Source organism: Phodopus roborovskii, unplaced genomic scaffold (assembly GCF_943737965.1).
Source record: "Phodopus roborovskii unplaced genomic scaffold, PHOROB, whole genome shotgun sequence".
Taxonomy (NCBI): domain Eukaryota; kingdom Metazoa; phylum Chordata; class Mammalia; order Rodentia; family Cricetidae; genus Phodopus; species Phodopus roborovskii.
In genome coordinates this window covers 4,404,290-4,548,468 of record NW_026126433.1, presented here as the reverse complement: position 1 = coordinate 4,548,468, position 144,179 = coordinate 4,404,290, and the positions used below count along the sequence as shown (strand labels likewise).

At 39.4% G+C, this 144,179-nt stretch overlaps 2 protein-coding genes across 7 annotated transcripts; one reads left to right on the top strand and one right to left on the bottom strand.

Annotated features, from left to right (window-relative positions):
• The first annotated feature begins 62,100 nt into the window (after positions 1-62,100).
• On the top strand, positions 62,101-114,997 carry Fxr1 (FMR1 autosomal homolog 1). Of its 5 annotated transcripts, XM_051185820.1 has the most exons (18): positions 62,101-62,262; positions 81,674-81,726; positions 83,224-83,317; positions 90,384-90,455; positions 90,795-90,943; positions 91,345-91,438; positions 91,939-92,055; positions 93,365-93,535; positions 94,275-94,353; positions 98,294-98,403; positions 101,770-101,856; positions 103,387-103,444; positions 103,532-103,594; positions 106,771-106,974; positions 109,207-109,407; positions 110,040-110,120; positions 113,148-113,239; positions 113,945-114,997. In XM_051185820.1, the coding sequence occupies exons 1-18, from the start codon at positions 62,212-62,214 to the stop codon at positions 114,113-114,115; spliced, it is 1,947 nt and encodes a 648-aa protein (XP_051041777.1). In that variant the 5' UTR covers positions 62,101-62,211; the 3' UTR covers positions 114,116-114,997. The 5 variants fall into 5 exon arrangements, with proteins under 5 accessions (XP_051041777.1, XP_051041778.1, XP_051041775.1 ...); XM_051185821.1 differs by lacking the exon at positions 110,040-110,120; XM_051185818.1 differs by having other exon boundaries at positions 103,387-103,594.
• A 6,983-nt stretch (positions 114,998-121,980) lies between these two features.
• Dnajc19 (DnaJ heat shock protein family (Hsp40) member C19) lies at positions 121,981-125,620 on the bottom strand. Of its 2 annotated transcripts, none has more exons than XM_051185824.1 (6): positions 125,473-125,619; positions 124,574-124,625; positions 124,424-124,497; positions 123,648-123,727; positions 123,167-123,237; positions 121,981-122,067 (listed from the first exon to the last, which is right to left on the bottom strand). In XM_051185824.1, exons 1-6 carry the CDS (start codon positions 125,473-125,475, stop codon positions 121,997-121,999), a joined length of 351 nt encoding a protein of 116 aa, XP_051041781.1. In that variant the 5' UTR covers positions 125,476-125,619; the 3' UTR covers positions 121,981-121,996. The 2 variants fall into 2 exon arrangements, with proteins under 2 accessions (XP_051041781.1, XP_051041782.1); XM_051185825.1 differs by lacking the exon at positions 121,981-122,067 and adding an exon at positions 122,468-122,569 and having other exon boundaries at positions 125,473-125,620.
• Between the last annotated feature and the right edge of the window lie 18,559 nt (positions 125,621-144,179).

Below are 144,179 nucleotides of genomic sequence, written 5' to 3'. Positions count from 1 at the left end.
AAGAAGGAAAATATAGAAGTTATTCTCCATTGTGGGTGTGTGCTATATTGTAGAGAGTGGAATGAATTGGCCTCAGTGGATGCAATTGAGCAAATCTAAACTCTCATCCATGTCATGAAAGCTACTATTGTGTTTGACAGGCTTGGATGCCTACAAATATGATTTCTACCATGCCTCATGGGTAAAATTTTGGAATAAAGTCCTAAGGGTGATAGCCAAGCAGATCTAGCCAGCTCTGGTTCTGGAATGGAGATTGAAGCAGGAATTGTGTTTCGTAAGATCTTTTAAACTTCTGTCTGAAAAGAGCAAATGCAGGGCTGAGAGGAAGAGTCTGAGTAGACCAGAGTCACACTCACACTGCAAGGGGCACAGATCTGAGTCATAGTCATGCTACAAGGGGCACTCAGGTAGACAAAACAGGAGAAACTCTGGGGCTTCAGAAGCATGGGGTTCTGTAGAGTAGACCTGAGTCATGCTCGCATTGCAAGGGGCATGCAGAGAGATGAAACGGATCTTCCAGGGCTTCAGAAGCATGGGGACCCATAAATGCATAGTTGTTTGGGTAGTAGGGCTTGGGTGACAACCACTGAGGCAGAAATAGGGTCACACCATGAAGAAATCTGCAAATCAGACTGGGGACATTGTGGGCTGAGGTAGCACTGACAATGGCAGACTTAGTATGTCTTGAGTTCTTACATGGAGGAGTGGAGATCACAGAATGTTTGTGTTTGTTACCCAGCATGATATATTGCTTCCATTCTGCAGGTGGAAAGGCAGAGGCCAGCACTGTCTGCAGTCCCTGCAGCTGAGCCACTCTCTAGAGATGACTGTTCATTCAGTGCAAACACTTTGGATAGTCTCTCAATGGCAATATCAGTACTGTGAAGAGACCTCTTATAAAGGAAAACGTTTAACTGGAGGTGGCTTACAGGTTCAGAGGCTCAGTCCATCATCATCATGATGGAAGCAGGGTGGCATGCAGGCAGACATGGTGCTGGACAGGTAGCTGAGAGTTCTACATCCAGATTGGCAGTCAACAGGATGAGAGAGATGAGACCTTGGGAAGGGCTTGGGCTTTGAAACCCCAAAGCCCACCCCCCCCCAGTGAGACACCTCCCCCAGCAAGACCTCCCAATGCCATCCCTAAGGATTCAAACCACCATGCATATATACAGTCCACGTTCACATAAACATATATATGGGTACATGCGTGCATGTGAGGGCAAAAGGGCAAACTTCAGTGTTACTCCTCAGGCACTGTTTAGCTTGTGGGTTTTGTTTTAGTTTTTGATTTTGGTTTGGCTTGTTTGTTTTGAGACATGATCTCTCACTGACCTGGAACTCACTGAGTAGTCTGGCCTGGCTGGCCCCAAAGATTTACCTTTCTCTGCCTCCCCAGCTCAGGGATGACAAGCATGCCACCATAACCACCTCTGTTGTTGTAAACGCCAGTGCTTTTATTGAGCTCTGTGATTTTATTATGTATGTTCTGTACATTGTGTCTGTTTTTTAATTAATTAAACTTGCCTTTTGACAATTCATACACACACTTTCCTACCTCCCCTCCACCCCATCTACTTTTCCTTCTGTGTTTTTTGTTTTGTTTTTGGTTTGTTTGTTTGTTTGTTTTTTCCTATTGCTGTGATAAAGACCATGTCTGGAAGCCTTAGACGTGGAGGTATAAATGTCCACTGTCACTTATTCTCAGCATATGGAAGAGCCATAAGTCTCCTATAAAGAGAGGCCTGTCTGAGCAAGGCTGAAAGTATCATTTGTGTGTGCTTTAAACACAGGTATTTAGAAGGAGTTTGGTACTGCATCAGTTTATCTGAACAATGGCACTAAGTCCTCTCTAGGGCCTATGAACTGTGGGATTATTTTAAGATTTATTTTATTTTGTGTGTGTTGAGTGTTTTTCCTGTATGTATGTCTGTGCACCATTTGTGTACCTGGTGCCTGTGGGGGACAGAAGAGGGTGATTCACTTAAACTGGAGTCACAGATAGTTGTGAGCCTGGCAGTTGGTATTGTAATTTGTAAAGTTTCATGGCCATTGATGTCTCTTCTCTTCCAGAAGCCTGCTTAGGCTTAGCTTCATCTGGAACTTCAAAATCTCTCAAGGATGGAGTAGAATTCTAGCACATATTTCTTTGTATATTGTAAACAAAGTGTGTGGTGTCTTCAGCAGTGAAGTCCTAGGAAGTTCTGTTAATGCTTGGCTGATTTTTATTTTAATGTGGGTTCTGGGGATTTAACTCAGGTCCCTATATTTGCAAGATAAGCACTTTAGAGATTGGGCTATTTTCCCAGACTTCTCCTACTTCTTAAATAAATATTTAATAATATTATTTAAATAATTAAGCATTTCTTAAAATATGCATATCTTAAATATTATTAAAAAGGCCTTTTGAAAGAGGATAAAAGGATTGGGAATTCAAGATATTTTAGATTTTTAAAAAAATAAGTAGCCAACTCTTGCATTTCTAATATGAGGCTCAAATTTCACTTTTTTTTTTTTTTTAAGAAAATAGTAAAACACCAATGAGGAGATTAGTAGCAAGGCCTGCACTTACAACCTCACTGCAGGGCGCTCTGACCTGTCCTGAAACAAACCTGAGCAGGCGGGGGCCAAGGGTTAGAAAGCTCTGCCTTGTACAAATGGAATAGAACAAGCCTCAGCCTTGAAAGACAGCTGAGCAAATATTAAGGTCAGGGACCCTATCTCAGTCTTATTCTAAATTCAGCCAAACTCCTGGAAATCCAATCCTTTATTTCTTAAGACTGACAATGATCCTACACATCTTGAAGCAATTCATGGAATGAGAAGGTGTTGTTGCACCCAGGACTTCAAGCCTTTGATATTTGAAGGCTCAACTTTGATAAAAGAAAAGTTTTGAAGAATCAGGGCTGTTTCCTTTGTTCAAGAAAAAATAGAGTTCATTTTGGGAACTGTACTCTCTGTTAAAGGGACTGTGTTAAATTTCATCACACAATGAGTCATTCGGTGAAATTGTTGTCACCTTTCTGGAAGCTGTGATAGTCCAGTTATTTACACCTGTCCTTGTCATCTTTACCACACATGACCTCAGCTCCTGAGTAAGTGAGGCTTGTGTGTCTCATGTATAGTATTCTTTTTAAGATTTTTAAATCTTAAACATATGGATGTTTTGCCTAGATGTGTGTGTGTGTGTGTGTGTGTGTGTGTGTGTGTGTGTGTGTGTGTATCATGTGCATGCTTAATATTCTAGGAGGCCAGAAGAGGGTATCGGATCCCCTGGAACTGAAGTTACAGGTGGTTGTGAGCTGCAATGTGGGCACTTGGAACTGAACCCAAGTTTTCTTCAAAAGCAACAAATGCTCTTAGCTCCTGAATATAGGCAGACAATTCTGTCCCACCTGCTAACTCACAAATAACCACACAGAGACTTATTATTAATTATAAATGCTTGACCGATAACTTAAGCTTGCTACTAACAAGTTCTCACAACCTAAATTAACCTGTAGTCCTTAACTACACTCTACCACATGGCAGTACCTTTTTTTTCAGCATGGTATGTTAATTTCCTACTTCTTCTGTATCTCTCTGGTGACTCCTCCCTTATTCTTCCTGAATTCTCTGTCTGACTCTCCTGCCTAACCTCTTCCTGCCTAGCTGTTGGCCAGGTGACTCTTTATTAAACCAGTGAGGAAAACAACACATCTTCATGGTGTGCACATGAAGCCGTCTCTCCAGCCCTCTCTTGGCTTTTCTCACCTGGTTTTCTTCAAATGACTAGAGAAGAAGGAAGGAAGCTCAGACTTTCTTTGCAGCGAAATGTATGAATATAGTTCAAGTCAAACTTTTCTACAAATTACTTGCAGAATTAGTGTGTGTGTGTGTGTGTGCCTGTGTGTGTGTGTGTGTGTGTGTGTGTGTGTGTGTGTGTGGTGTTGTTTGTTTGAGTCTGTAAGCTAGTAAGCAGTAAGCTGGGTTTGGAATCAGGTCTTCCAGGTTACACTTTCAGTAATGTATACTGTGAACAAATATGATTATCGGGCTCTCTGGCAAAATCCACAATACTATATAGCATTGCGCTTGATTAAGAAACAAGGAGGGATTAAGAGATGGCTCTGTTGGTAAAGTGCTATGGCACAAGCATGAGAAAATGAGTTCAATCCCCTGGAATCCATGTAAAAGCCAAGCATGGAGGCACACGCCTGTAATCCCAGCCCTGGTAAAGCAGAGATGGGAAGATTGCTGGGGCTTGCTAGCCAGCCAGTGTGATGGAAATGTGAGCTCCAGGGTCAGTTACAAACATGGTCTCAAAACTAAGGTCCCCCCCAGAAGACATGGGTTATTAAATAAAAATCTGTGCCAGGGGTGAGATACCTCCATAAATCTTGGTCAGGGACTTCCCAGGGGCATTCAAATCAATGCAAGCTGTTTCCATGGTTCTTGGTTGCCCACCAGAGCTAGATAGCAGTACTTTACTGCTGAAGACATAGCTCACTTTGACATAGAAATCCAGCTGGAACTGACCTGGAATCTTCTTTGGGAACTGGCTTTCATTGTGCCTGAAGGTGCTATCCAAACTACTGAGGTAGAAAATTCATTAGTGGTCTTACCTAGTGATGGACCCTACATGCTACAATACTGACATACCAGATAAGGTGTGCCCACGCATATAATAATGCCATGAATATTACAGGGATGACCAAATTTTTTTAAAAATAGACAATATACTTTGATCATATTTTCCCCCCTCCTACTTGCAGCTGACAGCTCCAAAGTCTCTCACTTTCTGCACACTGTCTAGTTGTGGATTTCACTGTTACAAATTCCCATCTCCTGCAAGAAGCTTCCCTTACGAAGGTTGTGAAATGCTCTGTTCTATAGCAGAGCATCATGAAAAAGAGGGAAGAAAGAATGTAAAGCGAAGAATGAACAAGACTGCTGTGAAAGGCTGTTTTCTTTACATGCCATGACCGTTGAACTCATGACATCACTGTAGCTGTGACTATCTGCCCAGGCTCAAACCAACGAAATCAGTCAATGTCCCAACAGCAGCACTAACTGAACTCCATGGATTACAAGAAAAAGGAGAGGATATGAAATCGAAAGATGATGCATTGGAGAGGTATCAGGAAGAGTTACGGCTCGGCATAGTCGAGATATATGTGTATGAAACTGCCAACAAATAAAAAGTACTAAAAAAATAATGAATAAGGTGGAGACCTCTGGCCTCCACACGCTTGATCACGCAAGTGGGTGGGGGAGAAAGAGAGAGACCAGCTAGATAAACCACATAAAGGGCAAGGAGAGAAGTTCTACAACTCCACAAAGTCATCCTCTCACATCGCCACACACACTACTGTTTTAATAGAAAGAAACAAAGGTACAGAAGGAAAGCCCGTTTGCTCACTGGGAGGCAGAAGCAGCAGGAGCCCTGCAGGCTCAAGGCCAGCTTGATCTACAGTCTAAGACACTATTCAAAAACAAAAGAAAACAAGAACAAAGTGCTGGAGAGATGTCTTATGGTTTCAAAGCAGTGGCAGTTCTTCCCAAGGATCTGGGTTCAATTCCCAACACCCACATGGCAGCTCCTAATTGTTTAGTGCTCTAATTGGAGTGTGAACTTGAAAGAATGAAGTGTAAAATGAGGCAGATGACTTTATTCAGAGTGTCAGACAATTTATATACGGGGGCTGAGTCATGTGAGTAAAGTGTCTAATCACAAGGATAAGCCCCATGTGGTAAACAAGCCACACACGGTAAAAGAATGTTTTTCCATAGAGGCAATATAAACAAATGTTGGGGGATGTCCTTCTGTATATATGTTTCTCTTATTGGTTGATGAATAAAACCCTGCTTGGCCAATAGAGGCAGTAAGATAGGAGGGGCTAGGAGATGAGGAGAATCTTGGGATAGGTAGGCAGAGGGAGACCAGAAGGGGACGACATGGAGGGACTGGGAGGATAGGATGCTCCAGACCTTCCAGTAAGATAAGGCCATGTAGAAATACATAGATTAATAGAAATGGGTTAAAAATTAAGAGAGAGCTAGCTAATAAGAAGCCCAAGCCATCGGCCAATAGTTTTATAATTAATATAGTGTCTCTACGTGTCCATTTGGGGCTGAAGTGGTGGGACCTTGCAGGACAAGTAAATAAAGCAACAAATAACAATGGCCAGTTGTAATGAATGACCTGCTGCACAAAAGTCCCAAAGTCCACATCACCTACAACAGCAATACCTCAGTCCCTGATACCAACCCATGTCTTAGTTGGGGTTTTTATTGATGGAACGCAACACCATAACCATGGCAATTCTTACAAAAGAAAACATTTGATGGGATCTGGCTTACAGAGATTTAGTCCATTATCATCATGGCAGGAAGCATGACAGTATACAGACATGACATGATGCTGGAGAAGGAGCTGCAAGTTCTACATTGGGATACATAAGCAACAGGAAGAGAATGACACACTTCCTCCAATACTACCACACCTACTCCAACAAGGCCACACCTCCTGATAGTGCCACTCTTTGTGGGTCTATGGGAGTCATTTTTATTCCAATCACAACACACAGCAAGTTCAAGGCAGGCTTGGGCCACATAAGACTTGTCTCTAAAACAAAAGCAAAAAACACAAACAAAACCAGAAAGCCTTGTGCTCTATGGCCAATACACATAGATGATGGCCTAAGGTGTATTATAAATTAACCTTCTGGGAGCTCTGTAATGCTCTTGTAAATGGTCCAACTATGCTATTATTTTTTAAAGTTTTAAGCAGCAAGCAAGAATCTTTGCACTATACCCATATGTTTTGCAGCATGTTTTGGAATTTATTTCTCTTTTAATGTTCTGGAAGCCTCAGAAACTAGATATGGTTTAGATATTCCTCAGCTCCTGCATTTGTTTCCTGTTCCAGATAGCCCTTGCTCAGCCCTGCTATTGGATTTTACACGTGTTCTTCTCTCCACCAGGCCAGGTATATCTGCCTACACGAGCTCAAACCTTAGTGTTCATTCAATGACATCCATAGCTTTTAGCGGTGTAGGGAGACCTTGCCTTCCCCACTCCCGTGTCCCTGCTTCCACTACAATTAGATGCACCTTTATAGCAAAGGTCTTTCTCCACAGGCTCAGACTATGGGATCTGGACTCTAAAGTATATCAAGAAGCCACCAGTGTCTCGGGTCAGATGAATAAGAACGTTTATCTTAGAAATAGTCCCCTGGCTGATTTGTAGAGAATGGACAAAAGAAGGTAAAAGTGATACAGGTAGGAAAGCCGGGAAGCCTAGTAACAGTGTGGACAGATGTGCTTTCTGCTAAGACTGAGGAAGAATCATTAATGTGCTGGGAATTTGTCACACGTGAGAAATGGTGGTGGGAGAAATCAGTAACAACCAAAAGATATAAAAAGGTGATCGGGGACTGCGGATGGGGCTTAGTTGGTAAAGAGCCTGCCATGCAAACATGAAGACTGATGGGAGATGCCATTATGTATATATGTTTTTCATACTGATTAATGAATAAAGCACTGTTGGCCAATAGGAAAGCAAGATAGGAGGGACTAGGAGACAAGGAGGAAAGAGGAGTAATAAGGAGGATCAAGATGGAGAGTCTGGAGAGAACAGAAGGCCGGCCGGCTCCCCGGTAAGAGAAGTCCACGTGAAAATACATAGATCAACAGAAATGGGTTAATAATTAAGGCAGAGCTAGCAGATAAGAAACAAGTAACTGACCAACAACATTATATCAAATACAAAGTCTCAGTGTGTTAATTGGGGCGGGCACGGCTGCGGTAGAAGACCAGCGGCGGGAGGAAAAACCTAACTGTTACAGAGGACCTGAGTTTCTAACACAGTGAGTGGTGGGAAAGTAGAGACAGGAGGATTCCTGAGAGGGCAACAGCATCAGCTCCACACCATGCCATGCAGGGTGAGCAGGACTCAACCAAGGGCCCCCAGGGGTCTCTAGCCCAAGGCTGAGAGAACAATGGTAACAGCAGATAAGGACACTGATGTGAGTACTGGCTGGGAAGGTGGAAGGAAGAGAGGGAGAGAGGAGGAGTGGCTTTTGGGCTGGGGAGAAAGGCAGATCTGAAGAGATGAGGATGCTGAGGAAGAGACCAACATGAATGACCTGCCTGCCACCGAGTCCAAGGTGATACCTGGATATGGGCTATAGCCAAGAGCCTAGTCTTGGTCTGAGGCCCTGAAGCAAGCAAGGGGGCCTGCGTTGATGTCTGTGGCTCCTGTTGCCACTGAGTGCCATGCAGGGTCCTACAGTCTGGGCCACCACCTAGGGCCGTGTTGGTGTCCTAGGGGCACACTGCCACAGGTAGCCTGTATTACCCACCTGGAACCATGGTGACATCCAAGCCCAGGTTGCTTCCTAAGACCATTTCTGGGTCTGTTGGTCCTACCACAGCTGGGTCTGCATTGATGTCCATAGCCCATGTTGTCACCAAAGACCACACAGATGCCAGAGAGCTAGGCTACAATCTGTGGTCATGTGGGTGTCCTGTCCAAGGGCCGTAGACCACCAGGGCCATACTGATCTGAATGGCCTATGCTGTCACCCAGGGCCATGATGTCATCTGGGCCAGGGCTGATGCTAGGGCCATGTCTGGGTCCATGGCCCTGCAGCAGCCAGCATCTGAGTTGATGTACATGGCTCCTGTTACCACAGAGGACTGTGCACATTTCCCAGGTGTGGTCAGACACTTGAGACTATGTTGGTGTCTGAGGACCATGCTGCTGCCAGGGCCTGTGATGTCTGGGTGGCCTATACTGCCACCTGTGTCATAGTGACTTCTGGGCCCAAGCTCCTGCTGAGGGCCATGTCTGGGCTGTGGTCATGCTGCATCTGGAGTCTGTGCTGCTGTTCATGTTACCACAAGGGGTCATAGGAAGCACATGCATTGAAATCCAAGGGCTGTGCTAAGTTGGCCATAGCCCTCACTGGCCCTGGTAGTATCCTGCCCCTTGCTGGGTACTACAGCAGGAGGGTGGTGCCCAACACTCAGGAAAGCCAGCCCCCACACCTCAGCTGTGCTGCACTCTAGAGCTGAGCTGACTCTGTTGTAGGGGACACAGTGAGCAGTCCTGAGGATGAGAGCAACAGAGCTGACCCCACCCTCCCTCAGATGGCCAGGTGGTGGCATGAATGAGGGAGAGATACCCCCACACACACACCCCTTGCTACCTGCAGCGAGTGGGAGAGCCAGGCCCTGGGATCATAAGCCCTGCCTCATCAGCTACAGCACATGGGAGAGTGGACCATACACACTGCCAGGGAAGCACACTGGCGCTAACCCTGTTGTAGAGGGCACAGGGGAGAGGGACTCTGAGGGTGTGAATGCAGGAGAGGTGACCTAACCCCATTTCCCCGTATAGCAATTGGGAGAGGACCCTGCACCTCGACTGGGGAAGACAGTGGAGCTGGGCCTGGTGGTGTGTGTGGATGTGTGGACCCCAGGGCCTGAGAGCAGGAGAACTGGTCCCCACTCTTTGCTGCAGACTGCACTGGGTCAGCCATAGCACAGGCAGTGCTGGAGAGGTCCGGGTGGTGAAGATGGGGGAAAGCTAGAGAGCTGACCAACCCAGCTAACATCCAGGCCCAGGACCAGGGCTATATGAGTTGGTCCACTCCAGCGAACATCTACTTCATCTATGAACTGTTGGAGCATGAGAAGGGGACAAACCTATAGACCCTAAACTGCAGAATCTCCAAGACATGGGACAACATCAGGATATCCAAGAGCAACCCAGTGAGAGCCCATTGTCGGCGTAGCAAAAGCCAGAGGTCTCAAACCGGCCAATGACTCCTGGCAATGAGCACTTGCAAGCGAAGGTGAAAGGCTAAAGTGTGAACTGTGGGACTCTCGGGGTCACACCACAGCTTCCACGATCGGAGTCTTCTTGGTTTTGTTTGTTTCGGGTTTTCTGTTTGTTGTTTTGTTTTGTTGGTTGGTTGGTTGGTTTAGTTTTTGTTTTTTGTTTTTTTTTTTAAATTTTGTTTTGTTTTGCGGGGAAGTTGCAAGGGAGGAGGGCAGAGGCAGAGGTAGGGGGAGACAGGTGGGATTGGAATGTATGATGTGAAATTCAAAAAGAATCGATAAAAGTTTTAAACATAATAATTGTTATTATTATTATTATTATAACTCTAAGTATTTATATATTTATACAACTTATTTGTTTAAAATAATTTCATTGTTATATTATATTATACTATTATTATAATGCATTATATACTAATAATATATATAATGTAATGTATAATGTTATATCTTATTTATATTATATATCATATTTAAATTATTTAAATATGAAGAAAATCCCCACTAATGAGCTTTCGATCCCATAGGGGAGTCTGGAGTCAGATGATCATGAATTGAGGCTAGACTGGGCTGCACAGGGAGACTCTGTTTCAAAAATAAAAAGAAGAGAAAAAGAAGCTATTTGTATATTCTGATTGAAACCCAGATTTAACAAGCTGGGTACAGTAGCACACATCTCAAGTTCCAGCAGTGAGGTATGGGGGAGTGGGGGGAGTCAGTGTGAACTAAAAGCCAGGCTGGATTAGCAGGCTAGCCTTGACAACATAAGACGATCCTATTTCAAAAAAGAAAGACAGAAAGGAAGAAAGTGAAGGAAGAATTGGAGGAAGGAAGAAAGGGAGGGAGGGAGGGAGGGAGAGAGGGAGGAAAGAAAAGAAGGAAAGAGCGAAGGAAGGAAGGAAGTGATGGGGAGATGGTCAGTGGTTAAGAGCATACATTGCTGTCTCTCGGGACCTGAGTTCCATTCCCAGCACCCACACTGGGGAGCTCACACTACCTGTATCTATGACTCCAGGGATCTCTGATGCCTCTGGGTTCCTGGCCCTCAGCCTTCACCTGAAACACCCACAGCTACAGAAAAAATTAAAAACAATTCCTTTAGAAAGAATCAAATTTGGAGAAAAAAGAAAATTTTAGACAATTTGTGGTATGTTGTGACTTTTTTTTAAAAGACCTAATCACATTACAGAAACACACAACAATAAATGCTCATAAGATTATTTGGGGCTGAAGTTTCACTTATAAAACAATTAGTCTGGCAGAGTGCCCAGAAAGTTAGCCATGTCAATTGTTGAAGCCAAAGTATTCTATTTTTCCATGTTTTCTGAATCTTTCATATTCCAAAATATGGGAGGTTTTAAGTGCACACTCATTTTCTCTTTAAGCCCTGGGGGTTGGCAATAGCTATACTCTCTTGAAGGTAAGTTACTAGTAGGAAAGGGGTCTAGAAAGAGAAATCATAGTAATTTAAGTTTCAATTCAGAGAAGAGCTTGAGATATCTGTGACAGCCAACTACAGACACTGTAGAGATGCACACACAGGTCTGAGGGGTGTGCACAAACACAGCAGAGCTGAGTCTATGGGTCTGAGATGGGCTGGATCATGTGCCTAGGAACTCTACAGGATCTTACTTTATAGTCCAAACTGGCCTTGAACTCATATGCCATCAAGTCTAGCCTTGAAATTGTGAGGTACTGCAATCTCAGCTTCCCGAGTGCTGGCATTAAAGGCAGGAGGCACTTTGCCTGGATAAACATCAGATTGAAACTTACTGAGGGTCTAGGGTCCATTGATACAGTGTATGTATGCCATGCAGTCATGAGAACCTGAGTTCAAAGCCCAGGACCTATGTAAGGTGTGGTGGGCTTGTAATCCCAGTGCTGGGAAAGAAACAGGTGGATGCCTGAACTCATTGATCTAGCACCAGAAGGTTCCAGGCCAAGTGAAAACCTCATCTCAAAAATGAGGTACTGAGGCATAACTCTGAGAGTGACTGCTGGTCTACACACACACACACACACACACACACACACACACACACACACACACACACTGTACTCACACACACACACACACACACTGTACTGGAACACACACACACGCTGTACTGGAACACACACACACACACACAATTCCTAATGTACCTTCTACATACCAGGTACTATTCTAAACTATTTACGTGTGCTTGTTTAGCCCTTGCCACACCTACCTGGAGTTGGGATACTACTGTCCTTTGTGTGAACTTGGAAGCAGAAGCGCACAGGACAGAAATCCTGTCTACTGAGAGTGCTTGCTCTATAATTAGGACTTGAACCTGTGAGTCAGGACAGCCATGGACCACGAAGAACTCTGTCTAAGCGTGTATAATGGAGACAAAAAAGAGGACTCTGAAACAAAGCAGTAAATTTAGAAATAGAGAAAGAATCATGATAAGAATCAATAAAAGTCCAGGCCCATTCCTGAAAGAGGAAATGGCTGATGGTGTCTGCTGTGCCAATGTAGGAAGATGCCCCCAGCAATTCTCCTGCCTCTGGCAGTGGACTCAGCCACAGCTCACAAAAACTTATCTCCCTCCCTCCAGATACTTAGCCATAAAATAAAGAGGTATGATCCTAACTTGGAAATTAGAAGACATGTTTTTATACGAAGGCATATCTTCCTTGAAGGTACATGAAGTACACAAACCAGACATTCAGTGTAACTAGAAGGAATTTTCTATGGTTAATAATGGAATCCCTAAGAGTTGTAAGATCCATGCTAGGTTCTCTTAGACCAAGATTCTTCTAAATGCAATTAAAATATGCCTCCATTTTGTATCTGCCAAAGTCTGTCAGACATGGTATTTTAAAACAAACTTGCACTACACCTGTATTATACATTTCATGTGTTCTGGTGTTTCCTGACTATGAAAACTTTAAACTTTCAGGAAGAACGAAACTTAAGAGCTGCTAAAGAAAATGATTAGCTTCTCCTACAACTCAAAGATTATATGATTTAAATTTCAAATCTTATTTTGAATTTCAGTGAGTGAATTACTAGCTCTTATGTTCTTTGGTTCCTAGAAAAAAAAAAGAATCTCCACATTCTCAGGAAATTCATTTTGATAGGGATAATAGTGACAGACTTCATTTCATCTGTGTATGTACAATTCTTGGAAACTGCACAAGCATGAAATGCATCGTGCACAGTGAGGAATTAGAGATCTTCTTCTCAAAAATCTGTTTGTAATCATTAGTGTAACACTAGTCTAGTAAAGCACTTTGGATTGAATTTTTAAATTCAATATATATCTTTATGAGTTTGGTTTTTTTTTACAATATTTATCCAATAAATACCTTTATGACGGTATCGGGAAATGAAAGGCACATTTGCATCAAAGAAAGTGTTGGGCTGCCCCACCTTTGGTTTGATGGTGAGGAGAACTGAACTAATATCACACACAGGCAAGTTGTTCTTGCAGCCCTGCCCTGGGTATTTCTTAATTCAACCAAGTTGACAATGGAAATTCACCACAACACTAAATATTTAAGTATGTTTCCATTGCAAAGTATTGCAACTGATAATGGAAATAAAGGAAAGTTATGGCTTACTACTAATAAATCAATAGTGTTGGCTTTGAGGTTAGGTGTAACTCAGTGGCTAGGTAGGTACCTGGCATGTATAAGAATGTGAGACTTTATGAGACTGGAGAGATGGCTCAGTGGTATAGAGAACCAGTTGCTCTCCTAAAGGATCTGGGCTCAGTTCCCAGCCCACAAACAAATGAACTCCAGTCCTAGAGAATCTGATACTCTTCTGGGCTCTGAAGGTATCAGGTATGCATATGGTGCACAGACATGCAGGCAAACACACATAAAATAAAAATTAATTTTATTTAAAAATTGAGCCTCTAGGACAAATTTAAGTTTTGGGAAATGTGAGGTTATAACCATGAAAGTGGTAGTTTTTACAATGGGGTTGGGTGCAAGATTAACAATTATATCTTGACGTTAATCATAATTCAGAAAACTGAAAAACAAAAGTCAGTGGTCAATATTCCCAGTAATCAATGAATATTGTTATGAAGGCATATAAGAATGAAGGATCTATTTAATGTTCAAGGCAGACTAGAGTATTTCATCAAAACTACAGACACAGGTAGAAAGCATTGATGACAGAATAGTTAGCAAATTTTAATTCTGAAACACTACTGGCAAAATATTGTAAAGAGCTTACTGGTCTACAAGGCAAGATGTAGTACTGAGTCCATGCATAGCTTCCATGGATGTGGCTCTGACTGGGATAGTAAGGGAATGCAGAAAAGACAGACACAGGAAGGCCCACAGAAAACGTGGGATCAGATGGAACTAGGCTCTCCACTGTAGAGACCATAGAAATCCAAAAACGCATTATATTTGTTATATAAAGTTGAACAGAGAGGTGGGGTTGTTACAAAAAGTTAGACAAGGAGGCAGTGTTTACTACAGCTTGACCAAAGAGACAACTTTAGCTATCTCTGTAAGAACAGCTTCTACAGCAGGAGGGAAAGCATAGTCCCTACTCCAAAAGACTTGACAGATGTTGTTGATCCCTCCTGGAAGGCATCATCCTCCCTGTGGAATGTGCCTGAGGGGGATGGGATCGAAGGTGGCTGGGAGGGAGGAAGGGAGGAGGAACTGGGATCAATATGTAGAAAAAGAAGGCGGAGGAGGAAAACAGCTCTGCAGAGAAACAGTCTTCAGGCTGTAAACCAGCCTGGGAAGAAAACTCTCCGTGCATGCCATCAACATCCATACATGGACCAGAGGAAGGCTTTACCTAGCCTTGTGGGTCTGAGGCTTTGGAGCCCTTGACAAGCTTGTGCCTATGTAATCACACGTTTGCTAACAGCTTCTTATGCTCCCTACAAGGTGGAGTATATTTCAATCCAGGATATTTCTCTAAAGGACTGATATTAAACAAACTGCGATTTAAAGGTGAAAAATCTAAATCTTTGGAAATACAAGTAACAGGGGCAGCCCTCAGATTGACTTAAGTGTGAGGCAGCATTGGTCCCATTAGCTGCAGAGAAATCAGGGAGGGGATGAGGAACAGAAAGATGAGGAATGGGGAAGTTCTCAGGAGTGGCATCTTTTCCAAATTCTTACACCTTTTAACTTTGGGAGAAGGGAGACTTTCCGGTCTCCTTTGAAGGAAGTATTTTTCTGGCTTTCAGGGTTCCAGATATATCTCAGTACTATCAAGTGAAGTGATGCTACACATATCAAAACCAACCTGGAACTGAAACCTACCTAAACAAATGTGTAAGGGCCCTAGTCCTATTTTGTCCACGATTTCTAATTAGAACCTCAGATTCCACAAAAGTCTTGCCCACCACCTCATCAATCTTTCCTTTGCAGAGACAAGGAAACTGTGGTCCAGAAACATGGAATGCCTTGCTCAAGTGTTCCCAGCAGTGAATCCTGGAGGACTGGAGACCACAGGCTTTGCTCTAAGCAACTTGATGGTCTGATTGCTTTCATCCTTAGTTGCCAGCTCTCTATCACTAAACTGACATGGAGGTTTTCCTAACCACAAGCAAAAGGACACAGCATGCTAAAGAACTAGTTAAATAGAATCAAGGAATTCTATTTACTTTCAAAAAAAGAAAAAAAGATTAAAAAAAAACTTTTGTTAAATGCTAAAAAGTTCATAATAGTCTAGTCCGTTGATACAAGTTCTTCGGTTTCAATTATAGAAGAGCATTATTGGCAAAGTACAGGAGCTCTCCCCTAATTTGTCAAATTGCTTTCTTAGAGCGAGCATGTTTGATCTGCCCTTACACAAAGGAACAAATGTGGAGACTTCAATGCTTAATAAAGTTGAAAGCTTCTCTCTGGGGTAACTGAAATTTTTATCAAAGACATGATAGACCTGGTTGCAGCTGTCACAAAGAAGGGCCACATAGAGCCAAGGGGACAGAAGTTACCCATTACTGGTGATGCAGGGCCCTTGAACATGGCCATATTAATTGGAATCTATTGCATAGGGCATCCCACTGCATGCTGGGCCAATGACCCTGAAAGTGTTGAGTCTCTCTGGTGTATAAAAAAGTTCAGATGTAAAAATAATCATAAAGATGGCAAATTCTCTATCCTTGAATGGGCACAGCTACCCTGAGATCTAGGTGACCAGAGATTTTCTTTTTTAAATAATGTCCTTTCAGTGAGTGTCCGTATATACATCTTCTTTTTCAACCATTTGAAAACTTGTAATAATTTCACACAGAGCTTTCAGTGCAAAAACATTCTGAAGAATGAAGCTAATGAAATGTGGCAACTTTCACACTTTCACTTTTGTGCTTTGGGAAATTCCTGATTAAAAGATATAACGGATGCTCAAATTAGAATTTCATTATTGTACCCCAAATGAATAATTTCTGTCCCAATAGCAAATTAGTCGAATCAAAAGCTGGGATAATCCAGGCCCTGCTGCAGGGGCATCAGGATGAGAACCACATACACTTGTGATTAAAGTCTTGTGCCTCTGATGCTCTTATTGTTCCTGGTGTCAGGTGATGTGTATGAGTAATCACTTCATTTATCTTTAAATTCACTACTCACAAAAGTCACTGCCTCTTTCTCCTTCCTTTCTGCTTTTAAAATGAAGCTATATGAGATACCACCATAATGTCAGTGATAACCTTAAATTTCAGAAACATTGTCAAGACATACTGACATGAACAGTCCCACATTTTGCCTAATTTTTCAGATAAATTGCCTAGAATGTAAATACAATGACAGTATAACCCTGACAGTCAGAAGACAAATGCCTTTAAAAGTGCTGCCCTCTATTCCAACTTTCACTCACTCTGGGCTGCAAGTCCCCAAGTCTTTGTCTTATTCTCCTTCTCCTTCTCCTTCTCCTTCTCTTCTCCTTCTTGTTATGTGCAATGGTGTTCTATCTGCATGTATGTCTGCATGAGAATGCCAGATCTCCTGGAACTGGAGTTATAGACTGTGGTGAGCTGCCATGTGGGTGCTGGGAATTGAGCCCGAGTCCTCTGGAAGCCAGTGAGTGCTCTTAACCATCTCTCCAGCCTCCAGTCCCTAAATCTTAAGCATGTCTGACTGTTCTCCTAAGGTATGTACTCTGAACAAAAAGCTGCCCTGATTATATTACAACCAATTTATATTTCCCACAAAGGGTCAACACTCATACTAATTGGACTTTTAAGAAAAAATTATGGCTTTGTTGACAACTAAAAATTATAGCCACATGATTCTAATCTCAGTACTTAGAGGCCAGAGGTAAGAGGATCCCTACAAGTTCAAGGCTAGCCTGGTCTACACAGTGAGTTTCAGGACAGCAATAACTACATAATAACACCCTATTTCAGAAAATACAACTAAATATGAAAATTGTGAGTGTTTATGAATATAACATGATATTTTTATTCCATGTATACATTAGAGTTCTTAATTTGTCTACTCCAATTTGACAAGTCAAGCTATTTAACGCAGATATTACTCCACATGCTTTTCATTTCTTTGTGTTGAAAACATTTAAAATCTTTAAACAAAACTTTTATCTTTAATTTTGTGTAGGTATATCAGTGTGTGAGTTTGTTCACATTAACACAGTGCCCATGGAAGCCATAAGAGGACGCTGCATACCCTGGGCCTGGAGTTATGGGTAGTTGTGAATTACCCAACATGAGTGCTAGGAACTGAACTCAGAGCCTCTTCGAGAGCATTGCATGCTCTTAGCCCCTGAACCAAAAGGATCTACTTATTAGTCTTCAAATAGACAGTAGCTGTAGTCACTAACACGCGGGAAGTAGGCTTTTTGCAAGTATTTCTCCTAACACCCTTTGACTAAAGTATCTCCAATTCCCACCCCCAAAAGACTCTCCAACTCCTACTCACCCACTGCTGACAACTGCTGTTCCACTTACTTTCTACACTAAGCCAGGTCACAGAACTTATATTCTTGGGTTTCAGCTACTTCATTTAACAGGACATCATCCAGGGCTGTTCCTTGCGTTATTGAAAATGTCAGGATTGCCTTTAAAGCTGAATAGTATTCCACTTATTACACACAGAGCTTAACACCCCTTCATCCACCCCTTCATCGTTTCCTGTATCTAGATTGTTTCTATTGCTTGGCTTTGTGCACAATGTTTCAGTAAAACAAGGAGCATGACTGTCTCTGAAATACATGATTTCACTCTTTTGGATATGGGCCCAGTACTGAGATTGTCAGTGCTGGATCACTTGGTAGTTCTATTTTTATTTTCAAGGAAATCCCAAAGTACTTTGCATAATGGCTGTACTGATGTACATTCTTGTTGGGAAATTTAAGTGTGCAGTGCAGGTGTGCCTTGACCCCAGGTGTGGGTGGTGCATGACTTCCTCCTATGCTTAGCCCATCCCCTGGCTTGGGTATATAAGTCCATTACTCTCTGTAATAAACAGTGGCAGCAGCTTCTTATTAACTTCTTGTGGTGATCTGTTAAGTGTTTCAATCCCGATATCCTCCACTAAACTCAGTCCCAGGTGGTGCTGGTGCAGCAATTGGAGGTCCCACCGAGATTTGGAAAATGAGGAATCATGGATGGGGTCACTCTGTAGCCGGCAGGAGTGCACTGGGGTAAACAAGAAATGTACAACAATATGGGAATTGCAAACAAAGGAACAAATAAGAAAGATTTTAAAACAACAAGGAACAGAAATTAAAAGTAAAGCTGCAGACACCATAGAGAAAATTAGTCCTTGGTTTCTGACTGGGGCAGGACTTAATGTTTCTGATTAGGAACAAGTGAAATCAGACCTACAGAAGAAGCTACATAAAGAGGGTCTTGACAGCATTCCGATAGCCACCTTCTCTTTATGGAGGTTAGTCAAAGATGCCTTACTAACAGACAAAGTTAAAGTGAAAAAACAACTAGAGACAACCAAGGAGGCTTTTAGAGAGGTCCAAGAGGAGGAAACTAGATGAAAAGTTACAATTAGTCAGATCCCCAGTAAAGAGAATGATACAAAAAGGTTAACATCTTCTGAGTATGACTTGGAGGAGAAAACTTTAATAAAGGAAATTGAAAAACTCCGCCACAAGCTGCTTCATTATCATAAAAAAATACTCATAGGGACATAGTTGTGAGGGTCTTTCTTCAGATAAGAGAGATCAGGAAATAACAACAACTGTTAAAAGAAATGCTGCTGGATTAATTCAATTTATATATTTTAAAAATGCTTTGACTCCAAAATTCAAGTCCAAGGACAGGTTACTGGAAAAGGATTTCTATTTTTGTTTCTACAGAAACAGCTGTGGAAAACAGAAAAGCTGTGGATTCCTTCCAGAACAATGTGGTTTGATCAAGCAAGACCCCCTGAAGCAGTGTTCCAGGTGATCCAACATTCAAAACAGCTGGGACAAGGCAGCTTGCAGACTACAGCCAGGATTTCTTCATCTTCTTAGGATCCCCATGACAGTGCCCCCTACCAGCAGGAAGCAGTTTGGAAAGAACAAAGCCCAAATTCCCAAATATTGTTTACAGAGAAAAGTGACTGAAAAGGGGTTTTAAAAACAAAATTGGTAAAATTTCATGTCCCATGTCAGGGAATGGGTACAGCACTGGTCAGGATCTATTGCGTTATCCATACTCGGGGTCCTGGGTATCTGTGCCTGAATCTGGATTCTGCAACAAGTACAATAGACAGGCAAGTGTCACCTGACAGACACTCATGGCCTTGGCAGTGTAACCTGAATCAGTCTAAGTGTGGCTGCAGATGCTGGAGAAGCAATAACCAATGATGGGCAACTCCTAGCGGGATCAATGCCACTTAAGAAGGGAATGATGAGAGCATTTCCCCATGATGGGTAAGGTATTTGTTCCCCAGGTGACCTAAGCCAGGTATCACTTCATTTTGATTTGTTTCACTATACCATTTACATGGTTTCACTAAATAAATAAATAAATAAATAAATAAACAAACAAACAAACAAACAAACAAAAAGGGAGGAACTGTTGGCAGTGCAGGCGTGGCACATTCTCTTGGTGATGTTGAAGAATTCCCTTCTCTCCTGGTCCTCACCGATATTTGTTAGCATTTAAAGATTTGGGAGGGTGTTTTTGTTTTGCTTTTTTTTTTTTTTGAGGGGGGTTGTTTGTTTGTTTGTTTTGTTTGTATTTTTTGCCTGATCTTGTTATGTAACTTATGTAGCCTAGTCCGGCCTCAAACTTTCAGCCATCTTCTCCCACCCCATGCCCTCCAGAGGGTCAGGAATACAGGTATTCTCCACCACACCTGGCTTGTCTTTTTGACAAGAGACATTCAAAGAAAGGAGACTATTGCGGTAAATAAGGATCAGGATAAACAAATAGGCCGAATAGATGTTTATTTAGGGAGAAATAACTTACAACCTAGACAGATGAACACCAGGAAATTCAACCCGATCCTCTCCTGTCCGAGTCACGCCAGAAAGAGAGAGCGCCTTCCTGGCCCCCTCCGCCCTCCTTTCTCAGGTCACCTCCGCCCATCGCTCCACCCCCCAATGGGCGTGGTCAGTGTTACAGAAGGACTATTTCACTACAATTCCCCTTTTAGTCTAAAGAAAAGATTTAGGCTTAATACAAAACTATATACAAAACAGTGAATAACAAGTGTGCTCTAAGAAAAGGAAAATCGAGAACAAAATGACCTACATATCTAGTCCTAGGGTGAGGGCATAATGGAGTTTACAATAGAGTTGTCTTAAGCTGGAAAACGTAAGTCTAGTACCTAATATATCTAACTAGGAAGAGAGAATAATAGTTGTGATAGTTTAATCTTCAACCTCATCAAGACCTGAGAAGGAAATTAACAATACTAGAGTAGACAGGAAATGTGGATGGACAACTTCTAAAAGGTGCAGCAAGGACAGAAACAGCAAGCCACCTGAACAGTCACCCTAGGTCTCACAGCGACGTTGGTACACCCAGATTTGGCTAAGGCCAAGAGAACTTGACAGACCACAACAACAGCAGGGAAATAGAGTGGCTGTCTCACCCTGACTTGGCAAGGTCAAGCAGTCTTCTATATTTGTCTCCTGAAAGCACATAGGACTGTATGTCCAAATCAGTGGTCAAGGTGGGGGCAATTTTATGCCCAACAGGCCATTAGCTGAGGCGAGATTGAACTCCAGCAGGAGCAACAACAGTGTCCAACATATTTTCGGGAAAGTGCACGGTGCTGTCAGGAGCAACAGTGTCTCATGTCAATGGAGTACTAATATTAAAACATTTAAATGCCATGTTCTGCATGTCTATGAAGTGATTGAAGATTAAGCATCTATATCTGACTAATCTCATAGGTACAGGAAATGTGAGTGAAGATAATCTGTAATACTCGGGAACTTAGCTAAAAAGACTGATTAAAACTTTCCTGAGTAAAGCAGGAACAAATACTTAAACAATATAACTATTTACATATACCTACATGTAAATCCCTAAAATAGAGGTAGAGTATAAGTGTCAAGACAAGAGGTAGAACTATAAAGGGCAGTAAGATAAATATCCCAAATTGTATCAATATACAAAATGTCTTGAATACAGGAAAAGTATACATACATAGAATATGGTAAAAAATAATGTGCATAAAATATTATAAGTGGATACATTTAACATAATATAACAAAATATAAACTTAATTTTACATAGCTTACCACATAAGAATATACAACAATGTAAGCTGGCCAATAGGAAAAAAAGATAGGAGGGACTAGGAGACAAGGAGGAAATAGAAAGTAGTAAGGAGGGTCAAGATGGAGAGTCTGGAGAAAGCAGTATGCCGCCGGCTCCCTGGTAAGAGAAATACATAGATCAACAAAAATGGGTTAATAATTAAGACAGAGCTAGCTGATAAGAAACAAGTAACCAGGCCAACAGTATTGTATCAAATACAGAGTCTCTGCGTATTATTTGGGACTGGCGGCGTGGCGGCGGGAGGAAAAACCTGTACTCGTTACAGGAGACAACTTGTGCTTTTGAAGCAGATGAATTAGTTTTTAAAGGACTCATACTTATCAATGTTCATTATAGAACTAGCCAAATTGAGAAGTAATAGGATCAACCTCAATGTCTGAAAACAAGGCCATGCATGAAAAATGTACTATACATACACAATGGAGTTCCATTCGGCTGGAAAAAAAAAATCATGGTTTTCAAGAGAATGTGTGTAATTGAAGATTAGTGTATTAAATGATGTAAGTCAAACTCAAAGAGACAAAACAACTTTCTCTCATTTATAGGTGGTGTATTTTATATAAGCACATTGTGTGTGTATACATGACAGGGAAATAGAAACTAAATTGCCTAGGACAACAACGAAGGGGACTAAAGGGATCCTGGAGGAGACAGTAGTGGGGAAAGATGCTCAGAATACACTGTGTATGTAAATGGTTTTAGTGAAACCCAGAACCATATACAATGAATACAGACAAAAACAACAACAAAAATCACTGAGTGCCAAGCAAAGAGGGTAAACGGTATGAGGCAAGAAACAAGGTGAACTCCATTACAATTGCGCCACTGAATGACTGACGGACTGAGAGAGCTTCCAAGCCATGACTAGGAAAGGACACCTCCCAGAAGGGAGGCAGCAGAGCTGGGAAAGTGAAGGTCACTAGCACCTGGAAGTCACAAAGCAGATTTCCACAAAGAGGATATCACCAGAGAGTTCTAGAAGCCTGCCAGGGTTCCTGGAGAACTTGTTATTTTTGATGGATACATACAGGAACTTGGGGGTGCCTTAGGGTTAGAGACATAACCCTCAGATCGCACATGGACCAGTTCTTGTGCCTATTGTTTTCTGTGAACTCTTCATAACCCACACAACACAAGGAAGGGAACACAGGAATTCTGCCAGAGAAAGAGAACAGAACTGGACAGTGCTCAAATATCCCAGTGTCACCTGGCAACACTTGACCCAGAAGGATCGAGTTGTTTCCATGTAACTTATCTATGTCCCCAGACAGAGCTCAGGGAGTTTCACAGGACTCATAAAATGACTCATTTCACCCAACAAGGTGAACTTAACTGCATACAGTAAAATGAATCAAGAACACAGGCAAGAAGTAATGGCCCCAATGAGAAATAGCAGAAACTTAACCAGAAAGTCATAAGAATTCATTTAGAAATATTAAATAGTGCTTTCAATGTTATATTTGTATTTTGTGTGGTCAATAAGATTAATGAAAGATCAAGTGTGTCTGATAATTAGAGTGTTGCAGTAAAAACTTACAGTGCACAGATATTGCAGAAGAAAGTGTTGTGGGTGAAAGAACTAAGGAGGAGAAACTAAAACACAAACTACAGACTAAGGGGGAAATCTGTGTCTGTAGGTGAGCCTCCCGCATCTGGCAGAGGCACAATTTAAGCCAAAGAAGAGGAGAAAGGAGAAAATATTAAAATGCTAAAAGAAACAATATCTGAATTTCCCCCAAATTTGATACATGTTCTAAACTTATATGTCCAATTATCTGCCTGGATCCTGACAGGAGCAAGATGGAGCAAAACACATGATACACAGACTGCTCAAAATCATTAAGAAAAAAAGCCTTAAAGTCAGGCAGAGGAAGAGCCACATAACATACAAAGGAACAAAGAAATGAAAGATTACAGATTTTTTGACTGTTACCTACCCATGCCTGTTGGAAGACACTGATATAACAACTGCAGTATACTGAAATGAATAAAGGTTGACCTAGAATTCTATACTCAAAATACATATCAGGAAAAAAAGAGGAATGTAACCTATTTTTCTGTATATATGCAGAAGCTGAATAATCTCATTGCTAGGAAACAGAACTACATGGTAAAAATGTCAGAGAAAATACTTCCATCAGAAGGGTGATGCTACAAGATGAAAATCTCCATCACCACAAATGAGAGGAGGGGAAGAGACAGCCATGGTCTAGAGATTATACAGTTACCACTCTTACTATGTAAATCTGTTTAAGAGGCAATTGCTATCTTTGTAGGATGTGTGTGTGTGTGTGTGTGTGTGTGTGTGTGTGTGTGTATGCGTGAGTGTGTAGGCCAGAGATCTTGATCTTATTTTTTGAGACAGTCTCTCATTGAATCAGGAACTAACCTAGACTTCAATTAGACTGGCTGGCTAATGATCTTCAAGGCTCCCTGTCTCTACCTTCCCAGTCTTGGGGTTACAGGCACATGCTGTAGTTGGATTTTGTGTGTGTGTGGGGGGGGTGGATTTCAACCAGCTCCCAAATAAGAACATGGAGATTTATTACTTACAAAAGCTTAGCCTGTAGCTTATGCTTGTCCCACTAGCTTCTATAATTTAATTTAACCTGTTTCTATTCATTAGTGTTTTGCCACAGGACTTTTTACGTTTCCTTCACTCTGTATGTCCTGCTTTCCTGCTTCCTTCATGTCTAGCTGTCTAGCTGACCCCTGGTGTCTCTTTTTCTTTCTTCTGTCTCCCTCTGTCTCTGTTGAGCTTAGATTCCTCCTCCTACTTACTCTCTCTGCCTGGAAGTCTTGATTATACCTCTTGCCTAGCTACTGGCCATTCAGCTTTTATTAGACCAATCAGGTGCCTTAGGCAGTCAAGGTAAACTAATACAGCACATCTTTACATAGTTAAACAAATATTCTATAAACAAATGTACATAGTTAACGAATATTTCACAGCATAAATAAATGCAACACATCTTTATATAGTTAAACTAATATTCTACAACATTTCCCCTTTTTTCTAAATAGAAAAGAAAGCTTTTAACTTTAACATAGTATAACTATATACAATAAGAACAATTATCAAATAAGAATTACATTTACACTATCCAGTCCATTTATATTTGGTAAATTCAGACAAAATTCTCTATTTTTATCCTATCTTGGTGAGTTCAAAGATTTGTACCTAATTTACCTTGTATCATAACTAAGGAAATCAATAACTATTACCATCTAGTCTTCAACTCCATCAAAACTTCAGAAGGACATATTACCTGAGTAAACAGGAAGTTCAGGGCAAACAACTTCCAAACCTATAAAAATGACAGAGACAGCTGGCTGCCCGGACAGTCACCCAAGGTTACGCTGCAACATTGAGGCATTCATCTTCAGCCTACAGGCCTAGAATATCTGACAGACTTTTCTGTTAAGCAGGAATTCTGAAGGACTGTCCACCTTGTCTTAGCAAAGTCCAGCCGTTGCTTTCTTTTGTGTCCTGCATGTCCAGTTTGGATGGTATACTGTCAGCAGTCAAGGTAAGGGCAGTTTCTTGCCCATGTATCTAGCTGTGCTACAGGGAGAGCAAACTCCACACAGAGGTTCTTCAATGCCATCATCCTGTTATGAAACAGATTAGTGCTACCAGGGGCAAATGTGTCTCACTGTCATAAAAAGCCTTAGGTTATTAAACACCTTAAATTCTGTAGGTCTCTGAAGCATTTGAAGAACATTGATCTATCTAAAATATATTTGCTCAAGTTTGATTCATATAGATGATTGTTAATTAACCTGCATTTTAAAATTATCCTAAAAAGTTTGTAATAATACTGTAGTATTACTTGAAATTACAAATGTAGTAATTTCAAGGACTAGAACTTTTTATTACATTTTTAAATAAGCTGAATAGGTAGGCTACCTTATACTTCAGTAGAAACATATATACAGTATAACAAAAATATCCTTAAGTTTGTATCAATATACCAAAATCCATACCAGTGTAAAATATTTGAGATTAATAGTTGTCTTTTATCCTATATTCCTATATCCTCTAAATGACAAATATCCATAACCACTGAATGGCCCCAAAACCACCCACCCCACCTCTTGGGAATGTGGGCATTGTGTTCTCTAAACTGCTTCTTGTTATCTGGAGGTGATGGCATCCTCAGGGGACCCTGAGAAAATTGAGATAATGGGCAAATCCAAAAGAAACTAGCTATAACAACTATTGTCCAGTGTCAGTATAATGGGAAAGTACAAGACTTATCTGAAATCCTGGCTATAAGAGTCTATGAGGCTGGACTGTCTTAGCTAGCAGCTTTGAAACTTTTCTGAACTCAGAACTCTGAGGAAACTGCAACAGAGGCACTCTGAAAGGCTGGATCACCTGGGCCACCGTTTTCATTGTTGTCCCCTTGCTCTAAAAACACACAAACTTTCAAAGGTAACACACATATCTGCATTAACACAAGTATGGACTGCTCATTGCGCACAAGCCAGCCAAAGGTGATTTTTTTGTTTTATGTATGAGCAGGCTAAAGACATCTGTCAATTTTATAAGTCCATTTGGACTATATAACTAAACCTCTATCCATCCATATGAAAGGATGGTACATAATAATAAATCATGAGGACTCTGTAACCAACAAGACTTATCATGTCTCATCCAGTCTCAGAATCATCCCATGTCAAGGAACCTGAAGGCAAGGATGTAATAATATCACTAGATCCAAGATCAATGATAAAAGGGTGTTTATTGGGGAACAATTACACAGAAAAATACAAAGAACCGCTGGAATGTTTCTCTGCTCTTCCTACCGGATCCGCTAACCCACAGAAAGAGTGTGCAAAGGAAAGCCATGCCTTAAGCTCCTCTCTGCTTCCATAGGGCTGAAACCACACCCAAAGTGGTGTGGCCACCGTTACAGGTCCACAGATCATATACCTACAGGAACCAGCATATGTGACACCTGTCTTATAGTTTTTCTGGGTTTATTTCTTCATTTCTATAGCCAAGATTTTCAGGTGGTCTCCCCCAAACAAATTTTGAAGGCATCCACAGCCTTTCATTTCCGGTGGGACAAAAAGCATAACCTTTCCCCAGTGCAATACACTTTCTAAATTTTATTTTAAAGGTAAGACATCCCAAAAGTATTTAGTATAAGTTTAATTTGGCAGTTCCTTTTTACAATCCCATGTCTCTCCCAGTTGCCATTTGCTCATCAGCATTCAAAAATTCAAAGTCAACAAAGCACCATACAGGATTCAAACTCCCTGTGTATTTCCCATCTTTATGTAGCTTATTCTTTTTGTATTACTTTGCTCCTTCTTTAAAGACTTATGTACAGTATGTTCTAACAAAAATAATCTCATTTTGTATCGATGTACAAAAATTTCAAGTCAATGTAAAATATTTAAAGCTAGCTTTATGGGTTTGAAAGTGGATTTAACAGTCTACTTTTTTATTCTATTTCTTTATCCCCCTTTTTGCTTTTCAGAGTAAATGCAATAATCTACCCTTATATCCTGTCGTATCTATATCTCCTTTTTTTTTTTTTTTCAAAACATGAACTCTGAATTTAATCTCCTTTGTTCAAATTTCTTCCTGACTGTAACAAGTTGTAACCCCCCTCCAAACAATGGCAAATAGTCACAACCTATTGAATGACCAAAAATGACCTACCCCACCTCTTGGGAATGTGGGTGTGGTATTTTTAATTTACTTCCTGCTGCCTGGGAGTGACAGGAGCTTTAGGGGATCCTGCAAAGAAAAAAATGGGTTAATTGTCAAGTCCTGGGAGAGGTAGCTGTATCATTTGCTGTCCAGACACTGCACAATGGGAAAGCGCAGGGCTTGTCTCAAGTCCTGGACAGAGTAGTCTGTGAGGCTGGATCATCTCAAATAGCCATCTCAAAATTGTCCTGAGAAGTTTGTTGTCCAAAGCTGATCTTTAGATGGTGTTTTTCAGGTTAGTGTCATTGTCACAGTCCTGGGGGAATCGTCATTGTGGGGCCTGTCATCCTTTTGGGGGCTTCAAGGTCACTATTAGGCATGCTCATGATCCACTGATGAAAAGTCAAACATTTTAAATGTCATATGCAGATGATCTCAAAAAGGTTAAACGATCAATATTTGTAATGTACATCTAGAGTTCAAAAAAATTCCTAGTTACCTGATAGAGACTCAAATCCAAAATCAAACCCAAACAGGAAGCTAGATGAAGCCCTTTCTAGAATTAGTTATCAAGAAAAGCTTCAATGAGTCAAAATAAAACAAAAGGATCATGAGATTAGTGAAAATAAAATAGTCCCTTAATTTTTGCTTCTCTTCTGTCCCATATCAGGTGGCTCTTCTGACACAAGACAGAGAATTTGGATTTTACTTAACAAGCATGTTTGGGTTTAATGAAGAAGAGTGTCACAACACAATTCAAAAGTCAGCTTTAATTTTTAATTGGACTGGAACTTCAAAATGACCATTTGCATTATATGCCAGTAGAGAAGATCAGCAACAGACATTTGGGAAGATTTTTGAAATTTTATCCTGTTGAAAATATGATATGCCAAACACTCAATTTACTTCTTTGGGCATTTTTTTCTGGATTATTTTGTCTCCTTTCTTCAGATGTCTCATTTGTCCAGTGGTCATTGGATTCCTTAGCTGGGTGCCTTCATTTTCCTGAAAAGACAAAACAAAACCTTTCCCAGAACTTAATTTTGAGGAGGTTACCTTATGGCAATTTATATCTGATCAAATGAAAAGCATTTGTTAGTTTTCAAGTTAGCTTAGATTGAATGACCATGCTGTTTGATTAACTATCACCTCTTCTAATCAAGGAGTGTCTCTTGTTCAAATCTATTCTTTATCAATTTTGATGGTATCCATAAACCCCTTCCCCAACATAACACATGTCCTGTTTTCTGCTCTGAGGTCATCACATCTTTAAAGGATACCAGCTGATTTAATTCCATAGTTTTTTTCTATTATCAAAATGTCTCTCCACAGCTGTCATTCTTCCCTCATTAGCATTCATAAAACTCAAAGTTAATAGAGAATTATGCAATCCATTTCTGTGGGTCTTTATTACTCCTTTCTGTTTATTTAGCATACCCTCTAGAGTTTGATTTGATCTTTCTATAACTGCTTATCCTGTATGATCATGTGGCATACCTATAATATGCTTTGTATTGCAATAGCAAAAAACTGTTTCATTTTACTAGAGACATACACTGGAGAACTGTCAGTCTTAATTTGTAACAAATTGATACTGTGTGATTACAGAATCAGCCTTTTCTGTACTCAAAGCAGTTGTCCATTGAAATCCTGAATGGAATCAGTCATATGGAATTTTCCAAATTCTACAAAATTGAACACATCTGTCTGCCAGATTTCATTCTTTTGAGTACCCTTTGGGTTACTTTCTGCAGGTAATGGAGTTTTGTTGTATAAAGAACAAAGAGGGGCTGGAGAGATGGCTCAGTGGTTAAGAGCACTGACTGCTCTTCCAGAAGGCCTGGATTCAATTCCCAGCACCCACATGGCAGCTGAAAGCTGTCTATAACTCCAGTTACAGGGGACCTGACACCTTCACACAGACATATATATATAGGCAGAACACCAATGCACATTAAATTAAATAAAATATTTTTAAAAAAGAACAAAAAGGACATTTTCTTATGATTTATTTGGCTTGTTGGCAACTGGTAGAAAAAACTCTTTTTTTCAAAACTTTACCATTGACAAAATGTTCTTTATGAAAGTCTAGGACCTCTAGCATATTTCCTATCAATAGTTGATCAATTTCATCATTACCTTGTGCTAGAGGGCCTGTATCAGGTTGGATGTATGAGAATATGAATATATATATATATATGATTATTTCTTGTAACTGAATAAATAACAGTCAATTCTGTATTGTCTAGTATAAATTCAGGAGTTTCAATATGCAAAACAACTCTTTCTGCATATTGCAAATCAGTCACTATGTTCAGAGGTTCCATAAAATTCATTAATACCATGAGAATAGCATGTAATTCTGACTTTTGGAAGGAATAATAAGGGTCTTGAGCCACTTTACTATAACTTTGTGATTTGTAACCTGCCTTTGCTGACATATTTGCATCAGTATAGGGTGTAGGGTTTCCAGATATTGGTGTTCCCTGTACAATGAGAGGAAGGATCCAGTAAGTTCTCCTTATAAATTGAATTCTCTTGCTTTGGGGATATTTGTTATTACTCTCCCCCAAATGATTACTGCAAGTTCTGTGCTAAGGTTCACTTTCTACCCAAAATTTGTCAATTTCATAATTAATAAAAGGTAAAATTTCTGCAAGGCCTATTCCTGCTAATTGACGGAGTCTCAATTTTCCTTTTAGTATCAACTCAGAGATCTTTTTCCATATAAATTTTTAATTTTTGTGGTAAAAAGATCCATTCTAAGATAATATCTTCCCTCTGCATCAATATTACTATAGAAGAATGCTTACAGAGTAAAATAACCAAAATGCAATCAAGCTTTGGCTCCAAACAATCTACATGTACATCTTATAATTTCTTTTCTGTGGTGGTATATTGTTTATGATTTAATAAAGCTTGCTTGAAAATCGGTGCAAAGCTAGCCACAGCCATAGAGGTCAGGCAGGGGTGGCACACACCTTTAATCCAAGGACTCAGGAGACAGAGGCAGATGGATATCTATGAGTTAAGGCCACCTAGGGCTACATGAGCATGAATCAGTCTAAAACAGAAACAGAGCTCATGCCTTTAATCCCAGCACTGGAGAGAATATAAGGAGCTCAGTACAGTCTCAGGAGCAGTATGAGATTTGGTGAGGAGCAGTGCAGTCTGGGGGAATGCAATCTGAGGTTTGGTGGATTGCCCCTTCTGTCTGAGCATTGGCAGCTGTGAGAGCTCTTGAGTGGCAGGCCACTTTGCTTCTCTAGTCTTCAGCTTTAAACCCAATCTCTGTCTCTGGGTTTTTATTATTCATGCTACACTTTTACACCAAAGTTAATTCTCTCTCAGCTTCAGCTCATGATTCTATTGGACTATTTAAGTCCTTGTCACCATCTAAGGTTCTGAACAAATGACTCAGTTCATTTTTTTTTTCTATTCCAATAGTGGGCCTTATATAGAAAATGTCTCTTAGCAACCTGAAAGTCATTAAGAGTCATCAGTTGATCTTCCCTAATTTGTACCTTTTGAGGTCTAATTTTCTGTAAACCTATTTTAAATCTCAAATAATTAATAGAATTTCTTCTTTGCATTTTTTTCAGGAGAAATCTGTAATCCCCAACAAGGCGAAACTTTCTTCTTCAAACATTCTTTCTAAAGTATCTATATTTGAGTCAGCTAGTAAAATATAATTCATATGATGGTATGGATTGAAAAAAATTGCTTACATATTATTTCCAGTGACTGACTTACAAAATGTTGGCACAGGCTGGGGCTATTTAACATTCCCTGTGGGAGAACCTTCATTGATATCTCTTAACAGGCTGAGAATTATTGTAAGTAGGTGCCATGAAGGCGAATTTTTCTGTCTTTTTCTTGTAAAGGTATAGTTAAAAAAAAAAAAAAAAACAGTCTTTTAAACTGATAACTATAAGAGGTCATCCTTTAAGTAATGAAGAAGCCAATGAAATTCCAGATGGTAAAAAGCTCATTGGTTGAATCACCTTATTAACAGCTCTTAGATATGTTATCATTCTCCCATTTTCCAGAAACATTTTAAATAACAAATGCAGGAGAAATCCAAGGACTGGTTTATTATTCAATATGCTGAATATTTAACTACTCCTATACCAGTTGTTGTAAGGCCTGCAGTTTCTCTGTTGTTGAAGATCATTGCTCAACCCATACAGGTTTGTCCATCGACCATTCTAAAGGTAGGGATGTTGGTGCCTTAGAAAGATCAGCAACTGTAGTGCCCTGTTCTTGTACAACCTGAATGGCCAGTGACTGTTCTTTATAATACCTTCTAATACTTTTCCTAGAAACACCTTAATTTGTTGTTTGTTTCTGAGATTGAAGTTTTCCATTACTGTAACGAATCACAAATCATTGCTGTTAGCCACTATGGCTTTAATTTTCCTCTCTGTCCTTCAGGCTCTATATATTCAACCACTTTCTCTTACCTGAGATACAGTTCCAATCCCTAAAATCTGAACATTTACCTCCTGAAGTGGTCAATTTGGATGTTAAGATTCTGATGCAATTATTGTGACACCTGTACCTTTGTCTACAAGACCTTCAAGGACAATATCATTTATTCATATTTTTAATTTTGGTCTTTGTTCATTTCTAGAAGTTTGACAAAATACTCATTTTATTGTTCCTCCTGAATTTTGTTTTCTCCTTTATCGATTTCCAATCATCCAGAACAGTATGGTATCTTATAATAAGCATTAGGTTCTTTAATTGCTCTGAGAAGGAGTTTCTTCCATGGTTACAGAAAATGACTGAACCAAATGTGGTATGGGAGCCTACAAGAGGCCCCTCAAGGTGTTTTCTGATGGCAAAATGGTTACCTTAACTATCCTTTGTTGACCTACATTCATTTTCCCAGTGCCTGCCTTTGCCACACCTTCTGCAAAATCTAGAAGAGATATGTGTCCTGTTTGAAGTGTGCTTTGAAGAAACACTGTTTCTAGGATTTCTCCCTGTTTACAGTCACTTTAAAAATAACCCTGTTTGCCACAACTGAAACACTTGACATTTTGATGTTTCTTCAAACCTCTGGAAATCACCTTTCCTATCCATGCATCATCAAGAGTCATGAGATTCAATGCTGATTGTATCTCAGATCCATTCCTCCAAAATTGCTAACGTTACCTTTAAAGGACTAATTACCCCTTTGCATTGTGCATTTTCCAAAAAACAGAGATTCAATTATTTTTTTTTTTTTTTTTTTGTCTAGCTTCTAAATCTGGTATCATTCTAGTTACTTCTGAAGTCAGCCTTTGTAAAAAAAATCTATGAATGCTTCCCTTGGTTTTAGTAAAGGACTCATTTTTCTTTTTTACTTCTCCAATGCTGGCCTAAACATTCAAAGTTGTTATGTGGCATAAATCCAGGATGTTTTTGTCTTCATAAAGGGATTGCCTTTGTATATCAGCCATAATCTCCCTCTCTAAGAAATCGGTCTTAGGAGATTTCCATACCTCCAGCCCTACTTCGTTGTTTAATGGTCTTAGCCTCATCTTTCCACCAGGAGGTCTTCCACTGTAATTTAGGACCAGGCTCTAAAACAGCTTTAACCAAGTCTCTTCTGTCTCTAGAGATAATTCTATTACAGATTGACCATGAGTTTAACATCTGCTTCACAAAAGGTGAATGCATGCCATATGAGACAATCACTTCCTTGAATATCCTTAAATCTAACATTTCTATGAGTTCATTTAACTCTGGAACAGCCTTGGGGCTATCTGTCTTTTGACAGTTCCTGTAAGGTGACTTGATAAATTAAAATTTGTTTTTTGAAAACCTTTGGCTGTTTCTCTCTAACCTTATAATGCAAAGTTAAAATTGGTTCTTCTTAAATTCCTCTGTCTGGGTCTGAACATCTCTATGATGTGTTTTAATATGCTTTTCTAAAACTTGCATCTTAGCACTCATATTAACCAACGCTTTTAGTGATAAAACAAAAATGATAAAACTTACATTTATAATTGAGATTACATAATTCCCATCTAAATTATATAATCTCATTTAATTGTTCCATTTTCAAACTGTTCAGTGTATTATCATACAGAGGCCTAAACCTCTCCATTGTAATAGTGTTTCCCATTTTTTTTTTAATGTGGGAAATAATTCTCCCTCTCCCTCTTTCTTTCTCTCTCTCTCTTTAACTAATTCCCACTTTAAGAATTCCCAATTTTCTCACCATATCTGCTGAGGAAGATGGTGGAGCTTAAAACTGCATAGCACATCTGATTGGAGAACACAGGCAGTATACAGACTAGTTGAAGACAGGTTTAGCTGCTAGCATGTAGCCTTGAGCTGAGAGTGGCAGCCCAAGGAGAGAGGGTCTAGGGAAAGCCAAAAATCCACTGGGGAGCGGGGAGCTGACTCTCTGAAAAAAGCATGTGGGATTGTGCAGAAAATGCATGTGTAGCAGAAGCTCCCTGAAGGCAGAGCCAGCCAATCTAGGGAGGGTAAGTCCTGTGGTGTTTGCAGCCAAGGTGCTTCTAGAGTTCTGGCAGCTGGAGACTGTTTTAAAGAGGCTACAACAAGAAAAAAAAGAAAAGAAAACCTAGCTGGGCAGGGTGGTGACTCTGGCACAAGCTCTGTGTGCAGCTCTGGCCTGTGCCAGTGACTGCAAAACCACAGGCAAGTGGCTTTTTTTTTGTGAATTGGTGCCCTTGAGTTAGATGTCAATATGTGAAACAAGTTCTAATTGGTCTTAATAATGGAAGCCAGGAATCAGATATAGGGGAAAAGCTGAGAGATCAGAGAGACAAACAAAACCACAGCCACCTTACGTACTCAACTTCCTAGCTGAAAAAAAGACTGAGCTCCTGCCTCCTCCTGCCTTACCACTTCCTCTCTCTGCCCAGCTGCTATACCACTTCCTGTCTGTCTGTCCAGACCTCCAGACTTCTATGGTTAACTAGTGGCTAGCTCCACCCTCTGATCTTCAGGCAAGCTTTAGATGCTAGAGTAAAAAAACATATCACTACAACTGCCACTGAGCAAAATAACCTCTGACCTCCAGGACATGCTGTTATACCTTCCCTACAAGTAAATAAATGAATGATTATTTTTTGTATTTAATTCATTATTTGTATATGTGGAAGCAATAAAAACTTTAAGCAAAATTAATCAAAGAATTTGCTAATGATAACACAGAAAAGAATATAGTACAAAGGAAAAGTCCAAAATCCAAATTCCTGAAAAAGTCACAAAACATTATTGACAGACCTTGAAGAAAATTTGAATAAATGCAGATACATTCCATGTTTATGGCACAAAAACAATATATGACAGTGTTAGTGCTCCTGTAATTGAACTGCAGATTCAACACAATCCTTGTCAAAATCACAACAGAAATTCTTGCAAATATTGACAGTCTGATCTTAAAGGTCTTAAAAGTAACATAGAAATTTGGAGAAGCCTGAATTGCCTAAGACTCTTGGCAAAAAGGAACAAAATTGAAGGGTTGTGATGGTTGTCCTTCACTGTCGACTTGACTATGAATGACCATGGAAGCACACCTCAGGGTTTGTGTTTGAAGAAATGTCCTAAAAGGTTTAGCTTAAGAGGGAAGACTCATCCCGAATAAGAGCAAGACCATGGGTAGGGGACCTGGAATGAATGTGAGCAGGACCAGGGAAGGCGTGGCGGCGGGGGGGGGGGGGGGGAGCTGGTATGAATAATAGGGAGGAAGGGAGCCAAGAACCAGACTTCATCCCTTTGCTTCCTGTTTGCGGATGCCATGTGACCATTGTTTCATACTCTTGATGGACTCCAGCCCTAAGTGAGCCCTTCCTCCCTTAAGCTGCCTTGTTTGGTATTTAGTCACAGCTAAAAGAAGAGCAACAAGAGTCTACCTACTTCAAGCCAGGCATTGGTGGCCCATGCCTTTTATCCCAGAGCTCGGGAGGCAGAGGCAGCAGGATCTCTGTGAGTTCGAGGCCAGCCTGGTCTACAGAGTAAGTGCCAGGACAGGATCCAAAACAATACAGAGAAACCCTGTCTTGAAAAACAAACAAACAAACAAAACAAGCAAACAAACGAACAACCCCCCCAAAAAAAACCTACTTCAGTGTAATAGTAATAAGGACAGTGTGGTAATGGAACAAGGCTAGGCATGCATGCAGTTCAGGGGACTAGGACTGTTATGGAAGTAATAAACTCTGACATAGTGTCAGGTGATTTCTTTACAGGAAGCCAAGATCAACCACCCAATGGGTCAAAATAATCTAATATTTACAATGGCCCTGAGATAACTCCATAGGTACATGTAAGAATGTATGGGCTGGGGTTGTAACTCAGTAGAGCTCTTTTCTAGCATGTACTAAGTGCTGAGTTTGATTCCCCAACACCACACATACCAAGCATAGAATCCCAGCACCTGGTGGTGAAGGTGGGAAGTCAGTTCATCCTCTGAATTTGAGGATTGTCCAGAACACATAAGTCTCTGCTGCAAAAATTAAACAAAACAAAACAAAACTGATGGGTTAAAAAAGAAGAATTTAGCCCAGTGGTGATGGCGCATATCATTAATCCCATCACTCGGGAGGCAGAGGCAGGCAGATCTGTGTGAGTTCAAGGCCAGCCTAGTTTACAGAGCAAGTTCCAGGACAGGCAACAAAACAAAACAAAAATAAAAACAAACAAACACAAAAAGAATTTAGCACCCTAAATCACATCACAGAGAAAGCTTCACACAACATGTATCACCATAAATTCTAAATCTTGAATAAATCAAGAGAGTAAGTATTTTACCTTTTTTTTTTTTTATCATTTTATTAATTTTTTTGTTTCAGATTGGTTTGGTTAACAGTTCATTTGTAAGCGCTGGAGAGATGGCTCAGTGGTTAAGAGCACTGGGTTCAATCCCCAGCACCCACATGGCAGCTCACAACTGCCTGTAATTCCACTTCCAGGAGATCCAACACTCCTCCACAGATACACATGAAGGCAAAACACCAATGCATGTAAAATTAAAGTAAATAAATTATTTTAAAAATTAGTTTAATGATGTGTTAATTTACTTGGTTTCTTAGATCCAACACTAAACGCACAAGCAACCAAAGAAAGCAGTTCTCCCAAAGCATCCTCATAAGGCAGAAGGGGTGGGCATCTTATCACAGGGCAACACATATAGCTCTGTACCAAAGCTTCCTCATAAAGGAGAAGGGGTGGGCATCTCATCACAGGGCAACGCATATAGCACTGTATGCAACACAAGAAGCCACAGTGAAAGGCTACTTTGTAAGACTTTGTTAATTTGAAATCCTACATAGGAAAACTCCCAGTGGCAGAAAAATGAGTGACAGTGATGGGCTGGAAGGAGGCCAGCAAGTGAGTGTTGCTAGGCATGGAGTGCCTTCCAACGCTGAAAGAAGACTGTTTATTTATTTATTTTTGTTTTTGACAGGGTTTCTCTGTATTGTTTTGGAGCCTGCCTTGGCACTCACTCTGTAGACCAGGCTGGCCTGGAACACACAGAGATCCTGCTGCCTCTGCCTCCGGAGCACTGGGATTAAAGGCATGGGCCACCAAAGCCCAGTTCTGAAAGAAGTTTTAAAATGCATTGTGGTATGTACTGCACAATCACAGAAAATACTAAACTGTGTGGCGTATGAACTGTAAAGTGGTGAGCTATGCGGCATATGATGCTATTCGATAAGTCTGTCTTTTAAAAGCAGCTGTGTACTGTACGCTGATGCCCCAGGCCTACAGTTTACAGCGTTGAAACAGCAGCAGATAACATGGCATTTGCAGTATCTGACATTGGCAATAGACACTGGCAGTACTCAATGTGGCAAGGTCACTCTGAGCCCCAAAGTGCCAGTCCCTGAATTCTGTGCTTCAGTCTCAAGTAGACACTGCTACTGTTTCTATAGAGATCAGCCACAGTGCCTGATGGAGTCAGAATCCTGTGCCCATCTCCAAGGTCAAGAATTCAGGGTCCTGGGACACACAGCCTCTCATCTAGCCAATGGCCCCTGTACTTCTAAACTTTAAAGACAGGAAAGAACTATGGTGCGGTATATTTTTAGAGCACAGGCCTAGCTAGCATGCTCCAGGCACCAGGTTCCATCTGTAGCACTGCACAAAAGAAGTGGGAGCAGACAGGGTAGGCCAATATAGTGTGTGGGAAGGAAGAGGATTAAAAACAGTATTATATTGATTTGTTTTTGGTGTGTGTATGCACACCAGGGCCTGTGTGTGGAGGTCAGAGGACAACTTGTTTGGGTCAGTTCTTTCCTTCCACCCCTTGGGACTTGGAATGTAATTTGGGCTGTTAGTCCTATTGGCCAGCATCTATACCAGCCTAAGGAGGAGGGCTTTAAGAGCATGTCATTGAACACACCTCAGTGCATGACCATGTAGGTAGACATAGAGGGAAGCCATGAAAGACACAGGAGAAATGGAGCCCAATGACAGACACAGGCCATCTTTGTATTCCATGCCCTCTCAGAGAAATGTATTCAATATAGAATCTATTCTTCCTGGACCCTTGCGATATAATCTAGGCTCTTCAACTTTCCTTTTTAGGCTTAGGTAGTAGAGTTGAATTGCATTTGTAAATCACATTACACTCTATAAAGTGAGACTTCAATGCCCAAGTTGTTGTTAACACCACAATGTTCACTAAAAAAAATAAGATTTCTTGTTGATGTGGTGGTGAACGCCTTTCACCCCAACATTTGGGAGTCAGGGACAGGCAGATATCTGTGAGTCCAAGTTCAACCTGGTTTACTAGTGAGTTCTAGGATAACCAGGGCTATAGAGACCCTGTCCAAACAGCACCCACCCCTCTACCCAAACCCACACAAAAGATTTATTGTTGGGTGGCATTATGCCTTTAATTAAAACACCCAGGAAAGTGAGAGCAGAAAAATCAGAAGTTCACAGCTATCTTTAGCAAGATCATGGTCCAAGGCCATTCAGGGCCACATGAGACCCTGTCTAAAAAGAACTAAACCCATCCAAACAAGTAAACTAAAACATGAAATACAAGTTTAAAGAAAACAAGAGTCTCCTGCTCCCTGTTCTACAGGATTGGTCACCACAAGCACAGCCTCCTGGGGGAATTCATGCTCATTTAACTCCTCACATTCTCAGCTGCTCTGCTGAGTCCCCTTCCCTGGAGCAGCCGGGTAGGGAGGAAAGGCATGCAGCAGGTTCTTGGTCAGCTGGTGCTATTTTAAGATGGTTGCAGGCTCTGATTTGGCAGGTGATGAAAGCTGGGCGAATCCTTTTTAAGGATGTCTCCTGGATTCTTTGTAGACCATGTAGATCTTCAGCCACAGCCCTCCTGACTCAGCCATCGTTATTAATGCTCCTGGATCCCTGCAGCTTCCAGAAACAGGAGCCCATTCCTCAGAACTTGAAGATGAGATATAGCTGTAAGAAGTTACTTATAGTTTCCTATCGATTGCATTAATGAACCATAATTGGAAGGTATATGCAAGACAAAAGGCACTCTCCCTCTATTTTTTTTTCCTAGTGTTCTGCTTTTATTTGTGAAAGGGGAGTTGCTAATCTTTTTCTTATTTTTATTTCTTTTAGAGAGTATCTGTGGCCCCAGCTTGGTAGCTAAAGCTTAGAGTTCCTATAGCCTCATGAAGAAGAAAAACAAGAAATGTACTGATTTGTTATGATTTGAATAAAAAAAAATGTAATGATTGGGCTGTGGTATAGCATAATTTCCTAGCATCTCAAGGCCCTGGGTTCCTTCCACATAATGACCAGCACTGGAAGGGTAGAAGCTGGGGGATCAGAAGTTCAAGGTTGGCTACACAGCATGTTTAAGGCTACACTATACCCAGTCTCAAAACAAAGAAACACACAAGATAATGAAGAATTATTTGTTGGAACTTTGAGAACTTCAGTTGGAGAGATGGTTTAGTGGGTAAACTTATAAACATGGTGGGCCTGAGTTTTGGATCCTGTCTTAATTAGTTTTCTATTGCTATGAAGAGACACTGTGACCAAGGCAACTTATAAGAGAAAGAATTTAATTGGGGAATTGCTTACAGTTTCAAAGGTAAATCCATGCAGGATTGGTGCTTGGGCAGTAGCTTGGAGCTTACATCTGATCCACAAGTACAGGGCAGAGCATCAGAGACAGAGAGCTGAGAAGGGTAGGAGCTTTACAAACTTCAAAACCCACCCCTAGTAATATTTGTCCTCCAATAAGGCCACACCTCCTAATCCTTCCCAAATGGTTCTACCAACTGGAGCCCAAGTAGTCACTAGTCACATATATACCATAGTCCATTTTCATCCCAAGTCATCACAGCTCCAAGCTCCCATGTAAAAGCCAGGTGTAGTAGTACACAGCTGTAACCTCAGTTCTCTTGGGAAACAGACCAGAACATCTTCTTTGGAACTGGAGGGCAGACAGTCTAGCCAAAACTGAGTTCTGGGTTCAGCAAGAGAACCTGCCTCAAAAAATAAGGTGAGGGCTGACTGACGGTGGTGCATGCTTTTAATCTCAGCACTTGGTAGGCTGAAGCATGAAGATCTCTGTGGTTTGAGGCCAGCCTTGTCTACAAAGTGAGTTCAAGGACAACCAGGGATACACAGAGAAACTCTGTCTCTAAAAGCCAAAACAGATAGATAGGTTGATAGATAAATAGCTAGATACATACATACATACATACATACATACATACATACATACATACATACACAGACAGACAGACAGACAGGGTGGGAACTGACCAAAGAGGGAACCTAACAGAACCTCTGCCCTCCACTTGCATGGGAACATACATACAGAGCACACGAGCACACTCATGAATACCCTAACCCTTAACCCAAATCCAACCAAAGGCAAAATTTTAAGATCATTCTCTTTAAACCTCCATAATTTTTTTCTGGAGTCAGCAAATTTATTTTCAATCTAGTTTGGAAACTAAATAGAATGACCATGTGTTTCATGCAGTGGGTATACATTATCTGCTTTTAAAACAGACAAGAAATAAAAAAATTCTAGAACAAAGAGCCAAACTCAACATAAAATGAACCAAGATGAACTCTAAAATAATAGCATTTTCAATGTTTAAAAAATGTCTTAAAAAAAAAAAAAGAGCCAGGGGTTGGTGGTGCACACCTTTAACCCTAGCACTCCAGAGACAGAGACAGGCAGATCTCTGTGAGTTTGAGGCCAGCCTGGTCCAAAGAGCTAGTTCCAGGACAGGTTCCAAAGCGATTAATACAAAGAAACCCTGTCTCAGAAAAAAAGAGTCTTAAAATGACTCACTAATATAGTCTATTATATGATAATTTAACAATTCCAAAGTCTACACAGGTCTACACACCCATAGTTATACAACATTACATTTCTACAGGAATAATTTATTGTGAACATAGTTTTCTATGACTTGTGAGTTAATGATTTGTTCTGAGAAACTTCCAAGGCAATAAACAGAGCTCTTTTAATATGTAATATTCAGTAGTGGAATACATATAATGTATTCATCCACAGCTATTAGTGAACACTTTTACACTTTCCAATTTTCATACTTTAGAGGAAACAGTGCAACAAAAACAGTCATGCCTTTTTTTTTGAGACAGCATCTCACTTTTTAGCCAAACTGTCCTCAACCTCACAATTCTCCTGCAGGAGGCTGGATTTAGGGGTGTGCAACACCACACCCAGTAGCCAGTAACCATGTATTTCCTTAGAATTAAAAAAAAAAAAAGTGTATCAGTAAGGCAACAAAATATTCTGTTTACTATATATCTGCTTGCCAAAGGAGAGCCTTTTTGCTGACACCCCATCTGAGTCAACCCTGCACAGTCCCCAAAGCCCAGCTCAGAATAGCGCACCCAGTTCCTGCAGTGGCCCGCCCAGGGCAGTGCAGACGGATTGGGAGCAGTGTGTCCTTTCTCCTTTGCTTCATCCCTTCCCTGCTTCTCTCCCTCCTGCACTTGTATGTACCAGGAGCCAGTTGTTCAGAACATCAGGACACACCCCTCCAGACTTGGTTCCTCTGTACTCAGATGTGGGATTGCCTAGGAAGTTTTGGTGGCCACCCACCGAGAGGGTGCTGATTTCCAAGCCGTATAAGACCCAAAGGTCAGTGGCTCTCTTAAGCAACCGCACCCGTTACTAAGCCAAGCCACCGTGCTTCATTACAAGAGAAGACTGGTGTTCCATTTTTATTGGCTGAAGGAAAACCCTACCATGCTTGGCCTCTTCCATGATCTATAAATAGACATTCTCATTCAGCAGAAAGGAAGCAGAAACACGATAAGTTTTACATAAGGTCCAGGGTCACCGTAGAACACCAGCTCCAAGCCTCCCTGGCCCTGCAGCGGACCTTAGCCTCGACTCCCCACCTGGCAACTGTGGCAGAAAATCGAGAGAACCAGAGCCCAGAAGGATCAGAGAGTATTTTTAGACTTCAGTGGAGTCAAGAGCTTTTCCCTTTAGGCGTGGGTTTTACATATTAAAACTCAGTGATCACTTTCCCAAATTTCATTAAAAAAAAAAAAAAAAAAAAGCCTTTGGGAAATACAGTGAAAAACACCTGCTGGAGGACCAGGTCAGGGGTGGCAGGTCCACAGGGCTCTTCTGTAACCAGGTGACTTCATCCCAGCTTTGTTTTCCTTAGCGTTCCTACCTGTTTCCTGTTGTGCCCTGGGTCTTCTCAAGCTGCTGATTATAAAGGCTTTTGTGTCTGGCCCTCTGACCCTGGAGGAATGCACACTCTTATGCACTGCCAATTAACGCAAATGCCAGGTAATGAGTCAGCCGAAGGCAGCTGAAGATAACATTCCGTTTGTGTCCAAGGAAATTTGTTGAACAATGTTTCCTACAGGGTTGAATTTCATTTCACTGTGTTTAAATCTTTCAGAGATTTTTTTTTTTACAAATAGTTTTCTTTTAAGAGTGTAAATAGGGCTCAAGTCTCTTGGTTAAATGTTTCGTTTGTTTGTTTTTAAATGGTTCAGATAGGAAGTGGCTCCATGGGTAAACGCACTGAATGGCAACCTGAGTTCTACCCCTGTAGCTCACATAACGGTAGATGGAGAGAGCTCTACAAAATTGTCCTCTGACCTTCACATGTGTGTTGTGGCATGGTTACACACACACACACACACACACACACACACACACACACACACACACACTAAATTATAAATAAATAAAATGATTTTTAAAAGACTTAGTTACACTGAGTTTTCAGATTGATGTTCAGATAAAATTGCTCATTTTGGGATACTGCACTGTAACATAGAAGTAGTGCTGATGCTTAGAAGACAGGAGGTCTTGGGTTCATTCCCCTGCACCAAATAGATATGCAATGTGTAATACAGGTGACTCTCCCTTGAAAAGACCAGCCCCAGTCCTCAGGTGCTTTCTTTGGGAATGCATCTCTGACTCTTAACCCTCATGCTTAAAAATCCACACTAAATTTCTTAATAAACTCCAACTATGCTTCAAAATACATGTATGCAACAAAAGTGAATGAAAATCGATTTTGAATTGGATTTCCAAATGAACATACAGCATTAGAGAGAATTTTAAAAAGATATTAGTAAATCCAGAGTAGATTTGACTGTAATTTTGGTTTATTATAAAGAATTTAGGTGCCTGCCACATTTTACATTATAAGACAAATGCCTTTAAATATTCTCATTCTGTTCTGAAGTATTAGTTCAGTATCTTTCAGTTTTACAAATTGTGTAATTAAGATGATTGTATTGAAGCCAGGTGGTGCCTGGCTTTGATGCCTTTGATCCTAGCACTCAGGAGGAAGAGGTAGGCAGATCTTTGTAAGTTCCAGGCCAGCCTGGTCTACAAAATGAGTTTCAGGACAGTCAGGGCTGTTACAGAGAGAAACACTGTCTTAAGAAAACCAAAAAGAAAAGAAAAAGATTGTGTTGTTGTCAAGACAGGGTTTTACTTTACTTGCCGAGTCTGGCTTCAAACTCAAAGATTTTCCTGTCTGAGTGCTGAACTTAAAATGATTTTTATTATTTCATAATAAAAATAAAAATTACATATGTATACACAGAGAGATGAATGGGGTTGTTAATGCTGTAGGAAAAGTGATACATTTAATTTTTGTAAGTGATACTGAGGTTGATGTTACAATTATTATTCATTTTCTCTATTAAGGAGGTGTGACAAATATTTGCCTCTAAACTTTAGACACTTGCATTTTAAAATCAAGATATTTAAGGTGTAGAGAAGGCTAATGACTTACCCAAGCCCATACAGCATTTAAATGACAATGCAGAAGTCACTATCTGGAAATTTCAGAGTGTGATTCAGCCTATGAAATACTCCCTGCCAGGTCTGGTGGCTGGGGCCTTTAACACCAGGGCCTGGGAGAATGGGGCAGGAGTGTTGTGCTATGAGTTTAAGTCCTTCCTGGGCTTCATCTCAAAACCCTGTCTCAAGCAAACAACAAAGAACAGAAACAAGATGGCAACAGTAATCCTAAAATTCTAATGCAGCTGATGGAAGGGAGAAGTGTCCAGTACATACAGTGCTGGGGACTGAACCCAGGGCTTCACATGTGCTGGAAAAGAACCCTACCAACTGAGCGGCATCCCCAGACCCTTGAGTGCTCTTTGTTTTGTTTTGTGTTTTCTGTAATGTTCATAAATTCAAAGTAAAAGCATGCTGGACTTGTTATCATAGATAAGAAAGATTGTTGTTAGGAATTTAGTGATGGCAATGCTTTCCAAAGGGGAGGTCTCAACCCTTTTATGTCATTAATTTTTGTCAGCAGATTCAGAAGGTTTCTTTTTTTATTGGAAAAGACACAGAGGAACAAAAAAAAAAAAAAAATAAAAGCAAGGAATGCATTCCTAAGCCAAGAGCTATGTGTGTCAGGAAGCATCCTTCACTGATGTATGTGTGTGTATATGTGTGTATGTGTGTATGTATGTATATGCATATATGCTGAGTCACCTTGAAACATGTGCTTCTGACTCTGGGTTAGATTTTTAAAGGCTTCAAAAACAGCCACATTTACTTATTTGTTTCTTTGAAAATGGTCCTAGACCTTTCCATAGGACAAGAACATTTCATGGCAATCAGATGTTATACTGAAGGGACGCCACTCACCGTTTATGTAAAAGACCCACAAACTGAAAGTAATGTTATTGAAAGCCTTATTTCTTCTTCTTTTTTTAGCTTTTTTATTTATTTTTTTACATTCCAATCCCAGTTCCCCCTCTGTCCTCTCCTCCCATTCCCTCCACTCCCCCCCCTTCCTATCTGCTCTACAGAGAGGGTAAGGCCTCCCCTAGGAAGTCTACTAAGTCTGTCCCATCATCTCATTGAGGCATGACCAAGGCACCTCTCCACCCCCACATCCCTGTGTCTAGCCTGGACAAGGTATCTCTCCATATAGAATGGGCTCCACTAAGTCAGTTTGTGCGTTAGAGTTAGATCTTGGACTCACTGTCAGTGACCTCATATAGTGTCCCAGTCACACCAATGTCACCTATATTAAGGGAGTCTAGTTTGGTCTTATGCAGGTTCCCCATTTGTCAGACCTGAGTCAATGATCTCTCACTAGCTCGAGTCAGCTGATTCTGTAGGTTTCCCCATCATGGTCTTGACTCCTTAGTCCATATTATCACTCTTCCCTCATTTCAATTATACTCCAGGAGCTTGGCCCAATGGTTAGTCATGGGTTTCTGCATCTGCTTCCATCTATTTCTGGAAGTGGGTTCAAGCTTCTCTGGGGTTGTGGATTGTAGGCTGGGTATCTTTTGTTTTCTTTCTGGTATCCACTTATGACTGAGTACATACTATGCTTGCCTTTCTGGTTTTGGGTCACCTCACTTAGGATGTTTTTTTTTCTAGTTTTGTCCACTTGTCTGCGAATTTTAGGATGTCATTAGTCTGAGTAGTACTCCATTGTATAAGTATACTACACTTTATCCATTCTTCAGTTGAAGGGTGTCTAGGCTATTCCCAAGCTCTAGCTATTTCAAATAATGTTGCTATGAACATAGTTGAGCAAATGTCCTTGTGGTGTGAATGTGCCTTCTTTGGGTATATGCCCAACAGTGGTATTGTAGAAGCTTGAGGTAGGGTTATCCATAATTTTCTGAGAAATTGCCATTCTGATTTCCACAATGACTGTACAAGTTTGCACTCCCATCAGCAAAGGAAGAGTAGTCCCTTTCTCCACATCCTCTCCAGGATAAGCTGTCATTGGAGTTTCTTATCTTAGCCATTCTGATCTGTTTAAGTTGGAATCTCAGAGTGGTTTTGATTTGCATTTCCCTCATGACTAAAGATACTGAACATTTCTTTAAGTGTCTTTCTGCCATTTGAGATTTTTCTGTTGAGAATTCTCTGTACCCCATTTTTTAATTGGATTATTTGACAGTTTGATTTCTGGTTTCTTGAGTTCTTTATCTGTTTTGGAGATTAGCCCTCTGTCAGATGTGGGATTGGTGAAGATCTTTTCCCATTCTGTGGGCTGCCATTTTGTCTTGTTGACTGTGTCCTTTGCCTACAGAAGCTTCTCAGTTTCAGGAGGTCCCATTTATTAATTGTCTGCTACTGGTGTCATATTCAGGAAACAGACTCCCGTACCAATTCATTCAAGGGTATCTCCCACTTTCTCTTCCCAAGAGGTTCAGTGTGGCTGGATTTATGTTGAGGTCTTTGTTCCATTTGCAATTAAGTTTTGTGTATAGTGATAGATATGGATCTATCTGCATTCTTCTATAAGTCAGCATCCAGTTTACCAGCACCATTTTTTGAAGATGCTTTCCTCCTTCCATTGTATAATTTTAGCTTCTTTGTCAAAAATCAGGTGTTCATAGATGTGTGGGTGAATATCAGGGTTTTCAATTCAATTCCACTTATCTACCTGTCTACTTCTGAGCCAACACCAAGCTGTTTTCAGGACTATTGCTCTTGAAGTCAGGGATGATGATGCTTCCAGAAGTTCCTTTATTGTACAGGGTTGTTTTGGCTATCCTGGGCCTTTTTTTTCCATATAAAGTTGAGTATTGTTTCAAGGTCTGTGAAGAATTGTGCTGGGATTTTGATGGGGATTGCATTGAATCTGTAGATTGCTTTTGGCATGACTGCCATTTTTACTATGTTAATCCTACCTATCCAAGAACATGGGAGATCTTTCCATTTTCTGGTATCTTCTTTAATTTCTTTCTTGAAAGATAGGTCTTTTACTTGTTTGGGTAGTGTTACCCCAAAATATTTTATGTTGTTTGTGGCTATTGTTCATGTTTATCTGATTTCTTTCTCGGCCCCTTTATCATCTGAATATAGTAGGGCTACTGATTTTTTTAAGTTAATTTTGTATCCTGCCACTTTGCTGAAGTTGTTAATTAGCTATTGGTGTTCCCTGGTAGAGTTTTGGGGGATCACTATGTAAAGTATCATATCATCTGCAAATAGTTAAAGGTCGACTTCTTCCTTTCCAGTTTGTATCCCCTTGATCTCCTTTTGTTTTCTTATTGTTCTAGCTAGACCTTCAAGTACAATATTGAAGAGATACTGAGAGAGTCCACAGCCTTCTCTTGTTCGTGATTAGAGAAATCGCATTGAGTTTCTCTACATTTAGTTTGATGTTGGCTCTTGGTTTGCTGTATATTACTTTTATTATGTTTAGGTATGTTCCTGTCATCCCTGATCTCTTCAGGACCTTTATCATGAAGGGGTGCTGGATTTTGTCAAAGGCTTTTTCAGCATCTAGTGAAATGATCGTGTGTGTGTGTGTGTGTGTGTGTGTGTGTGTGTGTGTGTGTGTGTGTTTCAGTTTGTTTATATGGTGGATTACATTGATGGATTTTTGTATGTTGAACCATCCCTGCATCCCTGGGATGAAGCAGACTTGGTCATGATGAATTATTTCTCAAATTTGTGATTTATAAGAGACACATTTTTATGAGAGGATAGAATTAGCAATACTAATGAGTACTTTTGCGTCCCAGCAGTCTGATGTTTTCTATTTCTGCTGGGCTCATCTCTGCATTTTCATCCTGTTTATTTTATAGGTTTCCAGGCACATGATTTTTCCATATCTTCAGGTCCTTAGGCAAGCTTGGCTGTACTTGGGTATGTACTACCAGGTGCCAGCAGTGGCACAACGTTTTCCTGTTCATCTGTAGCTCCAACCAAGTTAATGCAGGCACTTTTGAAAATGGACCAATGCTCTCACACACAATTATAATAGTAATAAATAAATGGAATGAAAAGAAACTTTTTCTTATTACAGTGTGTGTGTGTGTGTGTGTGTGTGTGTGTGTGTGTGTGTGTTAGCCTGTGTACCATGTGTGAATGTGGAGGTCAGAGACAACTTGCAAAAGTTAGTTCTTCACCATGTGGGCCCTAGGAATTGAACTTGGGTGATCAGGCTTAGCACAAGTACCTTTACCCATGATCTATCTCACCAGCCCTCAGAAGAAAATGTTTTGAAATCTAGGGTTACTTGGCTAAACCAATCCAATAACACTTGCCTGTTGTACTTCTCATTTCAGAAATCTACTTCTAATTTTAGGTAACAAAAAGTTATACTCTCTCATTGTTTCTCCCAGTGCTTTGCTATTTCCTAGTTAGTTGAGTATTCGGCCTTTTTAACTGCCTTCTTTTTGAAGTAAAAATAAAGTGTGAAGTTTGCTTGAAAAGAATGCCTGGCCTCTTCTAGGGCTTTGTGAGTGTGCCTTGCTCTGGGTTGCAATGAAGCCCAGCCTTCTCTGCCTGGAGTCTCCCTTACTGTATAGTCTTTCTATGCTCTTTCACCTGCCAGGCACAAACTTATAAACAATAGAGACTCTTTATATCCCACATGTGCAGGTTATCTCACAGAATGAGTGTGATAAAATCTTGTACATTTTTGTGAATTTCTCATTATTGAACATTATCACTAAAAGACACATATTCAAAGCCAGGCCTGGTGGTACTCACCATAACTGCTGTCAATGGTGGGCCAACACAGGAGTTGAAACCAGTTCCCATATGGAATGGGGAGTACCCACTCACTCCCTGTAGTGCTGTCCTTCATGTGGACATTTTTATATTGATAATAGAAATAAAATCATACCATCAAAAATAACCTCCACAGTATTTTTGTCTAGAAAGCTGGTGCCTTTGTGCTCATGGGTGTTTTGTGGTTTTTGTTGTTGTTTGTGCACCAGACCCAGGGCTTAACCCCAACCAATACCTTTGCATGAAGGATCAGGAAGACAAAATTGGTAAGTTGTTCCCCAGAAATGTCATTTACCAAGGACACACTTTTTCCTAAGAAGATAATCCTTAGTAGAAAAGAAAAAATGTTTCCAGTTCCCAACCTCCTTGAAAACTGTTTATAAGGCAAGATCAGAAAACAAAGATGCATGTGATGCAACTTTCAGAAAACCAACTGTGGTAGAATCGCAGGCCTATTTGGGTGCAATCATGACTGACGTCTCTCTCCATTCTCTCCATTTTTTTCTAGAGCAGTTGCTTCACCAGATCTTTTTGTTTGTTTGTTTTTTTAGATGAGAAATTTCAAGCCAATCCTTATTTTCAAAAGAGTATTTTACAAATACTGTGGCTTTATTTTTTCTTTTGAGACTAGCTATCACTGGTCTTGAACTTCAAGTTCTCCTGCCTCAGCCTCCAGAGTGCTGGGATTACAGGCTACACTGCACCTGGTGAAGGAATTTTATTTATAGGTAAGTGCTGAACTTCATCCAATATTTCTCATTGTGTACTGCTCCCATGGTTTCTTCATAACAGTGGGCTGCTGTCCTTGCTTACACCCGTCTATCTGTTTGTCTGCTTGCTTGTTGGTTTGTTTGTTGTGACAAGGTCTCATGTAACTCAAGCCAGCTTGAACTCCTGATCATCCTGTTTCCACTCTCAAGTGTTGAAATTAGAGGTGAGCATTACTGCTATTTCTAAACCTTTTTTCCCCAGAGAACAGAATAAAAAACTAACAAAATAAAAGCAAGCACACAAACTTGTTTAAACCAGATGGAATGTTTCACTAAATCTAAACAAAACAAAACACAACAAAACACTCTCTGAGCAGCGACTTCAACCATCTCTGCCCAACTGCATCTTCCCAAACCCAAATCTCCCTCCTCACACCATCATTCAGTGTGTACTTAAAGAAAAATATTTTAATCAAATTCACATGCAGATTAGATGGGCTTTGGCCAATTTCTCTTATCATAATCGAGCAGAGCTGTGCTTCTGCCATGCTTTATAGAATTGTAGAATAATTTTCTTTGATGCACCTTTCATATTATTATTATATATGGCCTTTAAAAATGTGTTTTAGAAAGTCAGTTCCCTATCCTCTTACCAACTTCTGAAAGCCCGTAAGTTTTTTAAGTTATTTATTTTCTACTTCTTTGAAATTCCTCTTGTAGTCCACTTGTATTGGAAATTGGGGGTGGTTACAATTGAGTTTTATTTGTGTTTCTAAGTAATTTTATTTTTTATCCCAAATATTTTGAATAAGTCTGAAGTCTGTATCATCTGTAGTTACCTTGCAAAGTGGCTCATGGAGACAACAAAATCAAAGTTAGCAAAGGCAGTTAATGTCCCTCCCAAAATATGATAAAATTAAAAATACCTTTTGGTTACTTGTTGTTGTTGTTTTACATATAACCTTTGAAAGTATGGAAAGCAAGATGGCTCAGCAGGTAAAAGCTCTTGCAGCCAAGTCTAAGTTTGATCTCCTGACCTGTAGACAGAGTTTCTGTCTCCCCGCCCCAGTCCCTCAGCCACTTAACCGCAAATAAACATACATAAGACTTATATTCTTTATACACTGTTTGGCCAATGACTTGGGCTTCTTACTGGCTAGGTCTCTATTACTTATTAACCCATAACTATTAATCTATGTATTTCTACATGGTCTTATCTTACCGGAGAATGCCCTAACCTGTTACACCTTTGATGGCTACATGGCATCTCCCTGGCCACTCATGCTCTGCCTCCTCTCCCCAGATTTCTCCTCATCACATACTGGCCAATCAGTGTTTTATTCATCAGCCAATAAGAGAAACATATATACAGAAGGACATTCCCCCATCACTGACCCATCTGATGGAAAACTAGAGCCAGTTCCCCACAGCTGTTTCTGATCACCACACACTCATCATGGCACAAGGGTGCCCCTCATTACACACACACACACACACACACACACACACACAAACATGTACCACACATACACCATATACACATACTACACACAAACACACACCACACATACAACACACACTACATACATAAACACAATAGTAATAATAATAAATGAAAAATAAATATTAAAGCACTTCTAGAAATTAATAATGTAATAGAAAGAAAAGCCAAATAGAGAATGTATTTTTTTAAGAAAAGAAAGCAAAACCTATTTTTAACAAAAACAATTTTTAAAGTAGGGAAGAGTACAATTAGTCACCAGTCTAAATAATACAACAAAAACAGTAAGCATTGAAAAAAAATGAGTGAACAGTTGGGTGTAAATTGTGTACTCTGTAGAGTATCCAGACTGAGGTGCGTTGCCCAATACCTGCATCTACCTTCCCAGTGCTGAGATAACAGGCATGGGCCACCATCCCTAGTATTTGGAAGAACAGAAGATCTGACCCAGGGCTTCCTGTCTGTTAGGTAAATACTTTACCTGCTAAGCAACATCCTCAAGCCCATTTTTGTACTTCAGCTAATTTCCTTTTCATTCCTTCTTAAGCAGCACCTCCCATCTAGCACTTATTTATATTCCCCCTTAATTAACTGTAATTACACCATGATGTTGTCATGTCACAGTAAAGAGCATGAACTTTAGAATTGGAAAGATTGAGTTGAATGCTAACTTGACTATTTGCTATATGCTTCTGTTGATTTGCAAAATATAGCATAATAATGTCTATCTTAGAGAGGTAATGAGAGGGTTCCATGAAACCATATAGATAGCTGCCATGTTCTCAGCAAGCCCTTAATTACAACTAAGCTTCAAAACCTTTAGTGCCGGAATCATATTAAGCATGGGACTCATTTATTAATATTTTCAGTTTTTGAAACTGGGTTCTGAGTTATTATTAGGTCATAGAATTAATTTACTGAATCATTTTGAACATTCTAAGACCTGAAAGACGACACCAATGTGTAAACCCATAAACTTTGCATGAAGGGCTTGATTTCAGTGTTCAGTACATGTTGGTCTCCTCTCTCCATTTAAATAAAAGCAAAGTTAGAGAAAGATATATGGAAATGTTGTAAATAAGTGTATAAACTACTCAAGTTTTTTTTTATTATTATTTTTGATTAAGACAGGATCTCTGTTTTTGTTTGGGTTGGTTGGTTAGTCAGATAGGGTTTCTCTGTGTAGCCTTGTCTGTCCAGTGTACACCTTTAATCCCAGAACTCCTAAGGCAGAGGCAGATAAATCTCTGTGAGTTTGAGGCCAGCCTGGTCTACAGAGCTAGTTCCAGGACAGCCAAGGATGTTACACAGAGAAACCCTCTCTCTTGAGAGAGAGAAAGAATAAGAGAGAGAGAGTGAGAGAGAGAGAGAGAGAGATAGAGAGAGAGGAAGAGAGAGAGAGAAAAGATTTCCCTATATAGCTCTGGAACTCACAAAGATCTGCCTGCCTCTGCCTCTTGAATGTTAGCCAAAGGTTTACACCACCATATGTACTTCAAAGTATTTGCTATAATAGTAACTATATGTTCATAAAAGTTCAAGGTCAAGTCTGTGTCCCAACCAAAAAAAAAAAAAAAAATCTGATTCTCAAAACCACCGATGTCCCAAATGTACTTGGAATTCTAGTTCACTTTTTTAATGCTGAAGAATAAATTTATGAAGTTTATACCTTTAGTTCATAAAAGGTCTTTGTTAAAATCTTCATATTCTAGCTGGGTATGGTGGCACATGACTTTAATTCCAGCACTCAAAAATCAGAGCCAGGTATATCTCTGTGAGTTCAAGGCTAGCTGCACTTACATAGCAAGTTCAAGCCTGCAAGGACTATGTAATGGGAAATTGTCTCAATCACCTACCTCTCCCCACCTCCCCCACCAAAAAAAAAAAAAAAAAAAAATCCTGAAAGAAGAAAATATCTTCCCATCACTAGACTCTACAACTCCCCAGTAAACAGAATGAAGGCTCCTAGTAGAAATGGGTAATTCCACAGAGCAGGAAGGAAAGTATAAAAATGTGTCTGAAATATCTTAGGTCAGAAGATACATATTACTCAGGTATCAAGACGGACAATGTTGGTGAACTCATATGCCAAGTTGAAAAGGTCCCATTCACTAAATTGGGAGCAAATTGAGACTCAAAAACTTGGAAAAAATAACTTATTCTAGGGTCAGGGTAGGAAATCTAGGAAATAAACCAAGAGCATTTTATAAAAACAGAAATCAAAGTATTAAGACATAATAAATGAGAAGTACATCAGAACATGCAAAAGCCAGGGCTGAGGCTGCAACTTAGTGGCACAGGACGTTGCTTGGCACAGACGATGCCATGAGTTTGAGCTATAGCAAAAAGAAGATAAAGGACGTGAAAGTGATGGGAATGGTAAAGCAATGTGAGCGTCAGAGTTAGGTGTGGCAGTGCCGGCCTGCAGTCCAGGCACTCAGCAGGTCAGTAGAAGGGTTGCCTTCCAGACCAATCTGAGCAGCAGCCAAATTTCCTATCTCAACAGAGTGTGTTGGGTAACAGAGTTTATTATGGAACAAGTAACTGTGAATCTTCAGTGAGCTGAAGACAGTGAGTTAATTAACAAGTAGAGAAAGGCTGGGGTTCCCTGGCCAGCTACTAACAGAAGTGAAGGAACACCATTTTCAAGTTCTCTCTGTGCACATCTGCCCTGGAGGTGGGGCTTGGCTACTCTTCTCCCTTCCACTCTTCTTCAGTGCAGGTCAGATTCAAGGGCATCTGCATGGTGCAGATAAGGCATGGTAGCCCTGGACACATCTTAACCAAGTGATTGGGGCTACTATATCATCTTAATAACATTCATCTGAGAGTGGTTGTGGTGAGAAAGGTACCTCCCTGCAGGGCAGTCTCTGCCCCAAAGCACAGTTCCATCTAATGATGAGAAAACCATGAAATAAAATCAAGTTGAAGGACATTCAACCTATTCTGAATTCAGTCAAGGTCATGAAAAACCAGGAAAGAGCTAGGGGTGCTGGTGTACACCTGTGATCCCATTAGTTGGGAGATTGAAGCAGCAGATTGTAGGCTCAAGGCCACAGAGAAATTTCAAGTAGCCTGAGCTACACAGTGAAATTTTGTCTCACAAAAGAAATAACACCCCCATGCACACACAAAATATAAGCATAGATAGATCATAGATAGATCAAAGGGGATAATGACACATAATCAAATGTAATTTAATATCCATGACTGGATCCTTGATCATTTAAAAGGGGAGAGAGAGAGAGAGAGAGAGAGAGAGAGAGAGAGAGAGAGAGAGAGAGAGAGAGAGAGAGAGAATGGAGGGAGGGAGGGAAGAAGGAAGGAAGGAAGGAAGGAAGGACGGAAGGAAGGAAGGAAGGAAGGAAGGAAGGAAGGGTGTTTGGGATGGGGCTAACAATACTTTAGTAAAGTCCAGAATTCAATTTTAGCTAGATTTCTTGGGTTTGAAAACTATATCACAGTACTCAATCCATTAATGTTAGGTTAAACTAGAAGGGCACACACAGGAATTTTATACCACTCTGGCAGCTTTTCTGTAAATTTAGTTATTTTAAAATAAAATAGTATTTACAGGAAAATATTATTTAAAAGTATTTAATAATTAATAACCAAAACTTAAAAATGCTAGAATAAGGCAATTCATAATTTTCCATGTAAACACTAAAAAATATTCTGAGCTGAGTGAAAGTACATAACTTTTTAAAAAGATGGTCCCAGTATCCAGATTGGAAGACTGTAAGATCATCTGTTTTCAAAGCCAGACTCGGTGTGCACATCTGGGTTCCGTGGAAGGCTCAGAAACTCAGGTCAGTGGTAGCTCTGCGGTGAATCTGAGACCAGCTGGGCTCTGTAAGGTCCTGTCCAGTCTGCCCATCAAACAAGTCTAAGCTGGAGCTGGGCTCATAGAAGCTCCCTAGCACACACCGAGCTCTGGGTTCATCCCCAGTGCCATGTAAATGGGGACAGGGGTGGAGAGCTGGCTCACTGATTAAAAGCCATTGCAGAAGATCCAGGTTCAGTTCCCAGTATTCACATGCTGTGGCTCATAGCTGCCTGGAACTCCAGTTCCAGGGGATCCAATGCCTTCTTCTGGCCTCAGAGGGCACCTTTATGCAAATAGTACACCTAAGCAAACACATATACAATAAATAAAACTTTAAAAATAAACAAACAAACCTCTTAGCACTAAGGAGATGGGGGGGGGGCGGAGAGTTCAAGGTCATCTTCAGCTTCAAGGAGAGTTTAAGGCCAGTCTGGAATGCTAGGGAGTGTTTGGATAAATAAAGTGGTTGAATAAGGTTGGTCGCACCCATCCACAGTGCACTGTGTACCCTGTACTGTTGTACTATAAAGGCTTTCTACAAGTCAGAAAATTGCTTGACAAACAAATGAAGAATCTAAAGAAAGAGGTTGGCTGGTGAAAGCTGTTTCGTGGGCTTTCAGTTACAAGTAGAGCTTGTGTTCCTTACATTTTGATTGGCAGGTCACCTTTCTGATTCTTCTCCTGACACCCATGTTCTTGCGTATAACAGGCTCCCAAACAGAAGACCATCACAAAGGCTTTAGGGTTTCACTAAGGCCCCAAGGAGTGACATCACATTGCCTTTTTTCCTGTCCCACATTGACTTGTGATTTTGTCACCTCAAGTACTAAAACCCCAGGCTTGCAAAAATAAGAAATCTTTGAACAGAATGCAGCTTGATCTGATATCGGAAGTGTGAGCTACCTTGAGATGGCAGTCTGCACAATTTAGGTGTCACTGTTTATCTAAAAAATGTGAAGTTCCCTGAGCAGCTCTCAAGTTCTGTGCACACCTTAATAATGCCTGTCCTGCCGTGGATCTATTCCGTTCCTTTTAACAAGTGCGTATCATTCCAGTGTATGAGTAAGTTTATTTTGTAAGTAAAATATGTTTTATTTATTCTTTGACAATGTCACACATGTGAACACTACAACTTGATCATATATGTGCACCCCCAGGATAAGCTTATTTCAATTTCTTCTCTGCTAGATTTAGCCTCCTTTATTCCTCCCTCCCTTTTTCCCTCCCTCCCTTTCCCCTGCTTCCTTTCTTACAAATTGTGACCAAGGTTCATTTTTAGCAAGAAAACTCCTTGGAAGCCATCTTGTACCACTACTGAGTATGTACGTAGGGTAAATGTTTACAAGTTTAATTAATGGTTAAATGAGTAATTAAAATATATCTTCAGAGATGTTCACCAAAATTATGCATTTGTGTATGCTTTTTTATAATTTTTATCAATCAGAAAAAGGAAGAATGAAGTAATCTCATATTTATTCTATCTATTGAGAGTTTATGTGAGACTTTTTAATGTTTATTGCTCATTATACTAGATTTTGTATCTATTACTTATGTCCTTCCTCAAATTTTCTGTGAGATTATTTGCATCTTATAATGTAGAAGAGATATTTGTTATCAAGATCAAGTACTAAGACAAAGATATGGAATATTGTGCAGAATGCTTGATCTAATATCAGAAGCATAAGCTGCCTTGAGATGGCAGCTCGTGCAATGTCACTATTTACTCAAAAAGTGTCTTTAAGAGCACAGGGGTTGATTCCCAGCATCCACCTACTGGGTCACAACTACCTGTAATCCCAGTCTTGAGACCCTATACCCTCTTCGACCCTCTGCAGACAGCAAGCATGCATGTGGTGCAAAAGCATACATTCAGGCAAAACACCCACAGACATAAAAATAATATAGTAAAAATAATCTTTAAGGAAATGTCATTTGGGCCAACAAGATGGCTCAATGGATAAAAGCACTTGCTATACACCTGAGTTCACTCTTGGGACCTACATAAAGGTATAAGAACAAATTCCATAAAGTTGTCCTCTGACCTCTACACATGTGCCAGGTCATGAACACCCCCTACACAGCATGTATACACACACACGATGCACACAATAGTGATAATGAGGGCAATGATAATGATGAATTTTACTTAGTCATTTTTCTTTATGGTTTACTTTTTATTTTTATCGCCATGCCCCTTTTTGATTATGTTCACGGGAAGTTTTCTTCTGGTAAAGAGTTTAAAATATTTAGTTAGGTATCCAGTGGCTTCTTGGTGTTGAGCTATGGAAGGAATGATTTGAAAGAATAAAGTCTCTTCCATATAGTAGTAATGCTGCAGGACTCTTTCTAGAATAAGTACTCTGACACCAATGAGAGTGGAAGAGAGACGATGTTCCTGCTGGACTGAAGCCAAGATGCATATATTCTCATTTTATATTTTAAATGCACAAGGTGGTTCAGGGAAGCAAGCAAACCTTTACAGAAGCTTACGTGGCAGCCAGCAGGTTGTTAAGAGCAACAGGCCATTGTTTCAGTTAATTCTCCAGGTCATTCTGTTCCAGGTATTGAGTGAAGTTGTGGTTCGCAAATAGGAAGTCCAAGTAGTGCTTTAAGTAAGTTGGAGATAAATCAATAAATCGATATCCAATAATTGGTTGGTCTTCTCCAGTAAGAATGTGTGTTAATAGGTACAAGGTCCTGGGTTTAATCCCAAGAATCATTAAAAAAATATGAATACAACTAGCCCTCTATTTCTGAGGATTACATGTAGTTTCAATCAACCTCAGTTAAAGAATAATTGAAAAACACAGTGTTGGAAAACTGAGCATCTGCATAACTTTCTTGTCAATAGTCTCTAAGCAAGATACTGGAACAACTCTTTATTTGCATAGCATTTATATTGCATTGGTTACTACTGTAAGTGCTGCAGAGATTTATATAATACAACACAGGGCTATCAATGGCTCAACAGGTAAAGGTGCTTGTCAGTGTAGCAGTCCCTTAGACCTGAGTAGGCTCCAAGACCTTAGTTAGCATTACTGACTCCATGATGGAAATACCATTCATGCCGTAAAACTCAGCACATAAATAGCACCATCTGTCAAAATGAAGACAAAGACCTAATCCTTCCAAGTCCATAGTTCTGAGGTCTCTAAATACACTAACCTTGCTTTTTGGCTTCTGAACTTCCCAGTGTAGTTGTTGACTGGGTAATAAAGACTTGCTATTGGTTTAAACCTGTGTCTGCATAGTTACCCAACAACAGTCACCAAGTGTGATGACCTGAGCTGGATCCCCAGAACTCACATGGTTGATGAAGAGGATCAGTCCCCACAAGTGTCCTATATGCTGCACCTGCCTCCACACAAAAATAAATGAATAAAAATTGTATCAAGTGTAAGGGACAGGGTGTATAGGTTACAGGCAAATACCTCTTTTTATTTTTCTGTGAGGTACAGGGGCACCTGCAGATTCAGGTACTGTTGAGTCTTCCACCTTCTTCCCCCAAATAGCATAGTCAGGCCTGTCAGAGCAACACCCTACTCCCTGGTACCAAATACTATCTTGCTTACTTTTCTATTGCTGTGATAAGACAATAGGACCAAGGCAACTAATATAAGAAAGAGCTTATTTGGGGCTTACAGTTTCAGAGGGTGAGTCCATTACTATATAGGCTGGGAGCATGGCAACAGGCAGGAAGGCATCACACTAGATCAGAAGCTGCACGCTTACATCTTAAGATGTAACCATGAGGCAAAGCTAACTTGGGATAGCATGGGCTTTTGAAACCTTAAGGCTCAAACCCAGCGGTATACCTCCTCAAACAAGACCACATCTCCTAATCCTTTTCAAACAGTTCTAACTGGGGACCAAGTATTCAAATACAAGTATTCAAATATGAGTGGGGTGGTTCTCATGGAACCACCACAATAGCCATGGGAAAGTAATCGCCCATGCTGGGTGCAGGGCTTCTGTGCAGCCACTTTAAGGTCATCCATGCTCCTGACTGTAACCCCTTCACCCAACCCATTGCTCTCTGTCTTTCTAAATTGTTCACATTTGGTCAATTTGAGATGTCACTGAGACAGGTAGATTCCAGAGTAATTTCTGTGTCCTAAGGACTGGTAAAGGAACTAAGGGAGGACAAGAGGGCTCAATTGGTAAAGGTGCTTGCTGCCTAGAGACCTGAGTTCAGTTCCTGGTGGTGTTCTTTTGCTGCCGCTATAGGAGAAAGTCTGGAGAAGTGGGGCAGGGTGTGGTCCAGCGTGGGGATCCCAAGGGCAGGGTGTGGTCCAGTGTGGGGATCCCAAGGTAAGGGACGATGTGGGACAGCATAGCAGGTTTCATAGCAGGTGACGGTGGCCAAGGCAGAGGGAATAACACGCCAGGCAGATAGAGCTTAAATGAGTTTATTTAGAAAGGGGAGTGAGGGGGAAAGGAAGAGACATATAGGCACCAGGAACAGAAGGGAGGAGAGAGAGAGAGAGAGAGAGAGAGAGAGAGAGAGAGAGAGAGAGAGAGAGGAGTTGGAAGGCAAAAGAGAAAGCAAAAGAGAGAATAAGTGGGCAGGGGTCTGACTTTTTAAAGGGGTCCTTTACAACTGCCTGCAGACTAGTACTCGTGGAACCCTGGGCTGACCAGACAGAGTACCGCCTGAGTGCATTCTGCCAGGCACTCTGCCAGGCCAGTGTAATGCCTGAATCCTTACACCTGGAACTCATGTAAAAGATGGATGGAGAGAACTGACACCATAAAGCTGTTCTCTGAACTCAACACCCATGCATCCACACATGTGCACGCATACTAAAATAACAATAATAGTAAAGTTATTTTAAATTTAAGTCGTGTGTCATTAATAATGGATTACAGGGACTGTAGTTACCAATCTGACTGTTGGAAACAGAAAATTAAGGGCTTAATCTTACTTTTATTTTCCAGGACTATGAATTTACAAGAGTCACTGGACCCTAGATAAGCTCAGTTACTTGATGAAAGTCAATCTACCCAGAAGGAGTCATGAAATGCTAACTGGGAGTCTTAATTAAAATATTTTCAGTATACACGGTCTCAAGAAGAACACTCTTATTTTTCAGAGTTTAGACCATCTAGAATCCTTTGGTTAGAACTTTATGCAGCTCTATTCCAAACAAAGAAGCAGCATCCAAAACAATAAAGAGGAGGGAAGCTTCCTGAAGGAAAGTCAGAGGACATACTGCCTGTAGGTGGCCAAGCATGGGATCACTTTGGAAGAGTGTGACAACTTCTCAAGTGGAGCCAGCATGTATATTTCTAGGTAGATAGCCAAGAGAAATGAGCTTCAAAATCTTAAACATGAATTTTTTACAGTAGTGCCTTGACCCACGCAGCTTTTATCCTGGGAGCCTTACTAGGGGTATTGAGAGAATAAAAATAAAAACAGCAGACACAGAGATAAACACAATGAACAGGTGGGGTTCTACTACTTCTGCAACTTGTAACCTCATCATGTTTGTTAGGTATAACACAGGGGGAGGGTTGAGCTAATCTCAGGAGGCTAAATCTCTTCTGGGAGAAGGAAGCCTAAGGCCCTAGTCTTTTCACACTGATTAATGGGAGTACACTTTGCCATTCCTCCTGAGCCTGGTTCATATGGGTCTGAGGACTTGGAATCCTTGACATTGCCATGCCCATGTCAACAATACATATCCACTCACTCAAGTCTTCCTCTGTTCCCTACATAGCAGAAGCATTCATTTTAAAAAAGATATTTCATGTTTACTTTATGCTTTATGTTTTGCTTAATATGTCTGTGCCCACATGTGGGCCTGGTGGCCTCAGAGATCAGAAAAGGGTGTTGGATTCCCTGAAACTGGAGTTATATATGGTTATGAGAAGCCATGTAACTCCTGTTAATCAAACCCCAATCTTCTGCAAGAACAAGGGTTCTTAACTGCTAAGCCATCTCTTCTGCTCTAGCTTTTTGCTTTTGTTTGTTTCTTTTTGAGGCAAGATCTATGTAGCTCTGGCTGGCCTGGAACTCGATAAGTAGATCAGGCTAGTCTTGAACTCAGAGATGCCCTTGACGCTGCCTTCTGAGGGCTGGAGTTAAAAGTGTTCACCACCACACTGTACACCCACCCCAGCAGCATTACTTTTAACAGCTAAAAGAGAATATGATTCAACTATCAACAGAGTTCTTGTTTTGAGACAGTCTCATGTAACCCAGACTGGCTTGGAACTGGAAATATAGCCGAGGATAATTAAATTCCTGATTCTCTTGCATTCTCTACAGAAGTGATGAACTACTAGCATGGGCTACTACATTTGGCCCTCAAATGAGTGAACAAATAAAAGGGCTGAAGTAGATGTTGATGTATATATCTTAGCCACAGAGTGGTTAGGCTGTGAACCTTGTTTCAACTTGTTTCAGCACAAGGACCCTCATACACACTAAAAACTACACCAACAATATATGGTGTGCTTATATATGGTAATCCTGTGACAAAAAGATCCCGAGTAATACCTGTACAACGTGAACCTTGAATATTATATTCTAAATGAAAGAAGCCAGTCACAAAAGGGCATGCATGATTCCACTCATATGTGAAAAACGGGTTAGGCAAATCTATACATAGAAAACAGGTGGGCAGTTTCCCAGAGTCTGTGGAATTCAGGTGACTTGGGTTAATGACTGCAAGCACCAGTGTTTTTTGTTGGTGATGACAAGGTTTTAAATTGGTCATGGTGTTAAATTTTAAAATGGATTAATCTCACGTAAAGAAAATGTGCTTAAAAAAAATAATGCCAAGGAGCTGAGTAGGGTATGGGAAATCACACCAGTAAAATCAGCACTCTGGAGGCTGACACTAGAAAATGGTAGGTAACAGAGGCCATCTCTGGCGTCTTGGTGAGACTTCTTACTCAAGCAAACATTATTTAACTGTGTGAGCAGCTGAGAAGTGAGCTACATGTCTATAATCCCAGGGGCACCTGAAGGTAGGAGGCAGGGTGGTGAACTTGAGGCCAGCTGGGTTACACAGTGAGACCCAAATAAAGCAAAGAAAAATGTTATCAACTTTCCTTCGGGGAGGGGGGGAAGTCATATAGGAATGCACTTAAAAGCGAATTCTTCAAGAACTACTTCCAAAACCCTTGCTTTCGGAAGTTTGGTATTAATTTACCAAAATAACCAAGTAGTAGGGCCTTAACGGTTTCATAGCTGGGGTAGGTTGTTGTAAAGTCACAGACCATGGTTCATGGATCCTATTTGCAAAACTCTCACGTGTCATGCATCAGGGGGAAAAGTACACTTTCGCATTGTCTAAAAAGTCTTTGAAGAGTAATCCTAGCACTCAGACCGCAGAGATGGGAGGGGCTCTGTGCGTTCAAGGCCAACCTGAGCTAGAGAGACCGCGTCTCGGGCAAAATCCCCCATAAAGTCGCTTAAGTCTTCCCTAACGTATTAACTAGGGTAGCCGTGCTTGGCCGCTTACAGGTGGTGAGCTGCCTTCGCGCGGAGCGAGGCCCGCGAACCGTGTGACGGCAGGGGCAAAGCCCCAGCCGCAGCGCGGGTTCCCAGGCTCGCCGTGGGAAAGGCGCCTCAGCCGGAGGGCCCGAGGCCAGGCGGCCAGCCGGGGGCTCCAGGGGGAGGTCCCGAGGGGAGGCTCGTGAGGAAGGAGAGGCCCACGCGCTCCCCGAGAGCCCGAGCGCCCGCCCAGGCCGCGGCTCCTGCCGGCAGGGTCCTGTGCGGAGGGAGCGTCGGCGGGCGCGCGGAGCCTGGGCCGAGTGTGGCGCGCCGGGCGGGTCCGCCTCACTCATTGTGCGCGAGACGGGACGCGCGGGAGGGGGCGTGGGCGGTGCGGCCCGCCGCAGGGAAGCCGCCCTAGGACCCGCGCAGAGCGGCGCCGCAAGCGGAGAGCCCGGGAGCGGGCCGGGAGCGTCCCGCCCTCCCGCCCGCCCGCCCCTCCCCCGCGGCGCTCGCCCCTCCCCCCTCCTCCCCTCGCGTTGGAAAGTTTCTAGAATCTCTTCCCAGCGGCCTTTGCGGTTCCAACATGGCGGAGCTGACGGTGGAGGTTCGTGGCTCCAACGGGGCTTTCTACAAGGTACGGGCCGCGGGGCGTCCGGGGCGGGAGCTGGGCATCGGGAGCGGGGTCAGGGGGGCGCCGGGGACCCTGGGGGCCGAGGCGCGGCGGCGGGCGGCGGCGGGGGACAGACGGTCCGTGCTGCTGGCGTCTGCCCTCGGCGCGGTTTAACGGTCTCGGGGCCCGGGCTCCGTTATGTTTGGAAACAAGGCGGCGGGCGCTGGCTTGCCTCCTGCCCGGGAGTGTCCTGGGTCGAGGCCTCCCGGACGCGGGCGGGCGGGCGGCCTGGCCGGAGCCGCGGGGCCGTGATGCGGACGCGCCGGCGAGGCCTGGCCCTGGCGGGCGGGGGACGCAGACGGCGGCGGGCAGCTCGCTGTGACCCCGGGGCGGCTGGGCCTGCCCGGCTCCTGTGCTCTCCGCCTCGCCCGCGGCGCTGCGGCGGACCCCGAGGCCTCCCCGGGGCCCTGCGAGCCCATGGCGTCCGCGGGGAAAGCGGACGGGCAGCGGGGCCCGGGTGCTCGCGGCCTGGGGAGCGGGCGGCCCCTTCGCCTGGGAGAAACGCGAGTTCTGAAGGAAGGGTTCAAAGGTGACCCGAGGCCAGGCGCAGGTGGGATGAGTTTCTCTACAGCCCCCTGGGAAGGTGGTTTATGTTCTTTTGGGTTTTTTTTTTTTTTTTTTTTTCAATCCTCTCTCGTGATGTTCTTTTTGTTTCCTTTGCGACGAGGCCATGCATTGCGTGGAGTCTGTGCTGGGAAACGGAAAGAGGAGTCCAGAGTGGAGGAATTTGTAAGGGACTTCCACTGGAAAAGGGTGGGGGCTCACCAAGTTGAACGCGAAGTCCGAATAGCTTTGTTTTTTCCATAGTAACGACCCACTCTCCTTTTTTCCCCCCTAAGTGTGCGAGGATCTCAACAAATCAATACAAAACCTCCCCAGCTGTTGTCTGTCAGTCATTCTCTAAGCCAGCATCTCAGATGTTTGAGAGTCTTGGCTATTTTTATGAAGGCCTTCTTCTAGTACATGAATGTTGTACGTATTTAGAATGTTTTCTCACAGGTTTTCATTTCAACGGATCCTTTATTCCAGAGGATTTTATTTGGTCTTAACGATTTCCTAATTTGCAATGTTTTGCTTTTCCTCTTTTAGCTGGTTGATTAGCTCTAAGGATTTGATTTGTCACGTGGTAATAACATAGGCTGCAGCTTTTTGACAAAGAATGATCTAATATATATTTTTTATGATTAAAATTTTGTAAATTTCCTCAGGTGGACAACAAAGGAATAATAGTGACTGTTGGAATCTTTAATATGATCTATTAGCTATGGTGTAACTGGCATCGTCAGTGTTCCAGGTTTAAAAGTTGATGTCAGACTCATGATTCAAGCAGTATTTGAGCAGATACCTTATCTTACTGAAACCTACCTTCTCTAAAAGATTGCAGATATCTTCAGCTGAGCCACAAGGAATGTATTTTTTTCTGCCTAGATAAAGCTCATTATTATGCGTCATCTTCTTACCTTATGGAAGTTTTAGTTCTTCCTGCTTATTAGTATAGTTTGTAGGTAAAATAGATGAACATTTTTTACTTGGACATTAAAAAGTGATTGTTTTAACAAATTATTTTGCATGGTGTAGACAGTAGAAAACCATTCCTTTTACTGTACTTTGTGTCAGTTTGAATCCCCCCCCCCACTTTTTTTGCAAAGTTTCTTTGCAATGTTTTTGGTGTCTTTTTTCAGTTAGTTCATGAGTATCCATGTTGGAATATTAGTATTTGATTATGGTTGTATTGAGGATTGAACTAAGCAAGTACTTTTTACCATCAAGCTTGGTTCTGGACCCCCCCCCCCTTTTTTTTTTTTCTTTGAGAGAGGATATCAGTAAGTTGTCCAGACTGTCCCTGAACTCACTGTGGGAGTTCATGCTGGCCTTGAACTTGCATTTCTTCTGCTTCACTCCCTTGGGTAGCTAAAATTACAGGTCTGTACCACAGGGCCCCAGTTTATTGATCCCTTTTATACTCTGCAAGTCATTCTGGTTCTACTTAGACTGGACCCTGCCTATTTTAATTCAGAATGAGATGGTGGTTTGACAAAGGTTGGGAAGGACATTAAGCCACATTTTTTTGTGTACTTTGAAAGTTTGGAATTTTTCCTTCCATAATCAATTTTGTGTGCTTTGTAGAATGTATAGTTTTCAGGACCCTGGGATATCAAAATGGTGAAGGGGAAAAACCCTGACTGGATAGAATAAACAAATGGAAATTCCAGATTCCTACTTTATATATAATCTTGTAATGGACTGAAGAAAAATCAGGGATTTGAAGTACAGTGGTCTGAAATATTTTTTATATTCTTATGCAGTGAAATTATCCACTTGTATTGTCTGTCCTCTCTTGCTTTCCCCCATGTAGGCTTATCAAGAAAAAATGCAGAAGAGTCCTCAAGGTGGCAAGGTCTCCCAAGGGAGAAAATGCCTTTTTCTTTTGAATTTGAAACTGGCCAGAGCCTTGCCTATATGTGCTTGGCAATAGGTCTACTGCTGCTGCATCTTTAATCTCATTTTGAGACAAGCTCTAAGTTGTCTACAGTGGCCTTCTACGTGCTATCCTTCTGCCTAAGCCTCATTCATAACTCACAGGCATGTATCAACATGTGGCTGAAAAAAATTCTCAGTACAGAACAGTAAATACTCTATCACATCAGTATTTAAAGTGAGATTAATTTACATACTGTAAAACAGTTTTGTTTTTTTTTTCTAAACAAACATTGTCAATGTTTTGATAAATGCTGATACTTGTATACACTCAGAACCACCACAAAGAAAGGACAGGATAGTAGTTGTACCATCTTTTAGATTTCCCCGTTGCCCCTTAGCCTCTAGGGTTTCCTGTCTTTATAGTTTTGTCTTAGCTAGAATTTCATATGTATAGAATTAAGCAAAAACAATACATGATGTTTGAGCTTGGCTTCTATTTAGCATGAAGGAATTTGACTTTTTTTTTCCCATTTAGAAGATAATAGTGAAGAAATTTTGGAAATGGGAAAAAGAAGTTGTTTATAGAGTCAAGAACTTAACATTTATTTTGTTGTGCTTTTCCTTTTTACTGGTAGTTTTCAGTGTATGGGTAATTCTGAATTTACCAATTGTTAATACTCTCTACTTCCTGGAAATGAAAGGACACAGGCCTTTGGCCCTGTAATTGTTATTTGAGAGCTTTAAGAGGCAGCACAGTGCTTTGAGCACTGATCAGTATATTGCCTTGAGGCACTGCTCTTAAACATTGATTAAATGAAGTAAAACTTCATAAATTTAGAGTCAGTGAAGATATGAAGATAGTACCCAAAGCCAAGATAGTCTTTTCTTTAAAAAAGAAAAAAAAAAAAAAAAGAAAAAAGAAAAAAAGAAATCCATCTACTTAAAGTAACATGGGAAACGTGCTAACAGTATGCTAAGCATATTGTCACTTTGCAGCTCTCTAAGTCTAGAAATGGGAAAGAGTGGGAAAATGATGAAAACACTTGGTGGCAGTGTGTAATTTGGTATAAAATACCTGTTTCTATCCATTTCCTAACTAAGTACCTTCTTAGAAAACTCAAGTGAGTTAGACTATATTGCACTCCTAGCTAAAAAGAGATGAGTGTATATTCTATATCATTTATCCAAACTGCAGAATGGTTTGCTAGGAAGGACACTTAAAGTGCATCTGTTGCCACAATCCTGTTTGTGATAAATATCCCTAGTTCTGTTTCCTATTCAGTGATAACATATTCTGAAAAAAGCAGCTTAAGAGAGAGAGGGTTTATTAGGCTTATAGTGCAAGGTCCATCATTGAGGGAAGCTAAGGCAGCAGGAACTAGATTCATCTCATCATATTACATCAAGTCAGGAACAGAGAGCAATGAGTGAATGCACATATACCATATCTCTTCTCTGGCCAGGGAAATGGTGCCACCCACAGTAGGTGAGTCTTTGAGCTACTCAAAATAATCTTCCACAGACATACCCATAGGGCATATTAATCTAGACAATGTTTCATTGAGAATGTTCCTTGGGGATTTCTAGATTGTCTAAAATTGATACGTAAAACCATCCGTCACACAGTTACCCCAAAATAAACCTCGTGCCCATTTTCATTATTATGCGTGTTAGCTGATGTATTGTGACACTAAACTTTGAGGTCTCTGGTTTGAAAAAGGCCCTTGGGCTCATGTGATCCTCATGTCTCAGTCTCTTCTATAGCTTTGTCTGCAGATGTCATGCCCAACCCAGTGAAATGAAATTTTGTGTTGCCATTGCACTGTATAGTTTTGGGCCAACATAAATAAGGTTTTATAGTAGTTGCACCTGCAGTCTTGATGCTTTTAAGTAGACATTGAGCAAGTTACTCAGTTTTTGGCTCTTTTGGAGGAATTTGTCTGTACAGGTGAAATGAAATTTGGGGCCCTTTCTGTAGTAGATGGCATTACATTTAGAGATTTTAATATTCTGCTTTAACTATATAATTGACACATCTCCAAGTACTATAATAGATCCATAATTAACTCCTTGTTTAAAGTAAAAATTGATCAACGATGAAGTTGTGCAGTAGGTATTTTATCATGGACAATGAACTAAATTAACAGTGAAGGAGTGGTGTGTTGAGGGCCTGTTCAGTAAGTACAAAATCTGAGTCAAAAGCCACACATGCCTGAAATTCCAGCAGTTGAGAGGCAGAACATCAGTGTTCTAGGTCAGAAAAAGAACAGTGGCTGGAGAGATGCATCAGCAGTTAAGAAGCTTGCTTGATGACAAGCCTGACAGTTGAGTTTGATAGGGCAGTCCACATGATGGAGAGAACAGACTCCCTCAATCAAGTTCTTCTCTAACCTCCATACACACAAAAGAAACACTATATCTATCTATCTATCTATCTATCTATCTATCTATCTATCTATATTTATTTATTTTAAAGTTCCAGGTCAATGTAGGCTATACTAGTGACACTCCTAAAACCATGTCAACCAACCCTCCCCATCAACAACTCTACATTTAGTATTTGAGGGAGAAACAGCAGCTACCTTAGTATTAGAGCTCTTCATTAAAATGTATTAGATTCAGATATATTAAGATGATTTTGAGTTGTGCGTACTTAAAATATGGCTTTTGTAAATGTTAAAATTTTAAGTGGAAATTAATAATCCAATAACTTGGATCTTGAAACAGGGTTTTATGTAACTGGCTTTGAATTTGCAATCCTGCCTTAACCTACTGAGTATTTGGGATTATAGGCTTGTACAACCTTACCCAGTTTATAATTTTCATTTTCATTCAGGAGTAGTGTAGTGGCCAAATGTGGCTGTTTATAAAGGGGAAAGAAAACTGGAAGTTTGGTCATGTTGAGACAGGGTCTGGATATTTCAAGATGTCTTGGAACTGCCCTTGAATTAATGATTTTCCTGTCTCCACTCGTCCAGTGCTGGGAGTACAGGTATACGCTAATGTACCTATTGGAATTATTTAAAAAAGAAAAAAACAAATGCCTGAGATTTCACTTTTTTTTTTTTTTTTTTTTTTTTTTGTTTGTTTGGTTTTTTTTTTTTGAGACAGGGTTTTTCTGTATTGTTGTGGAGCCTGTCCTGGAACTTGCGCTGTAGACCAGACTGGCCTCGAACTTAGAGATCTGCCTGCCTCTGTCACCCAAGAGCTGGGATTGAAGCTGTGGTTTCCTTTTTTTTATATATATGAGTAATATATAATAAAACATCTGAAGACCAAAAACTATAAAAATCTCTAGAAATAAATATGGCTGAGCTGTTTTTCTTTATGGGCCTATATATTGATGCATCATGTTTGTGTGTCTTCTGTAAGAGAATAGCTTGACAGCCTGTTACTTAGTAGATTTTTTTTTTTATTTTAATCTTTCACATTTCTTCACACTAGGCATGATATGTAGTTTTGTGTGGAGTTTTTGCTTTTGGAATAGGGTCTCACTGTAGTACTGGCTGGCCAGAACTCATTATAGATTGTGGTAGTCTGGAATCACAGAGATCGACCTGCCTCTTCCTTGGAATGTTGGGATATACCTGGTCCATGAGGTACACACTTACTTATTTTATATACAAGGAACTGATGGTGGTGTGGATTTTGTTCAAGATTATGCTGTATCTGAAGTGGCATTTAACTTTTGTTTTTCACTTCCAGCTGCTTAGTTTATGATACACTTTGTTAAACTTCTTCAAAAGTTAGTTTTGAGTAATGAATATTGTGTATGTCTGATTGTGTTTGTGAATGTGGGTAAGTGCCACAGGCACCAGTGTGGAGGAACCCCAAAGGGCAACTTTGTGGAGTCAGTTCTTAAGGTCACAAAGCTCTGTGGCAAGTGCCTTTATCTGCTGAGCCATTTTGTGAGCCCAAATTTAACTAGATTATGACTTAGTATTGTGTTTTTTATCACACTATTAAGAATGGTTCTAGCCAGGTGTTGATGGCCTACGCCTTTAATCCCAGCGCTGGGAGGCAGAGACAACAGGATCTCTGAGTTTGAGGCCAACCCGGTCTACAGAGCGTGTCTGCAGAGAAACCGTGTCTTAAAAACAAAATAAAAAAAGATTCTTAGTTTTGTGCAGATACTTGTGAGGCTTTAGTTTCTCTCTCTCTCTCTCTCTCTCTCTCTCTCTCTCTCTCTCTCTCTCTCTCTCTCTCTCTCTCTCTACAGGGTTTCTCTATAGCTTTGGAGGCTGTCCTCACAGAGATCCGCCTGCCTCTGCCTCCTGAGTGCTGGGATTAAAGGCATGTGCCACTGATGCCTGGCAAGGTTTTAGTTTCTCATTGGCAATATTGGGTAATTGTATTTTTCTGACATTTGTAAAAGTTGCTGAACATTGATAGGTTTTGTGAGTTTATTCAGAGCCTGTCTCCAATAACAGTAATTTAAATTCAGGCTGCTTCTTAGATGCTTCTTGTATGTTGTACATGTGCATTTCTAATCTAATCTTAACCACAGTGAACAATTAACACTATTTCTGGCAATCTGAAGCCCTGTTGCATCTCCGTAAATCAGGTCTATTCAAGATTTCTAGTCTGTTTTTGCCTCCCTGGAGCTTACTTTAACTGTTATAATATTTACCCCCCACACTTTGTTTTGAGGTAAGGTAGCTCAAACTTGATATGTGACTAAACGTGGTTTTGCATATCTGAAATCTGCTTCTGCTTCTTAAATGTTGGAATTATAGGTTTGTGCTATTATGCCCAGTTGTATAGTTGATTTTCTTAAATACAAATAAGTAGATTTCAAAATTACTAGTTGCAAATTATTAATAAACCGAGAATGTGGAGGGCAGAATTGGGATGATTGCTGCAAAAAAAGATTTAGGCTGATTTCTAATACTTTTGCTTTCTAAGAATGTGCTCTTTTCCAAAATGGTAGCTAGCAGTCCCCGAACTGAAATAGACTAGTCAGAATTGAGGTGTTTGAAAAAGAATATAAGACACTGTTTTTAAAGTACATTGTAAAATACATTACATATTGAAATAATATTTTGGCATATTTATTGGGTTTTAAGTGTATTAAAGTTTCACCTGTCCTCATTTATTTTAATATGGCTATTTTAAGTTGCAAACATGATTCATATTTTATTTCTGTGGGATGGTTACATCCTTCACAGTTGTTCACCTTTGTGTTTGTGTTACTGAGTATGTGAAATACTTTGAAATATTTGGAAGGGACATATATATTGGTTGAACTGCTTGTTCAGAATTTTTTTCTGAGCCAGAAATGGAACTGTGACCCTTGCCCCACACTAGGCTAGTGTTTTATCTCCAACCCTCAGTAATGTTTTTAGGATACAGCATCCCAGTAATTTTGCACTTAGTAGTTTTGAATATTAAGACTTTAAAACTATTCCTTTCTGCTTCACCCTTACTATGCCTGTTTTGGGAGTGACCCGAGAGTTCTTAGTAATACTGATGAAGTTTGTAGCTTCGGTACATATTTGAATAAATAAAAGAATTGGTCTTGGTTTCTGGACACAGGCAATTTGTTGTGTCATCTTAGTAGCTCTCTACATACAAAGTTACATCTTTTTCATTTGGTTCAAATTGAATATTTTAAATGCCATTTTTAGTTGTTGTATATTGATCTGGTCACAAATTCTCATATTGCCACAACTTCATGGTTCACACGGGGTAACTTCAGTGCTTTGCAACAGGAAAGTTAGGGGAGTTTTTGGTAGCCATGTGAAAGCATTAAGTCGTTTTATTTCAAGAACTGTTTAAGCAGTGGTAAATGTATGTACCATCTTAGCCTCATTGCCTTGTGTTTAGAGCACTTAAGTGATTGCTCAGTGCTGATGCACAGGCTATTGTTACTGGTTTTTGTTTGTTGGTTTGCTTGATCTCAGGATCCAAACCAGGACCTCATGCAACTAGCAATCAGTCTGTCACTGAACCACAACCCATCTATGAGGGGTTGCTTTTGGTAGTGTTTTTTTTTTTTTTTTTTTTTTTCTTTACTAGAATTAGTTCAGTAATGATGTAATTCTGTAGTAATATTTGCTCTGATACTTACAGAGCATGTATTCATTGATGTTAAGTAATTTTTACTCAGTAAATTTGTTATGTAACTCTTTCAAAATAAATTGTTCAAAATAAAGATTTTATGTTGAAAAAGAGATTCACTATGTTGTCCAGGCTAGTCTTAAACTCCTGGGCCCATCCATGTGCTATCTTCTAAGGCCCTCCACTTCCCTAACAGCTGGGGAATCTAGGCTATTGTGCTTGGCTAAGGGCAAAAGTTATTGTTGTTAAAAATTAGAGTTTCACTATGTAGTCCAGGTTGGCTCCTTAATTCATAATACTTCTATTTCATCTTTTCAAAGTGCTGGGATTACATGCCCCAAAGCATACATTTTAAAAGATATACACCCATGTATGTCATTGTTTACATATAATATTTACACGAGTACTTTATTATTGGTGTGATACAAATTTGGTTGAGTCCAAATGTTTTCCTTCTTTTTTCCTCCTGGTGGTGGTATTTGCTGGGTTTTGGTTTTTGTTGTTCCTTCCATTTCTGGTAACCCTGTTTATAGCTAGATAGGTAGGTAACCTTGCTTATAGCTAAATATATGTGATTGCAGATTTATCTCTATGCTCATAGCATTATGTATGAATACACATTCAGAAACAAATGTAGAGTTTTCCACTATGCCCATAAACTAGAATCATGTACTTAATTAACCTTTTGCATACAGTATGATTTATAGTGATTACATGATTATAAGAGTATAAAATTCAGACATTTGTCAGTAATCACCCCCACTCCCTCCAAATCTGTGTTTTCATTGGATAGATTTCAAAGAAAGGGGTAGTTAGGGACTGGAGAGATGTCTCAGTGGATAAAGTGCTTGCCACAGCAATTAAGGACCAGAGTCCAAAAACTCATCACCCATATAAATGTTGACTGGGTGTGGCAATTGGCCTAAAATCCCAGTACTCAAGACACACAGACTGGGGAACCCTAGAAGGTATGTTGGCTATCCAGAGTAGCTAAATTGGTAGGCTCTGGGTTCAAGTTAGAGACCTTTGCTCAGTGATTAAGGTAGGGTATGATTGAAGGAAAATAACCTTATGTCAACTTCTGGTCTCTGCGCATTGCTCACCCACATAAACACGTGCATGTATACAACATAAATGCAAAACGTAATAGGATTAGTTTGGGTGGTGGTGATGGCATATGCCCTTAATCCCAATGCTTGGGAGGCAGAGGCAGGTGGATCTCTGAGAGTTCGAGACCAGCCTGGTCTACAGAGTGAGTTCCAGAACAGCCAAGTTGCACAGAGAAAACCCTGTCTTGAACTACCCCCCACCCCCAATAGGTTAGTTTGGAAAGGAACTTAAAAACTGCAGAAAACAAAATAAGTCTCTAATATTAAGTAACCAGAAAATGTTGATTACCCCCCCCCCCTTTTTTTTTTGGATTTATTCTTCTACAGTTAGTTTGCTTGGCCCTTGTCCATTTTCCTATTTGGGTGTCCTTTTTCGGTTACTGAAATCTGTTGTATTTATGGATATTAACTCTTTGACTTCATGTAAAGTGCATTGCTACAAAGATAGGCATCTGTGCAAACACTAGCAATTTAAGAGATAAGCAGTAGCTCAACGGTTTGAGTTTATTTGCACATGGGGGGAATGAGTACCTATATTACTGTTTCATGGTTTCTACTTCCAGCCTAGAAATGAGTGACATCTGGCATTCAGGATGGCTGGATTCACCCCTTGAGTCGTTCTGCAAAACTTTGTGTGCTCTAGGAAGACTTTAAAAAGCTCAGAAGAGGGAGACTTATGACTTGCTTATTGAAGAATAAAGCTACTCTCTTGGGTTCTCTGGTTTATTTAGCACATGCTGCATAGTGGATTTGGGGCAATTTTAATGGTGAAACTGCTACATTGTAGTGTCACTATTCAGTGAAGTTGTTTTTTTTTTCTTGTCTTGATAAAGAGTTTTTCCCCTGTATCTTTACAGATAGTCCAGAAATGTCAAGTGTTTTGAGTCATATAAATTAGCAGACATTTGAAGTTAAAGGAAGGCTGACTGTAGTATTTTGGAAGGAACATGAAGTGCTCCTTGGCATAGCACTGATACCTCAGTGTAAAAAGCGCCAGTCCTTTGCAGATTGCTTTTTTTGTAGGTTTTTTTTTTTTTTTTTTCCTCCTCGGCTGCTGTTTTGGGATAAGGCATAAGGACAATTTCAATTGAGGGTCTTATCTGAGAACACTTGCTTTTAGATAGTAATATTCTAGAGATGTTAGAAAGGCAGTAATTCATTACATAATGGATGGATGTCTAACTGCATTGGACTATATTGGAACCTTGATTATAAAAGACAGTTGTATTTAATTTTTCCTTTCAGAAAATCCTGTATATATGTGTATGTAGGGTAGGAAGCTGTACAACATGGTATTCTAATTGTGTGCATCTTAGTCTGAAATATAAGTCATCTTCCATTGTCAAGATGGCTTATATTTCAGACTTATTAAAATAGTTGAGTTAGGTTTAGGGTCCAGGGAGTAATTTGGGTGTGGTGACTCAAGCCTGGAAGCTTAGCTATTGGAAGGCTAAGGTGAGGAGATTTCTGCAAGTTCAAATCCAGCTCAGGGTTGCAGAATAAGATCTTAAAAAGCAACATTTAATCCAGAGGAATAGATTATTTCCACATACACATTTGGATGTTTTGTGAGAGATTCATGCCAAATTTGTAATTAAAGGTTTCTCTCCTGCCTACCAGTTAGTTCACAAATAACCACTCAGAGGCTTAATATTAATTACAAACTGTTTGGCCTATTAGCTCAAACTTATTAACTAGCTCTTACAACTAAATTAACACATTTCTGTTAGTCTATATTTTACCATGAGGCTTCCCCAGAGGCTGCTGGCATCTCTCTGACTCTACTCTTCTCCCTGTATCTCTGCTTGGATTTTCTGCCTGGTTTATTGGTCATATCACCTTTTTTTGTTAACCAATGGTAATAAATCATTCACAGCATACAGAGAGACATCCCACAGCACCAATTTATTATATCTCAAAAGATACTAACTATAAGAGAAATTTAGTACTTACAGAAACAGTACTTACAAGAAACAGTCTTTAATTTAGATGTCTAAAATAGAAAATACAGACTAAATAAGTTTCTTAAAGTACCATTCAGTGCCTTGTGGATCATGGTGACAAATATATTTTTGAAGACTGCTTTTATTATCACCAGGATCTCCTGCATGAATTTCACTTTGCAAGTATTGCTGCTTTCTTGATTTTTATCCTAAAATACAACTTTCTGCTAAGAAGCCTCAATCCTTCCTTAGAATGTTACTTCATTGGTTTACTGACTCAAGGTCTGCTGAAAAATTCCAAGCAAACCAAGCCTGAGTATGCCTAAGTGGCGACATGTGGTTATCAGCTATTCTAAGATGAATTCATTTTAAAGAAGCATCCTGGTTTCAGAGATGCTGAATTGTCAGTATTGAGCCGAAAGTTACACAGAAGCTGGAGAAAGAATCTTTGAATAAACCATTAATTGCCCAAAGCCTGGCAAGTCATAATCCAAAGCAGGTCCACCAATTAGCAACACAGAAGCTTTAGTGTTGTGTAAATTATGCAGCAGTATTTAAGTGATAGGATGAAGGGAAAGACTTCAGGAACATCGTAACACTGAGCCTGGTGCTTTTAGTAAAGAAGTTAATTTGGCTTTAGAACTTAATTACTTTATCATAAGTTTGCTTCAGGTCAGGAACTGAGCCTTGAATATAGTGTTTTTAATTACCTTTAATAAGAAATCAAATGCATAAAATCGTTTCTGTTTTACCAAATCTAGAAAAAGTTAAGATTTCATGCCATAACACACATGACCAAAAAAGCCAGTTACTAAATCTGTAAGACTATTTCATTGTTTGAAGGTAGTAGTAGTGTAGTGTCTGTCTGTAAAAATGTCAACTAGAGTCTAAACAGATCTCCTGTTTACCCATGCTGAGTTAACATTTTTGAGTGATTTATTTGTGGTTTTAAATTATTATTACAATTATTTCCTTTTTTAAAAGGGTCTCACTGTGTAGACCTGGATAGCCTGAAATTTGCTATGTTGTTGAGGCCAGCCTGAACTCACAGAGATCTAACTTCCTTTGTCTCCTGAATGTTGAGATTGAAAAGTTTGTCATGGCACTTAGCTAGTTTTTATTTGTAATTATTATTATTATTTCTTTTTTAATTTTGAGGTAGGGTTTCTCTGTGTAGTTTTACCTGTCCTGGAACTTGCTGTGTAGACTGGGCCAGCCTTGGGATTAAAGGCATGTCCCTCCATACTTGGCTTGTTTTTATTTTTAATTATGTATGTGTGTCTATAAGTGGGAATATGTTTGTGACAACTTTTTACAAGTTAATTTTCTCCTACTGGGAATTGGAGGTGGGTTGCCAAGATAGAACTTTACTCATTGAGTGCCTTTACTCATTGAGTCATTTGCCTGCTCACCCAATGAGATTTGTAACAGATTGAATTTAAAGATCAGAACCATTATAGGAGGATAACCATTATAAGAGGCTGGAGATGGCTAAGCAGTCAAGATTGCTTACTTACTGGGCTTGGCCAAGGACCTGGATTTTGTTCTCAGAACCCATGTGGCAGTTTACAACCAACTGTAACTCTAGTGCCATCAAACCAGTGCCCTCTTTTGACCTCTCCAGGCTTCTGCTGCACATGAGGCACATACATTCATTTAGAGTCTCTCTCTCTCTCTCTCTCTCTCTCTCTCTCTCTCTCTCTCTCTCTCTCACACACACACACACACGTTTAACATGATACACAAATCACTTATTTATTTTTTTTTTAAAGTAAGGGTTAGTCCTCTTTAGAAAGTTGTTTTGGTTTTGCTCTTTTGCTTCTAGTTTTGCAGTAGAAAACTTAGATCGAACAAGAACTTTAAAATTTGAGTTTCTATAGTACTTTTTGATAGGCTACCATTCTAAGCTTCATTTTGAAGATATAAGTTCCTGATTATATGTAGTTGGTGGTTTGTGGGGAACTTTTGTAAAGAGTGTAACTTAGTTTGTAGAGGATTACATAAGAGGGGAAGGCATTTGGTAGGATCTTAAACAATCAAGATGAGTTTGAAGTGAGTTACTTTACACAGAGCCTAGAACTTTTCTAAGTCCTATAGTGCTCCAAATGGATTTGGCAGTGGCCGTGGGTCCTGGCAGCTGGGGACATTGCTTCAATCAGTCATCTGTTGCAACCTGACAGGTTCTTAGAGACCTGAGTTAAGAGATTTAACACATACTTTAGTACAAGGTGCTCAAGGAAACCATAAGATACACCAAAGTGTAGGTGTGGGCTTCTTGAGAATCTCAGCAGGAGACAGGTACACAATTTTGGTAGCTCTCGAGTTACTTTGATGCTAAGATATCTCCCAAAGGAATGGCAAGGTCCCTTTTCCCATTTCCATTCTCTTTCAGAAAATGAAGTATTTTGGATGGGATTATAGCCTGATAAGGCAAAACCATTCTTAAGGTTCTCATAAGAGAGTTCAGATTTGTCCTTTGTAAAGTGGAATTTTTATGAGATACTTCCAGAATTGCAGGTTTACAGCTGGAAAAAGAGGAGAGCTGTATTGGTCAGAGATATCTTCAGGCATTAAGCATGATTCTTTCTTATATGCAGGCAACCTTCTTAGCAAATATTAATTGGACTGGATGGAATTCTTTACTCTTAGCTAGCCAAAAATTGATAGAGCTGATGGTCTGTCCCATTTCCATGTCACATTAATTTCCCTATCTTCTTTTGCCTCAGGTTTAGTGGCAGTGTATCTTATTATTTATGTTTTGGTGAGGGGGCTGGTTGCTAGCCCTTACCTGACCAAAGATGAACTTGAACATCTGATACCTCCTCTACCTATGACTTATGACTTTCTCATACATAGTGGCCCTAGCAAAACCTCAACTATATTGATCAGTATTTTAAACATTGAAGTTTAACTCAGATTTGTGTCAGGAACATAGTTGTGCTTTCTTGTTGTAAATTGGGTTTTGATAATTTGTTAAGTGATTATGAAAGTCTCTACCATTTCTACTGGTGGTATAGGTACCAGACTTAATCCTTATTTGTTCCTTTATGGAAAAAGCTCTTCAAAGAATGAGGTCTTTTTAAAACTACTGTTTATAACCCCTCAGGGAGTGAAACTTTGGGTTTGTGTTGATGTGTGTTAGTGCAGTTGTGCCTTTCTCTAAAATGAGAGGTATGAAGGGTTCATAGATTGAACTTGTTTGTGACTAAGGTTTATAAATCATTTGTTCTGAATAACATCAGTCTTTAATCTCTTAAAATTTGTTTACACCTAAATACATAGATTTTTATTTATTTTACATAAAATTTATGGCTCATGGGTGTGGGATCCTTTATGATTTGATGGGATCAAGTTGAAAAACTGTTCTACATTCTTTAATTTAAAATGATATGTTCAGTGCGTATTGTGTTGTACTATGTTCTTTCTTCAAGCCATTATTCTTTCACCTCAAAACTGCCAACTGCCTTAGGCAGATGATTTGAAAGCTGCAGAAAAGTTTTATATCCGTAAGACAAAGGGAAGTGGGAGGGGAAAAAAAACAAAGATAGAATAAATTGTAACACATGTAATATCTTACAAGTTCTGTATATTAAACCTGGTTTCCCCCCCACCTCCCCCAAATGATCCATTCCCTTCTCATTGTTAGGTCTGTCCTGGTGTTCTTACTGACTGGAGAATTTGGGGAGTTTAACTCTTAGTTTACTGTTAAAACCACTCCCCTGTGGGTTTTTTTTGTTTGTTTTTTGGTAATTATTGTGGCTCATCTTTTATATAGTGTGTGTTTGTGTGTCTGTGTGCTTGTGAGTCTTAAACTTTTTGGTTAGAAAGGACTTCCTTACACTGGGACTATCACTAATTCACTAGAGTCTTCCCCCAAATATTTAATTTTATATTTTCCACCCCGTTTTTGAGGCAGGTTCTCTGTTTGGTTTACTCTGTCTTCACACTCACTATGTAATCTAGATTGGCTTTGAACTCATTATTCTCTTGCCTCAGCCTCTTGAAAATTGATAATATAGGTGTATACTATCATGCCTGGCAGAATTTTTAAGTTTGTGACAACAAATTTTTGTGGTGCTAAAAATTGAGCACAAGGATTTACAATGAATTCGAATGTACCTGAAAGTGGGAGTGAGAATTAAGAAAAGAAACCAGATAAGAGACTGAAGATAGAATTGGGAGGGCATACTCAGTGAATACTGCAGATGCCCCAAATTTATTATCCATTGCCCTTATATACCCCAAGCAAAAGGGGGAGGGCAAAAGACTACCATACTGTGATACAAGGAATAAACAAAAGTGGTTACCTTCCAAATACCCAAAGCATCCTGTAATTTAGTCTTGAGTGTCAAAATATCCAGTAGTCACACCTTAGGCCAAACATCCTGCCATTTAACCTTGAGGAGCAAGAGTAGGTTTGAACTCCCTGACCTTAAGGCAAAATGGAACAGACTCAGTAACACTGGGCCCCAACAGTTTCTTCTTTTTAATTTTTTAAATTAATGCCTCCACTTCTGCCACAGGATAGTTGACTGTGCCTGTCTTAGGGTGCCTTTCTCAACCTTCCAGACTTACCTATTATTGGTACACACATTCCATCATGTGTGCCCTATCTTAGGTTGACCAATGCATTATTGTCAGCCAATTGGCCAGGAAGATTGGAATGAGCTCTAATATGACCCACAAAGCATGGTAGTTTTCTTTGAGGAATGACATCTTGAATTTGCTGAAATAGCATCTTAAGTTGACCATTACTAGTTCCAGTACAAGGGAGCTGTCTGTATAACTTGAAGAGCCCTAAAAATAAGTTTATCAGTATACAAATTACACGAACTATTTACAAAAAGCTGGAAAACCATCGCTACAGCACACAATACTATCTGAGCAGAAGCTGGAGCTGTTTGTACTTTGTACTAAATAACCTTTACCATTAACATAAGCAGCTCTTCATTGGAGAAATCCACCAGTGAAAACCAGCATAACAACTTTTAAGGGATCTTTCAGCACAATTTTAGGAAATACAAAAGAATGCCTTTGTGCAAATTGCAACAATCTATCAGCTGAAAAGTGATTATCAATTTGGTTCCAAAACTGAGCAGAAGCAATTGCTTACGAATCACTAGTTTGAAATAACCAATCAACTTACTTGTTCACACTTGGTTCTCTACCAAAATGTCACCTAGATTCTATCTTGCTTTTCTGTATAAGCAAGCCACTGCTGTATAATAAGGATTTAACACTTAAGCTGGGTAAACAGATGCAATCACAATAATGGCCCATTTTGCCATAAGACAGCTATTGAAGTATGTCATGTAAGAAGCACATGTTTCCCATGGTTTTGTATAGTCAATATATCATACCTGCTTCATTTTTCATAATAAATAACCCAACATCCCAATACTGCTTAAAAGCCAGACATGATGGCACACACCTTTAATACCAGCACTTGGTAGGCAGAGATAGGTAGAGCTTTGAACTTGAAGTTCTAGTGGGAGAACCAGGACAACATATTCCCTCCCTCCCCCCATAACTTAAGAATTTTGCAGTCTGTGCTCCATATTTTAAAATGGCTTCCTGCCATGACCATTGAGTTTTAAAGTAGGCATTACTATTTATTTGATCAGTGTAGTATATTCTTGCTATCTATGGGCTCTCCTCTCCACAATTAAACAGTGCCTTTTTGGGGTTGTGTGTGTGTGTGTGTGTGTGTGTGTGTGTGTGTTGTTTTTATTAGTATATCTCCCCCCCCACCCTGCCCCCAATGCTCTGAAGTAACAGATTTTTTTTTTTTTTTGCTACTGATAGAGGAGACCTTTTGTCCCTTTTCTTGTCCAGCTGATCATTGTTCACTTGTTACAAAGTACATTGGTTAACATAACTTGCAAACCCACTAAATTACTTTTTTGTTGTTGTTGTTCATTAATTCTTTTGGTCTTTTCAGACAGGCTTTCTCTGTGTAGCCCTGACTGACCTTGAAACTCACAGAGATCGCTTACCTCTGCCTCCTGAGTGCTGAGATTAACAGTGGGCGCAAGTTTGAGTCCTCTAGGGCTTAGTGGCACATATCAGGCTAGCAGTAGTTACTTAGAAAGACTACTTAAAAACAATAACAAAAATTACTGATCCTGTAAGTCACTTACAGTTTGTCATACTGTGTTCTAGTAAGTAATAAATAGTCCCATCTGCTACTTTCTCCAATACTGATTATTCAGTTATAAAGACTTCCAGGTTGTACTAAGTTTGCTGTTTGATTTTCCTTCTGCTGGTTATGTTTTGTAATCTTATTTTGTTAATTAATAGTAGACATTTTAAATACTGTTCTTTTAAACAACTCTGATACTTAACAAGCAGCTACAGTTTTGTCTTTTTGTGAGTTATCTTGGCATAAACTATAGACTTTCAGGGAGCATAAACAGAATTATTTCTCTATGTTGTACATTGCCCAGGTACTAAGTGCATGTGTCTGTATGGCTAGTCTTCAGTGCATGTTGGAGTTGTGTTGGTTGGTTGGATATTAATAAACTCAGCTGTTTTTGCTTAGCCATCTAATAACTGAAAATAGAGATCTAATGGTGACTCTGGTATGAATCAAATCAAGATAAACACACTAACTCTACAATTTATTTAAAGGCTTAAAAAGATGGTCATTGATTTTGTTTATTGATAATCTGTGATGGTTTTGAGGCAGTATAGCCAAATTTGAGAAAGAAAATTATTGTGTATATGTGTGGGTGCAGACACTGGTATGCTACAGCATTCATGTAGAGGTAACAACTTTTGCAGTCAACTCTGTCTTCAACTGTGTATTCCCAGGATCAGACTCTGGTGGTCAGACTTACATGGCAGGTACTTTGACCTGCTTGGCTTTGTGACTCTGACTTTTTTAAGGGAAAGAAAAGTAGGTGGGAAAAACATGCTAGTTTTCAAAATGTCATGTTTTACCAGAGCTGTAATTTAATAGTTATAGTGGAATTCAGTCCTTAACTTTGTTAGGATCTTTGTTGAACAAGTCCATTAGATTAAAATTGTGTGTAAATTATAGAGTTAGGATGTTACTTGGCAAGAAGACTTTGGATCATTAACTCTTACAGTACTAAATTACTGAACTCTCAGTCACCTTAACTATTATCCAACTAATGCCTGTGTTCCAAGGATGAGTCTGTGTTGTGTATGTTTTGCTTATTTTAAGGTAGATAATTACTGTGTTATAACCAGAATTCAGGGGGACTAAAGAACAGGTTTTTACAAATGAGAAATATGAAAACCAAATTCACATCTCACAATCTTCAAGTCCTGTGGTTGTTGGGGAGTGTGGGTTGGTTTGTTTGTTTGGATGAGAAAGAGGAGAGTGGGTATCTGTCTCTTTCTCTTTATCTACACCTGTTCCTATTCACCCCACCCCAATTTTTTTTTTTTTTAACCGAATCTTGGGCTGTCTTTCAACTTGCTATGTAGCCAAACATGACCTTGAATTTGTGATCCTCTTGGAGTTTGCTGTCATACTCTTGAATTGTTCTGGGGATATAGAGTGCTTTGAACATGCTAGGAGAGTATGCTACAAACTGCTGTCTCTCTCACCCTGGATGCATTATTTCTCCCCTTCTAAAGACAGGGTCTTGTGCTACCCCTTTCTTGTCTGGGTTTCACTGTGTGGCCTGGCTGACCTGGAGCTTAAAACAATCCTCCTGCCTTATAATGCTGCCCATAATGCTGGCACAGACTTGTACCAAATGGTCTTTCTTGATCTGTGTTCTTTCATCATTCTACAGTTTTTATACCTATTACAGGTTTTTAGAGTTAGGTAATAACATTAATACTGATGAGACTTTTTGTTTTATGCAGGGATTTATCAAAGATGTCCATGAAGACTCCCTCACAGTTGTTTTTGAAAATAAGTAAGTTACTGTCAGATGTTAATTTTTAAGATTGGTGACACTGAGTGTTCCTAAATTGATTCTGCTGTGGAGTGGTGGGAGTGTTTTGAGTGCTTGATCTTCGTGAGTTCTACGCCTAGTTTTGATAACCCTTCACTTGTTTTTGTATCTACAATTTTTCTGCCACTTTCATATTCTTTGCCAAAATGTGTATGGATATGATTCACTCAGCCATTTTTACAAAAGTAGATGGCACAAGTAGAGTGATGCTAAAGGCACACAATGTTGAGACGGTTACAAAAGACCTTTCAAGTAGTTACTAGTGAGTTTGAGGCTATCTTTAATGGCTTGGTGCAAATATAGGAATTGATAGTAATTCTCTTGGTATCTTAGAGGCTAGGCAGTCTAAAATTGAGGAAGACAAGAATACTGCTAGGCTTGATTGGGAAGGGTTATAAAAGGATCTGTTAACTTGAAGGTTAAAGAACTATTGAACCTGTGACTACCTGAGTTCTTAATAGCTACTTCGTGAAGAGGCAAGGGTTGAGATGGCTTCTGTCTTTGAGAGCTCTCGTGTAGACAGTAATGGTAAAAGAAGAAAGAATCTTGAAATCTTAAGAGTTCTAGTTGTCTCTCTGCTCAGAAGTCTTGTTAGTAGTAACATTTTATGCTCCCTGGCTTAAAATAACCAATGGGAACTTGAGAATGATGTTTGCCTATAAAAAATTGTCAGGTAACAGCAGCTAAATTAGTTCTTAATGCTACAAAGAATAAGCCTTTTCAAGATTCTAATATTTTCTAACCCAGTTAAGAATATTTTGGGGGTATGTTTGTGCTGAAATTGAACCATGACTCTGTGAGCATGCTAATAAGCACAGTTTTCATCTGAGCATAAACGAGTTTGAACTGTAAATTTTTCAAATGTCCTTTAAAATTTATGTGTATGGCTGTTTTTCCTGCATGCATATCTGCTCTTAAATGCTTGTGTAGGTGTGTATGCTGAGTCTTCTGGAAAAGTAGCAAGTGCTCTTAGCCACTGAGCTCTCTCTTCAGCCCTTAAAATACTAATATTTATACTTTTGTGAACATGTACATTAATGTTACTTAGCTTTTTTGTTTTACTATTCTGTAATTTATAATATTTTATTCTTTTTTGATATATATACTTGAACTTACCACTTTCATTTGATAGCTGTGAATATTATTTTGAGCCTTAGTTATTATTGAGAAATTAGCCAATTTTTTTTTTGCAGGGTGGTGATGTATTTGCCATTCTTAGGATAAGTAATTTGAAGTATAATACTACCAGTATTAATTGAAGCTTACAAAGAATCATGCAAAAATCTGTCTACTCAAAAGATTAAAGGAGTAAGGTTCTTTGTTTTTCTCTTTGGGACATTCTGAATGATAAAACTAATTTTAAAATGTATTTAAAACATTAAGGCAGAGACTATATAGCTTTTCCATATTAGGGTCTGCTAGAATAAAGGGTACTAATTCTTTTTTTTAATTCTTCAGTTGGCAACCAGAACGCCAGGTTCCGTTTAATGAAGTTCGGTTACCTCCACCACCTGATATAAAAAAAGAAATTAGTGAAGGAGATGAAGTAGAGGTATGAGTTTTTATGTTTTCTTTATAGTGCTTATTTTTTGTTATAAATAAATATCCTTCTGGGAAAATCTGTAGCTGATGGATATTCATTCTTCTTTTCCTGTTTTTTATTGATAGTGTCTGTAATGTGTTACCAGAGACTTAATATGAGAAATGGATTCATGCGTCAATGTTACTATTTTTTGGCTTTAGTAGACTTAAAGTTTTTCAAAATGAAAATTTCTTAGAATATTAAGAATGAATACATTTTTAGAGAAATGTAGAACAAAACTGTAGTGTTAGTAACTCTCTAAAGCTAGTTTTAGTGGTTTGTGCTTTAGTGTCTGTTAATTGTTGTGAAGAGACACCGTGACCACGGCGCCTCTTATAAAGGAAAACATTTCGTTGGGACTAGCTTATAGTTCAGAGGTTCAGTTCATTTTTGTAATGGCAGAAAGCATGGAGGAGGCATGTATGCAGGCATACGTGGTGCTGGAGAGGTAGATGAGAGTTTTACATCTGGAACAGCAGGCAGCTGGAAGAGTGAGGCATCTGAGACCTCAGAGCCCACCTCTAGGGACACACTTCCTCTAAGGAGGCCACACCTCTTAACGGTGACACTCCATATGGGTGTATGGGGGCATTTTCATTCAAACCACTACAGTTCTAATGTATGTGTTTAAGAACTGCTTTGTGGAATATTATAGGAGTATTTGGAAAAATTAAAAGTACAGAAACTTAAAACAATTTTACCGTTCATAATTTTTTCCTTCTCCTTCATTGCTGGATAGAAATAGATTTATGTTGAACTGCCTTTTTTTTGGTTGTTATTTGTTCCCCCACACTTGGAAGATTCTGTATATCTGTTTCTTCAATATTAACCATTCTTGATTAATATTCTTGCTGTTACTGGGCATGATGTTGCATGTATGTAATCCTAGCACTTTGAAATTGTCTTGGGCTATGTATGAAATCCTCTACTCTGAATCCCCCTTCCCTCAGAAAAAAAAAAATTGAAAATTACTATCACAATAAATCACAGTGGTGATTTAAGATACTTAATTTTATTTTTATCTTTAGTTCTTCTGAGAGTTTTGTACAATATGACTGATCATATTTGATATCCACTACCTACCAAACTGTCATCACACCCCCTCACCCCCCACCCCCTTTAAAGAACAGATATTTATGACCAGTTTGTGCTGCCCAAATACTCTTAGATGTGTGACCACTGAAAAGTGGTTATTCTGAAAACCATCTCTCCTAACAGCTAACAATTGCTATTAGGTCTGTGACAAGGGTTGAGGTTGCTTGGTCAACTCTCCATACTGGCATTTGGTCTAGCTTATGTTTATACAGGTTTTGTACAGTTGTGGTGAGTTCATTTGTATAGCTGCTCTGCTATCTCCGGAAGATAACTGTTTCATTATATAGTCATTCATTGCCTTTGACACCTACATTCTTTCTGACCCCTCTGCCACAACCGTCCCTTAGCCTTGGGAAGAGTGGCTTCAGTATACTTGTGTCATTTAGGACTGGGTCTTATATTTACACTTTGGCCAGTTGTGGGATTCTGTTGATCACCATATACTATAAACAGCAACTTTGAGAAATGCATTGATCTGAAGAAGATAAGCTGGAAGGTTAGGATATAAAATTACAAATTTTCAATAAATTGATAACATTCTTCTAATTTCCTAGACAGTTCATGTATTTGTCACAGGAGGCTGCTGTGGTATTAAGAGTTTTGATTTTTTGTCTTTTGAAGTCTTTCTTGTGTGCCTGGTTTATAGGGCTAGATAGTATATTATTTCTCATTGAAATATCTAACAAGCCACTTAAAGATGAGTTTGTTTTGGTGCACAGTTTGAGAGTGTAGTTCATATTGGTAGGGAAGGCATGGTAGCAGGAATTTGAGGCTGCTGGTCATGCTAATGTCTACAATCAGAAGAGGAGAATGCTGGTGCTCAGCTCACGTTCATCTTTTTACTTGGCCTGGATCCTGGGCTTTGAGGTAGTACTGATCATGCAGGATCACTCTCCCCAGCTCAGTTAATCCATTCTGAAATCTCTGTCATAGACATAGCTAGAGGCCTGTTCCTTAAGTGAGTCTAGAATCCTATAAAATTGGTAATACCATCACAAAGAAGAAAACAAGTGGGTTCACTATTTTGCTTTTGCTAGAGCACAACTGCATTAAAATTTTGAGTCAGTGCTATAAGCCCACTTAAGTAATACATGTAGTCACTCCTCTTTTGTAGTTAATTTCCACAAAAATCAGCATTTATAACCTACTTTGTAAGGGGACCCATAATTGTAATCTAGATGTATTTAGTTGCATGAATGAAACTGGCCATCATAGGCCATAATATTTGAGTGCTTGTTTCGAGGGTGGTAGAATTGTTTGAGGTGGATTAGGAGGTGTGTCACTGATGATAGGCTTTGAAGTTTCAAAAGCCCATGTCTTTCCCACTTCTCTCCCCCTTGTGGTTGTTGTTTCAACAAGAAAGCTTTTAGCCATTCATTGCTCCAGTGCCATGTTCCCTGTCATGATGACCACAGACTCAAACCCTCTGGAATTGTGAGCCCCCAAGTTAAACTTGTAAGTTGCCTTGGTCATGGTGTTTTGTCATGGTAATAGGAAAGTGACCAATACAGTGTACTGTAGTAGTGTTCTTGAGGCATGGGGAGGAGACCTGAGAAAATAGTACCAAGTGACTTCTGTGCAGACAGTAACTGTGTGTGTGTGTGGGGGGGGGGATTAGTTAGGAGATACTTAGTAATGGCAGTGATGCTGCAGGTTTCCATGTTAATTTGTCTTTATACTTCATTAAACATGATTTTTCTCAGTTTCTCATTTTCTAATTTTTTGTATGAAGGTGGAAGTTTTATTTTGGCCTTTAAAATCTAATTCTATTACCATTGTGTTTTCCCCTTCTCAAATTCCAGATCAAGGAGTTAAGAAAAGAATGACTTAATTTGAAATGTTCTTCATTTAGAAATGTGTGGAGGTCAAGTATAAGGAATGCTTTTTAATCATCATTATTTCTTTTTCTATTTAGCTTACCTAGAATTTGAGAGCTTCTCATGCCCGTTTCCTTAGTGTTGGGATTACAGGCTTTATATTACCATGTCCTGGTTTCCTATACATTTTTGCTGTTAAGATACTATTTTAAATCTCTGTTAGTCAGACTTTTCCTTTGGGCCGACAGCATAACAAAAGAAAAACGACATGTAGACTACTTACTTTTTATGAAAGCTTGCCCTATACTTTAGGCTTGTCCCACTAGCTCTTACAACTTAAGTTAGCCCATTTTTATTAATATGCTTCGCCTTATGTCCTCTTCCCTGTCTTCCATCTTGCACCCCCCTCCCCCGTTTTCCTCAGTGTGTTCACTCTGGCATCTCTCCCTTGCCTTAATTCATCTCCTCTTCCTGTCTGTTCATAGTCCTGCCTAACCTCTTCCTGCCTAGCTATTGGCCATTCCTCTATTTATTAGCCTTCAGTGTACAAAAAGATTATTCCATTAACAAATCTCTGATTTAAAGGGGGCGGGACCCAACAAAACCACAATTCATTGGTGAAGTGTTGATGTTTTATTTAAGTCTTTTCTCTAGTCTGTGGAGGTAAGCTCAGCCTTACTCTGAAACATCTGCAGCCTGTTTTTCCAGTTACGACAAAAACATTCACATCAGAGCTTGAGACACCATTGTTTCTAGTTTGTTGTGTGTTTCATTTTTCATTTCATAATTCAGTCCTAGTAAAATTTTTGCTCTCTACAGATTTATAAAACATCATAAATTAAGATACAACCAAACTTTGCTCATTTTTGAAATTTTAAGGAAAAAGTTTAATTTTGCCTCCTGGGTTGACCATAAGAAACTGAAGTCTCTCATTCATTTAAAAAGTATTTAGTGTTTGGATATTTTGTCTTCATGTATGTCTGTGAAATGTGTGTGTGCTTAGTTCTTGAGAGGTCAGGAGAAGGCATGGATTTCCTGGGACTGGAGTTACATACAGGCAGTTGTGGGCTACTATGAAGGTGTTGGGAATCAAATCTGGGTACTGAAAAAGTAACAAGTGTGTGCAACTGCTGAGCCATGTCTCTATCTCGTAAGTTTATTTTAAAAATAAGTGAAATCATCCAAATTATAGAGTAAAAATCAAAACTCCCTTTATCATAGGTGTGGTTGTTCAGTTGCCTCAGCTTGTGTCAGAGTTGAGTGCCTCTGTAGAGTAATTAATAATTAGGGCATCAGATATTTTCATGTTTGCTCATGCAGATTTACTTCTTTATTTTTAACCAAATATACAGTACTTTGGTATGGATATATCCAAAATTGAGGTCAGAATTGCTACTATTATAACAAAAAACATGTCTTTAATGGCAAATCTTTTTAAGAGGGTCACTTTCTAAGGAGTGTTGGCCTAGTGCTAAAAGCACAAGTGAAGACTTCAGTTTGGATCCCAGCACTCAGGTAAAAAGCTTGGCATGGTCTGTTTCATCTGCCCCATAGCTCCAGCCCATCACTGTTTGGTGGGTAGAGGAGATGGGTGCTTACTTGCTACCAGCCTACGTGAAGAAAATGGAAGTTTAAGAGAGATCCTGTGTAAGAATAATAGAGAATACTTGGCATACAAACATATAGAAGAATTAGAAAAGCTCTTTTTGAGGGGTGTGGGGTAAGATAGATTGTGTAAACAAAAAGCATGTGTATTTAAGATTTGATAGTACCAAAATTATAATATTTTAGTCTCCAAAAATGTTTGAATCAGTAAAGTCTTAGAAGTTTGATGAACTGAACTAATCAATCAATTTTTTTTTCTTTGATTGCTAGTGATACTGAATACCTGAAATTAAGGTTGTTATTGTTGATCCCTTGTTCTGTGACTTTTTAAAAATATATGTATTGTTACCAGATGAAGGTAACCTAATATTTTATTCATGGTAGGCAAGAGTACATGGGCTACATACCTCAGCCCCTATAGATGGTGTTTTTGTTCTGTTTGAACGGTCTTGTGGATCACTTAGGAAACTTCCCGTCCTCTTTCCTCTGCTTCCTGGGTGCTCAGATTACAAATGTTGGTTACCATGTGGTTTTTATTTTCCTTACTTCAATTATTGTGTTTTTTGTCTTTGTGGGTTCATTCATCAACCAGAATACTGTTTGAGAACAGGAGATGAATATACATTTACATTTTTTGCAATATCAGAGATTGGAACACAGGCCATTGTTCATGTGAGGCTGGCACTTTACTCCCAAACTACTGCTGTATTTCCTGACAAGTTTTATGTTAGTTTAGTTGTGGGGGTGTGTGTGTGGGGGGGGGGTTTGCTAGAATTGAATAGAGGACTTCATGTGAGCTGTATTATATATACCCCTGAGTGGTGCTCAGTCTTTATTTGATGTTCTTATGAAATTTATGAAATGCATTTTTTTCTGTAATGGTTTTGGTGTTTTGCCTCTTTTTTTTTTTTTTTTTTTTTTGGAGAGTGTTTCTATATGAAAGATCTTTTTATTAAGTTTCGTAATTTTTCAGTTTTGCAGAAATTAGCTGATGTTCTTCAAGTACACTTCTAGAGTAGATAAGAAGGCATGTTGATTTACTGGCTAATTATAAAAGAGCATGGACAGCCAAATGGAAGAAATGTATAAGATGAGATTGAGGGATAAGAACCCAGCAATTTGGTGCATTCCTTTAATCCCAGCACTTGGGAGGTAGAGGCAGGTGGATCTCTCTGTGAGTTTGAGGCCATCCTGGTCTACAGAGCAAGTTCCAGGACAGGCTTCAAAGCGATATAGAAATATCCTGTCTCAAAAAACCAAAAAGGAAGAAAGAAAGAAAAAGAACCTAACAATCAGAATTCCCATGTCTTTTGTGGTACATCATACTACCAGCACTTCAGTGTGCTTGCTTCCCAGTACAAAAACCCTACTGATGTACTACTTTTTAGGCTGAGTATTTCGGGTGAAGAGTAATTTTTCCTCTTAAACTCTGAATACTTATGTTGGTTCTAGGACCTGCTTTGCATGCCCAAGTTGAGAATACAAAACTTCCTTATAAAGAAAATGATGTGTGCATATAACTCAATCTCCTATATGCTTTGATTTGTCTCTACCTTGTTTATATTGAGCACATAAGTACTCTGATAGGTAGTTGTACTCAGTTGTTTGTGGGAAAGGCACATTTCTGGAATATATTTGAATCTTTGAAATCTTTATGTGAAATGTGGACTTAACTTTATCAGCCCTGTAGGCATAACCAGTCATCTGTCTATTTATCACTCAGTGTCTTGCTGGGTAACCCATACTATCCTTTGACTATTTTCCTGGCTCACTTTCCTGAGTGCTGGGATTGTAGGCATATAACACCATACTAGAGTGAATTAAAACAAGGACAGAACAAAAAAACAAAAACAACAAAAACAAAACAAAACACTACCAGAATTGTGATGTCTTCTGTTTTAGTACTAATAGTTGAAATTAAAAAAAAAAAAAAGAAAAGAAAAAAAAGATTAGGGAGGATTAGGATGCTGTCATACAGAATTCAAGGCCAGCCTGAGCTATTGGGAACTCTGTCTGAAAGTAACAGTGACAAAGCAATACTATATAAAATCCATTTTTTGGCTGGAGCTTTGGTCAAATATGTTTACTATGCTAGGTGAACCTCATGTGTCTCAAATAATATTTTACATTTCAGATAAGCAGGTATAATACATTGGATTTCATATTTTTAACAGTTTGTTGTCTTGACTCCTTATTTTTAAAATTAAATTTTAACTCCTCAAAAACAGTTCTTGTTTTGATGAATGGTGTTGGCATATGTTGCTTGTATTTCATACACTTGCCTTGTAAGAATCATTTCTTTACATTTATTTAAAACTATTTCAAGAGTTATTTGTTTAGCTTTCCCAGAAGCTAAGTAACTACTTCAGCCTTATTTTTAAGTGGTAATGTCTATCTACACTTTTCTTAAAGTGCATTTAGCTTGTTAAGTTTCAGTAAAAACATTTTGGTTGAGTTTAATGAGATTTTACATTACATCTTTTGGAATGGATAGATAAAAGAATGCTTTTGCTCCTTAGGTATATTCGAGAGCAAATGACCAAGAGCCATGTGGATGGTGGTTAGCTAAAGTTCGGATGATGAAAGGAGAGGTAAATGACTGTTTTCCAAGAAATACCTTAACTTTGGGTTTCTGTGACTATCACCCTTTGTTTTCTTCCTAAACTCCCACCTCAGGTATAGTTGATTAGGTATTTGATTCATTGTACTATACATTTCATTTATGTTTTTTATTTCCAAACACAAAGGATCCTGTATGATCAGCAAGATTTATGCTTGTAAATATATATAATCTGGTTTAGGTAAATGATATAGCTAGTATAAAGATATACTTAAATGTTTGTACGTAAGTGGGGGAGGGTCTAGAACATCATCTAAAGGTTAGTGTTTTTGTTCACATGAGCTTTTAAAAGAACTTTGATATCTTTTAGTTTTATGTCATTGAATATGCTGCTTGTGATGCCACTTACAATGAAATAGTCACATTTGAACGACTTCGGCCTGTCAATCAAAATAAAACTGTCAAAAAAAACACCTTCTTTAAATGCACAGTGGATGTTCCTGAGGATTTGAGAGAGGCGTAAGTAATTTTATTGATCTTTCAGTGTATAAAACATTCCTCAACCAAGCAACCAACCAAAACCTTATAAAAGTAAATCTTTAATAAAGCCGCTAGAAAGATGGCTTGGCAGATAAGAACACACACTCTTCTTTCAGAGGACAAGTATTGGATGCCCAGCACTTAAAGTGAGTGGTTTCGGGTAACTCAATCTCCGGTGCATCTGATGCCTCTGATTGGCACTGGCACTGGTGCACAAAACCACCACAGAATACACATAATTAGAAGTAACAAAGTAATGTTTAGAAAATAGCTTTTAAATTCCAATGAGAAATAGCAAAATGAAGTACCAAGGAGGTCACATTGTATTTCTAAATTTAATCCATTACTGAAGTCTCGCACCCACATTACTTTCTCTTTAGGTGTGCTAATGAAAATGCCCATAAAGATTTTAAGAAAGCAGTAGGAGCATGCAGAATTTTTTATCATCCTGAAACTACCCAGCTAATGATACTGGTAAGATAAGATCATATTTTAATTAATGACCTTGATGTGTTGTTAGATATTTATTAAGGATTATATATAATGAATTAACTAATAATGTTTAAGAGCTTTTTTGGTTTGGGTTTTTGCAGCTATGTTAATGTTCTCTCCTTCAGTAGGAAGGAAAAAGTGTTTTTGGTTTTGGTTTGCTTATTTTGATTGTTGTTGATTGACTTTTGATAAAGTCCCAAGGTGTCTGACTAGTAACAGTCCTCTGGTCTCAGCCTGCCAAATGTTGAGATTAATGTTGAACTACTGTTCTGGCTCTTAATGACATTCATTAAATCTTGAGATTCTTAATGTGTAAAAATCTTTGCCGCCCCCCCCCCCCCCCAAACACATCTGAGCAGCAGATACAACTTCATAAGGAAAGTAAGATTACATTAGAGAGGGAGAGCTTAGGGTGAAAGAAAATAATAGGTATTGTTTTTTTAATGATTAAATATATGAGTGATTAACATGTTTGTTTGTAGTCGGCCAGTGAAGCAACTGTGAAGCGAGTAAATATCTTAAGTGATATGCATTTGCGAAGTATTCGGACGAAGTTGATGCTTATGTCCAGAAATGAAGAGGCCACTAAGCATTTAGAAGTAAGTGGGTTTGCTTTTGTGTCCCATAAACTTTCCTGTGTCTCAAACTAGATGACCAATAATAGAAAGTCACCGAAGACCTATGTATTTATGGCTATTACCTAGAATCCTTAGGAAAATTAATTTTCTGTTTTACTTTCATAAAATATCAAATATAACATTTGTTTTGCCAAGTGCCTCTTGTTGGGGATTAGAAAATAGATGCCGAAGAGCTTTAGAAATTAGTAATTAGGCATACCAGAAAAATTTTTTAAACTCTGCCTTTAATGTGGATTTTACCATCCTGTCAGATGTGGCCTTAGTTTACTATAACAGATTTGTCGTTTCCCTTACTTAATGTGGTTTTTCTGGTTTTGGTTTTTTTTTTTTTTTTTGGGGGGGGGGTCTGTATAGTCCTGACTATCCTGGAACTTGCTGTATAGACTAGGCTGGCCTTGAACTCACTTGAGATTCACCTGCCTCTGCCTCCCAGGTACTGGGATTGTAGGCCATCACTGCCCAGCCTAATATGTTCTAAACAGAATATATGAATGCATTTTGAAACAGCCTTCTGAGTTAGAGAGTTGCTGACAGCTTGTTATTGAAAATCATTTTAGAATTGACTATTTCCTGTGACTAGAATTAAGTAGACTAAATTTTTTGATTTCCTTCCATTTTATGATGACCTTCCTTAATTCTGTAAGAGATTCATTGTTGACCATACTGAATTTAGTTTTTTGTTGTCTTGAATTTAAAGGTAAATGCAAAATTCTCAAAATTTACTAATATATTTAGCATTCTTAGTCAATCTTAAGAACTTGAGGTATTGTAAAACTGAAAGTCTTGAACAACAACTTGCTACTTTCCACTTTCTTCAGTCCTCTCGGCCACTTGTTTTTAACTATTTTTGTTGTTTGAGATTGACATGCAGTTTATGATCATCCTGTCACCATACCTAGTTAAAATTTTCATACATTTAAAGGAATTTTCTCAAGTACCTTGCATGTGCTAGGCAAGCTTTCAACAGATTAGTTTTAAAAACTTGTATACATAATTTTCTGCGACTGCCTTATTTCTCTTAGGATAGTAATGTTAATGTTCTTGGGGTTCGTCCATGTTGTTGCATGTACCACTTTAAACTTTCTCTTTGAAATTTGCTGCTGCATTGTGTGAATAACCTATATTCTGTTCATCCATTTATGATTGATTGACACAGAATTTTCCCTCCACTTTGTGGTTATTTTGAGTGATGGTATGAACAATGATATTTAAAGACAAACAGACAAAACAGGCTTAAAAAAGAAACATTCTAATTTCCTTTTTTCAATAGTGCACAAAACAACTTGCAGCAGCTTTTCATGAAGAATTTGTTGTGAGAGAAGATTTAATGGGCCTGGCAATAGGAACACATGGTAGTAACATACAACAAGCTAGGAAGGTTCCTGGAGTAACTGCCATTGAGTTAGATGAAGATACTGGAACATTTAGAATCTATGGAGAGGTAAGTTAGTGCTCTGCTCTTTTGCTCACTTACAGAATAGTCTGTTTTATCCTGTTTGTTTCTATAATTTTACTCTTAACTAAAATATTTTGAGGTAAGAATTCACATAAAACCAGACTAATTATTATAATGTAAGATAATCTTCAGAAGTGGCCAATATAAGATCATTATTTGAGCCATACTGCCTAGAGTCCTGTGTCTATAGAGTGGGCTTGAAAGTTGACTAAACTATTCATTGTAACATGATTACATTTACAGTTCCTGAAGATTTGTCTTTGAACTATGGTTAAGGAACAAGCAATAAAAGCAAGTAATCCACAGAATCATTCTGTTTAAATAAAAAAAAAAAAGTACCTATTAGAATTTATTACGTAATTTTTTAAAGATAGGTCTCTGAACAATCAAACAACTTTGTTATATTCAGACAAGCTAGCCACTCTGGCCACCAGTAATCAAGCTCAGAGTGAAGGTCTGTGCTACCATTCCCTGTTTTTAGCTTTCTTTATCTTTTGTGTTTTTGTAGCACCTGAGAATAGTCCCCATGCTTTTGTACAGTGCAAGCAAGTACTTGCTGCTGAGCTATTTAACAGATGACTAACCTGAACTGTCATTCCAGTAGGCTGAGCTGAATCTTGTGGCATAGCATTACAATTGGTGATTTTTCTCCCTTCACATATATTTAGGGTATGGGGTTGTTTCAGGATATTAACAGGTTTATACTTGTCTTTCCTTCATCTAGAGTGCTGAGGCTGTAAAAAAAGCTAGGGGCTTCTTGGAATTTGTGGAGGATTTTATTCAAGTTCCCAGGAATCTTGTTGGTAGGTACTTGTATAAAAGTTAAATGTAAATATTAATGTAAATTAACATAATTGGATGTTAGTTTTGTAAATTTACTTACCTTATTGTATCTGTAATCTGAAATGTTTAGCCCGCAAATACTGTTTTGTTGTTGTTTTGTGTGTGTGTGTGTATGTTTGTGTTTTTGTGAGATAACAGTTTGTCTTATAACTTTACCAATTTCATGCCTAGAAAGTAAGGTGTATTTGTCCTATACTATTAATAAGACCCATAACAATTTGTTGTTCTTAAATTTTATCTTAAGTCTTCTCATACTTTGGGCACTTTTCTATTTCCTGTTTAATGTCTTTTTTTTTCCTTTAGTCATTCATGTGTCCACCAAAATTGTGATAGTGAAGGTGTCAGTGGTATTTTTTTTTTTTTATTAGAGTGGAAATAAAAGTAAAACTTCTCTCTACATAGTAGGCCCTGAATAAACAATTGGTTGTGGCAATAGCATAAAGTAAGAAATTTTGGGCAAAAAATGGATGGTGTACGAGGGGAACTTCCACTGTTGTTTATCACAGCCTATGAAAATCACTGTATCCATGAGTTACAAGTGAAGTGAAATCTTACACTTAGGTGTGATAGTTAATGATGCTGCTGTTGATGTGTTCTTGTGCCTTTGAGAAGCTGAGGAGCATACCATACCTAGATCCTCCTGTGTGGTAGCAAGTACTGTGCTACTGAACGACCTGTGCCCCTCTGTGTCATTTTGGGTGTTACTTGATGCAAATAGGAAGTTTTGGGGTATATGTTAAGTAGTAATGATTCTCCAAAATAGTAAATGTGAAATTAAGTACTAATATAGTATGGTGATAATAACAAGTCATGCAGTTTTTTTTTTTCCTCTTGCTACTTGTTTTTGAGTCTTTTGGGTTCCATTAGAAGGTAATTTACTCTCTATGCATGTGTCATTTGTCACATCCTGTAAAATAAAATTGGAAAAGATCTAAAACACTTCCCTTCTCAAAGTTACTTGTTTCTGCCCTTAAGGAGTAGTATAGGGCTATGGATGGCTCGATGGCTAAAGTGCTTATAGTCCAACGTGCATTTAGATTCTTTGCACCTATGTAAAAGCCTATTGTACCATATTACATCTGTAACTCTGTTGTGACAAGGAGGCAGATCTTGGGGATTTAATGGCCTGTTAGTCAAGCTGGAAAAAATGGATTCCAAGTTAAGTGAGAGACCCTATCTCAACTAACTAAATAAATAATAAATGGCAGGGAAACATATAAGAAAACACCCAAAATTGACCTTTGGCTTCCACATGGGTTAGTGCACACATAGGAAAAATGGTTTATAGCAGAAAAGTTAGTTTTTTCGTGTAATGCAACTATTAGCAGTTGTGTACAATGCTTTTCAGGACTCTTAAATAGGGTACGGTATACTGCCAGTTAATGCAAACTATTAGTTTTTATGTGCTACTGTTCACTACATAATTACTTGAGAGATGAGTTAAGATAATAAAATTGAAGACTATCATATAAATGAAAATACAAGACTTTGTTAAATGGAAATATTCTTGCTGCTTTTGAATTTTTAATTTTTTTTTAAATTAAAAGAAAAATTGTGTATATGCTTGAGCACACTCATGGTATCTCTTTGGGGAGAGGTCAGAGAACTGTTTTGTTAGTTCTCTCCTACTGGCTCCATATGAGTTTGGTGGATCAAATTCAGGTTGCCAGGTTTGTGTGGCACATGTCTTCACCTACTGAGACAACTTACTGCCCTGCCATAAGTTTTACTATCTTGCTATTTTTTCTTTTTATCCCTTCTCTCCCTTCCAGAACTAGGGTTTGAACCAGGGCCTTGCCCATGCTAGGTAGGTCTTCTACCAATGAACCCTAGCCACAAGGGTTGTTTTTGAAATTTGTGGTATTCTTTACATGATTTATTTACGTGGATGAAATGCTAAGGTTGTGGTAGCTATTACATAACATTATGTAACTCAACTAAGGCTTCCTCACTTGTAAAAAGGTTGTGATGGTGGCTTTATGAATAAAATCATTTTTTGTCCAACTTAATTCTATAAAGATAAGCCTAGTTCTTCCAGAGTTGGTAGTATTAATCATGGCATTTCAGAAATAAGAAAATTGGATGTATCTGTGGTTCTGGTTCTTTATCTCAATTTCAGTGCTGTAATGGGAATCTGTGCTAGGTATCTTTTGTCCACTATCCTGTCTAGGTTGCCCTTTGTGATTTGAATTACTTATATGCTCTTTAGAAAATGTACATTAGCAACTTAATAATGGTGAAACTCTGGACATTTCTGTTGCTTGTCATGTATAGTAATACACCATTTCCTTCTAATGTTTCATGGGTTAAGCAGTCTTTAAAAAAAAAGTATATATATATATATATATATATATATATATATATATATATACTTTCTTAAGGGAATGAGGATCACGTGGTGGGTAAGTTCCAGAGAGCATGAATTGCTTTACATGTTTGAGGCATTCTAGTATTTGACCATTCCCACCTGTCCAAAATCAAAGAAAAAAGTATTTCTTGAACACTGATTTGAAAATGGATCAAAACCATTCACCTCTTAGAAGCTGCCTTTAATCACTTCTTTACTTTGTCCCTTCAACATTTATACTCAATGCTCAATTTATACTACAGGTCTGCTTCAGTTTGTCAATATGCTCTGGAATTTAAACTATGGAAATGATCATTTAAAATATTGAAGGTCTCTGGTGGGACTAAGTAAGACTTGAAGGTAGGTCCCTGCCAAGGACCCAGAAGGGTGATGGATGCTTAACTCACCACTGGTGTAGTTCCAAGAAACACGTGTACAGGATTCTGGGGGAAGGACTTATGTGCCATCGACTTCATTTTTGTTTTCTGAAAAGACATTTGCTTACTTTTTTAGCAGGATGGAGGATGAAGCTGCTGCTTAAGCTTCATTATATAATCTGTGAAGTTTGCTTTGGAAGGGCTGCTGCTAGGGCTTCTCGCAGAAGACACAGTCATGTGAACTCTGTTTTAACCTCTTCAGTTGCTGCTCTTTAAATTGAGACAAAAATTGAGGCTTACTGATGGGGAAAAGGTTTGGGATCAGGAATAAGATTGAAAAAAATCTAGAGTGTGTTTGTGCTCTTATTACCCAGTTTAACTGTTGATATTGTTCCTTATATAATGGAAACTGTTCTTACAAGCAAACAACATGACAGAACTTATTTCCTTTCAACTGAAATTTAAGCTTTTATGAAAATGACTTAGTTAAAAAAAATAACATGAAGCTGATACTTAATGAGGGATATTTCTGTTACTTTTATCCCAAGAATGTACCAGATAACTTCAGTTACATATTGATTCTTCAGGTTAATCTTTGTAATAGGGAAAGAGCACCTCCATGTTCCCTTTGGAGTTTTTCTTTTAAGTATTGTATACTCAGTTACTGCTGTTTGAGTGACAGGTATGAAGAAGGTATGAATTTTCTATCATTTTATAGTCTGTCATTCTTAGCAAGACAATATACATGCTATATGCACTTATACAAAAAACTATGAAGTATGTAAAAAACACTTGGTATGCAATGTAATATTTTAGTTTGTGAGAATATGCATGTGTGTGGATGTGTGTATAATACATATAACGCCAATTAAAATTGCTTTCTCACATTCCATGGACAGGGTTTTGAAATGGACAAAATATTTTAAAACTACAAGTGGTTTAAATGTTTAAAAATGTTTAGGCTTGAAAATTGTCTTGCATATGAACTGCGTTGAACAATTACAGTCAGTAGCTTTAGATGTAATTCACAGAGAGTTTAGGTGAGGTATTGAAAGTGAAAAAAAATCATACTTGCTTGGTGGTTATCACTTGATAGTAAAGTCATACATAATCTAGGTTGGTACTAAATGGATAACAAATTGGTTTTTAACTTATGTTTGTTTTCTTTTACTAAAGGAAAAGTTATTGGAAAAAATGGCAAAGTTATTCAAGAAATAGTGGATAAATCTGGTGTGGTTCGAGTAAGAATTGAAGGAGATAATGAAAATAAACTACCTAGAGAAGATGTAAGTATTTAATACTGTTTGCCTATTTTGTGTTAGCTTCTTAATTTTCAATACTGTAGATATTCTTAGTTTTGAAATTTTATTTATTTGGACTAGTATTTCACATGTTTAGAAAACAAATCATCTTTCAATTGTGTGGACTGTGGCTTTTTTTTCAGTACTTAAGTCAGTCTTTATAAAAGTTTCAATTGGTTAATTTTTTAGCCCCCCCTTTTGATTTTCTTTATATTAGTGCTTTGCCCACATGTATGTATATGTGTGTGCCTGTGTGTGTGTGTGTGTGTGTGTGTGTGTGTGTGTGTGTGCGCGCGCGCGTACGCACCATGTATGCCTGGTTCTTGTGGAGGTCACGAGGCATTAGATCCCCTGTTATTGGAGTTACTAAGGGCTGGAACTGTCTCATGGTTGCTAGGAACCAAACCCAGGTCCTTTTCGAGAAGAAATGCTCTTAACGGATGAGCAATGCCATTCCAGTTCCATCTTAGTCATTTTTACTCTTGAGTATAAAGCTGTAGAACTTGAAGCTCAATGAAGCAGTCTGCCAAAAGCAATTTTTGATCACTCCTTGGCCTTTTTTTTTTTTTTTTTTTTTTTTTTTTTTTTTTAAGTCTAAAAGCATTGGCCACTTTTCACTCTTCTCCTGTTAATAATATTTCACTTACGATTCTCTTACTAACTGCTTACACATCAAAGTATTTAGTCAAATTCGTGGGTTCAGTGGTCAGCTTCATATAGCTGATTTGAGGCTTTAAAGCCTGAAAATAAGCCAAAGTTTCCTAAACTAATTGTCCAGAATTCAAGATACTACAGTTTCTTCAAGTTTGCACAGTAGAGTACTGTTCATAGAATTTGCTAACTCAGAAGGAACAAGTCTTTTAAAATGGAAAGGTTGTAAACATTTCACTCCGAACACTGTCTTGAAACCAAGTATTGGGTGTTCTGAGTTAACTACTGAAGTTAGCTAGCACTTCTTTATTTTTTGGAATATAATATGGAGTCGAAATACATCGATGTACTACTAAAGTACTGCATATTGATTTCACAAGGAGCAGAATATGTTTCTCAGTGATTTCATTATACATGTTTAAATTGTGTTTTACCACATAATTTCTGCTTGCTTTGTATGATTTTTTTTTTTTTAGGATCTCTTTCATAGGTAAGAATTAAAATAGTGTCTGACATTGATACATTCATGTTTCTCATATACCTGGTATACAACAACAATCTAAATTCTGATCTGAAAACTATGGTAGTCTTAAAATAGCATTAATACAACTTTTTAAGTTGGTATTCAAAGCTAGTCTTCCCTTGGCATGTTCCCACTTGCGTTTCAGTGTTCCATTTTGGTGTGAGTTTATTTTTCCTGGTAGGTTCTTCTCGATAAAAAAGAACTTAGTGTGCTACCCTGTCTGTGTAGCTTGGGCCATTGTTATTGCTGTTTCTGGGCCCTGGTTAAGAAACAAATAACCTGGGTGTGGCAACAAATACTTTAATCCCAGCACTTGGAGCCAGAGGTAGGTGGATCACTGTGAGTTCTCAGCCAGCCTGGTCTACAGAGCAAGTTCACTGACAAGAGTACACAGAAAAAAAAAAAAAGAAACAGAACCAAACACACACACACACACACACACACACACACACACACACACACACACCCACCCACCCCAAACAAAATAGGGGAGGAAACTTAATTACATTAAATACATTAGAGGGCTACAGTTGAATAGTCGATGAATAAGGAGGTTGGATGTGTGGGAAGGAGACTGCTGTTTTCAACACAAGCTGCCTGGGGTCATTTTGGATGCTGTATGTGAGTGCATGCATCATATGCTGCTCTTTATGCTTTAAACTGGGCCAAGTGACATGGTTCAGAGTGTAGCACAGAAGCTTGATGACCATAGTTCCATCCTTGGAACTCATGTAAAAGTATTCCACAGATTTTCCCTGTACTCCACATGTGTGCGGATACATGCACACACATGTACTCTTATGTATTTGCTATTGAGGATGCTGTTAGAGCTTTGTTCTTGTGTGCTTTCATAGTTCAAATTACTTCCCAGTCAGTGGAGCTTTCTGTGCTGGGTCCATAGCAACTGTCCTGGTGTTTGGTCTACTTTTTCAGCTACTGTGTCTAAGTAAGTCACTTGTTAGAATTTTTAAAGAATTATTTTGAAAATATACTCACATTTAGAACCAAAAGTTGTTGAGATAGCCTATTTAAAAATCTTGGATTTTTTTTTTTTTTTTTTTTTTGGGGGGGGGGAAGAAATGCAAGCTAGCAGGGAGTGTAAGCTGTAGTAGGAAGCTGCAGTAAGTTTTTAAGTCAGTCTTAATTAATCTTGGTTCTCTATATTTTTGCTTTTTTAAAAAATATATATGTTTTGTGTGTATGGATGTTTGGTGTGCATGTGTGTATGTCTTCCTTGTGCATGCCTGGTACCTTTGGAGATCAGAAGATAGCATCATTGAAACTCGAGTTAAATATGCTTGTAAGCTACCATGTGGGCACAGGGAACTGAACCTGTGCCCATTGCAAGATCAACAAATACTTTTTAACAGCTGAGCCATTACTTTATCCCCCTTTTTTTATTCTACTTTTTAAAGTCTTGTCCCGAAATTTAACCAAATACACAACAGTCTGAGTTAATTGATGTTTTTGTTTCATTGGTGTGTGTTCTTGAGTGAATTCCCTATTTTTTTTTTTTTTTTTTTTTACCATTGTATAAATAATAATGCTTTGTAGTGGCGGGGGAGGGGAGTCAGATTGTGTGGAGATGAGGAAAACTACAGAAGCTGTTTCTGTTCTCCTACCATGTTGGGTCCAGGGATCAAACACACCTAGGTCATCAGGCCTGGCGGTATGTGGCCCTTCCTCATTGAACTATTTCACTAGCCCTAGAAATATGTCATTTAATAGTCAGAAACATCTATACACTCAGCTTTTTCTTTTCTTTTTTTCTTTTTTTTTACTTTAGATATGGGCTCTTACTCACCTTTGTTTTATATTGAACTAGTAATGATCTTCTTGCTTCAGGCTCCAAGTGCTGAGAATTATGGGCATGTACCACTATGCCTTTTCAGGGTCTTATCTGAGCATTTATTATAGGCATATAAAGCTGTGCCTACTGTGATAGTTTTTCTAGTATTTTGTTGAAAAAAATCGGTTTGTATTCTTGGGACATTAGATTGATTAGAAATCAGAAAACTAACATGAACTGATTTTTAAATTTTATATTTTAAGCAAACATAATTTTGCACAAATAAGGTATTGAAAATTCTGCATTTCAGATTAATTACTATGTATTGTAGAAAAACTTGCCAGATGATATAATTATTGTGTTAAATTGAAGACATGCTTTCCTACAGGGAATGGTTCCATTTGTATTTGTTGGCACTAAAGAAAGTATTGGAAACGTACAAGTTCTTCTAGAATATCACATTGCTTACTTAAAGGTATGTATGTATACAATTCCCATTGCATTCTTGTAGCATCTCTGCTGCAATTTTATGTGAACGTTGTATACTTGATATAAATAAGGTATCTACATGTTGAACATGCTTGTTCATAGTAATATTGGTAGTATTTAAATGTTTTTAATTTCTTTAGTTTTGCCTGGATTTTGTTGAATACTTAGAGAATAAAATGTTCTTTGCCCTTACAAGTTTTGGGGGGTGGGATGGCTTCTCTGAGTTTTTAAGGTCCTTTTATATTTTTGGTTGTGAGCCTAGCCTTTAATGGCTGAGCCATCTCTCCAGCCCTTTAAGGTCCTTTTAAAGAAATGAACATTCTTTGGGTTTGTAGAGTTTGTCATTATTTACAATAGCTGTGTGCTCTATATTAGGGGCAGTTTGTTTCCATTTTCACGTTATAGCTGTCTGTACACAAGGTGAAATTGGGCTTCTTTGATACCTCTGATATTATTTGAGTCAGCTGCATTGACCCCTGGAGATGTTGTTACATCATTTGAGAGGGTAGGAATATGATGCAAAACAGAGCCAAGTGCATGGTAAACAAAAGACGAACAGCCTCCAAGCTATACACTTAGCACCCATTTGTTAGATTTGAGACATAGTGCACAAGAGTTGGAGAAAAGGAAGTGCCTCTAAGTTAGTAAGCATCATAGTTGGTTTTCTTTTTGTTGTTCATAGTAATATCCTAGGATGTTCTCTACTTCTAGTATAGTTTTTTAGATATCATTGTTGTACTGGTATTTTATCATTTCATTTCATTAATTCTATCAGTTCTGGCCTTGTAAGCAAATGCTTTATTTTACATATTCTACCTCCACGCCAATAGTTTTGTTTAGACAGGTTACCATCACATGTAGCAGGACCTCAATTACTAAATGGTAAGTCTGCTTGCCCATCTAGGTGGTAAATAATTGAAGATATTGCTAATCTGATAGTAAAGTAGCTCATTAATAATGACTTTAAATAGACAATTAACTCCCTGTTACAGAGACAGTATCTGGCCAATGAGCTGGCTCAGTGGATATTTGCAGCCAAGCTTTACAACCCACATTGTGGAAGGAGATCTTCAAGTTGTAGTTAGATCTCCACATGCACACTTACATGTGTGCACACACAAGCATTCAAGAGTTAAAAAGGACAATATTCGGCAATATCATTAGCAATTAACAGATAGGTTAAGTTTATTATACAGTCACTTGGAAGAGAAGTGTATATACTGTATCCTTATAGCAATATGTTGGACACTGTAAAGCATTCAGTATTGAGTTGACCAGCAAATGACCTTGTGAATACAACTCTGCTTTATGAGATTTCAAAGATCACAGTTTGTTTCTTTGGTAGATTGTAAAATTCTAGCTCTGACCCCGCCACAAGCACACAAATACACCACCAACCATAAAAACTTGTATAGAACTTGGGTCACTAGGTAGGGTAGTGGTGTTTGTCCTGGTCTTAACGTGGTCTGACATGTCCATGTACACAAATAGCAAAAACAATTGTTTTTAATTGTAGGAAGTGGAACAACTAAGAATGGAACGCCTGCAGATTGATGAACAGCTGCGACAGATTGGTATGGGTTTCAGACCTTCTTCCACCAGAGGGCCTGAAAAAGAGAAAGGATATGCCACTGATGAAAGTACCGTCTCTTCTGTACAAGGTTCTAGGTCTTATAGTGGAAGAGGCAGAGGTCGTCGGGGCCCCAATTACACCTCCGGTTATGGTAAAAAGAACATTGCTTTATTTTTTATAATAATGTATGTAATGGTTCTAGTTTAGATGCTGCGTATTGTTTTCTATTAGCTCTTATTTGTTTTGAGGGTGTTATGTACTAGTGGCAGTGAAAGGTATATAGCCTACAAACAGTTACATAATAAAATAAAGCATGATTTTAAGCCAGTAGTTCATAACACATATGTATAAAGAGTGAATGGGTATAGAGCCTATGTTCTAAATAGTGTCGTTACATACATTTCCTGTAGATTCCTAGTGTGGTACTGCTTGCTACCTATAAGAAATGTTTTTCTTACATACAATAAATCTTCAGTAGTTTTGAAATAGACTTTGACTTACACCTTGTGTGTAACTATTTTGTGTAGTAACATTTCCTGAAGATAAAGGCTTATGAAGACAGTTAACATTTTATAATGAACATCTTTATAAGCTATATTATCACTCCAAAGCTGGGGGCCTAACCTGGGTAGGAACAGATCAGTGGATCCTGTGGCAGTTAACAATTCTCTAATCTTAAATTCTCATTTATTCTTGTTTAGCTCTGGAGTTGTTCCAATTTTCTCCATTTGGACTTGGATCTTAAGCAGTGACCTGATCCTCCTCCTGCCCATCCTTCCTCATTTCCTTTTCTGTTCTTTTACTCTCTTCTCTGAGTGTTCATCTTATTTTCAGGAATACTTGTGAATACAGGCCAAAATAGCAAGCATTTATATAAAGTAGAGACAAATACAGGTTTGCACTGTGCAGGTTCAGATCCAGACTTGTTGTTTAACTGAGGAATCTCATGATGCTAGAGTTGTAGTACATCTGTACCATCTTTTACTTGTACAAGTGGAAGGCTAAGTATCCCTTCTGATGTTCATTGTCTCATTTTCATAAACACAGTGTTGAAGTTTCTTTTCACTATGTAAAAGATGGAGGATTGTAAGCCAGTGCTGTATTTCCAAAAGTATATTTAAATACCTGTAATTAAATAGAAATCAGGTATATTTGCATTTTTAAACCCTAAATTAACATATAGTCAGATGTGGCTTCTGTATGGAAAGAGTGAGAAAAGTACCTGAACAGCTTAATTAATGTCTGAGACCTTTGCTTATTGATGAGGGAGCCACTCTGGCAAATGACTGAGTAGTTAATAAATATATGGGATAATGGCAAAGGGGTCCTTTGGGTTGGAGAACACTATACAGATTCTTCAGTAGATGGCAGACTTAACCTTTATGGAACTAAAAACAGTAGAGAACATTTGAATTGAATGGAATCAAAAGGACTAAGCAGTAATAACTGTAAGAAACGTTTACTAGTAGAACATTTCTAAAGTTGAGCTAAGTTTAGTGTGCGTCTTAGAAGTTTATCACATCTTGCTTATGATAAAATATTTTTTATTTAGTTTTTACATTCCAATTCCGGTTCCCCCTCCCTCCATAATAAAACATTTTTAATGTATGCTTTTATCCTATGAGCATTTAAAATGACTGGAGCAGTCTTGATAAGAGTGGTAGTTAAATGTTATAGAGAAAGGTTTACTTAGGAAATTTGGCTAAAAACAAGCAGTGATTGAGTGGCATGGCTCATTTTTACAAGGTTTTCTTTTCTTGTATCCTGCTTGTACTTAAAGATTGAGAGGTTGAAATGGCTTTATTGTTTTCAGCAGAGCAGTAATTAATAACCTACAGCAACTTAGAGATGTGGGCAGCACAGGATTATCATTGTAAAGCTGATCATTGCCTCGTTGGGCTAACCTCTAAAACATCACCTGCACTGCCAGGTTTGGGGTTTTTTCCCCCCTGGAACTTTGGCATAACCCGCTCGCTTGACATTTCCAGGTTCTAGGAAATTCCTTGGCTTATGGCCACCTGCCTCTAGTTTTTAAAGTCAGTGACTACAGCATTCTCATGCTGTCAATCTTAACAGTTAACCTATGAGATAGTATGGGACCACCTGGATATTTTAGGACAATCTCATCATGTCATGATTGAATCTTACATTTTTTGTGATCATAAAACACAAATATTGGCAAAATCATCAACAACTTGTATTTTGTAATATTTGTCTCACAAAATAAATACTGGATTTATGTAATTTCCTTGCTTTTATCCTTAGGTAAGATAAAACAGTTTACTAGGCTTATCCACTTACACATTTTAACAGTTGTAGTAGACAGTATTTTGGGCATTTGGACAAATAATTGTTAAGTGAGTACTTAATTCCCCTCTATGAGGTTTTTATTCATAACATACTTGAGAATGAAAAATAAACTGGGATGTTTATGGTTTTTTTTTTAAATCTTTTTCATATTTGTATTGGTAGAGTTCTTGTTCCTTGTCCCTTATTACTTTTCTTTTATATCTAAGGAGCACTAGTGTTTTACTACTGTTTTTAAATACTCATGGAGTTTAAATACAATCTTCTTTTAGGTATTTCATGTGACAAGACAGATTCATTCATCAAGGGGGAATTTTTGCACATTTGGGAAACTTATATAAGATTAAGATGAAGCTTTACTTTTTGACAGACCAATCATAGATCTGTGGAAGAGAATGTTGAGAACAAATAACACATGGCATGATAGACAAATAGTGAAATAAGAGAAAGGGAAGGATTCAGTTTTCAGTTCAACTGGTTTGAATTTAGAAAAAAACAATTTCTGAATGAGACAGTCATATGGACTTCATTTCAATGGCTCTGACTCTGTTCTATTAATTGTTTAGATAGTTTCTCAGAAACATTAATGTTATTCTCATCTGAGGCAATAGTAAAACATTTTATGTATTTTACCTGCCAGACTCTTAGCTTTCAAGAAAGACTATCTGTTACAAGAAGTGTTTTGATGTTAGAAATGTTAAAATGTGAGAGGAAAAAATACTCAAGTCAGTAATAATAGAAACACTCACTATTGATTAAAACTTAATTTTTTTTTAATGGGATTCAACTTATTTTTAAGTAACCTTGACATTAATTACATTTTCATAATGTATGTTTTTTATAATTGTTAGTTGAATCTGATAATTGCATAAAGTTTTTCATTTTGCTATCTTCAGAGCAATCACTGCTTCTTTTAAATAATGCTTAGCATTCAGTGTTTAGAAAAAAATTAAAGCATCTATATATCTGCACCTAATTGTTTCACATACTGTCTTGTCTTTTCCACTTGCCCCTCCCAAGGTACAAACTCTGAGCTGTCTAACCCCTCCGAAACAGAATCTGAGCGTAAAGATGAGTTGAGTGATTGGTCATTAGCAGGAGAAGATGATCGAGAAACTCGACATCAGCGAGACAGCAGGAGACGCCCAGGAGGAAGAGGCAGAAGTGTTTCTGGAGGTCGAGGTCGTGGCGGACCACGTGGTGGCAAATCCTCCATCAGTTCTGGTAGTCTTTTACATACTATGTCAACATTTATGCTTTGTAAACAGTATAACCCTACAAGAATGATTTCCTTCCTCAGAGCCATACATTTGTGGAAGTTTGTGATTCTGCTTACTGTCTTAGAGAAAATAATAGACTATAGCAATTAATACAGGAAAAGTTGTATGGAGTAATACAAGTCAGAACTTTCAGTTGGCTGGTTTCCTCTGCTTTATCCTTCCCATTTTGAGGTTCTTGGTAATTAGACATTTTCTTGTTTTCCCAATTCTTTGCTACAGTTTGAGGACAGAAAAATGTGGATTCAATTCTGTTTTATTTTATTGCAAAATTAACTATAAAGAGGAATATAGAGGGTCTGGAAAGAACAGTTATTGCTATTGTATAGTAGGGAGTTTAGCTTCTAGCACCCACTGTGGGCTGCTCACAACCCTGCAACTTTATCTCAGGGGATCTCATGCCCTCTTGTGGCCTCTGTGGCCACCTGCACATAAGGGTATGCATGGGTGGGTACATTCACTACAAGTTCATAAATACAGTTTGTAGATGTATCAGTTGCTCAAGCATCTGTTGGATGTGGTCATTTGATTTTTTTTTTTTTAAATCATTGTGTGACAGTTGTTGGCATAATGAGCAAGAAGGAATGATTTCCAATAATAATATGAACTAGATTACTTTAAAGCACAATATATTAGTATTACTACCTATATTTCCTTTAAGGTCATACTTTATGATTAAATAATCTCATTTAAAATATTTGAAGTAATATTTTAAATCTTTTAGATTAGTCTTTACATATTAAAACCAGGCTTCTGTAGTCTATGCCTTTAATCCCACTTGGGAGGCAGAAGCAGATGGGTCTTTGAGTTCAAAGCTAGCCTGGTTTCAGAGCAAGTGCAGGATAGCCAGGGCACACAAAGAAACTGTCCTGAACACCCCCCCCCCCAATCACCACCACCACCACAAAAAAATGTTAATCTACAAATGTAATGTAAAAATGTAATGAACAAATCAGCATAAATTGGAGGAAAGTGTGTTTAGCTCTAATTGAATCTCAATTTTCATTGTGCCTTAAGATTAGTTTTATTTAGAAAAGTTTCGCTTAGCTTTTTTCAGGAAAGTAATTTTTATATGAAAATGTATACTGTATGCTGTTGCTAATATACAATTATATTTTGTGGAAATGCAAAATACATGTATTTTTACCAAGTGCTATGATTAATAAACTTAGTATCTTTTGCAAAGATGCTAGCTTGCTAGCTGTTACCAAAGGAAATTTAGGAATAATGGTAATTAGGTGAGATTTCTTCTGTAATTTGAGTGTTGGAAGCAGTAGATGTACATAGTACATAGGTAAGACAGGTACTTTTTTTTCCTATTTGTATCTTGAAGTCATTTCTTCTAACTTCACTAGATGCTTTTGTTCTTAGAGTTAGAATACAAGTTACAACTGTTTCAACATTGTTTTTTTCCACAAGCAGTTACTATTTTAGCCTGACTTAGTTTGATACCTTTGGTTGTTTCAGTTAATTTGCTGATTTTTCTTAGGTCTTGAATTTTATTTGGATAGTCCATTACAACCTTAAAGTTGTAAAAAGAAAACAAAAGATTCTCAGAATCACTACATAGTAGTTGCATATTTCTCTTGATTTTTATTTTTCTACCTTGTGGGTAGGATTAACTTAAGAGTGAATGTCAGAATTAGATAGTACATTTTCTGGTGTCGTTACCTTTCAGTATCTGTGGGGGATTGCTCTCAGGAGCCCCCACAGATTTTCTTAAGCATCCTTTACGAAAGATGATATATTAACACATCATCTGTACATACTGTTCTATATTATCTCTAGATTACCTGTGTCTGCGAAAATGCCATGTAAGTAGTTTAACTTTATTTGAGGGACAGTAAGTAGTAAAGAAAGATTATGCAGGAAGAAAACTGTGTTTAATACAGATACATCCCATTATAGTTTTATCTTAGGATATAGAGGGCTATTTGTAAAACAATTCAAAGGAAATGGTATGAAGCTAAGAAATAACCTTTTGCTTTACAATTTTCATTCCCATTAAAATTTTGTTAACCCTCTTACTAATTTTCAGACAAATTACTGATAACAAGAAAATATTTTTATTTCAGGCTTATATTTTTATGGGGGTATAGTGTTTATATAGTTCAGTTGATCAAGCATTTTAACTGCAGCCCTCTTAAATGAATATTTCTTGCCTCTGACATGAATATAGTGCTCAAAGATCCAGACAGCAATCCATACAGCTTACTTGATAATACAGAATCAGATCAGACTGCAGACACTGATGCCAGCGAATCTCATCACAGTACTAACCGTCGTAGGCGGTCTCGTAGACGAAGGACTGATGAAGATGCTGTTCTGATGGATGGAATGACTGAATCTGATACTGCCTCAGTTAATGAAAATGGGCTAGGTATGTAAGCATTTAGGGAAAAGTTGTGTGATTGTATTCTACTAATAATAAATGAGGCTTTTTTTTTTTTAAAGTATGCAATTCACAAATGATTTTTCAGTATTTACTTTAAATGAGGGAGAGATAGCTGATTATCTTGGGTGTCTAGTTTTCATATTTGTCAGACTATCCGAAACTGGGAGGATTAATTAAAGTGCCCTTTCATACCATTAAATCAGTACAAATACACGTTGAACTTATTGTCCAGAAACAAAACTTAACTCTTTTAGCACCCCCTTTTAATAATTACGGTACATTTTGGGAGAGGTATAGAGGGAGCACTTATTAAGGGGCTAAAATGTCATTTACTTTGAAATCCGAAATATGTTGGAGAGAAATTTTATTCTGAATGATGATGGTAGTTTCAGTTACATATGGCAGTTTGTTTTATTGTGAGTTAAAGCCCTCTTAAGCTTTATGCTACAAAAATGTATATAATCCTTGTTGATATTGTGTGATTTACCTTCAGTGTTTAATTAAAATTTTCTCTTTCCCTTTCTTAAATAAGGAAAGAAGTTATTTGTTTGTTCTTTTTGTTTTATTATTATTTTTTTTTTTGCCAGAATAGTTGATGGTAAACTTTGCAATTACAGATGATAGTGAAAAAAAACCCCAGCGACGCAATCGTAGCCGCAGGCGTCGTTTCAGGGGTCAGGCAGAAGATAGACAGCCAGGTAACTTGAGTGGACCTGTTGGTGTCAGGTCACAAGCATGAAAAAAATGTCATGTGTCTGCATTCTAAATATAGTTACATGTTCACATGTGTGTATATACATTCAGAATTTGCATTGCATAAGCTATTCAACTAATGACACTGCTAAGAAAATGCATTCTTCAGTATAAATGTTTAGTTTCCAGTCTTAAGTGAACTAATGTTGTGTCTTAATTTCTTACATGAAAATACCTTCAAGACTTTATATTCAGTTGGCATATTTCTCAACCTTAAGATGGGGACTGCCATTGCAGGGACTATATGATGTGAATTGTCTTTGAGGTTGATTGGCAAATCTACCAGGCAGTTTTTGCATGGTGCCTGCTTACTATATTTAGAGTGGGCGCCTCATTTTGGTGGGAATTAAAATACTCAAAATTTAAAAACAAAATGTACAAGTGTGTTTTTTCCTTAAAAATGTAGAAGTGTCTTTTTCCTTAAAAGAGAATGCATGTTAATGTTTTTGTGTTATTGTAGTGTGGTGCGTTTTCCTTTACACATACTAATCATTCAAATAGTATTAGTTTCATTTGGTATTTCATGTTGTCACAAGTTTTGGTAACTGGAAAGAACCTTGTTTGCTATGTCTATATTATTTTGAACACAATTCATTTCTTATTGTACAGAGAATCACTGTATATTCACCATGAAGAAATTGTGTGCAGTAGAAATAAACCCCTTTCAAACCAATCAATTTTTGCATTCTTTCCAAAACATGTTCTTTCATGTGTTTGCCCCAGATAATGTAAATCATAAATTTTTGAGTGTAGAGTTTGTAGACACATTTGGGAAGTCCCATTCTGAAGAGTTCATGTATTAAAGACAGAGGGACATGTAAAAAAAGAATGGAACAGTATCAAAAACTTGTCTTTCCTTTGTATTTTTTCTTCCCCTTGTTAATGTTAGATATATATTTTAGTTGAAGAGATCATGAATTTTAACAGCAGTGAATACTTTCTAGCCCTACTATGTAAATAAGAAAACCCAGGCTATCAGTATGGGCTCATTAACCTGGAACGCATTTTAGCATAACTTAAGCCAGTGAGCATGGTTAAGTATACAGACATAAAAATATCAAAACAGGATTTCTCCTAAAAGAGTTAGATGGTTTTGAATGGAATTAACTGAACTGACTAATTGGAGTTTCGGTAATTTTGACAGTGATGTGCTATTGCATGCTATGTCCTGATCCTGTTTCCACTTTTCTTAAGGACCATTGTGTTTCCTCTTACCAAATTTCTTTATTTCCAGTCCCCCAGTTCTCCAGTTTCTCCTGTGTTCCAACAGCAGTTCTGGGAGACAGCCTCCACAGAAAGCTGATAGTTGTTCTTCCTTTGCCCAAAATGTTTAGTTGCTCTTAGTTGTATATAAATTAACTGTTGAGTGGTTTTTCCTGTACTGGGACACTATAGTGGTGTCATTTGATTCTTAAGCCCACACAGGAAATTCCAGGGTCCAAATTATGCCACAAAATTATCTACATTTTTTTATTTTAAATTATATTGAAATTTAAGGGACTATAGTCCATAAGAACTATGAAGCAAAGTTTCTTAACTGGCTTCTTTTGTTTGGGAGCAAGGAACAACTAAATGCCACTTAGCTTTGGACTTAAAGCTACATCAGAATTTTGACTCTTACGTGAAAGGTTTTAAGAACTGTCTGCACACATTTACATTGAGCACCCGTATCTCCAAGTAGATGCATTCCTCCAGGGTCTGCACTAAGAAAACAAAACATACGTTGGAGTCCCCCAGCCATGGGTACAGTCATTCTGAGGACAGCTTTGTCACCCTGCAGAGTACACAGAACCTCCCTGGCTGTTGCTAAATATGTTTATAAATTTCTTGACAGTAACTTTAAAAGGAGAAGCCATTTAAAGGCTTCAGAATGAACATACTAAATTTCTTATGATTGGGAAGGAAAGCAGTTTCAGATTTAAAATGTGTAGTTTTGATTCAAGATGCTTAATTATTTTTAAGGTTTATTAACATTAAATTCTTCAGTCTTAATGTTAGCAATTCATTATTAACATGAATGAATTCTAAAGTACAATTGAGCCTTTTATTTTATTAAATGATTTTGTTAGCTGCATGTACTATGGATCTAATAGACAAATTCCCCCCCCCCCAACTCCCCAGACATGGTGGCTTTAATGTAAAATTGATTTGTTTTTAATTTTTATAAGTTGGGGTTATTCTTAAAACTAGTCTGTGATAGAAATAATTATGTAAATTTAGGAATTTTGAGTTTCAAGTCCTGTGGCCAGTGCATAATTCTAATAAACAGAGGCCATTTATTAGTGTGATAGAGTTTACTCTGCTTCCTAATTCTTATATTTAAGACTTAATTAGATAGCAGCATTGATGGAACAGCATGTCTGTATTTACTCTGTTCCTTTCCCACCCTGACTAGTGCCTATATTAGGATTGTGATTTATTGTCTTAGTTTGCCTATATTTAAACTCTAAACATCAGATAGTTTAAATGCTGTCTAGCATGAAATGTTAGGAAGGAACCACAAAATACCACACTTTAGCATCTTAATTATGCTGTTTTCTTGGGCCAGACAGACCAAAAAAAAAACCCATAAAATATTAAAAATTTTAACCATCCCATCATGATTTGTGCCAACATTGCCCCACCCCACACTAATTATGCAAATGCCACTGTCCTTCAAGTCCTGCCCTGTAGTGCCTGTTCTTCTTAGTGGTAGGCTACTACACCAAATTCATCCCATAGCTGGAGTCTTGGGAAAATAGCACTTGAATCTAGATTCCCTCAAGTTGAGCTTGAATTTTTCTATTATCAGTACTAAAACCATAGGCACATTTTTCCAATCTATGCTTTTGTTCATAGGTGGGTACCCATCGTAAATTTTTGAAATTGGGTGTCCCGCCATTAGTTTACTTTAATAGTGAATTTACTCTTAATCCATAATAAAATTTAGAAATATTTTTCAACACCTGTAATTTCTTTCTCATCTTTAACAGTCACAGTTGCAGATTATATTTCTAGAGCTGAGTCTCAGAGCAGACAAAGAAACCTCCCAAGGGAAACTTTGGCTAAAAACAAGAAAGAAATGGTAAGGAGAATTTAACCTGTAGGGTTTTTGTTTTGTTTTTTTTTATTATTATTATTTCCATATTGTTTAGATTTGTTTATTTTTATTTATTTTTTACTTATTACTGTATGGTCACTTGTTTCCCCTAAAAGATAATATTTAAAGACGATGAACGATCCTTGGTTCTATCCCAGGCTCCTGATGAATGAAGGTGTGCATGCTTGAGCCTGAGACACTGGCCAGATAGATAGCACATCAGCATTTACTTGATTTGCTATATACCTTTTGTCAGCAGTGGGAATAGACCCTTTAAGGCTTAATTATTTTAAATGTTTTCAGTGGTTAATACATGAATATGAGTTTCAAAAGGTGAGTAAAATGGATGATTGCTGTTTTATCTACTGTGTTGACTATTTACACCATTTATATGGTGGACTTTCCAATGGCTTAAAATAATACTAGGTATAGGTTTCATTTAACAGTGCAGGTGCTCTCTGTGATGTGGGTACTTATAGGTACTATACTAGAGATACTGTAGTTTGAAAACCCCAAGACTGGAGTGCATTGGTGTTTGTTTTAAATTTAAAATGCTTTCTGTATGGCATATGAAAGTCATCTTTTTTAGTCTTTTTTTTTTTTTTTAAGCTAATGTTTATGTAGTTATTTTCTTTCCCCAGCTACAGATTTGTTTATAAAGATGTTGAAAAAGTTGTCTCCCTTTGACAGGCAAAAGATGTGATTGAAGAGCATGGTCCTTCAGAAAAGGCAATAAATGGTCCAACTAGCGCTTCTGGCGATGAAATTCCTAAGCTACCGCGTACTCCAGGAGAAGAAAAGACTAAGAACTTAAAAGAAGAAAGCACTCAAGAAGCAGCAGTCCTGAATGGTGTTTCATAACTGCAGGAAGTTCCTAGTTTACAGTTCTTTTACATTACAGTTACAATAGTGCTTGTACAAGCTTGCCAAAGATAGAATATGGATCGCCAGTCTTACATCGCACTTTCAGTTCCTCCATTTGGAATTCAGAAAGGGGAGGGATCCTGAAGAAATCATATGTTAAACATACTTTGACACCTACTGTGTTAAAAATATATCATCAGATGTGCCTTGAGAATAGTATATGTAACATTAAAAAAAAGTTGCTGGCTATAGGAAATGTTATTTTGTTTTCAAAATATGGCAGAGATGTGGGGAGGTGGGTGGGGTGGGGTCCCTAACGTAATATTCTTTATGAAAGCATTAGCTGCTTTTGTTACATTTTTAATAATATGCAACCACTTCTTCACCTGAGGAAAACTAGAATGAAGCAGTTTAAAATATTTTGCACTGAATTGTAATTTCTTCATTAGTTTAGTCTGGAAACTGGTCTGTTATGTGTTTTTTAAATGCTGTTTGTAGAGGCAAGTCTGCAGACCACTGGAATACATGTTAACTCATCTGCAGGGACACTGGGTGATATTGGCAGTGACTGTTCTACATTGAGGCTTTGTTTGGTTTATTTATTAAAGTGTACAGTATTTAAAAAAAAAAATCAAACATAGCTTTAGTTGAAACACTAAGATGATTAGTCATGTCCATTCAGACATAGCCTGAACTACTGAAAAGATCAATTTCCAGAGGGTTTATTCTGTATAAACTACATGTTTAGTCTTCAGTAGAGTATCTCTCACATTTCTTCTCCCCCCCCCCCCTTTCCTTTTTTCCTCCCTTTTTTGATTTTGGTTGTTTGATGTGCAATATGTTTTTGTATGCAGGTAGTAAATAAACTTTGATCTTCCATTTGCTGATTTTAACTTTCTACTTTTTATGCCCATTGATTGATTGAAAGCAGTAGGACTATTTCACAGGCCTAGAATAGATAGCATCCTTGGATTGCTTTTCAAAAGCATTTATTCTGCCTCAGATCTAGTATTAAAATGCTAACCATTTAATTATTTTCTAATGAACCCTCTAAAGTCTTAACACTTTTGACTGATAAATGTTTTAGAAAATATATGTCTTCGCTGTTGGAGAAATACCTTCATAGTAAATTCTAACCAAAAGCAAGTTTTGGAAGATGTGGGAGGCATAGGTTAAGCATTTTACTTTTGCCTTCAGTTCTTTTTTTTTTTAAGTATGGTAAGCAGTTTTTAAGTAGTAGGCCAATGATGTGCTTTTTTGATGAACAAGGAAATTATTTTGAAGGTTCTTATACTAGTGATTGCAAATCAGTAATTGTTTAAAAATATTTCATTCAGAAGACTTAATTTCATGGAAAGATGTTTCAGGTGGAAGTTGAATGATGAATGTATGTTTATGTGGTTGTTGATCAAATGAAATATTTGTGGACTTAGTGTTACATAGACTGCTGGAATGCTTTAATTTTGTCATTTGAAAGTTTTTTATGTGCATAATTTGTTGATTATGTTCATAAAAATGTTGAGCTTGTTTTATAAGTGAAGTGAGGGATAATTCACATATTACAAAAAGGACAGTTTTCTCATCAGTCTGTGTATAGCCATATCCCACCACTTACATTCTAATTGAGATTAACATGCACTGATACTAGATTTTTTTTTTTTCAACTCTTAATAGTCCTGATAATAGAACTCTTAAGTGAGGTATATATATAATGAAATTCTTGCACCTTTTATACAGCTTTAAAAATCATAACCTCATTTTGAAAACAATATGGTTGGTTTGTGGGTCATAAATTTAACTATGAAGTATTGAAAAAAGAATTTTGTGTCTGATGGGAATTGGTGTTTTACTACTATGCTACATCCCTAGCCTACAAAGGATTTTAATTCCCAAGCTGGGAAATATGTTAGTAAGTGTAATTTTTCATTTTTTTCAATGTCAGATTCCCTACAGTCTTTTTATCATAAAGATTATCTTAAAAATTAAGTATAGCTGAAACACTTGAGCAGGTGTTAGCAATCAGTTCTTTCAGAGCTGAGACGTTATTAACTGAAAATAACCACCCAGTGACGTTTGCCCTTTTAGAATCAGCACCAGAGAACTGTCAGATTTCTTTTCCTTGCAGATAGATGGCTTGGTCAGAGTTTTATTTATATAGTGTCAGTGAAAATCCACTGCCCCAGAAGTTACATGTTGATTCAGGTTGTTTTTTGTAATTTGGCTGCCACCTTGGTTAGACTGAGTGCAAATCCTTGCTTTATAGCACATATTACAAAATGTGAAAGGAGAAAGTGTATTCTGAAAAGTTTTGGTAGCTTGAAGCACTGAAGTATGGGGACCCATGAGGTTACTTGTAAACCTGAACTGAATGTGAAGTGCAGATTGGGTAAGGGTCAAAAATGATCTGCTTTTCCTGATTCACTGGGGAAAGGGGTAAGGTAAGGACCCCAGGATTCTTGTGTGCCCCACCCCTAAAAAAGGTGCAAGCAAGGATGTCTTCCCCCCCCCCCCCCATCCTTAGTTCTAATGTGGAATTTATCAGCATGTCAGTCCATTGAGTTCTGGGGAAACTAAGAGGTGCTATTGAAACAAAGGCTAGGGATTTTGCTTAAATGGGTATTTTTTTTTTTTTTTTAATTGTAGCTGATAATACTTGGTAAGCTGAAAAAGTCAATAGTGAGGCACTGAGTCTGAAGGGAGAGCACTAGATAGTTTGCTCTTTGAGTCCTAGTACCCTTAAACCAGAGTAATTGCTATAGCTGACTGTGATTTGACTTGGGCACTGTAATCTGAGGAAAGTCAGGAGGAGCTGATACGTCCTCTGTAGACATTGCAATTTTCTTGTGGCTCAAATAATTAGGATTCTTACTGTGGTATATGTATGCTAAGGAAAAGCAAATGGGAAACTGATCATAATGTGTTGAGGGCATGGCTGGTCAGTAAAGGAACATTACACTGTACCTACAACTTTGTAGAGTTTGAAAATAATATAGTTTTTTAAAATCTCATTCAGTCATAATTTGCTTTTTTATGACTTGGATTGTCCCATATATCAATTCATTACCTCCTAACATGTTTAATTGCTTTGTTAACAGTTGATCCTAACTCTTAATGTGGTAAGAGCTTGGGTTTAGTCTGTTGGAATTAACTCCAGTTGGATACAGTCAATCTTTGAACAAGTGGTGTTAACTTGGAAATATGTGCTGCTGGTTGAAACACCTATAGATTAGAGTTACTGTTATTTCATTATAAATTATTACTCTTAGGAGTAAAAAATGACAGTGTTTTGTCAACCTAATTATATGTTTTAAGTAAAATCACCAGAATTTATTAAGGAGTTGTTCTTGTCCATCAAAGCTAGATGGTGGAGGCACATGTAATACCTCTTTTAAAAATTCATTTTGGGGTGATTGAACCCAGGACCCTGTGCAAAAAGTACTTTGGCACAGATGGCACAGAGTTGTATCCATAGCTTTAATAATAATAACTTAAAAATTGAAACAAGCCTGTATCCCATTGTGGCTTTAAACTCCCAGGCCATCTTCCTGCCTTGGGTCTTTAGTGCTGGACCATGGGGAGGAGTCACCATGTCTTGCTGGCTGTGCAGATGCCTTCACTTGTTTTCTATTCCACCATTCTGAGTACAGGCAAGGCCTGATCATGATTTCCCACAGACCACTGTAATTCTTTAAGATGTTAAGATGTTACAGATAAAAAGCACATTTAGGAGGCATTGTGTGTCTGTTACTCTGTGTCTAAGGAGTTAAGAGTAGCATTTAACCATGTGTCCCATAGCCTTATGAGTATGAAAGTACTTAACAGTGGTATGTTCATGAGTATGAAAGTACTTAAGTTGGGTATGTCCATTCTTGACATTCCAGTTAGGCTCAGCACATAAAAGAATCCCTTCTTACACAGTCTGGCAGCCCTAAGTCGCAAGTATAAATATTATTTGCTCCACTGCCATTCTTAGAAGATTTTTAATTTCTCTGTACTTTGGTAGTTGTATCTTAATGAATTCTAAAATTATTTACCAATCTTGCACTTTGAAACCATTTTTAGCAACAAAAACAAAAAATAAACTTTCTACTAGGTATAAACTAACTCATTTTACCTAGAACTTATATTCCTTTGAACTTCTTTTTGGGTTGCCAGGCTGTCCCCAAGTACCTTCACCCACTAAGCCACCTTGCCTAAATTTGTTGCTTTTAAGGAAAATTATTTTCAATTCCTACACCAAAGAATGGTAGCATGTTTTAGCAGATTCCAGATTACACCATAACAGGACTCATTGTCATTGGGTCACAGGGCCATCCCGTTTCTAGGGCACTAGATTAAAGGCATTGATTGATGTCTCCTGTACTCAGGGTTACTTGTTCTAGTGTTTTTAGCCACTGAGTGTATTAAATACTTTTTAACTTAGCCTGTGATTTGTTTAATGTGTTGATTTTTGAACTCAAGCCAAGCTGTAAATTTCTCTTAACTATATGAGGGTGATGACATTTAGTATCAGGTTTCTGAATTGAAAACTCATCTTTATATAGGTCATCACCAGAAAAAGATGTGTTTATCTGAGACTGTCCTGGTCTGGTTAGTAATTTTCACTAACACTTACAGTTCACAGGTGTATGGTTTTGTGTGAACTTAAAAAATATGCTTTTAGAAGTGTGGGGTGCTTGTGCCACGGGACACTTGGAAGCCAGAGCATCTTGGGTGTTCTTCACTCCATCAACTCTCAGAAGTAACTGAGCTTGCCAAGCTTATAGCTAGTGTCCTTAACCACTGAACCGTTTGCTGGCTCTAGTTTTTACCTTGTTAAGCAGCAACTCATTGTAATTTTCCCTATTACTTGGCTCAGTGGTTCAGAATATACAGGTGTAAAGGGTCTCAGATAATACTGTGAGCCTTTTGGAATAGTGGTTTACAAAATTTGACAGTTTCTTGTATCACTGCTTCCTTATGTACTCCTGTCCTTTGGAGAATGCTTGAAGGCAAGAAAATTAGCTAAAAATTCATGGTGGCCAATGGACTTTCAGGACTACTTAGTATGCTTAGCATTATCAAAGAAGTAAAGTTTCTAAGAAAGTAAGCTAGGGCTTCTATCCTAGTAATGTCCACACCAAAGGCAAGCTTTGGACAGAGAACCAAACCATAAATGAACATGATAAATTGGGAAAGACAGGCCCAGGGTTCAGTCATTGTTTTATTAGCTAATATTCATAAAATACAGAGGAATCCTTAAACTTTAATTCCGTTTGTCCTTCTGGGTAAAGACTTGCTCAAGCTGGGGACAAAGCAAAAATGTCAGGTATTGGAGTATAGGCTTATAATCCCGGATCTGGGGAAGTGGAGACAGTTTGTTAGGGTTCACTGGCTAGTGTGCCCTCCCCTCCAACTTCCTAACAAGAGTTAGGTACCAATGAAACTTGTCTGAAAAAACAATCTGGATGATTTCTGAGGGAAAACATTGAAGGTTGGTGTCTTCCCTTCCCCCCCCACACACACACCTTAGCCTTACTGATTCCTGTGGCCCTAATGCTCTTAACCAGTTATCTACAGTACCTGATGGGAATGTTGACAAATGCTTGCTTAGCTTGTGGCAAAACAGTCCAGTCCTCGACACCTTTTATATGTGTGTATACAATTGGACACTTAGCAAGTATCACCAACAAAACATGAATGCATGATCAGATTAGAACTGTGAAAGGTTAAATACAGGAGTTAGGGGCATAGAAATGTGAATCTGAAGAGAAACAAATTTTCCCATATGGCCTTGTCTCCTTGGACACATTACTAAAATTTTGTTTCCTTATGGTAGTTGAGAATGCTTAGCACAATACAGGAGGCTTTAAGCATGAAAGAAAATAGCATAGAGAAGGGCCTTTTACACATCTGTTCCTAAGAGCCCTTAACACATGTGACATTTAAGTGTTATACCTAGAGCTCTCAATGAAATAGTTTCTTCAACTTGCAAAGGTAAGCCTAGAGAAAATAAAACTTACTAACAAAGAATGAATTGCTGTGCTTAGTAGAAATGCTTTCAATGTTTTGGCACTGTATTCTAACAGGCATGTATAGCATTTGATACTCAAAGGTACTTATGTCTAGAGTGCGTTAATAGGTGACTGCTTGTGGGCATGTTGTAATAGTTTGTTTTTTCAAAAATCTGCTTTTAAATCTATTACTGCTCACAGAAACATTTAAAATTTTTGTTTTTTGTGTATGGTTATTTTGTCTGCATCTGCACCATGTTGAGGCTGTGCCCAAGGAGGCCAGATGATTGTATCAGATCCATGGAACTGGAGTTAATATGTGGTTGTGAGCCGCTATGTGGGTTCTAGGAATCAAACCTGGACCCTCTGGAAGAGAGATGGGCTTAGTGGGTAAGCCATCTTTGCAGCCCTGAAACTTAGTTCAAATGACCAAATTAAAGGTTAGTAAGATACCCTCATCTGTGGATTCCTTAAGTGCATTTACCTTCTTGCTAACATAAAACCCACATCAACACTCAGCATGCTTTGCTGATCATTTGTAATGTCCTGCCTTCAAGTAAGGCGATGCAGTATGTGCTGTGTTTGTGTTTTGTATTGGTGATTTCTCTAATCCTTCTAACTCTAGTGGTGGAGTGCTATGTTCCTGAAAACAAGAAAGGCTGTATATGCCAAAGTTTAAGCTGTAGTGCTTCTAGCTTTAATACTAAGGAAGCAAGAAGTCATGTTCATAGAGAGGTATATATATAGAAGTTCACAAGACTGCCATCAACAGAATCTTACATTTGCTAGTTTAGTAGTATGGCAACTTCACAGAACACAACTGTTGTGAACTGAACCTTCACCTTCACCTGGACCTGTGTGATGGGGTTTGGAAGAGTTATTGCTACACAAAATCTCTAGAAGCTAGTTTTCATCACACTCAAAATATTTTAACATTAGTGGCAAGGATTCTGAGCAAGGGTATAAGATAGGAAGGAAGTAAATAAAAAGCTATTTACTGTTAATTATTATTACTTATCCCATTAATACCATTAGTGCCTTTGACCAGATTCAGATACCATCTTACTTACCTCTGCATGCTCTTAATAACTCAAAGTTGAGGCAGTCTAAAGTGCTGATAGGATTAAATGCTATAGGGACCACCAGCTAGGGAGTTTATCTCCTAATCTATACAGATCCAATACATACTTTAATGTTGAACTAAAAGTACCTGCCTTAAAATGTCACTTGGATTCACAGTATGTAAATTGGCTAACAGTTGAGGTTGAATATCACAACCTCTTGCTTTTCATGTCTGTGATTAAAGGCATGCACTACAACTGGCTCTCAATATTTTGAGGGGGTTTTTACATTTACAAATAATTGTAAGTGAATTGTGTAAAAAGCATAACAAGTACCACTTATATTTTTAAGGGACTAACTAAAAAGAATTAAAAAAAAAAAAACAAACATTAACACTACCTATACACTGAAAGGTATACTACTGGGTGTGGTAGCACATACTTTTGATCCAGTGAACTACCTAAGGCATTTAAGATTAATAATTTTGGATTACAGTGTTTTAAGTACTTGGGCTAGTTGAAAACCTTGAGTTTTACCGACCAACGATCCCTGCCTGTTTCATTTGACTGCAGTATGCCATTCTCAGGGCAAAGCCTTAGCCTTAAAGAGCAACACAAGCACTAAAATTTTATTAAATAACAGTTTTTATTCAAATGGTGTGTATCTGTAGTTGTAATTGCTAATACTATGGTGTTAATTTTGAAATCCTCAAACTAAATAGACACTGATTTAGCTTACTGCCAAGCCATTTTCACAAAGTGTAACTGAGGTATTTTATTATAAAATCATATACATAGACTAATGAACTCATAATTAATCACATTTATTTTTTAGCTTGACCTTCTAGTAAGTCTTTAGCTTCATTGATCTTGGCTGCTAAATAAGGAGATCCTCCTATAGAAGAAAGGGGTGGGGGGAGACACAGTTTAGAGCAAAACTACTTGCATTTATTTCACAGATCCCAGGTTTTAACAGAAATATCTTCATTTTCTGAAAAGCAACTGTGATAATATAAACATGTCATCAAATTAGAGGGTAAAATATTTGGCCAGTGGGGAATGAAGTGTTCTGACACAAAAATTTTACCTTTTAAAAACCTTATTTAAAATCTTACTGAAATAGGATTTAGACCTCCCCACAAAGTGTTGGAAACTATTACTGCATATGTGAACATAATCCACTGAAGTCCCAGGGGCTTCTGGGCTTATGTTGGAAAGATCTATTTGCTTTACATCCTTTTGCTTCAGTTTCCCTCTTTTGATATTAGCTGACTCTTTCTAATGTCTTCTATATTTGCTGTTTTACTAACCTGATGGAGCAGTATAGTCCTAAGCCCATAAAAGAGCATCAAGAAGATGCTGGTAGAATGTATCTGTATGGACTGGACCTAAGCATCCTGAACAGAAAACTTAAGTAATTTAAGCTTAATTCCTAATACTGTGAAATCACAATATCCTCTTATAAGCAAAAAGATTTGTGCATGACAACAGACTTATGTGGTCTTAGTTAAAGGAATCCCTTGCTTTTACTAGTTAAAGCCATGTTGAAGTGTATCAAAACAAACAGCTTGTAGGTTTCCAAGTAGGTGATTCCTATACCAAGTTTAGACCAACGTTGGCAACATAGCAAGATGTCTTCAAAACAAAACAAGCCAACCAAAATAGTATTTGTGACCTTCATTCCTGGAAGATATTTTATCAAACACAGAACCTAAAAGCAGTATTAATATTTATTACTACTGCCAACTCAATGGCTCTTTTGTTCATTATGCTTTTGTGAGACAAGGTCATCACTGCAGCCCCAGGTTAGTCTTTGACCCTCTTGTCTCAGCCCCTTCCCTGAGTGCTGGAACTACATAAGTGTGTCACCATATAGGGTGGTTTAACTTATAGACACTGGTCCGCACCTCAAAGACTACTCATCTGTACATTTAGACCAAGAATTAGGTATCCCATTAATAGTAGTGTTTAATAAAAACTGTGTGGTTACTTACCCTTGTCTGGGTGGTTTAAGAGCATGATCCGTCGATGAGCATCCCTGATCTTTCCTTTATTGGCAGTAGGGCTAATGTGAAAAGGAAAGCATAAATTGTCGCTTTAATTTACTTAAAATCACATACACACAACTATACAGAAGGGCAGATTTAACATTGTTCATAAGCCTCACAGATGTGAAATGGATTTTCTAAATCAGAACCAAATTATAGTGCTTCACCTGACAATCCTTATTCAACATTTCATTTGCAAATGGGGGCACCAGGCAGCAGTGAGCACTATCATAATCTGTTCCATAACTTTCCGTTGAAAGTCCTGTACTTATATAGTTAGGTTAGGCTTAAAGATGTTCATGGAAGGAACTGACCAACATAAAATCAATGTCTCCTTGGGACGGAATCCCTAGTAACTACCTTATTTTCAATTGTAGGAAAATAAGCTTACCCTACATCTCACATTAATAACTAGTAGAAATCTTACCTTACACCTAGTATTAATGCTGCCTCCCGTTTTGTCATTTTGGGTTCAAACCCACCTCTATAGTACCCACCACTGAAGGCCTGAAAGGAAAATTGAATTGGAAGAATTAATGAACTAAATGTAAGGTTGGTTAAATCAATTAAATAAATAAATAAACACAAGTGTATTCCTCAAAGTATTTTAACTTGATAAGTGGTAACTATTGTAACAAGTATTAAACATTCACTTCTTCCAGCCAAACTGGAACAAACTGTCTTGAAGATAAAAGTCAAGAACAAAACCAGGAGTGAACGGAGACCATTGTCACCCTTATTCCTCATTAAATAGCAGTATCATACCTGGTTCAAGGCAACCCCTAAAGTTTATGACAATGTAGGGGAAATTGTGCCACCAGGACCTTAACCTTAGCAGAGAATAACGGACACCAAGGTCTTATGTTGTTGCTCAAGCTGTCTATGACATGAGCAGCAGCACTGTGCTATGCCCAGTTCCCATTGGCTCTTAATCACAACAGGGGTGTGATGTTTGTAGTTACCAGATGAGGGGGAGGCATTTGGTGGACAGATACTAAGATCAACAGTATGTGAGTTGTAAAGTTAGCTACCTTTCATACTACTAGACCTGAGGCGGTCACAACCCTGCGTGACAACTGATTGCTAGTGAGGCACCAGTGCAAGGTTTGCTACTCCTCCCTGGACCTGTGGGACTCAGGCTGTAGGACAGTTCTAGGCTTCAAAAACAGGCAATACATTTAGCAAAAAAGTTTTAAGTCTTACAGATTTTGGTAGGCTTTGAAAAACTTGTTTTACTTGAGGTTCCACATGCTTCATGGCTTGTAAAACATAACGGCCTAAAACCAAAATCAATACAATAGGAAATTAAATCCATAGCCAGTCTAGTCTTCCACCCCCAAACCACAAACAAACCTGCAAATCCTGCAGCAGCAATGGTCAGTCCAACCGCTACCACTGTACTGGCCTGGTAAGGGAGAGAAAGAAATTTTGACTTCTCTGCCACTTATTCTGCATCCAAAACATCACAACCCTCATCTCGGTGAAAAGTGAATTCTTTTTCCCTTCAGGAGTTGGGGGAACCCAGGGTGTCACACATGCAAGGCGCCAAGCTGATAGGACTTCATCCAGCCTTTGTGAAAGTTCCACTTTCATTTAGTCTTGCTAAATTGTCCAGGCTGGCCATGAATTTGCGATCCTTCTGCTTCAGTGTCCTTAGTGGAACGAAATAGAGTACAGAGATGCACCAGGCCTCAATCTTTTTCTGTCTTCAAAGCACTGCATTTTGACGCCATGCACGATGGTGGCTTTTTAATGTCATTTAATCCCAGCACGTGGGAAGCATTAACAGGTGTATCTCGAGTTCTGGGACAGCCAGGGTTACACAGTGAGACCCTGTCTCGAAAAAAGTTAAAAAAAAAAAAAAAACTGCATAATTTACTGTCGGGTGTGGAATTTTCGCTAAGAAGAAAAGGGAAAGTCAACTTGCTTAGCCAGAACAGTAAGAATGACTTCAGACGTCGAAAAAGAACTTTAAACCCACAGACACTAGAACCTCATTAAAGTTTAAACAAGGCCGGTGGAAATCAGATTTCTGCTGGGTTAGGAAACAGTGCTTGCAAAGGTTCCCACAAGATTCTCACAGGGCATTTCTATCATTGAGGATTTGCCGTGGGGGTCAGCAAGCCGACCTCCCAGGAGGCGCAAACGATTGCCTTCAAGGGGAAACCCGGCTGTCAGGAGGCCGGAGCGAAGGTCTGTCCTGGCTTCCGCCCGGCCAGCGCCGCGTCAGCCCACCAGCGCGGGCCACTCACCATGACTCCGCTCCGTGGCCCGGCACCGCGCACTCATCCCAGCGCGAGCCCACCGCCACAGCACGTCTGAGTAGACCGCTGCGGCCCAGCCAACACCGCCTCCAGGGCCAGAAGCGCCGCGCAACACGGCAGGAGCGCCGTAAAGCGCGTCAGAAACTGTCGCACAGGGTGCTGCGAAAGGGGCCGAGCAACTCCGGTTGACTGAAAGGTCGGACGGGGGCGGGGCTTGCCGTGCCCTCCACCCTTAAAATGAGTTTTCCGGTTAGGTTAAACCGTACCGACCTAACTTTGTTTTAAATGGGCATTTCCGTCCACTGTGTGAAAGTAGTGCTGTTTTTCAGATGCAGATATTCTTGTGCTTCTTTGACTACCTAATGTGCTCTGTGGCCAGTGGATATTAAGAAGGCAGGAGACCGATGTTCATGGCCTGCAGAGATAATCTTTCTTCCTCTGGCATAGAACTTTGTATAGAAAGTTAATTTTTCCATCTCCTTTCTTTGGTTTTCTTTAGGCTACACGAATTTGTTCACTAGAGAACACAACTGCTGTGTGTTCGTTGTTCATTTTCTCTCTGATTAAAAGAACTGCTGCATCTGCGTTGCCCTGAGTGTGTGGTTGATTGGTCCAAGAAGGGCAATGCACGTGACTGGACTGAAAGTGACCAGGAGGTGTCTTTCTGCATGAAGGCTCTCTCTAGGTTGTGAGAAAATATAAGCCATGTGTGATCTCAGCGGAAACTAGAAAATTAAGGTAGCTTAGGTAACTGCTCTTTTCAAATGAGATCTTCTTACTGACTCTCCATTTCATTTCATCACTGCTTGGCATTGGCTTTGGCTTCGGCCTCCCTAAGCTTTCCCCTAGTTTTAGCCAGAGGTCCATTGTACAAATATTTCATTCTTTAATTATGCTTCTGTAGTGTAGCTATTGTGAATGTTTTTTTTCAGTGGACATGGATGCACAGAAAGTAGTCTGACACTTTGATCTCCATTCTCTTGCCTGGGTGGGCAGGAATGAAATACATGTATCCTGTGATATTTGTAGCTGTTGTAATGGTTTGAATCTGAACTGCCTCTCAGAAGCTCAAGGTGGTGCGCGCGTGTGCGGTGCGTGTGCGTGTGCGTGTGTGTGTGTTGAACGCTGGGTTCTCATGGCAGAGATGTGTAGAGGTAGAGTGTTGGGGAGGTAACTGGATGGTGAGGGCTCTAAGCAGGTCAGTGGGTTAATCCATGATGAGTCGCCGATTGGTGGTCTGCTGGGAGATGATGGAGACTTAGCTGAATTGTAGTTATGTGGAACATGTCCTTCTTTCCAGTTCCTCTCTTTCTCTCTCTGCTTCTTGCCCATCATTCATTTCTGCTGTAAGACTCTGTGTTCCTCACCCTAAATTTTGCTTCATCAGATACTCAGAAACAGTGGAACCAGCTGATCATGGATTGTTAGCTCCAGTGTGATTTAATTTTGTCAGTCACTTTACCATATTAAAGGAAAGGTAACCACTGTAGCTGCTGAGCCACTTCTTTACATTCCTGTAAGTGAAGTTCGTGGTGTATGAGGACCTTGGTCCACACTCATGCCCACATTTGATATTTTCTGTTTTTATTTGACTTGAGTTTCTCCTGATCAGTAATGCTGAGTGCTTTTCTATGTGTTTGATCATCGTGTGTGTATCTTTGGGGAAATGTCCATTCAAGTCTTGACCATTTGGGGGGTTGGAATTTTTATTTGTTGTTAAGGTTCAGGAGTTCTCTATGTGCTCTGGGCACCAATGCCTTATCAGTTACATGCTTTTCTATTATTTCCCAATCTGTATGAAGTCATTTTACTCTGCTGGTTTTGTGTTTTGAGGCACAGCATTCTAAAAATTTTATAAAATCCAATTCTCTGATTTTTTAAATTCTTTGTTGTTGTTATCTGGGCCTTTTATTTACTCCCAGAGCCAATGTCATGTTGCCCTTGGTTTGATTTTAGAGGTTTTGTAGTTTTCTGGCTTTGATCCAATGTGATTTGCTTTTTCTGTTCAGCATTAGGCAATGGTTCCATCATTTTGCAGATATTTGAGTGTGTTCCAAGTATTGCTTGTAGAGACAGTTCCTTTCTTTTTAAGTTAATGAAGTTAGGGTGAGCTTTAAGAAATCACCTTGTAGAGAGAGTTCTAGTGAGTGTCCAACATGTTTTCATTCTGTAGGACCACCATAATAAGATTCCACAGGCAGGTTTATGCAATAGAAATGTTCCTTTAAATCCTAAAGGCTGGACAGGTAAGATCAGGGCACTAGTAGGTGTAGTTTCTCTGAGTGACTTGTAAAATTTAAAAATAAGAAAAGGAGAACTTATAATCAGCTTCATAAAGAAAACACTTGTATCATGGCCATGACTGACTACTCTCGTCCTGCTGAGAATCGTGGCCATGGCTGACTACTACTGCCCTGCTGAGTGATGGCTATGTATCAGAACTGCTCTTGGCTTTGCTTTCCTACTATTGAAAGCAGATGCTCATCCCCTGGAAGCAGCTGACCAAACCTTTCCAACTGACCATTCATTTCCCAGCCAAAAGTGGTAATGGAAGTTAAGTATCATCCTCCTAAGAAACCATCCCTCACAGGGTGCTAACCAGGGGTCGTCTCTAATGCCAGACTCAAGATCTGCTTGGCAAAGCTGTGGCCCCTGGCAGGTCACCTTTGTTCGAGGTCATGATCATTGTATTTCCCTAGTTAAAACTGGAACACTTGATCGGGCAGTCCCAGGAAAATGATGTGTTTTTGACAGATATTAGGGTGGTCTAAGATGTTTGGCAAGGGATGTAATGTTTCCTCATTTGACCTGGCCTGTTTCTGGAGAGGAGCCTCTTTTGGAGTGGGGTGATTGTGGGTTTTTTTGTAATCATTTGGAATGAATTGAGGAAGCAGTCAGAGTACTCTGGTTGGGTTAGGACTTGAGTAGGATCAGAGCACACTTGTAGTTCAAGGGTTTAGAAAAGGGTTTTACTCCCTTTTCTAAAAACAGCTTTGATTAAACTACATGGATTCCTCTTTTGATTGTGCACCTACCTGAAGTACTGTCTGCTATTTGGAAATTGTAGTTAGTATTGAAATTTACATTTAAATATGAATCATTCAGGATACACATCTGTATCTGCATAAGGGGATTATTCTTATGGTGCGGTGTGGGCTTACTATTCACTGTAGTGCCTCAGCTATCAGTGGAATCTCAAATGATTGGTGTACAGAGGCAGAGACTGCTTGCTAGTCTAGTCCCCAGTTCCCTTGATCCACGGTACCTCTCACTTATTGAGGACACCGTTCTAATTTACATGGTCCCTGTGTTCCCTTAAAGGAAAGCTGACAAGGGTGATGGATGCAAATTTAACTTTTTCTCCTAAATGAATTCAAGCTTCACTAAGATGTACCTGCAACCTTTTATGGCTATGATTTTAATAGTTAATATACTGCCAGCCAACTGATGGGCCAAGCAGTTACAGTAACTCCAGTCCTCAGATCTGATTGTGTAGGTCCAGTACTGTGTGCTGCTCTTCACTGTACTTATAAAGTGAGACACGAGCAGAATCCAGGGATCGATTTAGGAACAACGGGCAACTGAGTTATGGCATCACTGTCATGAGAGGTTTTGATACGCTTGGTAGTTTTCAGTAGCTGCAATGGTTAGTGCTGCGGTGGGGTGGCAGTCTCATGCTGCCGTGATGTACTTGGCAATGCCGGCTAAGCTTCTCTTCCGCCTCTGAACATCATTTGTAAAAGGAGAGTTTGAAATGGGTCCTTTCTCTTCTCTTCTTCCTCTCTTTCTATCCCTCTTCCTTCTCATTCTTTACAATACTGGGGGGTTGAAGCCAAGGCTTTGCACATGTTAGCTAAATACTTCCACACTGAAATACTTTCCAGCCTGCAAAGTTCTTGTAGATCCTTAAACTGCCTTTTTGAATAAGATAATTGTAGGACACTTTTTTTTTTTTTTTAGCGCATTTTGATACATGGAAATAGAATCGCAATTGTATTTAAACCCCAGAAATGATGCCAGCAAAATGGCAGGATAATTTTTAGTCCTCATTCCCCACAGGATTACCAGTTTTGAATGTCACAGACAGATGAGAATTCCTTTGTCAGAGCCAAGGAGTTTAGAGGTGAAAGGGGGTGTGGGGGAGGGAAAGGGAGAAAAGGAACAAATGTGTAGGTATACTTAATGGAATAAACACATCCCCTCCCCCAATGCTGCACAGCTCTGTGTCACGAGACACAATGCTGGCCCTGAATTTCTTCTATGGGAAAAGGTAATGAGTTTGTATCCTTCTCAGTGATGGGGACACTCCCCAAGAGGCTTACTGAGTTCTCACCTCACTTGGAGGACTGAGGGGTTTGGCAGCAATGAATAGTTTGTAGGTTATAAGCACCAAGAGACAGACTGGGTCATAGCAATGGGATTCAGTGCTGGTGGCCATGTCAGAGGAGAAGCAGATGACAATTGACCTCAGAGGATTGGCCCACTAGGAAGCAAAGCTCTGATGGGAGAATCTCACATAGGCAAGGCCCATTGGTACCAGAATGTCTCTTGCTTCTGCTGTGTCTTTGCATGTTTGACACTGCTTTGTGTGTGTGTGTGTGTGTGTGTGTGTGTGTGTGTGTGTGTGTGTGTGTGTATGCGTGCGTGTGTTTCTGGCATCTGGCATGGTATTAATGGGTAAGGGGGAATCCCCATTGACCTTAATGTAATGTGATTATCTCATGTAAATATCCCATTCTACCAGGCATTTTTACTTGTGAATTATTATGAAGATGATTTCCTCTTAAGATGTACTGTTAAAGTGTTGCCCCCTGCTGTGGAATAATCCTTTTTTGGACATTGTGAATATGTATTATTCTCATTGTTAATAAAGTACTGACTGGCCAATAGCTGGACAGGAAGATGTTAGGCAGGAGAGCAAAACTGAGAGGACACTGGGAAGAAGGGTAGAGTCATGAGGAGCTGCCAGCCAGATGCAGAGGAAGCAGGAAATTGAACAGGCCTTTTGACGTTACTGTAAATACAGAAACAAACAAACAAAAACCCTCAAAGATGACAAAGACAAAGAAACTAATGAAATAAGTCAATCCCAAGACATGAAAATAGAGTTCAGATTGCTGAAGGAAGCCTAACTGACAAATTAAACAAGTAAAAAAAACCACAGTGGAAAGACTCACCAACTTCATAGATCATGTCAAAGGCAGAGTCAGATAAGGAAGGCTAAGTAGGGAAATTGGGTCTCTCAGTACATGCCAATGAGAAAACAAGCAAAATGAAAGGAACACGGGGATACTCTGGAGACACCATGAAGAGACCTAACCTAACCATGGGCATAGAAGAATGTTGTAGTGAACTTATAAAAAGTATCTTCAGTAAAATCATAGAAGAAACTTTCCCAAACCTGGAGAAAGAGATTCCTATCCATGTACAGGAAGCCTAAAGAACACCAAATAGACAGAACCAGAAAAGAAATTCTGTATGATGTATTTTAGTTAAAACATTAAAAACTTATGTAGGTAGAGTTTTCCTGTCCCGATCACCTGCTCCCAAAAATCATCAGCCTGCTTCCCAAGTAACTGACCCAGAGACTTAAATATTACTTAAAAATGTTAAGTCAAAAGCTCAGGCTTGCTAGTACCTAACTCTTACATTTCAATTAACCTAAATTTCTTATCTATACTTTGCCATGTGATTCGTGGCTTGTTACCTCATTTTCTACATATCCTATTTCCTTCAAAGGCTGGCTGGCATCTCCTCTGACTCTGCCCTTCCTCATCCTATCATTCTCAGTTTGGTTTTCCTGCCTAACTTTATCCTGTTCAGCTATTGGCCAGTCAGCTTGTTTATTAAATCAATCATAGCAACATATATTCACACAGTGTACAGAACGATTATTCCACAGCAAAGTGAATATTGAAAGCTGCCAGAGAGAAAGGGTGAGTTACTTCTAACTAGAATAACACATTATTAAATAACAGAATTCTTTAGAGCCAGCAAGATTTGGAAAAATGTATTTCAAGTTCTGAAAGACCACAACCTCAACCCAGACTATTTTACCTGGCAAAAATATCCATTAGAATTAAGGAGAAATAAAAACTCTCCATGATTAAAATCAGATTAAAGGAAATGTATGGCTACTGAGACAGTTCTACAGAGGATACTAGAAGAAACTGAATTCATTGGTGATTAAAATCAGAGGAAAGGCCCTGATATGCAAAACTACTAGTAGGAAATGTAGGGGGAAATGTATTTGACATTGGTTTGAGCATCTACAATACTTTAGATGTGATCTCCAAATACAGGAAACAAAAGCACAAATACAGAGCTAGAATAACGTCAAAATGTAGGGCTCTGAACAGCAAAGAACAGTAGAGGACAGAACAGCCCACAAGACAGTGCTTGCTACAGTCTGGATATGGTTTGTGTGCCCAAAGGTTCGTGTATTGGAAGATTGATCCCCAGTGTGGTAAAGCTGAGAGGTGGTAGGACCTTTGAGAGGTGGAAATCAGTGGAAGGTAAGATAATTAAATCCTTGATGACACCGCCCTCAGGATGGACTAATGCAGTTCCAAAAGTCTCAGATTCATTTCCTCAAGACAGGGTTGCTATAACATGGGCAAGCTTGGCTCCTGAATTCCTCTGACTTCCTGTCTTGTCATAGGATCTCACTAGTTCCTGTTCCCATCATTGTGGTGTCATTGTGGCTGTGATGGGGGATGTCCTTTTATATATATGTTCCTCTTATTGGATGATGAATAAAGTGCTGATTGGCCAGGCAGGAAGTATAGGTGGGGCTATGAGAGGAAGGAGAGGGAGAGAGAGGCTGCAGAGAGAGGTGCCATGTAGCCTGCAGGGGAGTGGCAGCTCCAGGCATTCTCCAGGGGGCCAAGACCATGTGGAAATTCGTGTATTTATGGTAAAGGGTTGATGATTGGAACAGGCAGGGCTGGCCAGTGAGGGGCTGCTTGATAGATTATCAGCTTCTAAAACCTTGAGTTAGCTTTTCATGGTGGTGCATTTTGGATGTTAGGCAAGAAGATGGCTGAGAGTTTGGAGCCAGTCTTCGTAAAGCAGATCCTGTCTAAAACAAACAAACAAACAAAGCCAAACACCTCCAAAATACAGTGAACTAAGTGAAACTCCTTTTTTGTTTGTTTGTTTGTTTTGTTATGTTTTATTTTTCTTTTCTTTGTGTAGCCTTGGCTGTCCTGGAACTAATCCATAGAGCTGGCTGGCCTCACATTCACCTGCCTTTGCTTCCCAAGTGCTGGGATTAAAGCCTTGCACCATTACCACCCAGTGTCTCCTTTTCTTTGAAGTATATATACACCTCAGGTATTCTATCAGCAAAAGTGGAATATTGTTATGTCTAAACTGGATAAGAAACTCAAACAACTCTATTGCAAGATAACAAATAACCTGATTAAAAAACAGGCAAAGACCTGAGTCTTTCCATAGAAGTTATACATGGTTAATAGTTAATGAAAGGATGTTCACTATTGCTTAGAGAAATTAGAGTAATGTGGTCAAAAGCAGTGTAATACTACCTCACATTTGTCAGGATAGCCTCTGTATACTGTCAGCAGGATTATAAAAGTGCAACCATTATCTAAAAGTGCATGAAAGTTACCCAAAAGTTACAAATTGAACTTCCCCATGACCCATATCCACAGAAAATGATGTCAGCATTTTCAAGAGGAATCTACATGCCTAGGTTCACTGCAGTCCACTGACTAGGATTTGGAAGAAACCTGTGTATCAATGGCTGAATGACAAAGAAAATTCTCTCTCTCTCTCTCTCTCTCTCTCTCTCTCTCTCTCTCTCTCTCTCCTTCTCTCTCTCCCCCCTCCTCAAAGACTCACCTACAGAGGGAAATAAGGAAGGAGGGAAGGAGGGAGGAAAAGAGAGAGAGAGGGCCCATTAATCCTTAAAAATGAACACTGAATGAACTGCTATTACATGTTACAATGTGAGTGATCCTTGAGATTATATTCAGTGAAGTCAGCCAGAGGCAACACAAGCGCTGTGTGATATGGATGTCACCAAGGCAGGGAGTAGAATGTCGGTTCTCAGGGACTGAGGCAGGTGACACTGGAAGATGCTGGTCATGGGTACAGTTTTGGTTATAGAAGATAGAAAGGGACAGGCAGTGGTGGGGCACAGCTTTAATCCCAGCACTTGAGAGGCAGGGGTAAGTGGATCTCTGCAAGTTCAAGGCCAGCCTGGTCTACAGAGTGAGTTCCAGGACAACCAGGGCTACACCGAGAAACCCTGTCTCAAGCTCCCACCCACCCACCACCACCACCAAAAAGAAGGAGACTTGCTAAGGCATTTGTAGTGGTTTCAATGTGGTGTTCCCCATAGTCTTGGGCACTTGAATACTTAATGCACAGTTAGTGGCAGTTTGGGTAGGTTTAGGAGGCACGGCCTTGGTGAAGGAAGTATGTCACTGGGGACGGAATTTGAGAATGTAAAGCCTTACCCTATTTCCAGTTTGCATCTCTGCTTTGTGTTTGCTATTGAAGCTGTGTGCATTCTCAACTTCCAGCTCCTCCAGACATGCCTGCTGCTTGCTGCCAGGCTTCTCCACTGTGATAGACTCCCATCTTGGAACCATAAGCCTAAGTAAATTCTTTCTCCTATAGGTTACCTTGCCCATGGTGTTTTATCACAGCAACAGAAAAGTAACTGAGCAAGAGAGAATCAGGTGTTTCCAACAGTCATGGTCTCCGTGTTATTTGACATATACAGTTAATTAGCTTGATATAACAACCTGAGTGCTGGGATTAAAGGCGTGTGCCACCACCACCCCTCAATTTATGAAATTTTTATTTATTTTTTGTTTTGTTTTGGGCAGTGCTGAGGATAAAACCCAGGGCCTTACACATGCCCAGCCAACACCTCCAGTTCTAGAATCTCGATGATTACTTCTTACTTGTGGAAAAGTATTTAAATGTAAAAAATAAAGCTAGAAACATAATGTGCTAGAAGAAATCAAGAAATCAATATATATGTAACTCAGTTTAAGAAAGTGGACAATATTTTTTTTGTTGAAACCAAATTACCTGTTGAAAGTTGGATTTGATTTTGACTTAGATATGGGGCAGTTTTCCTGTATGTTGGCATGCTTAATTAGAAACACAATATCATTATTCAATGGTGTAACTAATCTCCTTTAGTTTATGTACAATTATAAAATAAATACAAAGTAAATTTTTGACACACTTTCTAAGAAGTTAAACTGGTGTCAAAATACTTACATTCTGGCCTAAGTATTTGCACACTAATTGTGGGACCTTTGTGTGTGTGTGTGTGTGTGTGTGTGTGTGTCTTTATGGAGAAATAAGGTGACAAAATGTATTTATTTCCTGCTGGCTTGAGGGCATCATTTATCTTCGGGGGACCTGGGAAAGCTGGCGTGTTAGCCGTGTCCTGTAGTAGCTGGCTGTTTCACTTCACTGTCTAGTCTCTGTGGAACCATCAGGCACCACCTGGACCTGACAAAAAGCTGTTCTTAGTGGACCCAAGTCATCTCCCTAGAGCTTAAAGTACCTCATCATCACCCCAGCATCACCCAGACATGTTTGATAGTATTATGTTTTCAGCTCTATGGCCAGCAGCTGCTAGTCCTGCAAAAATAGCTGATTAGAATTGGTCAGTGGGTCACCCCCCCAAAAAAAAAACCATCCCAATGGGAGCAAGGAGGTGTAGATGATGACACAGTTCCCATGAGTGAGGCAGAGAAGACCCAAGGCTTTGCAATTCCTAGCATCCCAGGAGTTCAGAGAGGGTCGATTTTGTAATAGGCACAGACCAGCCAGTGAGTTGTTAGGCAAAGGGGGAGCCAAAGGCTTTGAATCCGAGACAGACAAAGTCACCTGGAACCAGGACTTCGAGAAAAGCCAGAAGGTGAGGAAAGGACTGTGTCCATTAGAGATTCAGTTGTTGGTATTTGAGTGGGAAGCAAAGCTATCAGCGAACTAGAAGAGAGCAGATCTATTGAGGGTGAAGCAGGTGGGTAGGGTTTCATCGTGAAGTGGCTACAAAGTGCTGGGAAGCAGACTTTTGGTGGGCTTATTCTCCATGAGTGAGGCAGAACAAGATCCAATGGCTTGTATCAAGTGAGGATCAAGCTAGAAAGGCTCAAGCCGCCTCAGTGATCTGTCAATCCAGGGGCAAGGGCCAAATGACCTGAAGGTCCGAGAAACTAGACTGGCATAAGCCACCCAGTGGGCCCTCACGCAAAGGGTGAGGGCCACGGTCTCAGATGAACACGAGAGAGCTGTGGTTGTTGCCTGGCACCAGTAAACCATGAGAGACAGAGACGAGACGAGTCCTCACTAGTGGAAATACCAGAGGTGGGGAAGTGGGAGGGGCTCACCAATAATGCTGGTTTTGGATGGAGGGACCCAGGGATCCGGAGAAATGAGGCTGTGATATGTAGACCAGGTTTCAGGGTCCCGGTAAGCCCCAAACTGCCTGCAGACAGGAGGAAATGCCAGGAGAGCCTTCCCAGTCGGGGAATCAATGTACTAATTTTAAAAACCGGCATGATAAAGATGCTATGTGACAGGGTTCAAGTGGAGGGATAGAGACCAGCCTTCAGAGACAGGAGCAGCAATAGAGAGGAAAAAGAGGGAGATGAAGAGATAGAGGGATGGAGGGAAGAGGGAAAGGGGATCGTAGGAGGTGGGCAGGACCTTTTAAAAAGGAATACAGTGAATGGGCACAGGTGGTGCTCTTACTGGCTGCTGGCTCTTACTGGCAGCTGAGGGCATATCCTGTCAGAACTCCAAGAACAGGTCAGTACAGATGCCTAAGTACTAACACCTAAGACTATTGAAATCATTGATATTTATATTACAATTCATAGCAGTAGCAAAATTACAATTATGAAGTAGCAACAAAATAATTTTATGGTCTGGGATCACCACAACATGAGGAACTGTATTAAGGATTGTAGCATTAGGAACGTTGAGAACCGCTGCTCTATGGGAAGTTGCAGTAGGAATAACCTGTCACCTTCCCAGGTTTTTTCTTGTTACCATTGTGGTGAACCGTTAGTAAGTCCTAGAGTTTCTCCCAAAGATTCGCCAGCACCAAATTTGGTCTTTTATATTCTTATTTCCCAGGGACTCTGATTTTGTGTAAATCTGCCCATATTTGTCTCTAAATGACATGTTTGGCTGTTTTCTTTTACTTGTTTTAGCACCTCACAGAACTTATTTGCATATTGACCTAGGTAATTCTGATCTGCAGAAACCCGACTCACTTTATGAAGATTGTGTTCTAATATGGGACTCACCAAAGCCACTAAAGCTCCTTCCTGGCCTCAAGGTCCCCCAAAATTCATCCCTTTATCAGCTCTTTATTTGTTTATTTGTTTATTTATTTTTATTTTCCTGAGACAGGGTTGTTGACAGAAGTTTCTGTCCCACCCAGTCCTGCAGCCATTCAGTTCAAATAAACACACAGAGGCTTATATTAATATAAACGGTGTGGCTGATGGCTCAGGCTTCTTATTGGTTAGCTCTCTCTTAATCATTAACCTACTCCTATTAATCTGTGTATCTCCATGTGGTCTTGGCTTACCAGTGATGCCTGGCCTCCTTTTTCCTTGGCAGCTACATGGTGTCTTCCTGACTCCGCCTACTACATTTCTCTATCCCTGTTTGGATTTCTCACCTGACTAAATTCTGCCTGTCTACTGGCTAAAACAGCTTTATTCATCAACAAATAAGAGAAACATATTCACAGCATAAAGAAGGACATCCCCCATTGCAGGGTCTCTATGTAGCCTTCACTACTTTGTAGACCAGGTTAGCCTCAAACTCACAGAGATCTGCTTGCCTCTGCCTTCCAAATGCTGGATTTAAAGGCATACTCCATACACCAGGCTTCCTTTATCAACTATTATATAAATAAATTCTTGTCTGGCACTATGGGCTGAACATCAAATACTTATTTTTAATGTTTAGCTTTTATTATTATCTTTACCTTATTCTCTCTCTCTCTCTCTCTCTCTCTCTCTCTCTCTCTCTCTCTCTCTCTCTCTCTTTTTACTATCAATCTCTTTCCATGGGTTCTAAGTTTTTGGATCCAGGAAGGGAACTTTAGCACAGATTGACTGCTACATTTTCCTGTATCTTTCCAACTTGAAACAGCATGGTATCATCTTCATTTCATCCTCTTACTGAGCAAGTCCTCTCTGAGCTTTTGACTGTTTTGGCCTCAAGCCACATGTTCACTGTACACAGTAGTGGCCATCTTTGGTAGCCATCTTGTCCTTAGACATAGGCATCTCTGTACTCACACACTGGATCCTACTCATCAAGCGGGGTCACAAAAAAGAAGAAGACAGCCTCCCTCCCTGGGATTTCCCAGTGGATTCCCACCCAGACTTTTTTTCTGCATGAAGAGCTCAGCTTTGGTAGAGTGTCTCAGCACCCAATTGTAGGAGCCATGCACTGGGTAACAGAAAGCAGGCACACTATCTCATACCAAATAGGGAAAGGTAGCCATTTCAAGATCCCTGTTGGAAACTGAGAAAGACTGGAGTGGATGGTGTCCTAGGTGAATGTGTACGTGCTATTGACCAATGTCTCAGACCTTTGGGAAGTAGCAAAGCCTCTTTAGGTCAGGTTCAGGAAATAGGCTAAGACTTCCAGTCTATAGGCGTGCAAAACTTAGCAAGTACAGTTTCCTTTCCTCAGATATTAAGAGCTTGAGTTTGCTCCCCTCCCGAGACCTCCTACTGAAACTGACTAACCCCTCCTCCCTGTGTAACACATAGTGTAAGGAATGAGGTTGTGGGCGGTTTCACAGTTGGTCTGGTCCCATCAGAGGAAGCACAGATCATCTCATCAAAGTTTTCTGCACATGTTTCTGTCCTTTCTTCATTCTGTGGTTGTTCTAGGTTGGGGACCTTGGCTAATTCCGTGGAGAGGATGACTGAGGCAGGATGTGGGGGAGATGGGACATAAGCAAGCATGGCAGGCAGACAGAACTATGAGGTAAAGAGACAAGGAGACAAAGAGAGGACAAAAGAGAAGAGGGGGGCAGGAGAAGTCTTTTTTGACCCAGGGAAACAGCAGGAAAGAGATCCTAAGTGGGTGGGGATCTTTTTCTAAAAAGAGTCCTTTGCACCTGCATGCAGACTAAGTAGCCAAGGAACCCTGGGCTACTTGAGTGCATTCTGCCAGGTGACAGGGGCAGCCAGCATAATGCTTGCATCCTTACACCAGTCAGGCTTTCAGGACCAAGCAATGCAGTACAAGGCAGATTCCACTTTGTGGCTGACCCACCCTGAGGCTGTTCAGCCTCAGTTTCATGACCCATGACCAGGACTGTGCAGCCACTTCCTCAATGAATCATTGGCTCCATTTATATTGTGTGTCACAATTCCTAGAGTGAATAAATGTCTACTCATCCCAGATAGCGAGTCAGTGACAGATCAAAGTATGGATACCACCAAAGCCCAACTCAGTGAAGCAGTGAGTTTTATTGAGGTTTCTTTAAGGAATATGGCTAAGGGATTGCAGGAACAGAAATAACTCAAAGACAGCTACATCTCGAAAGCCCAACCCAGCATTGGTGATAGCCCACAAAAGCTGGAAACCCAGAATGCTTTGCACAATCTGCAGGCCCCTCAGCACGTGGGACAGCATCTTTTCCAGGTAGCACTGTTGCTCTGGGTCACTTCTGTAGGCACCTCTGCTGCTCCCTGCTTCTTCCAGGCAGCTCAGTTTGTCTGAGAGGGTCTCTCAGAAGTCCCCATTACTGACAAAAGCCTGGGGAGGGAAGGGGCTAGTGAATCTGGTCATTTTTAAGGCTTTTTTTTTTTAAACTATTGAATTCTTTACTCCTTCATTCTAATGGGTTTCCCTCAGGATGAAAAGTTTTGCCTCCCCTCAGAATAGAGGTTCTCAACCTTCCTTTTTCGTTGCTACTTCATAACTGTTCATTTTGCTGCTGTGTGGTGTCTCACTTCCAAGGACCATTGGAAACGTCTTTTGTGACAGTTACGTCCCACAGGTTGAGAACTGCTGCCTTAAAACATTCTGTAATCCCACCTACCCTTTAACATCTGTGTTTTACCAAGCTTACCTTCAAAAGGAAGGTTTTCACTGTGGAGGAAACTACTGCACAACAGCTACTGGGGCGGATTCAAAGATGCCACATTATCAAATACTGATGTGAAGAGGAGGCAGTCGGATCACAGCAAAGGACAGGAACTGGGGACACCAACGAGGAGTCCTGATAACATGGCAGTAGGGGGAGATCACCTGACTTGGGTAGCAGTAGGAGACCAAGGTCACCACCTGGTGCCTCGGGCAGAATTCTGACCACTTGCAGACCTGGCCCCAGTGTCCCTTCTCGCTTCAAAGCCAGGTTGGTGTTTTTTCTAGATGGGCTCCACATGAGATTTAGAGGCTGTTAAGTTATTAAAATATGGGTCAAGGGGCAGGTGAGATGGCTCAGCCAATAGTAAAGAATTTGCTATGCAAGCACAAAGACCTATTTAATTTCTAGAACCTATTGAGCCCGGCTTAGTGGCTCATGCCCTTAATGCCAGTACTCAGGAGACAGGGATAAGCATATCTCTGTGAGTTCAAGGCCAAGGGAGCTATGCTAAGAAGGGTTGCATGGGGAAATCATGGAGGCCAGATAAGTAGTAGAGGCAGGGCTATTAAGGAGGGCCACATGGGTGTGTTAAAGAGAGCAGCTCACAGATGCCAGGGAAGTACTAGAGAAGGGGCTATGTCAAGAGGGATGCATGGAGAATTGAAGAGGGGAACTCATGGAGGCCAGGCGGAATCAGAAAGAACCAATTCCACACTGTCTGGAGTCCTCCAAGCCTGGGCCTCATTCCCATTTTATGCCTGGAAGTCCTCACACATCCAGCTGTACAGAGTCCCCAGAATGCCTCAGCTCCGAGTGACAGGTCTCAGAGAAGGACCTCTTCTCAAGAAAGCTCATCCTGGGGAGGCTTCACTAAGCTTTGAAATGAAGCCAATCCTCTTTAAAGGTAGACAATAAAACCTACCATATGGCGGAACTATTCCACTATAGTAAAACCATGATGCCTCACACTGTCACCAGATATAGAACACACTCAAGGATCTAGAGGGAAATATACAGACAATCAAGAAAGAAACTGAAGCTATGAAAGAACCCAATAGACATAAAACTTACAGTGCGGAATGGGCGTCTGCTGGGTATGTGGCTTGCTAACAGCATGATTCCTATCCTGCTTGACTGTTGAGTCCAAAATAAACACGCAGAAGCTTATATTAATTATAAACCATTTGGCCAATGGCTCAGGCTTCCTATTGGATAGCTCTCTCTTAATTATTAGCCCATTTCTATTAAACTATGTATTGCCATGAGGCTGTGGCTTGCCCATAATACTCCAGCATGTTACTCCTTTGGTGGCTACATGGCATCTCCCCCCCAGGACTGCTTCTCTGCCTTTCCTCTTCCCAGAATACTTCTCGTCTGGTTGCCCTACCTATACCTCTTGCCTGGCTACTGCCCAATCAGTGTTTTATTCATCAACCAATAAGAGAAACATGTATTCACAGCATACAGAAGGACATCCCCATCAATTAATTCTAGAAGTGGGAAGGTGGAGATAGCAGATTTCTGGGGTTTTCTGGTCAATCGGCTTAGTTTACTTGACAAGCTCCAGGACCAAGTCAGAGACTCTGTCTCAAAAATGAGGCTGGATCATGGTGACTGAGAAATGACCCTTATATACTTATACCCTCTCTTAAAGCTGCTATAAATTATAACAGTTGTGGGTTGGAGAGATGGCTCAGTGGTTAAGCGCATGTACTGCTTTTGAAGAGGACCTGAATTTGATTAACAGCACCCATGTCAGTTGGCTTACAACTGCCTGTAACTTCAGCTCCAGGCGATCTAAAACTCTCTTCTGGCCCCTATGGGCTTGTACTTACATGCAAAAGTCCCCAGAAGACAGGCTTGTGAATTAAAAATACATTTTAGTATATATATATATATATATATGAGCTAGAAGTTCAACAAATTCTTCTAGTCTGACTGGGATAACAAATGGATGTAATGTGTGAGAGTAAACAAGCCGGTCCACAGCTCTGCTTTCGTGGCCCCCCCGTGGACATTATGGGGAGGGTTTGGGTTGCTTTCCATTAGTGTACTCCACACAGTTTTTGCCATCATTTCTTCCCATGTTCCTTCCACTCTGCCCTAGAGGTGGTGGATCTTTGCCTGAGAATAGGATTTACCTTTTCTCCCACTAACCACAAGTCTTTAGGTTTTTATTCTAGAGGAAAAACAGTAACCTTAGCTGAACTCTCTGGGTGTCTTTACAGCCAGGGCTCTGAACGAGAATGAAAGATGTGTAGATCCCCAGACAAAAGGCAACAAGGCTGACTTACACACACACACACGCACACACACACACACACACAGGTGGGGGAGGGAGAGGTAATCCACCAGGCATACACCAGCTCTCTTGCTCTCTTTAGGAGCCCAATTTAATAGTTCTATCAATTACACCATTGTCAATCTCATACTAGAACATTGTCCCCACCCCACCTCAAAGGAAGTCATGTACCCTGTGTAGGTTTGAATGAGAATCACTCTCACCCACCCACACACACCCAAGGGCTCATGGGTTTGCATGCTTAGTCCCCAGTTGATAAGCTGTTTGGAAGGGTTAGTAGGTGTGTTCAAGTGGAGAAGGTGTGTGCTAATAGCTCTCTCTGTCAGCTACCTGTGGATCAGGATGTAAAGCTCTTGGCTTCTGCTTCAGCACTGTGCCTATCTGCTTTCTACCTTGATAACAAAAACTCACTCTCTGAACTGTAAACTATCCCTCAATTGAATGCTTTCTCGTCTAAGAGTTACCTTAGTCACAGTGTCTCTTTACAGCAATAGAACAATGACTAAGACACGCCCTTTAGGCTCTACTCACTTTGTCCCTCCCTCTTCCCCAGTCCTAGGTAGTCATTAATTTACTTTCTCTCTTTATCTTTGCATGTGCTGGACATTTCAGATGAATGAAGTCATACGAATACATGATTCTCAGTGATTTGCTTCATGGTATAGTGTTTGTAAGGTCCACCATGTTGTAACACATGCCAGAACTCCTTTTTTATTGTTGTATAATATTCTACTGTGTGGGTGTGACACAAGCTTCCCCCCCTTCCATTCTCCAGTTGAGAAACATATGGGGTTTAGGGGCTTTTAAAAACAATGTATTTAGGAACAACTGTGCAGACATTTTCTTGCATGGGTTAGGTTTTCATTTCTCTTGGGTATGATATAGAAGCATACTCTCTAACTTGTGTGGTAGCCCTGTGCAAGCTGTTTTCCAGTGGCCTTTAAAAACTCACTTTAGTGTAAGAGCAGTGTCTACACTGACAGATGTCAAAATCAGCCTTTCAGAATCCTAAACTCATTTGGAACTCAGAACCCATTTAGAAGTGCAAACAATTCATAGCAGTTGGAATGCGTGCCTTGGGGCCTTGCTCCACTCCCTTCCTCCTCTCTCAGCTCCACCGCAGCCCTGACTGACACAAGGTCTGTAGTCACAGTGTTGGTATAAACCAAGGGCTGAAAGCCTTTGTGGTGGACAGCTGGGCTCAGAAGGCTGGTCACTGGAACCTACATTTGAGAGCCCCCAAAAGCCTCATTCCCAGGCTAGAGTTGTGACCCCCATCTCCAGTGTGTTCTTCAAAGCCACAGTTGCCCAAGGTTCTGAGAGCAGTTAGGACCAAACAGCTGGCCTTCTTTGGGTTCCAGGCACTTTGAGGTAAGTGCATTTGAAGAGAAGTTGACAGTTAAACCATAGGCTGCTGAGAGGCCACGTCGCATCTACTCACTCCTCCTGATGCTGCACCACACCTCAGAGGCAATCCACAGTTCTCTGCCTCCTGGCTTGGCCTCCCAGACTGGGATGTAGGTATTCGTCACTGTAGTCAGTTTAGGGACCACTGTTTCCTTAAAGGCAAGAAACAGGAAGAAAGAGAGATGGAAAGGGAGAAGGGAGGGAGGGGAGGGGCAGAAGAGGTGGAGAGGGAGGGGGAGGGGGAGGGAAAGAGACTGGTAGAGGAGAGAAAGAGGAAGGAAGACTCGCTTTCATGAAGAAAGGCTGTTGCTTTGATGTAACTTTAACAAATAGCCCAACCTTCATCTGTTGTGATGGAGGCTGGAAAAATTGTGAGGAGCTGTAGTTTTTGTAAGTCTGAGATAGGTAATCCCCTCCATGTTTGCAGCAATGTATATATTTGTTAGAGAAAACCAGCACCTCCAGCTGAGCTAGAGGCATTTCTACTGATTGGTAATGAGGCCAGCTATTGAGAATCCTTCCAATGTGAAATGAATTAGACAAGGGGTTGTAAAGACAATGGTAGTTTCCATTTATTGAGCACTTACTATGGCTAGATTTGGATTAGCCATTCATTATCTCCATGGGGGGGGGCTGACAAAACCAATAGGGTGCTGGATTGAATGACCTCTATGTGCCCTTCAGCCCCAGGACTTTGAAGTCAGAAGCAACATTAGGCAATTTGTCTGGCATAAATATATCTGTTGGCTCTTCTCTCCCTTATTATCTTGGAAAATGCTCTCTACCTCTAACTGTGTAAACCTTGAGGATGGGTAGAAATGGCTGTTCCAACCATTGCCTCCTTTCCCCTCTCCTCCTTCC

What these genes read in the sequence shown, in the direction of transcription:
- Fxr1 (XM_051185818.1), top strand. Translation starts at nt 62,212, where the DNA reads ATGGCGGAGCTGACGGTGGAGGTTCGTGGCTCCAACGGGGCTTTCTAC. An exon ending in ACAGTTGTTTTTGAAAATAA is followed by an intron (nt 81,727 to 83,223) that starts GTAAGTTACTGT and finishes TTAATTCTTCAG; the next exon opens with TTGGCAACCAGAACGCCAGG. An exon ending in AGTTAATGAAAATGGGCTAG is followed by an intron (nt 109,408 to 110,039) that starts GTATGTAAGCAT and finishes TTGCAATTACAG; the next exon opens with ATGATAGTGAAAAAAAACCC.
- Dnajc19 (XM_051185824.1), bottom strand. An exon ending in TGCTGCTGCAGGATTTGCAG is followed by an intron (nt 124,498 to 124,573) that starts GTTTGTTTGTGG and finishes TTTTGGTTTTAG; the next exon opens with GCCGTTATGTTTTACAAGCC. An exon ending in GCATTAATACTAGGTGTAAG is followed by an intron (nt 123,238 to 123,647) that starts GTAAGATTTCTA and finishes TTTTCACATTAG; the next exon opens with CCCTACTGCCAATAAAGGAA.